Genomic DNA, 144179 nt, shown 5'->3' on the forward strand with positions numbered 1-144179 from the left:
TGAGGTGACCAGAACTGAATACAATACTCTAAGTGTGGTCTCACCAGAGATTTGTAGAGTTGCAACATGACCTCTCTACTCTTGAACTCAATCCCCCTATTAATGAAGCCTAGCATCCCGTAGGCCTTCTTAACTATCCTATCAACCTGTGCAGCGACCTTGAGGGATGCATGGATTTGAACCTCAGGGTCCCTCTGTTCATCCACACTCTTAAGTAACCGACCATTAACCCTATACTGTATTCCTTGGAGTTTAGAAGAATGAGGGGAGACCTCATAGAAACATTTTGAATGTTGAAAGGCATGCACAGAGTGGATGTGGCAAAGTTGTTTCCCATGATAGGGGAGTCTAGTATGAGAGGGCATGACTTAAGGATTGAAGAGCACCCATTCAAAACAGAAATGTGAAGAAGTTTTTTTAGCCAGAGGGTAGTTAATCTATAGAATTTGTTGCCACGGGCAGCAGTGGAGGCCAAGTCATTGGGTGTATTTAAGGCAGAGATTGATAGGTATCTGAGTAGCCAGGGCATCAAAGGTTATGGTGAGAAGGCGGGGGAGTGGGACTAAATGGGAGAATGGATCAGCTCATGATAAAATGGCGGAGCAGACTCAATGGGCCGAATGGCTGACTTCTGCTCCTTTGCCTTATGGTCTTATGGTCTATACTCAGTCTTCTGGTTTGTCCTTCCAAAATGCATTGCCTCACATTTATCCAGATTGAACTCTATCTGCCCAACTCTGCATCCTGTCTATATCCTCTTGTAACCTTCGACAACCTACAGCTCCATCCACAACTCCTCCAATCTTCGTGTTGTCTGCAAACTTACTCACCCATCCTTCCGCCTCTTCATCCAGGTCATTTATAAAAATCACGAACAGCGGGGGTCCCAGGACAGATCCTTGCAGCACTCCACTAGTCACCGACCTCTAGGCAATGACTCATTCCTGTTATACCTTAATTTTTCTTCCTAATTACTCACAGAAATTTACAGGGCAGATAATGAGTAGGTTTTTTTAAGGTATGGGCCACTCACTGTGGTACTGTCACAGAGTAACTGTTTACTGAACAGGGCAAATGTTACACTGTAACCAACTGTAAGGAATTGGCTTTAATTAGTAAACAAGGTAAAGCAGAGATTAACGACCTATTTTGTATGTAGCTGAATTCACAGCACTTTCATATTCAAATCTAATATTTTAACATTAACAAACTCTATGTTTCACTGAGTGGGAGATGGCTCATTCGCACAGTCACTTGACGCATCTGTAATACACAGCCCATCTGGTGTTTTGCTGGGACCAGCTTCCTGTGTGAATGGAATTGCATGTTATTTTGCTGGCAAAAGAGTTTTTAAAGAGGTGAGGATCAACGTAATCTGCAAAAGAGAAGATACTCAGGGCATTTCCAATTAACAACTCACATCTTCTGTCCAACATGCGTGACTGTGACCAGGGTAGGAACAGAATTTCCGAACATCTCTTACAACCACTGGTACAACTACACACCCATGACTGTGTGGCTAAGCATAGCTCAAATACCATCTATAAATTTGCTGACGATACAACCATTGTTGGTAGAATCTCAGGTGGTGACTAGAGAGCATACGGGAGTGAGATAAGCCAATAAGTGGAGTGGTGTCACAGCAACAAACTGGCATTCAAAGTCAGTAAGACAAAAGAGCTGATTGTGAACTTCAGGAAGGGTAAGACAAAGGAACACACACCAATCCTCATAGAGGGATCAGAAGTGGAGAGAGTGAGCAGCTTCAAGTTCCTGGGTGTCAAGATCTCTGAGGACCTAACCTGGTCCGAACATATCGATGTAGCTTTAAAGAAGGCAAGAGTTTGAAGAGATTTGGTATGTCAACAAATACAGTCAAAAACTTCTCTTGATGTACCATGGAGAGCATTCTGACAGGCTGCATCACTGTCTGGTATGGGTGGGGGGGCGGCTACTGCACGGGACTGAAAGAAGCTGCAGAGGGTTGTAAATCTAGTCTGCTCCACTACCTCACTTCTTAAATATATATTGCTTCTGTTTTTAGCACAATTTTTAATCTATTCAATATATGTATACTGTAATTGATTTACTTATTTATTTATTTTTCTTTCTTCAGTATTGTGTATTGCATTGAACTGCAGCTGCTAAGTTAACAAATTTCACAACACATGCCAGTGATAATAAACCTGATTCTGATTCTGATGAACACCTCTAACCCACAACTGGTGAACATCTGAAGTTAAAGACTTACTGGAGTCATTTGAAGATATAATGAGCCAAATTGATAGAGGGGAACAAGTGGATGTTGTATACTTGGATTTCTAGAAGGCACATCATAAAATAGCGATGCATGGAGTTTAGGATAATGTGTAAGTATGGTCAGAAGATTGATTAACCAATAGAAGACAGTGAAGAATAAACATGGAGAAATTCTGCAGATGCTGGAAATCCAGAGCAACACACACAAAATGCTGGAGGATCTCAACAGGTCAGGCAGCATCTATGGCAATGAATAAACAGTCAACATTTCAGGCCAAGATCCTTTTTCAGGATAAGAATAAAAAGATGGGGAGAGGGGAAGGAGGATATCTAGCAGGTGACAGATGAAGCCAGCTGGGTAGGAAAAGTAAAGGGCTGGAGAAGAAGGAATAGGAGAGGAGAGTGGACAATAGTACAAAGGGAAGGAGGAGACGACCCAGTGGGAGGTAAGAGGTAAGGAGCCAGAGTGGAAAATAGAAGAAGGGAGGGGCAGGGAATTTATTTTTTACCAGAAGGCAAAATCAATATTCATGCTATCAGATTGGAGGCTACCCAAACAAAATATAAGGTGTTGCTCCTCCACCCTGAAGGTGGCCTCATCATGACATAAGATGAGGCCATGGATCGCATGTCGGAATGGGAATGAAAATCAGAATTAAAATGTTTGGTCACCGGGAAGTTCTGCTTTTGGTGGATGGAGCAGAGATGCTCGATGGGTCTCACCAGTGTAGAGGAGGCCGCATTGGGAGCACTGGACACAATAGACAGCCCCAGCAGATTCACAGGTGAAGTGTTGCCTCACCTGGAAGGACTGTTTGGGGCCCTGAATGGAGGTGAAGGAGGAGGTGAATGGGCAGGTGTAGCACTCAGGCTGCTTGCAGGGAGAGCGATTAGTGGGGAGAGACAAATGGACAAGGGAACCATGGAGGGAGAGCTCCCTGCAGAAAGGGGAAAGAGGAAGGTGAAGTAATGGTTTTGTGGTAGGATCCCTTTGGAAGTTGTGGAGAATGATGTGTTGGATGAGGAGGCTGATGGGGTGGTAGGTGAGGACAAGGAGAACCCTATCACCGTTAAGGCAGCAGGAAGATGTCAGTCAGTCAGTCAGTCAGTCAGTGGGTGCCATCCTGAATCTGGGGTTGGTGGCTATGCACCTCCACCTTCTTCGATCTTGCGACAACACCGAGTACAGCCTCTCCTCCAGCTTGTTCTCGCTGGCTGCCTTGGCACCGCCCGCCGCCGCCCCCGCCAAACTCAAGCCCGAGGCCGTGTCGGCCTCCAGCCACGGCCACTTCTTCGAGCTCGGCCCTTCCTTAGGCGGAGGCCTTGGGCAGGTCCAGGCACACGGTGCAGCGCCCAAGTTCATCATGTTTCTTCTAACTAGGTGCATAGCATATGAGTGTCCATGGCTATCTCTCAAGTCTAGAGAAAGTGGGAAGAGCCAATGGAGAAATTGCTGACGGTGAAGACAAGTTCTGGCAAATGGAGGAGGGTGGTGGTGGAAGGGAACTAGTTGGATCATTTATTGATAAAGAAGCAGAGAGCTTTAAGACCTTTTTGATGGGGATAGAAATGTATAGGGACTGGACATCCGTGGTGAAAATGAGGTGGTCAGGGCCAGGGAATTGAAAGTTATTGAGGAGATCAAGAGCATGAGAAGTATCGTGGATGTAGGTGGGAAGGGACTGAACCAAGGGGATAGAATGGAATCTAGGCATGAGGACACGAGTTCACTGGAGCAGGAGCAGACAAAGAGTATGGGGTTACCCAACAGTCAGGTTGTGGATCTTGGGAAGGAGGTGGGAGTGAGCAGTGCAGAGTAAGGGAAGTATGAGTTTGGGAGCAGTAGATGGGAATTCTCCAGAGTTGACGTGGTCAGTGATGGTGTTGGAATCAGTTTCTGATGGTCCAGAGTTTGGTCCTCTTCAAGGGTATGAGGAGGTGTCTGAGAGTTGCCACTTGGCTTAAACAAGGTGGAGGTCAGTCCGCCACACTACAGCAGCATCCCCTCTGTGGGTTTGATAGTAAGGTTGGGATCGGTGCAGAGAGAGTGAGGGAAGTGTGATCAGAAGGAGTAAGTTTCAAGGAAGAGAGAGGAGTGTTGAAGTTGAGCTGGTTGATGTCTCGTCAGCAATTCAAGATGAAAAGATCCAGAGCAGGCAGAGAACCAGAACGGGGAGTCTAAGAAGAGAAGGAGGGGACATCATTGTGTCTTGTGGAAATCTCGCCAAAGAAATGAGTTCAGAAACAGAGGTGACAGAAGAAGAGCTCGGTGTCATGCGAGGCGTGGGCAGAGGGGAACAATGGTAAGACCCTTGCTGAGGACAGAACATTCCACCCCAGAGAGGGGAGCGTCGGAAGGAATGATAAAGACACCACAAGGATTTGAGCTGGGATCAGAGGGGGGATGAGAGTTGATGGCGCCAGAGGAGAAGGAAGGGTTGGGGTGTTCAGGAAAGGTGGGGTGGGAGGAAAGACTCAAGATGTGATAGTGGAGCCTAAGAGACCTGGGGTTGGAGAGTGTTGGTGGGGGAAGGAGAGCCCAGGAGCCCAGCAGCAGCAAGGAAAGTGAAGGATAAATGTGTGTTTCTTTGGTTGGCAGTCAGCGGTGAATAGAATATCGCATTCTTCATTGCTGGCCTGTAACTCTTCTCGATATACATTAATAATTTGGTGGAGGGGACCAAGTGTAGTGTGTCTAAGTTTGCTGATGACACTAAATGGAGCAGAAAAGAAAATTGTGCAGAGGATGCGGAGAATCTGCAGAGTGACATAGATAGGTTAAGTGAGTGGGCAGATGGAGTACTTCATTGGTAAATGTGAGGTCATCTATTTTAGATGGAAAAATTTAAGATCAAATTATTATTTAAACATGAAAGATTTCAGCATGCTTTTGTGCAGAGGGACTTTGGAGTGCTTGTGCATGAATCACAAAAGGTTGGTTTGTAGGTGCAGCAGGCCATCAAAAAGGGAAATGGGATGTTGATTCAGATTTATTTATCACATGCACATCAAAACATACAGTGAAATTCATAACCAACACCTTAAGGATGTGTTGGGGGCAGCTCATAATTGTAGTCATCACATATTCTGGCACCAACCGAGCAAGTCCACAATTCTCAGCAGCAACATTCAGAACACAACGAGCAACAAAACAAGCTCTTTTCCTCCCTCCCATCCACACACACAGACAGGACTCCAATTCTAGTGCAAGCCTCCAGGCTTCCAGTCTCTAGACTTCAGCCACAGGCTTCAACTTCCGGTCTCCCAATTGACCTTCAAGCTCTGATCTTTATTATCGACCGCTGGACTAGCTGATAATGGAACCCTAATTTCCAGGCTTGAAATCCAAGTGTGGTGACTCATCAGCCCTCGGGATTTCTGCTCACACAGACATCTAATCCTGGGACCCACTAACCCAGGACAATTCCACATCCGCTGTTGTCTTTTAAGCTTTCAGAGATGGTTTTAGAGAGTTAGGGGCCATATTCAGGTTTAGGGACAAGGATATGGAGGAGTTAGAGTCCACTGATATCCTTTGTCTATATCACTGGCCTTCGAGTCCAGAGCAGAGGCTTGTCTCTAGAAGGCCTCATCACCCATCCACGTCGTTGGACTTCTAATCCCAATATGGAGTGGTGCTTAACCTCCAACTCCTCCATATCCCTGTCTCTTAACCCTAATGTGGCCCCTAATTCCCCAAAACAATTCCTGCAAACTTAAAAGACAACTGAGTCTGAGGCTTGACATCAGCGGACGTGGAGTTGTCCTGGATTAGTGAGTCCCAGGATTAGATGTCTGTGTGAGCAGAAAGCACGGGACCGGTGAGTCACCACACTTGGATTTTGAGCCTGGAAATTAGAGTTTCATTATCAGCTAGTCCAGGGGTCAATAATAAAGATCAGAGCTTGAAGGTGAATTGGAAGACCAGAAGTTGAAGCCTCTGGCTGAAGTCTAGAATTGGAGTCCTGTCTGTGTGTGTGGATGGGAGGGAGGAAAAGAGCTTGTTGTGTTCTGAATGTTGCTGCTGAGAATTGTAGACTTGCTCAGTTGGTGCCAGAATACGTGATGACTACAATTACGAGCTGCCCCCAGCACATCCTTAAGGTGTTGGTTATGAATTTCACTGTATGTTTTGATGTACATGTGATAAATAAATCTGAATCAACAGTCCATTTCCCTTCTTGATAGCCTGCTGCACCTACAAACCAACCTTTTGTGATTCACGCACAAGCACTCCAAAGTCCCTCTGCACAGTAGCATGCTGAAATCTTTCACTTTTAAATAATAATCTGATCTTAAATTTTTCTATCTAAGATAGATGACTTTGCACTTACCAATGGAGTAGTCCATCTACCAGACCCTTGCCCACTCACTTAATCTATCTATATCACTCTGCAGATTCTCCGCGTCCTCTGCACAATTTTCTCTTCCACCCAATTTAGTGTCATCAGCAAACTTAAACACAATACACTTGGTCCCCTCCACCAAATCATTAATGTGTATCGAGAAGAGTTGCGGGCAAGCAAAGACCAATACAACACTCTGTTCACCACTGACTGCCAACCAAAGAAACATGCATCTATCCATCACTTTCCTCACCCGTTGCTGGGCCCATGGGCTCCCAGGCTCTCCTTCCCCCACTAACTCTCTCTGGTCCTGGGTCTCTCAGGCTCCACCATCATATTTTGAGTCCTTGGAGCCTCCATCTTCTTCCCACCCCACCTTCCCTCCCTTCGCCTCTGGCACCACCAACTCTAATCCTGCCCCTCTCCCCCGATCCCAGCTCAAATCCGTTACCATTCCCTCCAACCTTCCTGTCTCTGAGGTGGAATGTTCTATCCTCAGTAAGGGCCTCACCATTGTCCCCCTCCATTCGCACCTCAGTGAATTCCACGCCTCGCATGACACCGAGCTCTTCTTCATTCACCTCTATCTCTGTACCTCTTCTGAGACCGCATCTCAGTATCATCTTGACTGGATGAAGCCTTTCATTGCTAGAGGGGATGAATTTAAGATCAGGGAGATTTTGCTGCAACTCTATAGGTACTGGCAAAGCCACACCTGAAGATCTGCATGCATTTTGAGTCTCTTCACTTGAGGAAAGATACTGTCTACTGGCTTGGAGGTGGTGCAGAAGTGGTCACCAGATTGATTCAGAGATGAGGCGTTAGCCTATGTGGAAGAATTAAGTTGCTTGGGAATATATTCACTGGAGTTCAGAGGAATGAGTGGGAATCTTATATAAATGCATAAAATTATGGAAAGAGTAGTTAAGATGGAGGCAGGACAGTTGTTTCCATTGGCAAATGAGCTAGAACGAGGGGATATAGCCTCAAAGGCTGTGGGAGTAGATTTAGGATGGAGATGCAGAGAAAATGGTTTTCACAGAGAGTAGTGAATCGGTCAAATTCTTTGTCCAGGGAAGCAGTAAAGGCTCCATCATTAAATAGCGACACAGTAGCATAGCGGTTAACACAACGCTTTATAGTACCAGCGATCTAGGTTCAATTCCTGCCACTGTCTTTAAGGAATTTGTATATACTCCCCGCGATCGCATGGATTTCTCCCACAGTCCAAAGACGTACTGGTTGGTAGGTGAATTGGTTATAGTAGAGTGTCCCCTGATTAGGCTAGGGTTCCTGGGTGGTGCAGTTCAAAGGGCCAGAAGGGCCTTTTTCACGCTGTATCTCAATAAATAAATAAATAAATATACACTCAATGGCTACTTTATGAGGTACCTCTTATGCCGAGTGAAGTGGCCACTGACTGTATGCTTGCGGTCTTCTGCCGCTGTAGGCCATACACTTCAAGGTTCAATGTGTTGTGTGTTCTGAGATGCGCTTCTGCACACCACTGTTGTAACTTGTAGTTATTTAAGTTACTCTCACCTTCATGTCATCTTGAACTAGTCTGGCCATTTTCCTCTGTCCTCTCCCATTAACAAGGCATTTTTGCCCACAGAACTGCCACTCACCAGATAATTTTTGTTTCACACCATTATCTGAAAACTTCTAGAGATTGTTGTGTGTGAAAATCCCAGGAGATGAGCAGGTTCTGAGATACTCAAACCACCCCGTCTGGCACCAACAATCATTCCATGGTCAAAGTCAATTAGATCATATTTCTTCCACATTTTGATGTTTGGCCTGAACAACTGAACCTCTTGACTACGTCTGCGTGCTTTTATGCGTTGAGTTGCTGCCACATGATTGGCTGATTAGATATTTGCATTAACGAGCAGGTGTACAGGTGTACCTAATAAAGTGGCCACTGAGTGTATTAAAGGCACACTTAGATTTTTTTTTGTATTATGGTGAAATTAAGGGTTATGGGGAAAAGTCAGGTAAGTGGAACTGAGTCCACCACCAAGTCAGTCATGATCTTATTGAATGGCAGAGCATGCACGATGGGCCAAGTGGTCGCTCCTGCTCCTAACCCACCACTGCTGAGTGCGAAGCATTTCCTTTGCTCCCCTTCCAGATATCTCTAGGCCTCACGTTGCTGTAGATGGTCCCATGTCTTCCTGCTCACATCTAGTCAGTGGATCCTTTCACTGACAAAGTAGCATTTCAGTGCCAGGATAAGTTTTAATGATCACAGCTTGGAAGCATTGAGTCTTCTTTCTTCAAATCAGGTCATCTTGAGAACCCACTACTCCACATGGAAAGACAGCTCGGTAGTAGGAATTGATGGGTGCATGAAACAGAATGGGGGGTGTGGAATGAGGTAAGACTAATAGGAATTAGATGATATGTCAAATAGCCTCATTCAATGAAGAAACACATGAGAAAACTGAGCTTCTCAGTGCTGTGTGGAGTAATGGGAACAGCAGTTTTCATGCTGCAGTAACTGCCTGTCCAGCCAAGTTCTGTAACAATTTCTCCAATTGATGGAGGACGCCCAGTCTGATTGGCACTGAGCTGATTTCACATGCTGTTCAATGCTCTGAGGCAGTGGTCCCCAACCTCTGGGCCGCGGACCGATACATTGCCGCGAAGAATGCAGTGGTGCAGCGGTAGCCGGGACGCACCCAGCACATCTTTAAGAAAAAAGCCGAAATAAACAAGCTAATTAATTAGGTGCCGCCCGGCACGTAAATGTCGGCCCAGATCAGAGGCGACGCAATCGGCAATCTAAGGGATGGAGTGAGGTAGCAATTAATGACCTGTAACTCCACTTTGAGTGACCTCTGTGGTAACCATGGTTGAAGCCCCTTAATTTAATGATCCACAAATGATTTCTTTCCACAATTCATCTGGGACTAGGTGTAACAAAGACATGAGGAATCCTGCAGATGTTGGAAATCTTGCAACACACAAAACGCTGGAGGAACTCAGCAGGTCAGGTGGCATCAATGCAGAGAAATGAAAAATCGATGTTTTGGGATGAGAGTCTTCATCAGGACTGGAAAGGAAGGGGGCGGAAGCCAGAATAAGATGGTGGGGAGAAGATCAGGAGCAGGAGCTAGCAGGAAATAGGTGAGTTCAGGTGAAGGGAAAGTAGCTGGGTGGAGAAGTCAGGAGGTAATAGATAGAAGAGGTAAAGGGCTGAAGAAGGACAGGTGCTCACCGGGAATAAGAATAGAGAACACTGGAAACACTCAACAGGTCAGGCAGCTTCTGTGGAGAGAGAAACAGCATTAACATTTCTGGTCAGAGAGTTTCCATCAGTTAGAGGATTTGTGAACGTTTAGCTTTAGTTTAGAGGTGGTTATGACAATCATCTGTTCAGTCAGGTCATTCACAGTGTGGTGATTGGCACTAGAGAGGAAAGATCCCTGGATCTGTGATACCTCAGTTCCACAGCGCTGGTTCCAAAACTGATGGACAGCTTTATGTTGCATTTCTGTAACGACTGAAGCTCAGGACTGAAGATCACTGAATTATTATTGGATTACTGAAAAACAGCTTCCTGATGGAGACCATTCAGCCCCTTGTGCTGTGCTGTCTTTCCAAAGTACTGCACCCCTCCTCATTCTCAAAGATCTGCAAGAGTTTCGTTTCAAATGTCTGGTTCAACTTTCCATTAATACTTCCAGAACAGCACCACTCACTGATCTGCATCTCACCAAGCTCTTCAACTTTTCTGTCACCTTCGGGTTGTCGTGGTGTAGTTAGTGTTAAAGAGTCAGAGTGATACAGCACAGAAAAAGGCCCTTCAGCCCACTATTCCCATGCTACACTAATCCCATTTGACCATATTAGAACTGTTTCTTTCTGTGCCTTGCCTGCAGCCTCTTGTCCCTCCATTTAACACCTCCCATCCTCAGTAACCTCAGTCTTTGCTCCATCCACCCTTTACCATACCCGGCTCCATCTGCCTATCATGCCATTCCTCATCTGGTTCCTCCTATCACCTGCCAACCCCTACCTATCACCTCCCTTCCCTCTTTTTACCAGCTTTCTCCCCACCACTCTCTCAATTCATGTGAATGGTCTCAACTCATCCCTTTGCCTTCAATGATGCTGTCTGACCTGCTGAGTTCCTCTAGAAGTTAATTTTTTCGACCCTTTGATTCATTAGCTTTCACGGTGGGCAATTGTATTCATTGTTCGCTCTAACACAGAATGGACTGGGATGAAGACCCAGGGTCTTCATTGTGAATTAACTTACAACAGGACTGGCTGTTCCTATTGTCAAGAATGGATGGTGGAATTTCCTGCAGGAGGTATTAGCCACACTGCTGCTGTTTATGTTGATCTCTACAAGTTGTTTAACTATAAACTTTGCTGCCTCCTCACAGGTTGCATTTGCAGAGGAAACGTTGGACATGCTACGTTTTGCTGAATGCAAATCAGCTCCAGGGTCATGCAGGCTCGTGAAGTTATCAGAATCAGGTTTAATATCATCGGCCTACGTTGTGAAATTTGTTAACTTTGTGGCAGCAGTACAATACAATGCATGATAAATATAGAGGAAAAACCTGAATTACAGTAAGTATATATGTATATTAAATAGTTAAGTTAAAATAAGTAGCACAAAAACAGAAATAAAAAAGGTAGTGAGGTAGTGTTCATGGGTTCAATGTCCATTTAGAAATCGGATGGCAGAGGAGAAGAAACTGTTTCTGAATTGCTGAGTGTGTGTCTTCCAACTTCTGTACCTCCTTCCCAATGGTAACAGTGTGAAGAGGGCATGTCCTGGGTGGTGGGGGTCCTTAGTAATGGGCACGCTGAGGCACCACTCCTTGAAAATGTCTTGGATATTAGAGAGGCTATTGCTCATGATGGAGCTGAGTAATTGTACAACTTTTCTGCAGCTTACTTCAATCCTGTGCAGTAGCACCCCCCCCCCCCCCGGTATACCAAACAGTGATGCAGCCAGTCAGAGTGCTCTCCATGGTACATCTGTAGAAGTTTGAGTGTTTTAGGAGACAAATCAAATCTCTTCAAACTCCTAATGAAATTTAGACGCCGTCTTGCCTTCTTTATAACTACTTCAATACGTTGGGACCAGGTTAGGTCCTCAGAGATGCTGACACCCAGGAACTTGAAACTGCTCACCCTCTCCACTTCTGCTCCCTCTATGAGGACTGGTTTGTGTTCCCTTTCCTTACCCTTCCTGAAGTCCACCATCAGTTCTTTGGTCTTACTAACATTGAGTGCCAGGTTGTTGACGTGACACCACTCAACTAGCTGGTATATCTCGCTCCTGTACACCCTCCCATCTCCATCTGAGACTCTGCCAACAAGGGTTATATCATCAGCAAATTTGGAGATGGTATTTAAGCTATGCCTAACCACAAAGTCATGGGTGTAGAGGGAGTAGAGCAGTGGGCTAAGCACACATTCCTGAGCTTTACCAGTGTTGATTGTCAGCGAGGAGGAGATGTTGTCACCAATCTGCACAGGCTGTGGTCATCTGGTTAGGAAGTCAAGGATCCAATTGCAGAAAGAGGTACAGTGTCTCAGGTTCTGTAGCTTTTTGATCAGGACTGTAGGAATGATGGTGTTAAACATGGAGTTATAGTCAATAAACAGCGGTGTAGGTGTGTGCATTGTCCAGATGATCCGTGACTCCGTGGAGAGCCATTGAGATCACGTCTACCGTATACCTATTCTGGCGATAGGCAAATTGCAGAGGGCTCAGGTCCCTACTAAGACAGGAGTTGAGTCTAGCCATGAACAACCTCTCAAATCATTTCCTTCTCTGTGCTAGAATACATAAGACCAAAAGACATAAGAGCAGAATTAGGCCATTTGGCCTATCCAGTCTGCTCCACCATTCAATCATGACTGATCCAGTTTTCCCTCCTCAGCCCCACTCCCCGGCCTTCTCCACGCAACCTTTGACATCATGTCCAATCAAGAACCTGTTAATCTCCACCTTAAGTACACTCAATGACCTGGACTCCACAGCTGCCTGTGGTAACAAATTCCACAAATTTACCACCCTCTGGCTAAAGAAATTTCTCTGCATCTCTGTTTTAAATGGACGCCCCTCTATCCTGAGGCTGTGCCCTCTTGTCCTAGACTCTCCAGCCATGGGAAACATCCTTTCCACATCTACCCTGTCTCGACTATTCAACATTCCAAAGCATTCAACAAGATCCCCCTTCATCCTTCTAAATTCCAGCGAGTACAGACCCAGAGCTATAATATGTTCCTTGTATGATAACCCTTTCATTCCTGGAATCATCCTTGTGAACCTCCTCTGGACCCTCTCCAATGCCAGCACATCTTTTCTTCGATGAGGAGCTCAGAATTGTTCACGATACTCAAGGTGAGGCCTCACCAGTGCCTTATAAAGCCTCAGCATCACCCATCCCTGCTCTTGTATTCTAGACCTCTTGAAATGAATGCTAGCATGGTATGTGCCTTCCTCACCGCTGACTCTACCTGTAAGTTAACCTTTAGGCTGTTCTGCACAAGAACTCCCATGACCTTTTGCATCTCAGATTTTTGCACTTTCTTCCCATTTAGAAAATAGTCCGTACATTTATTTCTACTACCAAAGTGCATAACCATGCATTTTCCAACATTGTATTTCATTTGCCACTTTCTTCCCCGTTCTCCTAATCTAAGTCTTTCTGCAGCCTACCTGTTTCCTCAACACTACCTGCCCCTCCACCAATGTTCCTATCCTCTGCAGATTTGGAAACTAAGCCATCTATTCCACCATCTCAATCATTGAAGCGTCCCAATACCAACCCCTGCAGAACACCACTAGTCACTGGCAGCCAACCAAAAAAGGATCATTTTATTCCCACTTGCTGCCTCCTACCAATCAGCCAATGCTCTAACCATACTAGTAACTTTCCTGTAATACTACAGGCCAGCCTTATGTGTGGCACCTTGTCAAAGGGCTTCTGAAAGTCCAAATATACAACATCCACTACATCCCCTTTATCTATCCTACTTGTACATGGTTAGCTCACCCCTGGTTGCTTGTTTAGCAATTATGCTTGCTGACTGCCACTGCCTTTTCCTTCTTCAGAAACACATAATACTTCTTCATGTGAAATGACTGAGATTGGCCACTGGAACTGAAGCAAAACCAACATCCAAACAGCACAGCCCAGTCCAATAGTGAGCTCTGGACGCTGCCCTCTGACTTGAAGCTGCATTCTCGCTCCTGGTGAAAACCCACCAAGCTCCTTGTTGTCCATCAGAGGAAGAAATCAGCTGACTTTCACCCTGTGGCCTGTATGTAACTCCAGGCTCATGGTGATACTGTGGACCTCTGATTGAATTGACTTTATTTCTTACGTTCTTCACATACATGAAATGATCCTACGGGCCCTTTTTACACACCTGTCACTGTAAATATCCTGACTTGTGGGAAGTTCACACCTACATATGCGCTGGGCTGTCCACACCACTCTCTGCAGAGTCCTGTGATTAAGGGAGGTACAGTTCCATACCAGTCAGTGATACAGCCAGTCAGGATGCTCTCAATTGTGCCCTTGTAGAAAGTCCTTAGGATTTGGAGTCCCATACCAAATGCACTGATGGTGTGGAGGAAGGGAAGGGAATGATGAATTGAATTGAATTGACTTTATTTCTGGTCTGGCAGCTCTGATGGTCCGAAATGTGGGCCTTGCTACTGATGCTCACACACTGAAGTATGAATGATTAAGAGAAAGCCTGCAACCCACCAACAGTGGCTGAGGGTCCAGCGGCTGGAGAAAACCTCAGGCAGTAGTGACCACTCTGCTGCTGAATCACTCACAAGGGGACATCAGCAGCACAATATCACCATCTGCTGGGCATCTGCAGAATGACATTGCAGGTCTCACCAAGTGGGTTACAACAGCTCTTTCATCATTCTTCATGGTAAAACGTGATTCTAGAAACATGCTGTCAACTTGAAGTACTAGACCCATCTTACAAATATTTTACTGTATTTTAGGGGCTATAGTTAGTTTTGAAATAGTCCTTATAAATATTGGTCCAATAAAAACTATTTTTTAATTTTATATTGAGATACAGCATGGAGTAGGCCCGCCCAGCCCTTCGTGCCACGGTGCCCAGTGAACCCTGATTTAATCCTAGCCTAATCATGGGACAAGTTACAATGACCAATCAACCTACCAACTGGTACATCCCTGGACTGCGGGAAGAAACCGGAGCACCCGGAGGAAACCCACATGCACACAGGAAGAACGTACAAACTTTCTTACAGAGGATGCTGGAATTGAACTCCAAACCCTGTCCCGATCCCTGCTCCCCCCCCCCGCCGAGCTGTAATAGTGTCGTGCTAACTGTTATGCTGCCATTGCACCAGCTTTCCGAGATTTCGAATCAGATTCATTTATTTATCGCATGTACATCGTAACATACAAGAAATGCACCTTTCAGGTTGTGTTGGCTGTTAACCTAGAGTTCTGTAAGCCCAGGACAGGCCACCTCCGGGCTTTTTGCCTCTAGTGGGCTTGTGGGCTCGCAGCACAGACGGTGGACTTCCTACTTTCCCAGTGGACTCACAGATCATGTAACAATGATTATTTTTCACTTAACACTTTAATCGTGGTTTGCTGGCACGTTCTCTCTGTGCCTTCTACATCCCCGTTCTTGTTCAATTCTCGTTCGCAGATTTGCTTCCATCAGGAATGGTCAGATGTGAAGCAGCAGCCTGGGGTTCATCACCCAGACTCTGTCACTGCAACTCCCTGGCCTGATTTAACTTGCAGGCATTTTTCAGCAAGGAGTATGAAGTGAGGCGGAAACCCACCCAAGAAAATGGAGATCAAGTCATCCCCCTGGTTGTTCTTAAATCAAGTTGGGCAATCTGTTGCTTGTTGAAACTGGGGAATGACTGAATATTGTGTGGCTCAGACTAATTCACAGATACAGAGGCATGGATTGAACAGACAGGGGTATGAGCCTAAAATGGAGGTCTCCTGGCTGAGAAGCTTCAGACATTGGGACAAAGGTGTTAGAATTGTGGAACAAGAAGTGTATCTTGGTCATACTGATCATGATACCTGTCCACACCAATCCCATCTACCACTCTCTGCTTTCATATGTAAGTACCTGTGCAAATGCCTTTCAAATGTTGCAGTTGTATCTTCTTCTACCATTTCCTCTGGAAGCTCACTCATAATAACCACCACCCTCTGTGTGAAAAACTACCCCTCAGATCTTTCTTAGGTTTCTGCCCTCTCAACTCAAACCAGTGCTCTTTAGTTCTAAACTCCCCTGTCCTCAGTAAAAGACTCTGACTATCTCTCTTATCTGTCCCCCTTATCATTTTATAAACTTCCACAACATCATCCCTCAGTCGCCTACATCTGAGTGAGAACAAAGCCAGCCTATCTCATCTCTCCTTATAATTGCAGCCCTCCATTACAGGCAGCATCCTGGTGAATCACTTCTTCATCCCCTCTACTGTTACCTCATCCTTCCTGTAGTGTAGCACCAGAATTGTGCACAATACTCCAAATGCAATCTAATCAATGTCTTACGCAGCAGCAAGATGCCATCCCAATCCTTGCAGTCAACCTATGAAAGCGAGCATTCTTCATGGCTTCTTCACTACCGTATCCACCAGACCTCCGTTTTCAAGGAACCAAAGTCTCCCTGTGTATCATTCCCCTTAAGGTCCCTACCATTTATTCTTCACCAGAATTTGACTTCCGAAAATGCATTATCTCACACCTCCCTGGGCTGAATTCCATCTGTCACTGCTCTCCCCCATTTTCCAGCTGATCTATATCCCTACAACTGTCTACAACTCCATCAAGTTTCATAGTCTGCAAACTTAATCAAACTATCTACGTTCTCATTCAAATCATTTCAGATATAAATAATAGAGCAATAGAGTCATAGAGCACTACAGCATAGAAACAAACCCATCAGTCCAAATAATCCATGCCAAACTATTATTCTGCCTAGTCTCATTGACCCACACCTGGACCATCCATGTAACTCTCTCATCCATGTACATATCCAAATTTCTCTTAAATGTTCAAATTGAACTCACACCCACCACTTCTGTTGGCAGCTTGTTCCACACTCTCACCATGCTCTGAGTGAAGAAGTTCCCCCTTTAACACTTCACCTTTCACCCTTAACCTATGATCTCTAGTTCTAGTCTTATTCAACCTCAGTGGAAAAAGCTTGCTTGCATTTACCCTATCTATACCCCTCATAATCTCTATCAAATGTCCCCTCATTCTCCCATACTCCAGGGAGTACATACCTAACCTGTTAAATCTTTCCCTACAACTCAGGTCCTCCAGTCCCAGCAACTTCCTTGTAATCTCCTCTGTACTCTTTCCATTTTATTGATATCTTTATTGTTGGTAGGTGACTAAAACTACACACAATGCTCCAAATGAGGCCTTACAACCATAAAATCATTTGACCTAGGACAATTTGGCCCATCGAACCTTCTTCACCATTCCACCATGGCAACTCACTATCCGTCTCAACCCCATTCACCTGCCTTCTCCCCGTAACCTTTGATAAATAGACTAATCAGGAACATATCAACCGCCACTTTAAATACACTCAAAGGCCTGGCCTCCACAAATGTTGACTGCAATGAATTCCACAGTTTCAATACCTTCTGTCTAAAGAAATTCTTCCACATTTCTGTTCTAAATGGACGTCCCTCAATTCTGAGGCTATGCTCTCTGGTTCTAGACTCACCCACTATTGGAAACATCACATCCACTCTTTCTCAACCTTTCAATGCTCAATAGGTTTCAAGGAGATCCCCCCTCATCCTTCTAAACTCCAGTGAGTACAGGCCCAGAGCCATCAAACACACGTTGTATGTTAACCCTTTCGTTCCCAGAATCATTCTCGTGAACCTCCTCTGGACCCTCTCCAATGCCAGCTCATCTTTTGTTCGATAAGAGGCTCAAAACTGCTCACAATACTCCAAGTGCAGTCTGACCAATGCCTTATAAAGCCTCAGCATTATATCCTTGTTTTTGTATTCTAGTCCTCTCAAAATGATTGCTAACATTGCATTTGCCTTCCTTACCACTGACTAACCTGCAAGTTAGCCTTTAGGGAATCTTGTACATGAACACCCAAATCTCTGCACCTGTGATTTTTAAATTTTCTTCCCATTTAGAAAATAGTCCACGACTTTACTCCTTCAACCTAACTGCACGACCATACACTGCCCTACACTATATTCCATTTGCCACTTCTTTGCCCATTGTCCTAATCTGTCTTAGTCCTTCTGCAGACTCCCTGTTTCCTCAAAACTACCAGCCCCTCTATCCATCTGCAGACTTGGCCAAAAAGCCATAAATTCTGTTGTCCAAATCATTGACATATAACGTGAAAAGAATCGTTTCCAACTTTGATCCCTGTGGAACACCACTAGACACTGGCCCCCTTTATTCCTACTTTTTGCCTCCTGCCAGTCAGCCAATCTTCTATCAATCTTTGTATCTTTCCTGTAACACCATGTGTTCTTATCCTGCTAAGCAGCCTCATGTGCGGCACCTTGTCAAAAGCCTTCAGGAAATCCAAGTAAACAACATCCACTGACTCTCTTTTGTCTATCTTGCCTGTTATTTCCTCAAATAATTCCAACAGATCTATCAAGTAAGATTTCCCATAAGGAAACCATGTTGACTTTGGCCTATTTTATGATGTGCCAACAAGTATTCTGAAACTCATCCTTAATAATGGACTCCAACATCTTCCTAACCACTGAAGTCAGGTTAACTGACTAAGTATAATTACCTTTCTTCTGCCTCCCTCCTTCTTGAAGAGTGGAGTGACATTTAGAATTTTCCAGTCCTCCAGAACCATGCCAGAGTCCATTGATTCTTGAAAAATCATTACTAATGCTTCCACAATCTCTTCAGATACCTCTTCCAGAACCCTGGGGTGTAGTCCAGATGATCCAGGTGCCCTATCTACCTTCAGACTTTTCAGCATCCCAAGCACCTTCTCTTTACAAATAGCAACTACACTCATCTCTGACCCTTGACACTCTTGAGTTTCTGGCAAACTGCGAGTATCTTCCACAGTGAAGACTGAAGCAAAATACATAGTAATTTCGTCTGCTATTCCTTTTTCCCATTATTAACTCTTCAGTAACATTTTCCAGCTGCCCGATATCCACTTTCACCTCTCTTTACACTTTATATATCTGCAAAAGCTTATGGTATCCTTTTTGACATTGTTGGCCAGTTTACATTCATCTTTCATCTTTTAACTCCTTGTGGCTTTTTTAGTTGCCTTCAGTTGGTTTACAAACCTCCAACTTATTTTTTACTATATTATATGCCCTCACTTTTGCTTTTATGCTGTCTTTGACTTCCTTTGTCAGCCACGGTTGCCTCATCCTCCCTTTAGAATACACCATCGTCTTTGGGATGCATCTATCTTGCACCTTCTGAATTGCCCTCAGAAACGTCGCCATTGCAGTTCTGCTGTCATCCCTGCCAGAGTCCCCTTCCAATCAACTTTGGCCAGCTTAGAACCATAGAACCATAGAACACTACAGCACAGAAAACAGGCCATTCTGCCCTTCTAGTCTGTGCTGAAACATTAATCCGCTAGTCCCATTGACCTGCATCTAGTCCATAACCCTCCAGATCTCTCCCATCCATGTACCTATCCAATTTATTCTTAAAACTTAAGAGTGAGCCCGCATTTACCACATCAGATGGCAACTCGTTCCACATTCCCACCGCTCTCTGAGTGAAGAAGTTCCCGCTAATGTTCCCCCTAAACCTTTCCCTTTTCACCCTAAAGCCATGTCCTCTCGTATTTATCTCTCCTAATCTAAGTGGAAAGAGCCTATTCACATTTACTCTGTCTATACCCCTCATAATTTTGTAAACCTCTATCAAATCTCCCTTCATTCTTCTACGCTCCAAGGAATAAAGTCCAAACTTTTATCTTTCCCTGTAACTCAACTCCTGAAGACCTGGCAATATCCTAGTAAATCTTCTCTGCTCTCTTTCAATCTTACTGATATCCTTCCTATAGTTAGGTGACCAGTACTGTACACAATACTCCAAATTTGGCCTCACCAATGTCTTATACAACCTCCCCATAACATCCCAACTCCTGTACTCAATACTTTGATTTATGAATGCCAGGATACCAAAAGCCTTCTTTACAACCCTGTCTACCTGTGATGCCACTTTCAGGGAATTATGTATCTGAACACCCAGATCTCTTTGTTCCTCCACACTCCTCAGTGCCCTACCATTTACTCTGTATGTCCTACCTTGATTTGTCCTTCCAAAATGCAACACCTCACACTTGTCTGCATTAAATTCCATCTGCCATTTTCTGGCCCATTTTTCCAGTTGGTCCAGATCCCTCTGGAAGCTTTGAAAGCCTTCCTCACTGTCCACAACACCTCCAATCTTAGTGTCATCAGCAAACTTGCTGATCCAATTTACCATATTATTATGCAGATCATTGATATAGACTACAAACAACAATGGTCCCAGCACAGATCCCTGAGGCACACCACTAGCCACAGGCCTCCAGTCTGATAAGCAATCATCAACTACCACTCTCTGTCTTCTCCCACACAGCCAATTTCGAATCCAGTTTATACCCTCTCCATGGATACCTAATGTCTGAACCTTCTGAACTAACCTCCCATGCGAGACCTTGTCACAGGCCTTACTGAAGTCCATGTACACAACATCCACAGCCTTTCCTCCGTCTACTTTCTTGGTAACTTCATCGAAAAATTCTACAAGATTCATTAAACAAGATCTATCACGCACAAAGCCATGCTGACTACCCTTAAACAGCCCTTGGCTGTCCAAATACTTGTATACCTGATCTCTCAGAACACCTTCCAATAATTTACCTACTACTGATCTCAGGCTCACCGGCCTGTAATTACCTGGTTTATTTTTGGAGCCTTTTTTAAAGAACGGAACAACATGAACTACCCTCCAATCCTCTGGCACCATACCCATGGCTAAGGACATTTTAAATATTTCTGCCAGGGCCGCTGCAATTTCTACACTAGTCTCTCTCAAGGTCCGAGGAAATATCATGTCAGGCCCAGGGGATTTATCTACCTTTATTGGCTATAAGGCAGCAAGCACCTCCTCCTCTTTAATGTCTATATGTTCCATGACATTGCTACTTGTTTCCCTTCCTTCCATATACGCTATGCCAGTTTCCTGAGTAAATACTGATGCAAAAAAATTGTTTAAGATCTCCCCCATCTCATGAGGCGCCACACATAGACGACCGCTTTGATCTTCTAGGGGACCAATTTTGTCCCTTACTATCCTTTTACTCTCAATATACTTGTAGAAACCCTTTGGGTTTACCTTCACATTATCTGTCAAAGCAACTTCATGTCTTCTTTTCGCCTTCCTGATTTCCTTCTTTAGTATTTTCTTACATTTTCTATACTCTTCAAGTCCCTCATCTGTTCCTTGTTGCCTATACCTGCTATATACCTCTCTCTTTTTCTTAACCAGGTCGCCAATATCCCTTGAAAACCAAGGTTCCCTATGCCTGTTAACTTTGTCTTTAATCCTGGCAGGAACATGCAAACTCTGCACTCTCAAAATTTTGTCTTTGAATGCCTTCCACATACTGAACACATACTTGCCAGAAAACAACTTATCCCAATCCACTCTTCCTAGCTCCTTTCTCATTTCCTCAAAATTGGCCTTTCTCCAATTTAGAACCTTAACTCGGGGACCAGACCTATCCTTATCCATAATTAACCTGAAACTAATGACATTATGGTCACTGGACCCAAAATGTTCACCTACACATACTTCTCTCTTCTCTTTCATATCTCTGTAATTTTATTTATTCCACTATAATACAGATACATTTGACTTTATCTTATCCCTCTCAAAATGCAGGATAAATCCTATCATATTATGATCACTGTCACCTAAGGGTTCCTTTACCTTCAGCTCCCTAAACAAATTTGGTTCATTACACAACACCTAATCCAGAATTGCCTTCCCCTGAGTGGGCTCAACCACGAGCTGCTCTAACAAGTCACCTCGTATGCAATCCACAAATTCCCTCTCTTAGGATCCATCACTGGCCTGATTTTCCCAATCTACCTGCATATTGAAATCCCCATGACTATCATAGCAATGCCCTTTTAACATGCCTTTTCTACCTCGCATTGCAATTTCTATCCTATGTCCTGGCTATTGTTCAAAACCCTGTGTATAACTCCCATCAGGGTCTTTTTACCCCCGCAGTTTCTTAACTCTACTCACAAGATTCTACATCTTCTGTTCCCGTGTCACCTCTTTCAAAGGATTTGCTTTCATTTTTACCAACAGAGCCTCCCACCTCTCTGTCTGCCTGCCCGTCCTTTCGATATCCTGAGATGTTAAGTTCCTAACTATGATCTTCTTTCAGCCACGACTCAGTGCTGCCCACAACTTCATATCTGCCAACCTCTAACTGTGCTACAAGATCATCTACCTTATTCCATATACTGCCTGTATTCAATTATAACACGTTCAATTTTGCCCCCATGTTACACTTCACCTCATCCCACTGACAGTAATTTTGCACCATCATCTCCCTGTCCTTCCTCACAGTCTCTAAACATTGCATCTACATTTATACCAACCGCCCCATCATCAGCCCTACAACTCCAGCTCTCATCCTCCTGCCAAATTTGTTTAAACCCTCACCAACAGCTCTAGCTAACCTACCTGCAAACCAAAACGGTATACCTATTATTGAGGGGAATGGGATATGGGATAGCCTGCACTGGCTGCTTATTCCACTTTCCCTCTCCTAACAGTTACCCAGGTACCTGCCTCCTGCAACTTAGGAGTGACTAACTCCTTGTAGCTCCTATCTATCACCTCCTCATTCTCCCGTATGAGCCAAAGCTCGTTAAGCTGCAGCTCCAGTTACTTAATACGGTCTCTAAGGAGCTGCAGCTCGATGCACTTTGTGCAGATGTGGCTATCAGGGAGACTGGAGGTCTCTCAGAGTTTCCACATCTCACACAAAGAAAATACCACTAACTCTGGACCTATTCTCAGTGCACTAGCAATGTACTAATAGACAAAAAGAAAGAGGGATAAGAACTTACTAGAAACTTACTTAGAATCTCTGCCTTTGCTTGCCCAAGGCTGCTCTCAGCCAAGCTTGTTGAGCCAAACCCTCCCACTCCAAACACTGACCCACTCCAACAATAGTCACTCTGCTTATGCCTCCCTTCTTTTTATTGGCTCAAATAAAACTCACTCCTGATGAAAACTTCTCCTTTTCAAATGACTTCTGCCTTGCAATGATGTCTCTTTCTCACTTAGTCCTTCAAATTATGACTCACTCCCAACAAGACCTTCTTTTTCAAACAAACCTTGCTATGGTCCTTGTAGTCCTTCATCGACTTTCCTGGTAACCACTTTGAAAACTCCATAAGATTGTTTAGACACGACCAACCATGCACAAAGCCATGTTGACTATCCTTTTCAGCTTTGCCTTTTACTCTGACAGGAACATACAAACACTGTACCCTCAAAATTTCACTTTTGAAGGCCTCCCATTTACCAGGCACACCTTTGCCAGAAAACAACCTATCTTAATCCACACTTTAGGTGTACATCTAAAAGTCCCAGCATCCTTGTGTATCACTTGTTACAGATCTCTAGTCAGAAAAGCTCCCATCCATCATTTTGCATCCTACCACCAAGCCAGGTTTGGGCCCAGTTTGCCAGCACACCTTGGATCTCCTATTCCTTAATAAGAACAGACCAGTTGAAAATGTGGCTCCTGGAGGCATTTTCATCCCTTTCCTTGTCTCTCATGTCTCTTCCGGTGCCCACTTCCCCTTTGCAGGCCAATCAATTTAACCTGGGACTGAATTTTGATGTTGCTCTTCTAGAGGACCCATGAACAGGGTCTATGCTGCCCAGATTACAAATGCTCAACTAGTGCCAATGACAATGAGGTTGCTATTGCAGGCATGTTTAACTGCCCATTATTGTTCCCGGTGATGGACAAAAATTAAAGTCATCCTGATGCTAAGACTACTTTGAGCAACTTGTGAGGAAGTAACAGCAGGCAAGTACTGGTGCAGATCAATAAGCACCGACATAGGATCTGACATGGCCTACTTCAAGCTTGCATCTTGAGGAATACAATATTAACCTCTGCCTTGTGTATTATTTAACCAGTTACAGGTTAATCTTCTGTATGTGCTGCTACAAACTGAGATTTTGAACTGGCTCCATGTTGCTGGAGAGAATAATTGGGCCCAGACAGAGGAGTAAAGGCAGTTCCATACACTCAGCAGTATTCAGAGGAAGTGAAGATGCTGTGCAAGTAAAATATGTTGGTGTTGCGGGGTTTTACAATCCCAATCCTGATCCTAATTCCAAACCCAATCCCAATACGCATCTTGATCCTGATCTGAACACCCACCCCAGTCCCAAACTCCCAACTCACTTCAGCTCCATCATTTCTAGGACTCACTACATCGCAGAATGATTTCATTGACTAGGAATTTTGGGAGATTCTGAAAAAACTCTCCTAAAGTTTCATTTGTCCCAGAAGTGAAGATTACAGGTCTGTTTGTGGAGACAGTGAGGATTTTTCCTGGGAATGGGAAGATCCTTCGATGGAGAGGAGGAATTTTGTTGGTGCGGAAAGGCTATTCAATTTGAGGGAATGGAGGGAAGCATTTGATGGATACAAAGACAGAGGTTGGAAGGGAGAGGGAGGGTTTTTTTTGGGGATAAAGTCAAAGACCCTTCATCAAGACCGATCAATTATCTTCAACTTGAAATGTTAACAGATTCTTTCTCCACAAATGCTGCCTGACCAGTGTCTCCAGAATTTGCTGTTTTTATTTCAGATGTCCAGCCCCTGCACTTTCATTGATGATTTTGTATTGAATGTTTTCAGTCAGGTTGTGCTGGTGAAGACAGGATGCAGACAACTGTTATTGTGTGTGAGATGAGGTGACCCTTAGGTGCTCTCTCTGTGCCACTGTGAACATGTAAAGGACTACCTGCTGCTGTTGTTCACCAACAGATCCCCTGGCCACACAGGATTACAGCACAGGAAGATCCCCTTGGAAGCTGGCCACTGAGAGAGGCCTAATAAAGCGCAGGGCCACCGAGCTGACAGGCCTGCAAGGCTACTGCAAATTATCCCGGAACTTCCTTCAACTTCATCAACTTCATGATCTCTTCTGTCAACAGAAGTCCACCAAAAAGCCACCTGCAGGCACTGTGAGGGTGCAGGGTGTAATTATTGGCTGGAGACAAGGAAAGTCTTCTTTATGCAGATTCAGCCAGTATACTCACAAGGGAATGAGGCAGTACCATAGAGAAAAGAACTTCCTGGGACGTGGAGAAGGTGTGGGAGATGGGGTAGATTGGATTGCTCTAATGGAGCATGAACATACACCATGATAACTGGTATCTCTTCTGCAGCATAACAATTCTCTAGTTCATGATATCCACCACAATTCCTTCAAAACGGTGCTGTGTGTACAGCTACAACATACACTGCATTTACTTTGCTGAGGCAACTCCAGCAGCACTCCCAAACCCACCACGCACACAGGCAGGGGTACAGAATGAAACAACACACAGGGCAGGAGAAACAGAGCCACACCACACACAAGGACAGGTGAAACAGAGCGACACCACACACAAGGACAGGTGATACAGAGCGATGCCACACACAAGGACGGGAGATACAGAGCGAAACGACACACAGGGCAGGAGGTACAGAGTGACACCACACACAGGGCAGGAGAAATAGAGCAAAACAACACACAGGGCAGGAGGTACAGAGCGAAACGACACACAGGGCAGGAGGTACAGAGCGAAACGACACACAGGGCAGGAGATACAGTGGGACGCCACACACAAGGGCAGGAGGTACAGAGCGAAACGACACACAGGGCAGGAGGTACAGAGAGACATGACACACAGGGCAGGAGGTACAGGGGGACACCGCACACAAGGTTAGGAGGTACAGAGCGACACTACACACAAGGGCAGGGGTACAGAGTGAAACAACACACAGGGCAGGAGAAACAGAGCGACATCACACACAGGACAGGTGATACAGAGCGACACCACACACAAGGACAGGTGATACAGAGCGACACCACACACAGGGCAGGAGAAACAGAGCGAAACGACACACAGGGCAGGAGGTACAGAGTGACACCACACACAGGGCAGGAGGTACAGAGCGAAACGACACACAGGGCAGGAGATACAGTGGGACGCCACACACAAGGGCAGGAGGTACAGAGCGAATGACACACAGGGCAGGAGGTACAGAGAGACATGACACACAGGGCAGGAGGTACAGGGGGACACCGCACACAAGGTTAGGAGGTACAGAGCGACACTACACACAAGGGCAGGAGGTACAGAGCGAAACGACACACTGGGCAGGAGATACAGGGGGACACCACACACAGGGCAGGAGGAAATGGGGGACACAACACACAGGGTAGGAGGTACAGAACGACACTACACACAAGGGCAGGTGGTACAGGAGGAACCTTATACAATGGCAAGAGGCTTAGCGGGACACAACCACCTACAGACTCCCTTCAAAATCACACCCAGTGTAACTTAAAAACCTATAGTCTGTTCATTCCTTGTCACAGAGTCTAAATCCTTTATCTCTTTTCCCAGCACCACTGTGGAAGATTCTTCACCAGTTCTACAGCACTGCAAGGGAGTTCACCAGCATCTTCCCAGGGGCAATTTGAGATGGACAGTAACTGCTGGCCTGGTGCCCAAAAATGAATAAATAAAACATGTCCTCAGTCCGAAGCCATATGGTCATTTCACTGGCAAGTCGCAGGAGATAGGGAACTTGATTGTACTGAATCAAATCCCAAATGTGTGCACACACTGTTTCTGGTCCGCAATGATGTCCTCCTAATGACTTTCCCACATGCAGCCATACTTGCTGCGGTTAAATGCACAAATTACCGGCTTCGCATTGGTTCCAGATCCACTAACACTTTCACCTGAATTATCTCAAGCTTCTCACAAACTAACCAGTAGGTTAAGCAGCCCATTCTAAATTCTGTGACAATCTTTACACCACGTGAAAAGGGAAATTTTCATGATTTTCCCCTCAGTCTGTTTCTTACCTCTGTATATTTGGTAATGCTTTCCCTACCTGGGACAGAAATAGCTCGACACATACCTCCACCTTCATATAGTTCCTTAATCTGAGTTACAATGCATGAACAAGAGCTTATTAATAACTAGCAAGATTTTCATATTAGTGTGAACACAGTCTGGATGGCTGTAGGGAAAGCGATACAGTGATGTATGGTCCGATGTTGTCAGAAACAGGCTTCCACTGGATTCACCTTTTCACTGAATTTAACTCATAATGGTTAGAATCCTTCAAAAAAAGACCCTGGAATTTTACTTCAGAATTTAAACTTCATTTATTATAGATTACAATTCTCAAAAATAATCTGGTATCTCCATTTTTAATTCAAACTGCTAAGATTTTTAAAAAATAACATTTGATTTTAAAAATATTCTGATTTTTACTGCATTTTAAAAGAACCTCTGAAATCTACCAGTCATTTCCATCAACCATTCTGAATGTAGATGACATAGTAAGCTGGTCCCACTCAGAGAAGCCACATTAAGCCCGACAGACAGAGAACCTCAGCATGGGGACAGTTTCAGCAGGACGTGGAACAGTATGGCAGCAGTCTCCCTGGGCCACAGCAGAGACAAGGATGGGGTGGGAAACAAGGAATGAGTCTGAAGATCGTCACAGCGAAGGTGAATGGGAGGAGGTCAGGCAAGCATCAAGCAATAGAGTGTTGACCGAATCCAGAGCGGGAGAAGCATTGTGATAAAGTGAACAGACTGTGACACCTTCAGGTGAGGGGAGGTGGGAGGGCAGTTCACTGTGTAATCATCTTATTTTCCAAATCACTAGTGAGAGAAAGGGAAAGAAACAGATTTTAGTGTCTCATATTTGGCGGTAAAATGCTATGGACTGCCCTTCCACTCCCAGAGCCAGCTTCAGGTTTCCCCTCTCCACACAGTTCCTTGTGTGAGACTGTTCAATATCAAGCCTGGGCAAAGGCCTCCCCCTTGTGTTAGGCCTGACCTGCAACTGGCTCTGTGCTTACATCCCCCCTTCATATCCCACCTGGTCTGAGTGCCAAGGCATCACAGCAGGAAATTGACTATTTGTTCATTTCCATAGATGCTACCTGAGTTCCTTCAGCATCTTGTGTGTGTTGGTTTGGATTTCTAGCTTCTGCAGAGTTTCTCGTGTTTGTGACAGTAGGAAACTGCCCTCCTATTGTCACATCTGTCATGAGAGACCCCACCCCCACTTCACATCACAACTAGCCTGCATCTGTCCCTTCCATTTATCACACTTGGCCTTTGACAGATGTACCCTGCATCAGCATCTGGCCTGAGACGCTCTTCCCTCACTGTACCACATCTGGCTAAAACAACCCCGCCCTGTATCACAGCTACCCCAAAGCTTACCCTTAATATACAGGGAATGATCATCACACATGAAGTAGATATGGCCTTTAAAGAAGAGTTAGACAAGAAGTACCAAAGGAATACTGAACAAAGTTTGAAAAATGCCTTCACATTTTGGTCTCATTTACTTCATTGACCTGGGCTATCACATTGTCATAAGCCTTTTTGTTATTGATCTTGGCCTCCTTCTCAATCTGATGGCAATGTGCACAATGTGGGGTGTCCACCTGCACTGTTTTCCCAAAGTTAGAGAAATCTACTCTATATTTCCCTTCCTTCGATTTGGAGACAATGGGTGCGAACCGATAGCCCCAGAACACTTCTTCTGGTATATATGAGGTTCGTACCTGGCAGGTGGCACTGGTGGCTTCTATAGTGCCATCCAGGAAGACCACCAGCTCAAAGTCTTGTTGCTTGATGGTCTCAGCTGACATCTCATAAAAGGGGCTGGTTTTGTCAATGATGTGGTAGATTGTCAAAGGTGATATGAAAAACAGATTCTCATTCCCTGCATCAACAACAAAGTCGATGTTGACCTGGTCCATTATGATGGTTTCCCCCTCTAGTGTCACCGTGGTTTTCAAAAGTTTGCCATAAATATGGCTGCCAATGAGAAGGCTTTTCCTGAGGTTGGCTACTCGGATCAGGAGGCAGAGTTTTCCCCCACGTTTGCTGATCACAGCAGTCTTGCTGAAGGTAATGGTTTTGGCTCGTTTCTTTGGCCTGGAGATCTTGGCCAGAATGGCTCCACACATAAAGGAGTTAATGATAACACCAAGGATGGACTGAGTCACCAAGAGGAAGATAGCTTCACCACATTGTTCTGTCACACATCTGAAGCCATAACCAATGGTAACCTGAGTCTCAAGTGAGAAGAGAAAGGCACTAGTCAATCCATTGAGGTTCTGCACACAAGGTATGTGGCTGTGGGAAGGTGAAAATTCAGGAAGATCCCTATGCATGTAAGCAACAGCGTACCACAGCAAACCAAAGAGAAACCAGCTTCCCAAAAATGCTGAGATAAAGATAGCCATCTGGTACCTCCACTTGAGGTCAAGGACAGTTGTCCAAATATCCACAAGGAAGCCAATCTTTGAATGTTCTCTAACATTTCCAAATTCTATGTTACACCTCCCATCCTTGGACACCAGGCGAGCTCTCCGGCGATTGGGTCCTGCTTGGTTTCTGGTTAATCTCCTGCGGAGGTATTTGAACATTATGTAGAAAAGTATCTGTAAATCTGTGAAGACAATACCAAAAAAACATTAATCCCATTATTTACACTCCAGTGATCTCAGAGTACACTCCAAACACATTAGAATCATAAAACTGAAAAGGAAACAAGATTTTATCACGTCTCCTGAAATTACGACGACAGCAGTACTTTTATTAAGTGCCTGACATCTGGAAATATGGCTAGTTATGAGGTTAACACAAAGAGCCTGTTTCTGTTTTAAACAATAACTAGTTATGTATTGGGACAAATCAGACAAATTCCAGCTAATGTTCAACTAAAAGTTAACGCCAACCTGAAAAATGAGGAAGATAAGGAGGGAAAATTTCCCCTGGACATTTTTCATCCTTCAAGCTAAGCGTGAAGGTTACAGATCCAGGCGAGGACATTTACACCACCAAGTAACGACCTTCCGATTGAACCTACACTCTTCTTGTACTGCTGAGTAATGTTCTGTATTTTTTTTATCTCAGCAAGGACAGAAAGAGAGAAGGACTTGCATTTATTTTGAGCTACGGTAGCATCAAATTTTCACAAAAAAATAATTTATTTTAGCTATGTAAGAAACATGGCAGCCAATTTTGCCATCTTCAGAAGTTTTCGGATGACTCTGCCATAGTTGGATGCATCAGCAAGGGAGATGAGGCTGAGTACAGGGCTACGGTAGGAAACTTTGTCACATGGTGTGAGCAGAATTATCTGCAGCTTAATGTGAAAAAGACTAAGGAGCTGGTGGTAGACCTGAGGAGAGCTGAGGTACCGGTGACCCCTGTTTCCATCCAGGGGGTCAGTGTGGACACGGTGGAGGATTACAAATACCTGGGGATACGAATTGACAATAAACTGGACTGGTCAAAGAACACTGAGGCTGTCTACAAGAAGGGTCACAGCTGACTCTATTTCCTGAGGAGACTGAGGTCCTTTAACATCTGCCAGGCGATGCTGAGGATGTTCTACGAGTCTGTGGTGGCCAGTGCTATCATGTTTGCTGTTGTGTGCTGGGGCAGCAGGCTGAGGGTAGCAGACACCAACAGAATCAACAAGCTTATTCGTAAGGCCAGTGATGTTGTGGGGATGGAACTGGACTCTCTGACAGTGGTGTCTGAAAAGAGGATGCTGTCCAAGTTGCATGCCATCTTGGACAATGTCTCCCATCCACTACATAATGTACTGGTTGGACACAGGAGTACATTCAGCCAGTGACTCATTCCTCCGAGATGCAGCACAGAGCATCATAGGAAGTCATTCCTGCCATCAAACTTTACAACTCCTCCCTTGGAGGGTCAGACACCCTGAGCCGATAGGCTGGTCCTGGACTTATTTCATAATTTACTGGCATAATTTACATATTACTATTTAACTATTTATGGTTCTATTACTATTTATTATTTATGGTGCAACTGTAATGAAAACCAATTTCCCCCTGGGATCAATAAAGTATGACTATGACTATGACTATTTGTAAACGGCATTTGTCAAATAATCAGCATATTGTCCGGTTTCTATGTGATGTTAAGGGATAGATAACATTGTTTAAGACACTAAAGATAACTACACTTCTTCTTCATAATGGATCTTATACATCCAGCAGATGTATACAGCCTCCAGTTAATGCTGAATTTAAACAATAGCTAAGTAGAGGTAATGAATAGATTTTTTTAAGGAGAATAATATCTCATGATGAGTTATGGCTTTGAACAGTAGGAGTTTGTGTTCATGTTGATGCAAGATATTTCTGGTACTCAGTCACTGACTGCATCAGAGGAAGACTCAGGTTTGGGATAAGGAAAAATTATGGGAACAGCAGTGATTCTAGTTATTACAGCCTTAGCTCCCCGTTATACAGCAGCCCCTGCTCAGAACACTACTTTGTTGATCCTTCTAAAAAGAACAGAATGACACCAAGAAGAAAAAGTAAAGAGGAGGCTAGTGACTCTGCTCTGGAAATTAGCCTTGAGATGACAATTAACATAAAGAACATAAGAAATAGGAGCAGGAGTAGGCCATCTGGCCCATCAAGTCTGCTCTACCATTCAATAAGATCATGGCTGCTCAAGCTGTGGTCTCAGTTCCTCCTGCCTGCCTTTCACCCAAAACCCTTCTACCTGTGTCTTAAACATATTTCAGCATTCTGACTGGTTGCACCATTCTCTGCGATGCAGGGGCCACTGCACATAATCGGATAAAGCTGCAGAAAGTTGCAAACTTAGTCAGTTCCATCATGTGCACTCGCCTCCTCAACGTCAAGGACATCTTCCAAAGGTGGCATCTGTCTCTAAGGTGCCCCATCACCTACCCTCTTCTCATTGCTACCATGAAGGAGGTGGCACGGGTACCTGAAGGCACACACTCAACATGTCAGGAACAGCTTCTTCCCCTCTGCCATCAGATTTCTGAATGGACGATGAACCTATGTACACCCCTCACTTTATATATATTTCTCTTTTTTTTTTGCTCTCTTCTAGCAGTACACACACACACACACACACACATGTGTGTGTGTGTATATATTTATACGTATTGCAATGTACTGCTGCCACAAAATTACTTATGCCAATGATATTAACCCTGATCCTGACGGAAGACAATCATATCGCAGATGTTGGAAATGTCTTGGCAACAGATCTAGGATGAAAAATTTATACTATTTCAGTCTGAGGAGTGAGGTAGGGTATGGTGTTGAAATTAGACCCAGGGACACCAGGCACCTGCTGACTTCTTGGTTATGATGAGCTGTAAAAATTCTGACTCAAGTTGGTTATGGATGTCATCTTGGCAAATTGTTAACATCGTCTCCTCTAGTTCGAGGTCCTGAGTTTAATTAATTTGTTTATATGCAATTAAGCCCAGTACATTACCTTTTGGTGTTGTGATGGCATCATTTGGGTCCTCTTTTGTGACCCACTTTGGGCTTTAAAGATCCCATGGCACAAATCAGCGAATCCTCTCAGTGCTCTTACCAACATTTTTCAATACCACTAAAAACAAATTAGCTGGTCGTTATTCCATTCTTGCCTGTGTGAAGCTGTTATATGCAAGTTAACCATTGCATTAACCCATGCAGCAGGAACGGCTAAACACTTCAAAAACTCTAACATGGAAGACAAAGAGGCTGCAGATGCTGGAATCCAGAACCAAACTGGAACACTGGAAGAATCCAGCCAATCAAGCAGCATCTGTGGAGGCAAAGATCTCACATCTCAGATCAAACCCCTGCATCAACACTGAGCAGGAACAGGAAAGATTACCTGAGTATGGTAGAACAGAAGGGGTGGGAGAGAGGCTGATCGGTGGAGAACCACATGGAGACTGATGCATGGAGAAAACTGGGCAGACTATCAGGTATTCATTGACCCAATGAGTCTTTCCAACATTCTGCTTTTGTTCCTAGCTGTAACACATCCCAGTGATGTATTGTGTTGTGTATTTAATATTTCAGTAAGATTTCAGTGATGCTGTACATATATATTAATTGGTTAGGCATTCTTGTTCATTAAATAATTCATTATGAGTTATACGTATAAATAAATGAATTGCACACGTCATCACACTACCAGGTGGTATGCCCGCACCTCGTTTAAAGTAAAGAACAAAGTTAGACCTGCATTCCCAGGCTCCCGTATCTTCCTTCAAATTAGTTTAACATTTAGAAGTTACAAAATAATGGCTGCCTTTCAAATCGTGAATCAGTACATGGAATTACGATGTTGTGGCCGTTAGAGATTTAGCTGTCACAAGACCAGGGTTGGCTCCTTGATGTTCCGGGTTCAGGTGTTTCAGAAGAGACAGAGAGGTAAAAAAGGTGGGGGGATGGTGTTGTTAATTCGGGATAGTATCACAGCTTCAGAAAGGAAGAACATTCTCGAGGGATCGTCTACTGAGCAAGGGCACCTCCATCATGCAAAATGTTTAAAAGGGTGGAATTTGTTAGTTGTATCCAGGAAGGATTCCTGGCACAATATGTAGACAGGAATCTTACTGGATCCAGTACCAGGTAATGAACCTAGTCAGGTGACAGATATTTCAGTGGGAGAGCATCACAAGGGTAGTAACCACAACTGTGCCTGATCTTTAGCATAGCCGTGGACAATGACAGGATCAGAAGAAATGGCAAAGTATTTAACTGGAAGAGGGTTAATTATGATGGCATTAGGCATGAATTTAGGAGTATAAATTGGGAAAATGTAGAAGTGTGGTGGTTGTTTGGGGATCACCTGCTTTGGGTTCTGGACAGGTTTCTCCCACTGAGACAGGAAAAAGATGGTACGGAGAAGGAACAATGGCTGACAAGAGAGGAAACATTTAATCAGGGGGAAGAAGGAAGTATACTTAAGGTTTCAGAAGCAAAAATCAGACAGGGTTCTTGAGAACTATAAGATAGCCTAGATGGAGCTTAAGAAGGAACCTAGGAGAGCTAGAAGAGGAAATGAGATGTCCTTGGCAAGTAGGTTTAAGGAAAACCCCAAGGCATTTTACACATATGTGAAGAACAAGAGTTTGAATACAGCCACCCAGGAGAAAGGTGCTGGAGTCTGTGCACTCCACAGGAGGCAGAGTGGCACAGCATCCAATCTGGAGTCAGTATTCCCCCCAGGGTTTGCTTGGCAGAAGACAAGCTGTATTGTGGTTGACTGCAGATTTCAGCAACATTCATGGACTCAGGGTCTTGGTCTACATTGTTTTTTTGTGTGACTGTATTTTACTGATATAGTACTTATACATGTACTGTAGTGTATGTGCCTTGTATTGTGTATGACTGCTGCTGCTCTGTTTTGCACCTTGCCCCAGAGTAACACTTTTTTGTCTGGCTGTATTCGTGGGTATTCATGAATGGTTGAACAACAATTAAACTTGAACTTGAACATGACTGGAGTGAGGGCAGGATTGCTCAGAGGAAACATGTGCCTAAGGTTGGAGGAGATAGGAGAGGTCCTTAATGAATACTTTGCTTCAGTACTCACCATTGAAAGTGACCTTGATAAATGTGAGGTCAGTGTAGTACAGGGTAATATGCTGGAGCATGTTGGGAATACAAAAGAGGCAGTTATAGTGTATTTAATATTTCAGTAATATGTGAGTAATATTGTAAATATATTGCTTGATTAAGCATTCATTCTTTCTTTACATAATTAATTATGGGTTATGTGCAAGTACATGAATGGTATACATCATTACGCTACTACATCATAAGTGCGCAACCTCATTAAAAGTAAAACTGCGAATAGACATGTTATTCAAGGCTTACGTGTTTTTCTTTTGATTAGTTTTATGTTTTGGAGTTACAAAACATAACAGTGGCAACAAGGTAGTTTTAAAACAAACCCAAGACGATTACCTACCTATTGAAGTGCAGTACATTTTTTCTTCACAAGAGGGAGAGAGTGACATTCTAGGTAAAAACAAAGCACAGCATGTTTTTTTTCTCTTCGGAAGCGCAGTGAGATGTTCGAGTTTTAAAAAAACGTAGAAAATGGACGAAATTCACGGGTTCATAACCATTAAGTACCGGGTCATCATAATTGTAAATTTAAAAAACAGAAATGTCTGGCTACATCAGAAAGATAGACGCGTTTGATAACACAACAGATAACTGGATATTGTACACTGAATGAATTGAGCAGTATTTTAAAGCAAATAAAATAGCCAATGCAAAGTGAGTGCTAGTTTTGCTGAGTGCATAGTTTGCTTAGAATTTTGACTGCTCTATCCCGACAAGCCAAAATGAGCTTTGCTGATATTGTGAAAGTAATGCAGGTACATTTACACTGAGACCATTTTTGATTGCAGAATGCTTTAGGTTTCATAAGCAGAATCAAAAAGAAGGGGGTGTCCATTTCAGTTTATCTGGTTGAATTGAAGAGATTGTCTGAGCATTGTCAGTTCTGTGATGGGCTTCATGATGCACTGAGAGGTTGTCTAGTTTGTGAAAACTTTCAAGAAAGCATTCAAAAACAGCTTTTGAACTGAAGCACAACTTACATTTAAAAGAGCTGTTGAAATTGCTCTTTCAATGGAAACAGCAGACAGAAACACAACCAAGTTGCAGTCAGGAATGAAAGTGGGTGTGAACAACAATGCGAGGTCTAAGCAGAAAACTGCCTGTCCAAACAAATTGTATCACTGTTGTGGCAGAGTCTCACATACACCAGACCAATGCAGGTTTAAAGGTAAAACTTGCAGAAAATGCTACAAAGTACAATTCATATAATGAGCACTTTGGGCAGACAAAAATAAATAGACTGCTCAGAGAAGAGATAAAGATTAAAAATCAAGTTTCAGCTTCAAAAGCAGCACTAATCTGCATGCTGTTGATGAAAAATCTGAAAATGATGAGAGTGATGCAGGACTGCGTAGCCTTGAGATTTACAATGTGAAAGGAAACAACAGACAAACAATATAGCTTACACCAGAAGTGAACGGGAAATTCATTAAAATGGAATTGGACACTGGCTCAGCTGTTTCAGTCATTTCACAAATGAGTTTGAATGGCATTTCAAAGATACTGAAATGAAGCTTTCAGATACCGAACTAAGAACTTATACTGGAGAAAAGATAACTGGTGGTAATGACATTTGTAATAGTAAAGTACAATAATCAACAAGCCACAGTGGGCTTGTATATGGTAATAACAGGAGGGCCAGCATTGTGGGGCCATGATTGACTGAGGCAACTACAACTTGATTGAAGATCCATCCACCATTTGCATCTCCTACAACAGAGTCAACTGAAAGTGAACTAAGAAAGGTACTGGATGAGATAACAGCAGTGTTCAAGGATGGCATTGGAAAACTCAAACATATCAAGGGTAAAATAGTGTTAAATGAAAATGCCACACCCATGTTTTACAAAGCCCGTCTGGTTCCTTATACCATCCGTGATACGTAGCCAGTGAGCTAGATCACATGAAGGCTGAAGAAGTTCCTTTCAAGGTTTAGTGGAGCCCATAAGCAACACCAGTGGGCCCAGTAGCCAAGAAGAATGGTCCGTCAGAACTTGCGGTGACTTTAAGGTCACCATCAACCCAGTTCTGAAAGTAGATCAATACCCTCTGCCCAGGATAGAGAATATCTTTGCAAAATTATCTGGAGGGAAACATTTCAGCAAAGTGGACTTAGCTACATATGAGGATGGAAGAAGAGTCCAAAGTGTTTGTCAGTACAGTAAGTTTATTTGTGGACCTGCACTCTGGTTGAAAGCTATAGACCAGGTGCTGCAAGGCTGTCCAGGCACCCAGTGTTACCTGGACGGCATCATTGTTACTGGTGAGGACGACAAGAAACAACTCCAAAACCTCAAGACGAGTGGTTAAAAAGATTAGAAGATTATTGGCTCAGAGCACAATTCAACAAGAGTGAATTCTTTAAACCAACTACCATTTACTCTGGTCGCCCCATTGACACACAAGTATTACACAAGTACGCTGAGAAAATTCAGGCTGTAGTAGATTCTCCAAGGCCAAAGGACGTGTCACAGTTTTCTCCCTCATGAAAATTGAAAGTCTAACTTTTATAACAGGCATAATCCAAGGGGGAACCAGAAAAGACCCCAAACTGTCTCAGATCTACATGGCTACCCAAAATGGCTGGAATGTGCTGCAGAAATTCTAGATCCCCCATTTTTATCAGCACCATGATGAACTTGCCCTTGACAGAGGTTGCTTATGTCGGGTTTGAGAGTTGTTGTACCATCCAAGCTAAGAGCTAAAGTGTTGGAGGAGCTACGTATATGCTGGTCATCTAGGCATGGTTGAAATGGAAGTGTTGGTTTGAAGATTTGACTGGTGGCCTGGGATAGATCAGCAGATCAAGCAGTTTGCCATGCATTATTCGGCATGCCAACAGATTCAGAAGATTCCAAGAGTAGCGCCTCTCCTTCCAGGGAATGTCCTGTATTGCCTTGGCAGAGGATTCATCTGGATTTTGCTGGACCATTCATGCACACAAATTTCTTGGTAGTAGAGGATGCAGCTACAAGGTGGCAAGAAGAGTTCCCAATAGCCTCCACGACAGCCGCACACACTGTTGATGTGTTGGGGAGCCGCTTCTGAAGTACTGGTGTTCGAGAACACTTAGTCAGTGAGAATGGACGGCAGTTCGTTGTGGAACAGTTTCAGTCATTCCTGAAAATGAATAGAATAAGACATATTACATCTACACCATATCACTCAGCTACAAATGGCTCGGTGGAAAGGTTTGCCCAGAGTCGAAAGAACACACTGTGAGCAATGTCAGCAGAACACACTACAATGACACTGAATCAGAAGCTCACCAAATTCCATCTTGCATATCATAATGCAGCACACTTCACAACCAACAACTCACCAGCTATGCTGTTCCTAGGTCGTCCCTTGCTCGGATCTTTTCAAACCCAATCTCAGAAGGAGTATGCAGGACAAACAGCTGAGACAAATTGAGGGCTTCTCGAACAAGGAGGCTCGATGTTTCACTCATGGACAAGCAGTCCTGGCGAGGTATGACAGAGGTGATTAAAAGTGGGTACTTGAAAAGATTAAGGACCGAACTGGACCACTCTCCTACACAGTGGAGATTGTGCCTAATGTCATCTGGAGATGACACATCAATCAGTTAAGGAAAGCAAGGTCAATTGTTAGAGAAGAAAGATGTCCGCAGCTGTCAGAACCTTTTCCTGCAGTCCCAGAGGCAATGCCTACAAACACCACAGAGGAGGCCCCAGAACCTGAAATTGTTTCACAGTCACAAGTCTCACCTGCCGAGCAGAGTGACCCCCCTTGTCAGGAAGGATGTTATTCCACGAGAGTAAGAAATCCTCCACAGTGATTAAATCTTTAGGCCTGTTTAGAGAGCAATACATTATATATTTGAGTTGAGATGCATTCAGTATTGAGTGGGAGTTTACAACTGAGCAAGGAGGAGTTTTGTTGATTTAATATTTCAGTAATATTTGAATAATATAGTAAACATGTTGTTTGATTAAGCATTTTTTGTTGTTTAAATAACTCATTACGGGTTATACTGTATGTACAAAGTCTTTAAATGGTATATGTCATTACGCCACCACATCATAAGTGCACGCCTCACTAAAAGTAAAACGAAGAGTATGCACATTATTTTGGGCTCCCATGTTGTCCTTTCAATTAGCATTATGTTTTGGAGTTACAAAACATGACAGCAGTGTTGGAGTGGAGGCCAAATTGTAAAAGGTGATGAATACAAGACTGAAGGAGTTATATTTGAATGCATGCAATATCTGGAATAAGGTAGATGACCTTGCAGCATAGTTAGAGATTGGTAGGTATAACAATCGTGGGCATCACTGAATCATGGCTGAAGGAGATTAAAGTTGGGAATTTCTCGTCCAAGGATACATATTGTATTGAAAGGACAGACAGTTAAGTAGAGGGGATGAGGTGGCTCTTTTGGTAAAAAATTAAATCAAATCCTTAGAAAGATGTGACGTAGGATCAGAATATATAGAATGCTTGTGAGTAGTGTTAAGAAACAGCAAGATATAAAAAACCCTGATGGGAGTTATACACAGGCCTCCAAACTAGCCAAGATGTATGGTACAAATTACAACAGGAGTTAGAAAAAGCATGTAAAAATGACAATATTACCATAGTCATGGGGGATTTCAATATGCAGGTAGATTGGGAAAATTAGGTTAATGCTGGATCCCAAGAGAAGGAATTTGTAGAATGCCCATGAGATGGCTTTCTAGAGCAGTTCATGGTTGAGCTCACTAAGGAAAAGACAATTTTGGAGTTGGTGTTGTGCAATGAACCAGATTTAATTAGGGAGTTTAAGGTGAATGAACCCTTAGGAGGCAGTGATCAAATTATGATAGAATTCACCCTGCGATTTGAGTGTGAGAAGCAAAAATCAGATGCATCAGTATTTCAGTGGAGTTAAAGGAACTACAGGGACATGAGAGAGGAGCTGGCCAAAGTTGATTGGAAGGGGACACTAGCAGGGATGATGGCAGAACTGCAATGGCTGGAGTTTCTGAAAAAAATTCAGAAAGTACAGGATAGATTCATACCAAAGAAGTAGTATTTCAAAAGGAGGATGAGGCATCCATGGATGACAAGATAAGTCAAAGACAGTATAAAAGGAAAAGAGAGGGCATAAAATATAGTAAAAGTTATTAGGAAGCTAGAGGATTAGGAAGCTATTAGAAACCAACAGAAGGCAACTAAAAGAGCAATAAGGGAAAAAAAGATGAAATATGAAGGTAGGTTAGACAAAGGAGAATCTGTGAATATTGTTTACTTGGATTTTCAGAAGAAAATAAGGCTGCTTGACAAGATCAGATCCTATGTTATTACAGGAAAGATACTAGCATCGATAGAAGATTAGCTGACTGGCAGGAGGCAAAGAGTGGGAATGACAGGGGTCTTTCCTGCTTGGATGCCGGTGACAAGTGGTGTGCTGTAGGGCTCTGTGTTAGGACTGCTTCTTTCCATGTTATATGTCAATGATTTGAATGATGGAATTAATGGTTTGTGGGCAAGCTTGCAGATGATACAAAGATAGGTAGAGGGGCAGGTAGTGTTGTGGAAGCAGGGATTCTGCAGATGGACAGACAAATTAGGAGAATGGGCAAAGAAGTGGCAGATGGAATATATCATAGGGAGGTGTATGGTCATGCACTTTGGTAGAAGGAATAAAAACATAGGCTATTTTTGAAGTAGGGAGCAAATTCAGAAATCAGAGGTGCGAAGGAACTTGGGAGTCCTCTGGCAGGATTTCTTAAAGGTTAAAAGTATTGTGACCAAGATGGCTCTGGAGACGTACAGCAACATTTTGCGGGCAGCTCACTAAACTACCACAATTCAACTAGATCTATTTCTTCTGAACTATGATCTCTGCAATCCAAAGCTAGTAATTTCCCTTTAAGAAACGTACTTTCAAACCATCTAAAACAAACTGGTAATTTTACAATCTCCTGAAGCAGTTGGCATTTGACACAGTTCCCAATGATAGAATCTTCCAGAAAGTCATGAAGCACAGGATCCATGGAAACTTGGTTGGGTAGATTTGGAATTGCCTTGCCCACAGAAGACAGAGAATGGTGGTAGTGCAGCATATTCTGCCTGGCGGTTGGTGATCAGTGGTCTTCCACGGGGATCTATTCTGGGACCTCTGCTTTTTGTGTTTTTATAAATGATTTGGATGAAGAAGTGTAATGGTGAGTTAGTAAGTTTTCAGATGACATGAAGGTTGTAGGTGTTGTGGATAGTTTAAAAAGTTGTCATACTATAGGTTACAATGGGATACAGACTGGATGCAGAGCTGGGTGGATGGTGATATAGCTTAGTCCAGATAAGTGTGAAGTGATACACTTTGGAAGATTGAATATGAAGGCTGAGTACAGAGTTAATGGCAGGATTCTTGGCAGTGTAGAGGAATATGAGGGATCTTGGGATCCATGTCCATAGATCCCTCAAAGTTGCCATATAAGCTGATAGGCTGGCTAAGAAAGTGTATGGTGTGTTGGCCTTCCTTAGTTGGGGGACGGAGTTCGAGGCACAAGGTAACACCGCAGCTCTATAAAACTCTGATTAGTCCACACTTGGAATATTGTGTTCAGTTCTGGTCATCTCATTATAGGAAGGTCATGGAAGTTTTAGAGAGGGTGCAGGGTGATTTACTTGGATACTGCCTGGATTGGAGGGCATATCTTATGAGGAAGAGTAGAGCGAGCTAGGACTTTTCTCTTTGGAAAGACAGAGAATGAGAAGCAACTTGACAGAGGTGTGTAAAATTCTGTGAGGCATAGATAGTGTGACCATCCAGCACCTTTTTCCCAGGACTCCAATAGCCAAAACTAGAGGACACTCATTTAAGGTGCGTTGAGGAAGGTTTAAGGGAGACGTCAGAGGTAGTTTTTTTTTTCACACTGAGAGTGATGGAAACCTGGAATGCAATGCCGAGGTTGGTGTAGAGTCTGGTACAATAGGGACACTTGAGAGACTTTTAGATGGGCACATGGATTTAAGAAAAGTAGAGTATTATGGACTATGTAGGATGGAAGGGATGGATTAATTGTGGAGCAGGTTTATATAGGTCGGCACAACATCGTGGGCTGTACTGTTCTATACTCTGTGTTCTAAATGCAAGACTTCCAATCTTTCTGATCTTTTCAGTCAATACTCTTAGGAGAGTTTTTTCCAGCTGATCTATCAACAAGAAGTTTTGGAGTTAGAGGAGAAATAGAAGGAAAAAAGAGGCCTCCCATGTGGTGGAGACCACTTGACCGATGTAGACAATGAGCCAGTCACTGACAGGGAGGCAAAGGTGTGCCAGTGGCAATTAACCCTGCTGCACGTCAGAGAGTGGATACACCAGCAGTGCCCCACACAGATCACTGAACCACCAGCTTTCTGAACTTCTGAGTTCTGAACAACTAGCCCTTCAGCACATGAGTGGATGCTCACACTTTCAGACTTTCACATCAGCCAGCTGGATCTACTTCACAGAGACTTCAGCACTACCGTGAAGTGTGAGGGATCTCTAGCTCACACTGGCTCTCAGCCAACAGATTTACCTCTTGGGACATTTAGTGGGATGTAAGTCTGCATTAGTCGCAGTGGATAGGGTCAAAGTTGCAATAGCTATTCATTAAATACAATAGAGTCATTTTGGCAGACACCAGAATAGGCAGGGACTATATGCAGGGAGATGGGATTAGTTAGGATGGCATGATGTTCAACACAGGCAATGTGGACTGAAGGGACTGCCTCTGTACTGTACTGTTCTATGTTTGATATTTGCAGAGACTAAGTAAAGGAAAGCTACAACTGGGCTTTTAATTCCTAGCATGCAATCTTCTCATCCCCATGTTATAAATAGTACGGGAGACTATCACAATCATTTTCCATTTCTAAGAGAAACTAATTATAAATCTGAGACACCAGAGATTCCACAGATGCTGGAAATCCGGAGGAACATGCTCAAAATGCTGGAGGAATTCAGTAGGGTCAGGCAGCATCTATGGAGAGGAATAAGCAGTCAATGTTTTGGGCTGAGACCCTTCATCAGGACTTCATCAGTAGTTTATTAGGAAAGTAATTTAATCAACCAACAGACACAGCAAAGATCCTACTGGTTTCTCAGAGAACAGCCAGATAGACTCATAAATTACTCCACGGAAGGTGTGTTCTGATATTACAGAACCAGGGAACTGTCATTCCTGCTTAAATGGTACAGTAACAAAAATATTTGGCAATAATATTGTCCTGAAGCATTAATAATGATTGGAACTGAAAGTCTATGCAGTTACAATGCCGATGCAAGAAAGTTAAAAACTTAACAGTATTTTGTCCTCTTAATTTTCCCAATTTACTAAGTTAGTAGAATAAATGACTGCTTCATTAATCAGAAACATAAGACTCTACAAGATGTGGTCCTAAGATTGAGATACAAAGAAATCAACAGACTCTCCTCTAATGCTGCATAAGGGAAGATTTGATCAAGGTACAAAATTGGAAATCATGACATCACTTTCCACTAACGAAGGCTACGTTATGGCAGATCTACCACCCCGATGCCATGACTCACCTGCTCAGTCAAAGTCCCAATGTCCAGTGAAGGCTCTGGTCTAATTCAGTGTTGGCATCTTCCACTCGATACCTGATATCAATGATCAATAAGTGCCTTTCTTTACATACATCAGTTCTTGGGTGTGTCTCTGTAACAAAGTAGCAAGCAAAACCTCTATAAAATGTGATTACATTAATTTACCTCAAATGAAAGTCAATTTTTCTTTGTAACAAATTGCAACCACACTAGCAATTGAAGAGCAACACACACAAAATGCTGGAGGAACTCAGTCAGTCAGGCAACTTCTATGGAGGGCAAATAAACAGTTGACTTTTCTGGCTATCTATTTCCTTCCATTGATACTGCCTACTGAGTTCTGCCAACGTTTTGTGTGTGTTGTTCGTGATTTCCAGCAACTATCAGGTTGCCCCTCAGCCTCTGTCACTCAGGAGAAATCAATCCAAGTTGTCCAACCTGCCATTATAACTAATGCACTCCAATACAGACAACGTCTTGGTGGCATTCTTCTGTATTTGTTTCCAGAATTGAGTATTTGAGAGTCAAGAGACCAACACAGCCTTTGAAAAAGCAAATGAGATTTGACATGCGTCGTGAATGTGGTGGCTCAACTTGAAGTCATTTGTGAGCTAAGAGGATAGAATGAGTACGCAATTCATAAGGACAAGGAAACCCAAGAGATACAGCAAAAGCTAGATATAAAGGCGAAGCAAATTCCTAGGACATGAGAGTGATAGATACATGAGAAGAGACAAGTTCCACAGGAGGTCCACAAGACATTAGAGCAGAATTAGGCCGTTCAGCCCATCAAGTCTGCTCTGCCATTCCATCATGGCTGATTTATTATCTCTCTCAACCCCATTCTCCTGCCATCTCCCCGTAAATTTTGATGCCTTTACCAATCAAGAACCTATCAACCCCTGCTTTAGATATACCCAATGACTTCACTTCTACAGGCATCTTTCACAATAAATTCCACAGATTCACCAACCTCTGGCTAAAGAAATTCCTTCTCATCTCTGTTCTAAAAGGACATCCATGTATTTTGAGGCTGTGTCCTCTGGTCCTAGACTCCCCCACTATAGGAAACATCCTCTCAAGTCCAAGCTATCTAGGCCTTTCAATATTCGATAGGTCTTAGCGAGATACCCCCTCATTCTTCTGAAGTCCAGCAAGTACAGGCCTAGAGCCATCAAACATTACTCAGTCATTAAACCTTCATTCCTGGGATTATTCTCGTGAACCTGCTCTGGATCCTCTCCAATGCCAGCACATCCTTTCTTAGATAAGGGGCTGAAAACTGCTCACAATACTCCAAGTGTGGTCTGATGAATGCCTTATAAAGCCTCAGCATGAGAGGATTCAAGTTTAATTGTCATTCAACCATACATGAACACCCAATAGCCAAAAGAAACAGTGGTCTTCCAGGGCTAAGGTGCAATCACAGTAGCAACAGTCACACACAGCATAGGGCACATAAGAGATGTCAGTCAAATACAGTTGCGCAAAGAAAATCCTTGCTTTAATATTCTAATCCTCTAAAAATGAATGCTAATATTGCATTTGCCTTCCTCACCACTGACTCAACCTGCAAGTTATTATTAGGGCATCTTGCACAAAGACACCCAAGTCCCTTTGCACCTCTGATTTCTGAATTTGCTCCATATTTAGAAAATAGTCCATGCCTTTATTCTTTCTACCAAAATGCATGACCATACACTTCCCTACACTATATTCCAACTGCCTCTTCCTTCCCCATTCTCCTAAACTGTCTAAGTCCCTGCTTCCTCAACACTACTTGTCCAGCTGCCTCCTTGTATCATCCACAAGCATGGCCACAAAGCCATCAATTTTGTTATCCATATCATTGACATATAATGTGAAAAGAAACAGTCCCAACACAATCCCTGTGGAACACTACTAGTCCTCAGCAGCCAACTAGAAAAGGCTCCCTTTATTCCCACTCTTTGCTTCCTGCCATTCAACTAAATTTCTAACCATGCTAGTATCTTTCCTGTAATACCAAGTGCTCTTATCTTGTTAAGCAGCCTCATGTGTGGCACCTTGTCAAAGGCCTTCTGAAAATCCAAGTTTAAAACATCCACTAACTCTTTTTTTTATCTATCCTGCTTGTTATTTCGTCAAAGAATTCCAACTGATGTGTCAGGCAAGATTTTCCCTTGAGGAAACCATGCTGACTTTGGTCTATTTTATGATATGTCTCCAAGTACCCTGAAACCTCATCTTTAATACTGGACTGCAATACTTTTCTAACCACTGATTTCAGGCTAACTGGCCGATAATTTCTTGTATCCTTGTCCTGCTTTGGGTAAAAGAGGGGGCCCTATGGAATCAAACCACCTGAAAGGTTAATGAGGACCCAGGAATGTTGTTATTTTTGTTGTGAATAAGGTCGGTATGCCTACTTGTGAATGATGATTGCGTTACATTTAAAGGCAGGCAAGAATTTGAAATCCCAAATAAGCATGAGAACTCAAGGTGAAGTGTGTGATCCTGTTTCATCCTCATGGAAAGGGAAAGTACAATTATTGCAAAGGTGGAGCTTCTAATTGTAATTGGAAGTCCCTCATGGTGAAGACCAGGAAGGAAGCTGGCTCTGTCTGGAAACAATAAACATTTGCTGGACACAAACATGAGAAAATCTGCAGAAGCTGGAAATCCAAAGCAACACGCACAAAATGCTGGAGGAACTCAGCAGGTCAGGCAGTATCCATGGAAATAAATAAACAGCCGGCACTTCGGGACTGAAAAGGAAGGGGAAAGATGCCAGAATAAAATGGTGAGGGGAGGGAAGAGAGGATAGCTGGGAGGTGATAGGTGAAGCCAGGTGGGTAGGAAAGGTAAAGGGCAGGAGAGGAAGGAATCTGAGGTGAGGAGAGTGGACCATGGGAGAAAGGGAAGGAGGAGGGGACCCAGGGGGAAGTGATTCTTTGGGGGGACGGTAGGCGGCACCCTAACTTGAGGCACGAGACCAGACCGACCATTAGTAGAGCAAGCACTTCCAAAAAAACAGGTTGAGACACTGGAACACAGGAAGAACCACAGCTTTGGAGGCGGTGAGTATCTGTCGTCACGTGTCTGAAACTTGGCAATCTCATCCGACCTTACAAAAACAAACAGACTTTATTGGAGATGCATAAATTATCAACCAGGGTTCCCAACAGTTCCCCTTGACTCACGGCATGGAACGAGTTCAAGCAATTTAACAGCTGATAAGTCAAGTACACCCTCTCAACTTTCTCTACAGATCTATGAAAAACAGGTCACATAACAATACAACGCTGGCTGGAATCAAACGGTGAAATAGAACCAATAGTGAACCTGTCGACCCCAAGGATTCCTCTTGAGATGTTCAAAGCGGCCTTGGCTGCGATATGTGGGATCAAGAACCATCTTTGGGCATTATGAGACCTTATGTGATTGGTCAATTGAGCTAACTGGAATAGTATAAGGTAGCTTGCCAAAATCCAGCTCTATCCCTACTAACATTCAGATTCCAATCTGAATCCTTGTCAACGTAATTTTCGCTGTTATGATCATCTTCATCTTTGCTTCGCTGTTCTTTTGCATGCCACTACCATCATTCCATCCATGTCAACTCACTACCATTGTCAACATCCGATAGGCATTCCCCAGATTGTGTTAATTTTAAATTTCAATTTAGCCCTGTTAATGATGGATAAATACGTACAGTATGATCTCTATGAGTCTGAAGGTGGTGAAGCCTTGAATTCTAATCCTGCTAAGAAACAGAAACTACAGAAAGTGCGTCAATGCCATGTTATGTGCCTGGAGTATGGTTTTATTCCACTCCTGTCAGATCAGCGACACCACATGTGTCTTATTTGTAATACTGCACTGTCTAATGAAGCCATGAAACCATCAAGATTGCAGGAGCACTTCTATAAAAGGCTCCCTGAAAAGGCTACTTATCGTATTACTCAGAATCATTTGAAAAACATTGCATTCTCGAGTCATTTGCCAAGAAAGCTAAAAATGACCTTGATAGTGGTCTCATTACTGCTTACAACTTCTACTCCCAGCTTCATGAAGGCAAACGTAAAAGAGGTGGACAACAGAAGAGATTCAAAGACATCTTAAAAACCAACATGAAGAAGTGTAACATCGACATCAACAACTGGGAAACCAACGCCAAGGACAGGAAACTCTGGCAAGCCATCTTCCCAGAAGGAACAGCAACTTTCGAAGCCAACAGACGTGCAGGATTAGAAGAAAAGAAAAGAAAATGGAAAGAGAGGCAGCAACAACCAAAGCCCGATCTGCCATCTGGAACTATCTGTCCTGAATGCGGAAGAACTTTCAAAGCCAAGATTGGACTCATAAGCCACTTGAGAGCCCATAAGTAGATCTACGGAACGAAGACCATCATCCTCAACCTCGAGGGATAGCTACGACGACAACAATAACTTTTCCAAAATGATAGCAAAATGTAGAAAATCTCATCAATTGGTGAAAGATTAATAATGTTTGCTGTATCTGAAGTGCCCACCACTGTTCTCAAAATGGATACCAGTATTTAAAAATCAATTCCTCTGAGTAATAACCCTATAGCTAGCCATATTGACAAAATGAGTGAAGACATTAACTATGCACAGAGCTACAAAAAACAGAATTTGGGATACAACTGGATGAGTTAACTGTGCGAGACAACAAAACTTTGCTAATGGCACATAATGGTTTATCAAAAATGGAAAAGTTTATGAAGTGATTTTCTTTTGTAAAAAAGTTAAAAACAAATATCAACAGAGAATCAATCTAGAATGAGCCCCAAATGTATACTGAGGATAAAAGCATTTTGATTAGGAACATGATTTCTTATGCAACAGATGGAACACCATATATGACAGGTTTAGTGGTATTTACGAAAAAAGAAATTCCAAGTCTGTTTGCAATTCATTGTGTAATTTATCATTAACATCTCACAGCCAAAAAACTCAGCCAATGACTTTTTTCAACCATGACCATTGTAATATCTGCGATCAGCAAAATTAAAACTCATCCATTAAATAGCAGAATATTTCACCAGTTATGCCAAGATAATGATAAAGAATTTGAATGCTTGCTTCTTCACACTGAAATGCGTTTGCAGTCAAAAGGCTGCTGCTTAAAACCTTTCTTTGACCCTTTTGCCACTGTGGTTGAATTTTTGCTCAAAGTCAACAAGAGCCTGGGAAACAAGATTGAACTTATACATGGAGATGTGGTATACCTAGCCAATCTGTATGACAAAATGAACTTTCTAACTATGAAACTGCAGGGTGAGAATATCAATCTATTCCAGGCAAAAAGTGCAGTGTTCACTTTTCTTGTAAAACATTGGGAGAAGAATGTTCTCACAGTTACCCTGCATGGAAAGTATGGCACTCCCTTTCACAGTGGGTGATTGGCAAGGATACTGCTTACATCTGCAGTCACTGAAGAAGGATTTTCAGAATCAATTCAAGGATTTGAACAATCTGGAAATTCCAGACTGAGTAATTAATTTGCAAGGTGGAAGAACAAAAAGAGAACTTGCAAGAAGAAATTATTGAAATTCAGAATGATGAAGCAGCAAAAATGCTTTTCAAAAATGTTGGTTTTTGTGGTACGTGGCTACACTGTCATACAAAGTTTCCTGGTCTTTGGAGAAGAGCCAAACTGCTCTTCATTGCATTTCCATCCTCCTACCTTGTTGAAAGAGGCTTCAGTGCAGTGAACCACATACTCACAAAAAAACAGAAACTGTTTGGACACTGTTACACATAGGGACTTAAGGCTTTTGCTGTCACAACTTGAACCAGACATTTGAAATCTTGCTAAAAGCCATCAGGCTCAAGGATCGCATTGATATTGAAGCTTCTGTGCAGTGTACAGGTACTGTGTAAGCTAGGGTTAAAGACAAATAAAAAATTTAAAGCAGAATCATTTTTCTCATGGTAGCATAAGATAAGACATGTTTTTACACTGGGGGTTCCAGGAAAGTATATTGTGCCTAAGAGGAGTGTTGGCAAGTATGACGGCATTTTGGGGGAGCGTTAGGGTAAAAATGGTTGGCTTATATTCCACTGCCATATATTCATGGACCATTTATGAAGAAAACTGAAACAAATTACTGTCCATTGCAAACAATTGCTTTCAAGCCAGTGAATAATATTCCCAAAAGACATATGACCATAAGACCATAAGATCTAGGAGCAGAATTAGTCCATTTGGCCCATCGAGTCTGCTCTGCCATTTCATCATGTCTGATCCAATTTTCCTCTCAGCCCCAATCTCCTGCCTTATTCCCATGCCTGGAAAAAACAAGAATCTATCAACTTCTGCCTTAAATATACATAAAGACTTGGCCTCCACACCTGCTTGTGGCAAAGAATTCTACAGATTCATCACCCTTTGGCTAAAGAAATTCATCCTCACCTCCATACTAAAAGAATGCCCCTCTATTCTGAGGCTGTGTCCTCTGGTCTTAGACTCTTCCACCTCAGGAAATATCCTCTCCACCCACTCTACCAAAGCCTTTCGCCACTCGAAGGGAAATCTTTCAAAGAGGTCACCCCACATTCTTCTGAAATCTAGTGAATACAGGCCCAGAGCCATCAGACATTCTTCATATGACAAGCCATTCAAACCTGGAATCATTTTTGTGAACCTCCTTTGAACCCTCTCCAGTTTCAGCAGATCCTTTCTAAGATAAGGGGCCCAACCTTACTCACAATACTCCAAGTGAGGCCTCACCAGTACTTTATGAAGTCTCAACGTTACATCCTTGCTTTTATATTCTATTCCTCTTGAAATGAATGCTAACATTGCATTTGCCTTCTCACCACAGACTCAACCTACAAAATAACCTTTAAGATATCCTGCACAAGGACTCCCAAGTCCCTCTGCGCCCCAGTTTTTTGTATTTTCTCTCCATTTAGAAATTATTTAACCCTTTCATTAATTTTACCAAAGTGCATGACCATACACTTCCTGACACTGTATTCTATCTGCCATTTCATCGTCCATTCTCCTAATCTGTCGAAATTCTTCAGTAGTCTCTCTACTTTCTCAAAACCACCTGTCCCTCCAGCTATCGTCATATCATCTGCAAACTTTGCAACAAAGACTTCAATTCCAACATCCAAATCATTGACATATAAAGTAAAATGAATTAGTCCCAACACAGACCCCTGTGGAACACCACTAGCCACCAGCAGTCTGTCAGAAAAAGCTTCCTTTATTCCTTTATTCCCACTCTTTGCCTTCTGCTTGATCTGTGCTAGAATCTTTCCTGTAATATCATGGGCTCGTAGTTTGTTAAGCAGCCTCTTGTGTGGCACCTTGTCAAGGACCTTCTGAAAATCCAAGTACCCAACATCAACCGATTTGCCTTTGTCTATCCTGCTTGTTACTTCTTCAAAGAATTTGAACAGATTTGTCAGGCAAGATTCTCCCTTGAGGAAATAATGCTGACTGCGGCTTATTTTATCAGGTGACTCCAAGTACCCTAAGATCTAATCCTTAACAATTGACTCCAACATTTTCCTTACCACTGAGGTCAGACTAGCTGGCCTATATTTTCCTTTCTTCTGTCTCTCTCCCTTCTTGAAGGGTGGAGTGACATTTTTATTCTCCAATCCTCCGGAACCATTCCAGAATCTAGTAATTCTTGAAAGATCATTACTAATACCTCCACAATCTCTTCAGCCACCTCTTTCAAAACACTGGGAAGTATACCATTTGGTCCAAGCGACTTATCTGCCTATAGATTTTCAGTTTCCCAAGAACGTTCTCTCTAGTTATGGTAACTTCACACACTTTATGCTCCCTAGCACCTGGAACCTCCACCATACTGCTAGTTTCCTCCACAGTGGAGACTGATGCAAAATACTTATTCCGTTCATCTGCTATTGTCCCCTATTACTACCTCTCCAGCATAGTTTTCCAGCAGTCCAATATCCACTCTCGCCTTTCTTTTACACTTTATGTATCTGATGAAACTTTTGGTATCCTCTTTAATATTATTGTCTAGGTTACTTTCATATTCCATCTTTACCTTCTTAATGACTTTTTTAGGTGCCTTCTGCTGGTTTTCAAAAGCTTCCCAATCCTCTAACTTCCCATTAATCTTTGCTCTATTATAAGCTTCTTTCAGAGAAAGTTGTTGCGTTTTCAACACACGCACTGAATGTCGTGTCCAAAAAAGATGAAAAGATAGTATTGTCAGATAGTTTGTGCAGGGAGACCTTTCGGAGATTAGTATTTTCTGTGCGAGTTTCATTCTGGTATTGTGTTACCATATACTCCCTCAATGCACTATGCAATGATTTAACCTGCATAAACAGTATGCAAAACAACTTTTCATCGTACCTCAGTACATGTACGTAACATTAATAAACCAAATTAATTTAATTCAATTCCAATTCTATTCATTTAGCGTGGAGGGTCTGTCTCCAAGCAGTGTGACTCTGTGTCTGTGAAACATAGGGAGTTGAATGCAGGTTAATCACATAGCTGTGAATAATCCAGTTCAGAAGGAATTGTGAACTTTACTCAATGGCGACCGTTTATAGTTAGGTCAGAGACAGTTGATGACTCCATCTTCCCCTTGACTGTGAAGATGAAGTAACAATATAAGAAAAACGAATAGTTTACTACAGAGTCAGGTAGTCAAACCTGTATTGTAAGCAGGTAACACCCGTTATTAGAACATAGACATAGAAAACATACAACACAATACAGGCCCTTCAGCCCACAAAGCTGTGCCGAACATGTTCTTACCTTAGAAATTACCTAGGGTTACCCATAGCCCTCTATTTTCCTGAGCTCCATGTACCTGTCCAGGAGTCTCTTAAAAGACCCCACCGTTTTCGCCTCCACCACCATCTCCAGCAACCCATTCCACGCACTCACCACACTCCGTGTAAAGAACTTACCCCTGACGTCCAGGGCCGGATTTAGTGGGACCAGGGCCCCTGGGCTGGGGGCCCTGATGGGCCCCTGCCGACGCCGTAAAATGCTGTTGTACCAAGCAAAAAAAAGGCAAGAACAAAAGCAAAGTTCGTACTGGGCTAAATATCAAAGCTGTGGACCAAGACATTGGTTTAGTACAATATGTGGGCTATAAGCTTACAGGCCTTAAGAGGGAGGATAGAAAGTAATGCAGATTCTTAGTTTGAAGGACAGCATCTAAAGCACTCAAAAATTGACCTAGGCTTAGTTGGCTTAGTAAAGTTATGAGGGAGACGAAGTATGATGTACCCAATCTTAAATCTTTATTTAGCTATCGCTGCACATACCATAGGCCTTATTTCTCAAACAATGCCAAAGCATTTTCATCTAGGTATTTTTCTCAACCGTGTGTTCTGAGAAAGTAAAATGGAAGTGAGAGACAAAAAGGCCAAGAGAGATGGCACCATGGCAAACTAGGAAACTTGACAATACTCCAACAATCTTTTTGAAAAATGAGATCTAGCACATACTAACCTATTGCTGTACTGTGTGGCTTGCTGAGTAAAGACCACTTATTACTTACTAGGTTTGTAAACAGTCAACTATTAGCCTATTGCCACAAAAACAGGAACAGCACTGACACACAAGCCTAGATATTTACAAAGTCAGATGCTTGTTTTTCAAAATGAAAGCCTAGTTCTTCTGGATTTCTTCGCAGCAAAGTCCTTGATCAGATCACTAAAATCCAGTTTCTGAACAAGATCACTTTCAAGTGATACCAGAGTAAGATAATTCAGCCTGTCCTGTCCCATTGTGGATCTGAGCCTATGTAGTTGCCATTATCAGGCCTGCCAAATATGTCACTGGAGCCTCGGATAGCCAGTCCCCTCTCGACCAAAAACTTCACAACCGCCACCACTCTTCTCAATACGTCGGTCCAGTAGACACACTCTGACTCGAACAGTGTTTGCAGTTCTTTATCTATTCTTCCGCTGTCAAACGCTAGTGTAACGTAGGTCAGTATCGTTTTCCTGTGGTGTTCGCTATTTCCATGCTCTCCTATGTACTCAGCGGCATGTTTCCAGTCGCTAAAGCCAGTTTCGAAGCTGGACTGACAGTTCTCACTGAAGATGCGGCATGCAAAACAAAACACACAGCAGGTGGAAGGGGAATATAAGAGCCATTGCCTTGATATTGTACTCACCATTTACCAGCTTGCATTTGAAGTGAAATTCGGAGAAAAAACGTCTCTGCTGTTTGTATACTCGTTCAGAAGCTTTGATATCCACATCCTTATTCTGGCAGGACTCCGGCCCTTTCTTAGCCCAGTACGCTCGGACTGAATCATCTAACGTTTCCTTTCCTCAGCGAGCAGGATCAGTGCTGTAAGGATCCTCAGCAGCAGTAACGTTAACATTAATGGCGGCCCGACTTGGTTGTTCAGAGGCCTCTGTGGTCGGGGATCCCAAAGTCATGCTCTCTGCCTCTTCAACGTTAGCTGCTGACTGTGGCGAGGACGGTGGTCCTGTGCTAACGCTGGTGCTAGTGCTAACTGTTGAACAAGTCTCCATTTGTCCACCGGTCTCAGACTGTGACAAGAGCAATGGTACTGCTGCATCATCGAGAACAGGTTTAAACAATTCTGTCTTTTTTAATGCTTCTTTCTCACGGTCCTCTTTTTCTTGTTTCTTTTATCTTTTCTGTGCTCCACTCTCATATTTTTTTTTGTCCACCATGATGATAGCTACCTGTTTTGGGCCCCTCTGCAGCTCGGGCCCCTGGGCTGCAGCCCAGCCTAGCCCTGCCTAAAGTCCGACCCTGCTGACGTCTCCTCTGTACCTACTTCCAAGCACCTTAAAACTGTGCCCTCTCGTGCTAGCCATTTCAGCCCTGGGAAAAAGCCTCTGACTATCCACACGATCAATGCCTCTCATCATCTTACACACCTCTATCAGGTCACATCTCATCCTCCGTCGCTCCAAGGAAAAAAGGCCGAGTTCACTCAACCTCTCATAAAGCATGCTCCCCAATCCAGGCAACATCCTTGTAAATCTCCTCTGCACCCTTTCTATGGTTTCCACATCCTTCCTATAGTGAGGTGACCAGAACTGAGCACAGTACTCCAAGTGGGGTCTGACCAGGGTCCTATATAGCTGCAACATTACCTCTCGGCTCCTAAACCACGGTTGATGAAGGCCAATGCACCGTATGCCTTCTTAACCACAGAGTCAACCTGTGCAGCAGCTTTGAGTGTCCTATGGACTCAGACCCCAAGATCCCTCTGATCCTCCACACTGCCAAGAGTCTTACCATTAATATTCTGCCATCATATTTGACCTACCAAAATGAACCACCTCCCATTTATCTGTGTTGAACTCCATCTGCCACTTCTCAGCCCAGTTTTCAATCCTATCAATGTCTTGCTATAACTTCTGACAACCCTCCACACTATCCACAACACCTCCAACCTTTACATCATCAGCAAATTTACTAACCCATCCCTCCACTCCCTCATCCAGGTCATTTATAAAAATCACAAAGAGGAGGGACCCAGAACAGATCCCTGAGGCACACCACTGGTCACCGACCTCCATGCTTCTATTGTTTCATGAGACCATAAAACCATATGAGAAAGGAGGAGGAGTAGGCCATTCAGCCCTTCAAGCTTGCTCATAGTTCATATCTGACCCAACTTTCTTCCTTGACTTTTTCTTCATTCACTAACTAACCTCAGCTTCGATAAAGACCATAAGACATAGGAGCAGAATTAGGAAGTTGGGCTCAAAGAGTCTGCTCTGCCATATGATCATGGCTGATTTATTTCCCTCTCAACTTCATTCTCCTGCCTTCTTCACATAACCTTAGATGTCCTTACTAATCAAGAATAACCTTAGATGTCCTTACTAATCAAGAACCTATCAACCTCCGCTCTAAATAAATTCAATGACTCGCCCTCCATGGCCATCTGTGGCAATGAGTTCTGCAGATTCACCATTGCCTGGTTAAAGAAATCACTCCTCATCTCTGTCCTAAAGGGACGTCCTTCTATTCTGATACTGTGCCTCCTGGTCCTAGACTCTCCCACTATTGGAAACATTCTCTTTCAATGCTTGGTAGATTTCAGTGAAATCACCCCTCATGCTTCTGAACTCTCACGAGTACACGCCCTGGGCCATTAACTGTTCTTCATACCCTTTCTTTTCCAGAATCAATTTCAGAAGCCTCCTGTGGACCCACTCCAATGTGAGCACATCCTTTCAAAGACAGATTGGAAACTTCAGCTTGCACAACTCTCTGGGGCAAGGATTTCCAAAGATTCCACTGAGGGAAGAAAGTCTTCTATATCTTTACAAATGGACTCCCCAATTCTGAGACCACACCCTCTAGTCTGTACTCTCCATCCAACAAGGAGAAACAATCTCCGAGCAGTCTCCATGTCAAGTTGCCTCAAAATATTTTGTGTTTTCTACAAGACTTCCAGTCATTCTTCAATAGTACAGAATCAACCGCTTCTACCTTTTATAATAAGACAATTGCTCTGCATCCAAGATCATTTTTGTCAACCTTCTCCAAACAATCTTCAATGATAAAGATACCGCTCCTTAAATAGCCAAATCTTTGTGCTACAGCTTTATAGTCTTTCTCCTTTTATATTATTGTAAAAGTCTGATAGCATTATACAACACAGAAACAGGCCTGTCAGCCCAACTCATCTATGCCAGTTAAGCTGCCAATCTGAAGTAGTCACATTTCCCTTCATTTGGCCCCTATCCCTCTCAACCCTCCCTGTCCATGTAGCTGTCTAAATACCTTTTAAACATTGGAATAGTACCTGTTCCTAGCACTTCCTCTAGCACCTCATTCCACTTGCCCACCACTTTCTGTGTGGAAAAACTTGCCCCTCAGGTCCCTTGTAATTCTTTCCTTAACCTATACCCTTCAGTTTTTGATCCCCTCTACTTTGGTATGGTTATTGGTATTGAAATATTGGTATAATTATTATTATTATGATTGTTATTATTATTGTCACATGCACCAAGATGCAGTGAAAAACTTGCCTTGCATTTTGTTCATACAGATCAAGTCATTACATAGTGGATTGAACTAGAATAAGGTAAAACAACAATAATACAGAAAAAAGTATAAAAGCTACCAAAAAAGTGGAGTACAGATAATCGATAAAGTGAAAGATCATAATGAGGTAGATTGTGAGGTCAAGATTCCATCTTATCTTACAAGAGGTCCATTCAAGAGTGTGATAACAGCGGATGGAAGCTGTCCTTAAGCCTGGTAGTATGTGCTTTCAGGCTTTTGTATCTTTGGTGGGTGCTTTATGCTGGCAGCTTTATTAAAGTGTAGGGTAATATAATTGGTGGAAAGTCACAGCCGCCGACATTGAGTTGGGGTTTCACTTTAAGAAGCTTGTCTGACATGGTGACATAATTATGTAAGGTATTTTTACTGCACTTTGTGTTCAGTATTTGAAGTACAAGAAATGAGTTGTTATGGTTTTTCTTAACTGTAAAACACTTCTGCCATTTTTATTTAAGGAAACCTACATTGGTGACCCCGATGCTCTAGGACGATTCCAGAGTTATTGAACATGTTGGGAAAGCAGTTGCTTTGAAACTGCTGGAGTATTGGGAGCAATTTGCCGTTGCTTGACTTGTATAAGCCGAGGCCCAATTCGCGCTTTGGGAAATCTCCGCCGACAACACCAAATATTTCTATGTGGTAGTATCGCTCAGCAACTCCACAGCTGTGAGTGTGGTGAGTCTATATGAACACCCATCTGAACTTGATAAACACTGATCGCTGAAAACTCACCTTTTACAGACTTTTGGACTATTGGAGTCTGAGAACACCAAACAGTCGCTCTCCTTGCCCAGCCTCGGCAATGCTAGGCCATTGGAGCTAATGGATCACATGCTGGTAAATCACCAACCTTGTTTTATTTTTAAAGAACTCTTCATGCAGAAAGTGCCTGAACCAGCTGGCTTAGTCTTTGCTAATGCAACCGTGAAGGACCATAGGGAGCACGCTAAAATGGCTGAGAGTCTACACTCAGCCAGGCAACGGTACATAATATCTCCTCTTTTCCGTACCTGAATAAGCCCAGTTAGCAAAACCCCCAACATCAGGACACCCGCATCCACGAAACAGATGGTGCTGGGTCTGTGTTTTTACCATGCTCGCTTTGGTATGAACGCTAAGAAATGTCAACCCCTTTGCAGCTTCGACAGTGCCAGCATATCAGGACATCAGAGGTCTGTGAACACCGTGGGTTCCAGCTGCCAGTGTTGTCTACTGTTCATTATGAACACCCTTTCAGGGCGACGCTCGCTGTGTGACAAGTGTGCTCAAGTGAGTGTGCTGCCAGTATTGCTTATTGATGAGAAGGCAAAGAGCGATGAAACCTCACTGGAGGCCACCAAAGGCAGCATGATTCTGACCTATAGGACACGATGGGTGATGCTCTGCCAGGATTGGAGCCAAGCCAGGTAGCTCGTCCAAGTTCTGGACAAGCTCGCAATGTTGATTTTAGTGAATTCTTGGGGGTGGGTTTTGCAAGGTCCTGTGTAGGGTAATGAAATTGGTGGAAATATACATAATTCACAACCACCAACACTGTTCGGGTTCACTTTAAGAGGCTGGTCTGATGTGACAACATAATTATGTAAAGTTTTTTTTTAAACAGCGCTTTGTGTTCAGCGTTTGAAGTACAATAAATGAGTTGCTACGGTGTTTCTTAAACATAAAATGCCTCTGCCGTTTATATTTGCATAAACCTACAGAGGCAACACGTAGTATAGACAGAGTCCATAGAGGGAAGGCTCGTTCCTGTGATGCACTGAGCTGTGTCCACAACTCTCTGCAGTTTCTTGTGGTCACGTGCAGAGCAGTTGCCGTACCAAGCCGTTATGTATCTGGATAGGTTGCTTTCTGTGGTGCATCAATAAAAATTGGTAAGGGTCTATGGGGACATGCTGAATTTCTTCAGCCTTCTGAGGAAGTAGAGGTATGGTGAGCTTTCTTGGCCATGATATCAACATGATTGGGCCAGAACCAATTAGGAACTTGAAGCTCTCAACACCTCAATCTCAGTGGCATTGATGTAGACAGGAACACGTGCACTGACCTCTTTGCGGAAATCAATGACCAAGTCTTTTGTTGACATGAGAGAAAGGTTGTTGTCATGACTAAGCTCCCCGTCTCTTTCCTGTACTGTAACTCATTGTTCTTCGTGATGTGGTTCACTGCAGCGCTGTCATCTGAAAACCTGTAGGTGGAGTTAGAGCAGAATCTGGACATGCAGACATGTACAGGGAGTAGGACAGGGGACTTGAGGATGCAACCTTGTGGAGTACCAGTGTTTAGAATAATTGTGGCGGAGGTGGTGCTGCCTATCCTTATTGATTGTGGTCTGTTGGTCAGGAAATCAAGGATCTAGCTGCAGAAAGAAGCATTAGCTCCCAATTTCTGGAGTTTGGTAATGAGCTTGCTTGGAACAACAATATTGAAGGCATAACTGTAGTCCATAGACAATTGGCTAACATGGGTTCTTTACTAGCCAGATGCTCCAGAGATGAGCGTAGAGCCAGGGAGATGGTGCCAACCACAGACGGTTTGTCTGGAAAGCTGGAGTTGATGTGTGCCATGGCCAGCTTCTCAAAGCACTTCATGATGGTATATGTTAAAGCCACTGGGAGGTAGTCATTAAGGCATGCTATCTAGTTTTACCTGGGTACTGTGATGAGATGCTTGGATCTTCTTAAAGCAGGAGGGAACCAAAGCCTGAAATAGGGAACACTTAAAAATGTTTGCAATTACCCCTGCCAACTGATCTACATAGACTGACCAATTACTTTGTCTATGCCTCTCATGAGTTTATAGACTTCTATAAGGTCACCACTCAGCCTCCTTCACTTCAAAGGAAACAATCTTCTTATAGTTCAAGCCCCCCAGCCTTGGTAACATCCTTGGGAATCTTTTCTGCACCCTTTTGCTAGCTTAATCGTATCTTTCCTACAGCTGGGCAACCAGAACTGCACACAATATTCTAAATGTGGTTTCATCAGTAACTTGTACATTTGTAATACGACATCCCAACTCCTGTACCCAGCACCCAGACTGACGAAGGCAAGCATTCCCAACACCTTCACCACCCTGCCTATATGTGTCACCACTTTCATATCTTGATCTCTGTCTTCAACACTTTCCAGGCCCCTACCACTTAATCTGCAAGTCCTGCCTTGGTTTAACTTAACAAAATGCAACAAATTAAATTCCATCTGTCTTTCTTTGGCCCTCTTTCTCGGTTATCTACATCCTGTTGTAACCTTATACAATCTTTTTCATTGTCTATCGTATCATCAATTTTGGTGTCATCTGCAAACCTACCATCTACAACAACTACATTCGCACCAAAATCTACATCACAACAATGCAGCATTTGCCAAGACAGAGATCTTCTGACACTTGGTATTATTACCTCTATCTTGGGCAGTCCCACAAGATCAAGGATACTTTGCTTCCACTCCTGTTCTATGGGTATTGAGATGACTGTCGAGGCCAAAGCAGGAAGCGTAGACCCTTCCACAGATGGGGCAGGAGATGCCTGATGGGTAGGCGGATCATTTATGAGCTCATGCTCTTTTTCTGGCATTTACACCTGGGTTCTGTGTGCTCCCGATGCAAGGATTTAAGGTTATCAACAAAATTCCTAAAGCCCCTCTCCTGATTGAGGGCTCATGGACCAGAAATTCCAAGGAGTCAGTATGGATGTTGCATCTTTTCATGTCGGCTTGAGGTTCATCTTTTCCTCTATTCCTACGTTCACGTCTTCCTATGCCAGATTTAACATATTTCCAGGAATTTACAGCAGCAGCATTGGTGTTATTGTTCCAATGCTTCAAGATACCTGCTTTAGGTAATCAAGGTGTCAGGCGCAGGTAGGAGGACAGAGGTTACTTCTCTCTGCCAAACTATAAGGTTTGTACAGGTCCAAGGCCTTGATCTTCAAACACCCTATACCGCAGCTAAACAAAATCCGAGCTGTTGCATTGAAGGGGGTGCATTTAGCAGGGTGCAGATTGTTGATAACATCTCCTCTTCGCTGACAATCAACACTGGTGCACCTCAGGAGTGTGTGCTTAGCCCACTGCTCCACTCTCTCTACACCCATGACTGTGTGACTAGGCATAGCTCAAATACCATCTACACATTTGCTGACGATACATCCATTGTTGGTAGAATCTCAGGTGGTGATGAGAGGGCGTACAGGAGTGAGATATGTCAACTAGTGGAATGGTGCTGCAGCAACAACCTGGCACTCAACGTCAGTAAGACAAAAGAGCTGATTGTGGACTTCAGAGAGGGTAAGACGAAGGAACACATACCAATCCTCATAGAGAGATCAGAAGTGAAGAGAATGAGCAGCTTCAAGTTCCTGGTTGTCAAGCTCTCTGAGGATCTAACCTCGTCCCAACATATTGATGTAGTTATAAAGAAAGCAAGACAGCGGCTATACTTTATTAGGAATTTGAAGAAATTTGGCATGTCAGCAAATACACTCAAAAACTTCTATAGTTTTACCATGGAGAGCATTCTGACAGGCTGCATCACTGTCTGGTATGGAGGGGCTACTGCACAGGACCAAAAGAAGCTGCAGAAGGTTGTAAATCTAGTCAACTCCATCTTGGGCACTAGCCTGCAAAGTACCCAGGACACCTTTAGGGAGCGGTGTCTCAGAAAGGCAGCGTCCATTACTAAAGACCTCCAGCACCCAGGGCATGCCCTTTTCTCACTGTTACCATCAGGTAGGAGGTACAGAAGCCTGAAGGCACACACTCAGCGATTCAGGAACAGCTTATTCCCCTCTGCCATCCAATTCCTGAATGGACATTTAAGCTTTGGACACTACCTCACTTTTTTTAATATACAGTATTTCTGTTTTTGCACATTTTAAAATAATCTATTCAATATACAAAATTCATTTACTTGTTTATTTATTATTATATTTTATTTTATTTATTATTATTTTTTTCTCTCTGTGCTAGATTATGTATTGCATTGAACTGCTGCTAAGTTAACAAATTTCACGTCACATGCTGGTGATAATAAACCTGATTCTGATTCTGATCACTGATGTCTGCTTTCACTGAGAAAGACTCATGTGGAATGCGAGTTTGCTCACCATTTTCAGGATCTAGACTTGAACATTATTAATGTGGGGCAGTTTCGGACAATGTTGGTGGAGGACTTCAGTTCTGTGGATATTAAGCATTATATCCACTACTAAATGGCAAAACAGAGAATGTGTCAAAATGCTAACAAACAACACAATGTCCAGTAAATCTGATCAGGACAGCGAGTAGGACCCAGTCCAGCCCAGAAACTAGATTGGGTTATAGCTGCAAAGACACTGCTTCCTACTACAATCCACAAATTAGCAGTTAGTGCATGGTTGTGTTGTAAGGCTTTGTTAAATATAAAGAAAAATAATATATATTTTTTATCTATTTAAATTTTCAATTGCCCTGAACGCTTGCCAAAGGTATCTAAGTGGTTGTAATCATACTGATGATAGAGAACAGATGGAGGCTGATCCTCACTGACTGCCAAAGCCATCATGTGAGTGTAGTTACCTGCCTGTGCTGAGACGGTCCCTTTGCTGTGCTGAGAGTCCCGATACTCTACTGGGGCACCCCTGTATTGTGCTGGCATTGCCCCTGCACAGTGCTGAGACTGCCCCTGTTTTGTGCTTGTACAGTCCCCATACCGTGCTGGGATCGTCGCTGTACTGTGCTGAAGTGTGAGAATGGCCTTCCATAAGGACACGCTGGAACACACAGTGAAGCCAAGGGCAGCAATCTTCTGCCAAAGGAAAACCTTCCCCCACATATTCAGCAGATTAGTACATTTATTATCAAAGTATGTATAAATTATATAACCTTAAGATTAGTCTCCTCGCAGGCAGCCACATAACAAAGAAACCCAAAAGCAAACCCCATATATATAAAAAAGACTGTCTAACACCCAATGTGCAGAGAATAAAAACCACATCATGCCCACAATAGAATAAAATAACCCATAAAAAAGACTTTCGGACACCCAATGTGCACTGGAAAAAAAAGCATCATGCAAACAGTAACTGCAATCCAATAGTGTTTCTGAACCTAAGTCCGCAAGAGTGTCCGAGACTGAGACCCATAGTTCGGCCAAAGCCGAGTAAACATCGTGGAACAGCGATCTTAATCGGCCCGTTCCTTGTCTTGGTACCCAACACCCTGACCTTTTCAATCTGGCCCGGCGCTTAACTCTCTATCTGAACATCAGGTTTTGCTGCTTCCGGCAGCGATCTGAACCGGCTCGCTCCTCACCACCTTGACCTCTTCAATCTGGCCTGGCTCTAAAATCTCCGTCCGAACAACGGGCTCTGCTGCTTAGATACGCTGGACTTCACCACCTCGATTCGGCCTGTAAATCTCCGACCGAACATAGTGTTTAGTCCCATCGATATGCTCTGATGCCTGGCGCCTGGACCCTGTACCTGATCTTTCATTCTCTTCCATGCCCTCAGTGATGGGCCTGCCACCTCGCCTTGTCTCAGCTCTGCCACATCGAATTGCCTCCGAGTCCAAAGGGAAGTTACAGACTATTACTTACGATGATCATTTGCCAGAAAAAGTGTAGTTAACAAAGTATTTTGTTGCTATCCTTCCCACCAGCCAGGAGTCACGGCGATCCACCAGTGTCATCTTAAACGGGTCTCACACATCTTCCATTTACATTGTCCTGATGTAGCTAGCATTTATCAACACCCCACCTCCCTGCAGGAGCTGAATCCTCATGGGCTTTTGGGTTGAGGTGGTTGGGTGCATTGCTCTAGCACACACCCACTCCCTGGCTGGGGCTTGTGTCTCGTGCCCTTTCTGCCACAGGTACAAGTAGCTCAGGCTCCGGCCTATTGGCTGCCCTCCACAAATACTATAGGACGACTCCAGTCAGATGGGTGGTATTCAGTTCCTGTGGGGAGCTGTTCACTGGACAGAAACAAAGAATACCCAGGGGTGTTGTGCACACTTTCTCCTCCTTCCACAAGAAAGGACAAAAATGCCACAGAGGGAGTGCAGCAAAGATTCATAAGACTGGTTGCTGCCATCTGAGGAGAGATTGAGTAGACTACATTGGTATTTAGTGTAGTTTGGAAACAATGAGAGGAGATTGCACTGAAAATGACACTGTTCAACAGGCTGGATTCAGTGAAGACATTTCCCTGATGAGAAGTCCAGGACCAGAGTAAGGGGCCAGCCCTTTAGGACTGAAATGAGGAGAACTGTTTTCACAGGGAGGTGCTGAGTCTTTGGAATTCTTGATCCCAAGGACAGTGGAAGCTCAGTCACTACGTTCATTCAAACCTGAGCTCGATCACTTTCTTGATATTCATAAAATTATGTGATATGGGATAGTGCAGGAAAATGGTGCTGAGGTCCAAGATCAGCCATGATCACAATGAACGGTGGAGCCGGCTTGATGGGCAAAATGGCCCTGCCTGCACCTTTGTCCTTCTGCTATGGAAGGAAATGAACCTTCCTCTGCATCCAGCATGGTGCTGCTTGACCATTCGAGATTGCTATGACTACCATTTAGAGGATTTGTTCCTCTGGTGTTAGGTGGATGCATTAGGAGGAACCTCCCTGCCTCACTTGAAATGCCAGGTGCCCCCAGGCCCAACCACTGCGCCCCTAGTCAAAATCTTAAAGTATAACACAAAGGGAATCTGGTCTGAAAATAGTGAGGTTCTGACACCTTTGCACCTGAGCACACACGAGTAAGACTAACAAATTCTACCTTAACAGTGACAAACTCTTCACAGGTGAGCAAGTACACACTGACTCCGAGCTATCCACTACTTGATTTGCAGAACCAACTGATGGCACGTGTGTGTCTCTCTCTCTTTTCCTCTCTGCCCCCGTACCCCCACTCCTGTCTCCAAGATTTCTTATTCAGGATAAGTAAGCAACACCGAGAGGAAACTACGGAAAGGAACACAGAGAAAGTGAATGAGTTCATTCTTACCTGTTGCAGTTAGTCCCGTCTGTGGGGCTGACCCTGTCCCTGGGCATTGCCAGTGTGCAAGGTGCTTTGCTGGACGGAAGCTGTGGGTTTAATCTGTTACGTTCATTCTAATCCTGGGCACATGCCACAGTTTAAGAAGCACAGAATACAGAGAGCCCTGTTATAAGGGAGGAAGTGTCAGCTCCAACATATTGCATGGATTTCCAGAGCAACCATCATTGCTTAGTGCCATGGGGGTTAAGATTAAATCAGGCCCTGCAATGTGTGATTAAGAATGGATTTAAATTATGAAAAGACACTGGGAGCAATGACCCATCTGAAACCACCCCAAAGCCTACTGGTCTGACCTGGAGTGATCACCGCCTTATATACCGTGCTCCAGTTCTGCTGACCCTACATCCATAGTCCTTCTAACCACCAGCTCCCACGGCTTTACATTTAAGGACACAGTGTCCACTTTGTCTGTTCAGTTGAAAATAAACAATTAGTCTTAGGCTGAATTAGACACAGCCTTAATTACTAAAGTTTTAACAACACTGAGCATTTTGATTACTTTGCACGAAAATAGGCTGTTTATTTTTAGTTTTAATAGTGTTCTTTTTGTAAAAATAATAGTGTTTAATTTATGTTTTCTTCAGAATGCTGTTTACCTGCTACTCTGTGCCTGTGATGCTGCTGCAAGTAAGTTTTTCATTGTGTGTACTTATGTGTGTGACATTTGACTTTGACTACAGATCTGGCACAAACTCCAGAGTACTTTTCACAGCACGTGGTAGAATGGTAAACCTCAGGTCCAATTCTATGCTTGTTACTATTCTATTAAATTTAGAATCAGCATTCGAGTAATGTCTTTGAATGTTTTAATGTGGTTGTGGAAGTGATGGGTAAACTGCAGATGGAGGTGAATTGTTCAAATTACAAAATTCTGACAGCTCCTCTGCTGCGCTACATTCTATAAAGTGTTTGTTAGACCCAGTTTAAAGATCATTGACATTTCTGACAACCTCTTCATTTCAAGGACGTTTTTGGTAAGGATCTGGGCCTGTGCAATGAGGTTATAAATAGAATGATACATAAATTAGAGGGGTGGAACAGGAGTTATTCCAAGCAGAAAAAAATGTAGATTTTTGAATTTATGGTCAGTTTTCAAAAAGTAAAGAATGGAAGACTGTTGATGACTTGATAACTACTGATTGGTTATCAAGACTCCTGTACTGGTGATTGTTTGACGTGTTGCCTTGTTGCTTAATAAACCCAAAGGCATCACAAATTAAGAGGCGGATTTCAAGCCAAAAACAAAGAAGTGAAATCCAGTGAACTGATCAGTTACAATAATCAATAAAGGGATGTGGAAAAGTAATTAAACGTGAATAAAGGAGCATGAAAGTGAAATAAAACTTGCAGTGGATTGCTAAGGTTGCACAGGAAAGTAGATGCAAATCTACACAAGCTCGGTGGCCACTTTATTAGGTACAGGAGATACCTAAAAAGTGCCACTGAACGTATGTGCATAGTCTTATGCTGCTGTAACCCATCTGCTTCAAGGTTCAACATGTTGTGTATTCAGAGATGTTCTTCTGCACACCACTGTTCTAATATGTAGTAATTTGATTTACTGTCAGCTTGAACCAGTCTGGCCATTCTCTTCTGACCTCTCTCATTAACATGACGTTCTCACTCATATAACAGCTGTTCACTGGATGTTTTTTTTTGTTTCGCATGCCATTCTCTGCAAATTCTAAAGACTGTTGTGCATGAAGATCCAAGGAGACCAGCAGTTTCTGAGACACTCAAATCACCCCATCTGGACCAACAATCATTCCACAGTCAAAGTCACTTTGATCACATTTCTTCCCCATTCTGATGTTTGGTCTGAATAACGACTGAACCTCATCTTCTTCGTCTGAGGTTTTATGGCGGTTGGCAAAACAGATTTAAGGCACACTACCGTCACCTTCTGAACTGGAGCATGGGTTAAGATATCTAAATCCTTTATGTTTATACCAGGTATGCGTCGCTTAACGTCCACAATACGTTCTGTGAAATCGGACGTTATGTGATTTGGACGTTGTGTGAACACCGTATTATATACTTAGTAAACCTATATGGAGTAGTGCACCTGTACTAACTAAATAGCCAAGAACCTACACTAAAACTGTATACTGTACACTATAATACATACATGCACTATAATTTTTTATTTCATTTTAACCTTTCTAAAAAGTGAAAAAAATTAAACTTTTATGTAAACACTTTCTTAGCCTATATCACACACAGTTTATCAAAGATAATCAGGATCATCCACATCACTGTTCTCAACTTCCTCACAATGTTCCACTGGAAGAGTTTCAGGTTGAATAACCTGCGTTTGGAATCCATGAAGCACTTTACGGTAATATTTTCGAAAGAAAATTTAAACAGAGAGATAATGCTACTACACTCAAGAGACGCGCGATACACAAGATTGGTTACGTCCGCTACATCACATTCTCTGATTGGGACTACAGACGTATATGCAATCGGACATTGTCCGAATGGACGTTAAGCTGCACACACCTGTATTTGTATCAAATTCTATGAAAAAGACCTGTATTCTTAAGGAACTGCACTATTTACTTGAAGCAATAATCCTGTGATCCTTTCTGCAAAATACCGTTAATGTTAAATTGCATTTTATTCCATGATAACTTTAAAATCAACCACCCCCTATCTTGATTATACCTTGGACTCCTCGCTAGTACATGGTCAACTGTTTCTTGTTGTTTACAACACTCACACCTCCCATTATTGTATTTCTTCATTAAGAAACAATATACTATTTAACCCTGTGGGCCCAAACCTCAATCTCAAATATCATCACCTCCTCCCTCCTGCATTCCTCCACCATCCCACTTCTTTCCAAATATCAAAGATGTCTTCCTGTTCTCCCTTCATCCCATTGTTCTCTCCACATGTTTTCTGATTTCATTTTAATAATGTTTTTCGTTTCTCCTTTACTGTAATTTATTTGAATGCCCACTTCTCGTCTAGTTGCCTCCTTTGCTAATTTGTTCATTCCCACTGTGCTGAAATCCACAGAAAACGCACCCAGACTCCCATCATTTTAAATCTAAATACGGTTTGTATTATCTCACACATAATGTCTGGTCTTGCCTCTGAATGCAAATCTTTTAGACTCCTGATTGTTGTGCCTGAATCAGACAATGTTACAACTCGCATCGGTCTCACTTTCCCCACCCACTGCAAAGCTAATATCCAGCTGAGATTTCACCTGTCTACACTGAGAAATCGTCATTTATCCTCACCTGCTTTCTAATGTTAAAACCAGGCACTACCAATCCTATCCCTCATCTACTAGTACCATTTTTAAACCATCTGTGTATATTTGTAAATATCCATAATAAGTATTATTTACCCAAGATTCAACTATGTCTTGATGTAAAATCATTTCTCTATTTTTCTGCCTCATTCTGAATATTTGAAGATCTGTCTCTGGTGCTTCACACAGCCACGGAGGCGGCCCAGGAAAAGGCACTGTAGCACTCACTGCCTTATTACTAATTCCTGTCATTTCCGCTTTTCCTTCCAAAGTCCTTGTAAAACTTCTGATTTTCTTTCTTTCCTTTTCCCAGCATGGATCTAAAAGCTGTTTCATTGGATGATTTTCTCCATGCCCGGAGAGGTTTACCCAATATGTTAACACAAGCTGTGATCTTCTCAGTTCCAGAGGTGTCTCTCCCAAGTCCACCTGCATTGCCACCACTGGTGTTGTCCTTACTGCCCCACTGATTAACCTTAGTGCTTGACTGTGAATTATATCCAGTTTCTTGAGCATACTGTGTGATGCTGATCCATACACCATATTTCCAAAGTTCAGTATTGAGCTTATTAATCCTATATATTGCCGTAAGGATTTCCGATCAGCTCCCAATTCCTTTTCTATTAAACACCTCAGAACATTTAGCACTTCCTTGGCAACACACACAAAATGCTGGAGGAACTCAGCAGGCCAGGCAGCATCTATGGAAAAGAGTAAACAGTCGACGTTTCATGCCAAGACCCTTCATCAGGACTGGAAAAAAAAATTACAAGTCATAGTAAGAAGGTGGGGGGAGGGGAGAAAGTGCAAGGTGGTAGGTGATAGGTGAAACTGGGAGAGGGGGAGGGGTGAAGTAGAGAGCTGAGAAGATGATTGGTGAAAGAGATACAGGGCTGGAGGAGAGGGAATCTGACAGGGGAGGAAAGACGACCATAGAAGAAAGGGAAGGGGGAGGAGTGCCAGAGGGAGATAATGGGCAGGTAAAGAGATAAGGTGACAGAGGGAAATGGGAATGGAAATGATGAAGGAGATGGGGACATTACCGGAAGTTTGAGAAATCGATATTCATGCCATCAGGTTGGAGGTTACCCTGATGGTATACAAGGTTCCTTCAGCCTGAGTGTGGCCTCACCGTGGCAGTAGAGGAGGCCATGGACTGACATGTCGAAATGGGAATGGTCTTCTACCCTCTACTATCAAATTTTCCCCCTTATCTTTATTTCTTTCACAAATCAACTGCCCAGCTTTTTACTTCATTCCTCCTAGTGTCACCCATCACCTATCACCTCCCCTCCACCTTATTGCTCTGACTGCTTTCTTTCCAGTACTGCTGAAGGGTCTCGGCCCAAAATGTCAACTTTTTACCCTTTTCCACAGATGCTGATGGGCCTGCTGATTTCCTCCAGCATTTTGCATGTGTTGTTTTCGATTTCCAGCATCTGCAGATTTTCTCAAGTTTGTCTCACTTTCTTACTTTCCATTATATTTAGAAAATATATCATTTATCATTATAGAAATAATAATGGACTAACAACACTTCCCTGCAGGGTTCCATTTTCCACAATCTGTTTATTTGACATAGATTTCCTTACTCGCACCATGATAGATCTACCAATTAAAAAATCTTTTATCCAGTTTAGCATTCGACTTCTAATTCCCAATTTATACAATTTGATGATCAAACCTTCTTTCCACATCATATCATATGCTTTCTCTACATCAGAAAAGACTGCTTTCTCTGTTCAATTGAGCCCTCCTCACCTCATGTTCTGGACATAAAACTGGATCTATGGTTCCCCTTCCTCTCCTAAACCCACTCTGATATTTAAAAATACCCCATTTTGTTTCGACGTAATATGTCAATCTCTTATTAATCAATTTTCGGTGGTTTTATATAAATGTGAGGTCTATAATTTGCTGGATTATTAGGATTTTTGCCTGGTTTACATATCGGAACTATGATTGATTCTTTCCATGCTTTATGTAATTTTCCTTTTTCCCTAGAAATTGTTAAATAACTTTAAAATAACTTTCTCACTCAAATTAGACAACATAAGTTACCTGATCCTTCTCAGGGATGTTTTTTTTTACTTTTCCAAGAACTGTCATGGTGAACGTCACATTTAATGCACCTTCAAAATTTCCATCTGTTTCTAATACTTCCTTACTTAATGCTTCCAAGTTCTCTCATAACGTTTCCTTGTAACCCAGGTCTTTGTGTGTCCCTTTCAACATTCTAAATGCTCTATTACGATGTCTTATTCCTTCCCCACCATGGTACCATTTTCTTTTAGGCCCTATTCCATTTCCTTGGTATACTTATTGTTGCCGTTGTCATTATCCGTTCTACAATCTTGTCACATAAAAGATCCACATCCTGATTGATTTCAATATCCTGTCATTCCTAATCACATTTCTTTAAACTTTCCCCCTTTTCACATTGCCGGTGTTCCAGTATACTTCCTGATCTATCTCTATTTCTGTTCCTCTTCTACATAATGATCACTATCTATTGCTGTTTCCTTCAAAACCTCCCATCAACACTTTCCTGCTAAAGGTCCACAACTAATGTTAAATCAATAGCTGATTCAGAATGAGCGTTAAAATTTACTCTTATCCAACTTCCAACATTTATACTGTACACACAGATTTTCCTTTTCCACGAGTTCTTCTATCACTGTTTCATTAATGTCATCATGCTCCCCCACAATGCGCTGTGTGCATTAAAACCCCCACACCATACTGCATTTCCCTGGGTACCAATTTGCTCCAGTAAACCTATTTCTATTTTTAAACAGGTTCTTCTTTCTTTTGTTCTCTATATTGTAAACCCCTTTTAACAAAAGTTGTACACTCACCCTCTCTTCCATTAACTTATCAGTTTGTACACTATTATAACTATTAGTTACAAAATCTGTGTTGGTTGTCCATCGTTTCTGACGATGGCGTAACCTGTGTGGAAGGAGTTTTATAGTGAAAAAGTCACTGCACTGGGGCAGTTTCACTCTCTCAGCCTCAAAAATCTTGGTCCAATGGTATGAAAAATTGTCCTGACTGGATACTCCTTCGGCTGCAATAGATAGCCATGATGCCCTCTGTGCCTTGTCAGGCCCTACGCTCTCCATGAAGTGTTGCAGCACCATCTTCTTGGCTATTGGATCTTGTAGTTGATCTCATCTGCCCAGTCCACCAGAACTGGCTTTGCATGCTGGAGTAGGCATATCCCTATCTCACTAGGGTTGGAGGTTCCTGGCTACCCTCACCTGGTTTAGCCCACCTGTCAAAGCAGAGTACCAGGGGGTGGCCACTGTTGCATGCAATCAGTTACTTGGAGCCACAAGTGAGAGCTGGGTGGCAAGTGGGGACCAAAGGTGGATGAGCTGCCCTGGGCAGAGCACGACAAGCCCACCACCAGAGGTGCTACCCCTCCCTGAACACCCATACAGCAGTGATGTATTACAAAATCTAGAGTTGGGTTAAGCCATGTTTCTTGCACACATATCACATGTGATTTCTCAGCAAAATCCCTCACATAACTCATAAATTCCTGTCCATTAGCTATTAAACTTCTGGCATTCCACTGAAGAATTAACAGGATTAGTACATTACCTTGTAAATAAACCTTAAGATTTGGATCATTCCGATTCATTTTTCCTGCACGTTCTCCCATGATAGTTCTCTCATATTCTAAAACCTCACCGGTGCTTTCACTATCATTTATAACTTTTCCATTTTAGTTTTTGCCTGCTTGGAACAATTAATAACATTTGCCACGAATAAAACTAATTTATCTGTACTAATCAATGATGTTGAATTTTTTGACTGACCTTGTCTTGCATTTGCACTTGAATCATATCCTTCTTTAACTCTTCTTTCATTGTTTACTGTCCTAACTTCTTCCATATATGTCACATTATGCTGTTCCCTCATTTGTTGGATCTCCATTGCTTTTTTTAAAATTTCACATCCCCCTTAGGCTACTGTCTGCACCCCCCAACACAATGCCAACATTTTACTGGTTCATCATGCTCATACAGATGTCCTCCTCCGCATCCACCATATTTCTGCCTTCCTTTACACACCACTGCTACGAGCCCATATTTCTGACATTTATAACACCTAAGTGGTGGTGGAACATAGGCTCTGACACTAAGGCTCATGAATCCAATTGCTAATTTTTCTGGTAAGATTGAACCCTGAAATATTAACATAATAAATGTGCTGTCAAACTTTTCTCCATTCCTCACTGCTTTCAATCTTTTTATTTTGGTCATCAAGCCTCCTTAAATATTTTTCTTTAGCTCTTCCAAGTTTTCTCCAATTGGTATTCCCATTATCACCCTTTTAACACAATTTTCCCCTGACATTCTCTTTTTTATCACCTCTTTTTTGCCAATTAGTACCTTCATTGCTTTGTCCCTCTATTCCAAATTTTTACAAACAATCAATAGTGATCTATCACGCAGAATCTTTGCCATACTTGTTTCTCAAAGTTAAAAGTTCGAAGTACATTTATTATCAAAGTATGTATACATCATACAACCTTGAGATTTGCCTCTTTACAGGCAGTCACAAAACAAAGAAACCATTAAAAAAGACCGTCAAGCACACAGTGCACACAGAAAAAAAAATATGCAAACAATAAAAGTAAGCAAATAACATTCAGAATTGAAGTTTTACGAAAGACATGAAGCCAGACATCACTACAGCTGGAGCAGGCCACAGCTTCAGTTCAGCACAGAGTTGAGTAAAAGCTACAGAACAGCAAGCAAAACCAGGCAGAACCAGCCCTTGTTTCACCTCTGGTCCCAACACCCTAATCTTTTCAATCTGGCCCAGCACTTAAATCGTCCCAACATTGGGTCGTTCCTTGATCTCGGACAGCTCTGGAGCCTGGACTCCGCTGCCACAATTTGGCCTGTACTCAACCTTCCCAATTTGGCCTGGCACTTAAAATCAGCCAACTATTGGGACTTTCCTCACTCCCACCTCCGCTTGCCTCTGTCATGTCTCATCTCCTCCTTCTCCTCCCGCCTCAGTTCACCTAGCCTCACCTCTGCATGCCTCTTTATTGTTAGCAATGATCATTATTAATAAAGTGTTATTAATAAAGTGTTTAATAGTTTTCTTTGTTTTATATTTTGCTGCCAAGAAGTAGTTGCTGGGCATCACCAGGCCATTTTAAATCTGATGATGTTGTTTAGATTGCTAGTCAGTACTATTGGACTCAATGCATTTAAGTCACATCCTTGTTTAAACTTAAACATGACTAAAAAATTCCTCTCTTATCACCTTCCTTCAAGTTGAAAGTTGTTCTCTACACTTATAATTTTCTCATTTATTTCCACTTTTCTACCTGTCTGCACTTTATTCCATTCTTCATAGTCCCTTACATCCATTCCACCACAACTACCTGCCATCCCAACCCAGTCACAGTTCAGATTATGCCAAACTGCCACTTCTGTCACAACTGAACCTCTTGTTCTTCTGACTTTTAATGGCAGTTTGCAGTCCAACTTAAAGGTACATATATATTTATAGGCATCCGTTAGTCTCATGAGACCATGGATTTGTGCCTTGGAAGGTTTCCAGGGCGCAGGCCTGGGCAAGGTTCTATGTAAGACCAGCAGTTGCCCATGCTGCAAGTCTCCCCTCTCCACGACACCAATGTTGTCCAAGGGAAGGGCATTAGGACCCGTACAGCTTGGCACCAGTGTCGTTGCAGAGCAATGTGTGATTAAGTGCCTTGCTCAAGGACACACACGCTTCCTCAGCCAAGGCTCGAACTAGTGATCTTCAAATCACTAGACGAACACTTTAACCACTTGGCCACGCGCCAAAACTTAGAGGTACATAACTACCACCAGCTGGACTGGAGTGTGGTGTCAAGAGTTGGGAAATAAAACCCCTACTAGTTCTTTATCAACTGAAAGTTAAATTACTCCAAAAAGCCCTATAGTTTTTAAATAATGAAAGACAATATTGTGAATTAAATTAAAATCATTTCCATAACTTAAAGTTTTTAATTGAAAACTGTCAACCCCCAAAGAGAGTAGTGCAGCCTGCATTTGCTTTCTTTCAACATTACCTGCTTCACATTGTGTTCAACTGTTTCATAATGACGACAAAACCTACACATCCGTGAATGATGTTTTCCAACAAGATGCCGTATAAGGAATAATTAAGCATAGTATGCCCAATTCTAAGTCGAGTCTATACGATTCCTTCCTTTCTTGTTTTACCCCCTTCTCCCATCAATCCAACAGTTTTGTGTATTTTGTAAAGGGGTCTCCCCTTATGCCTATTATCCCAGAGGTCTTGCCATAATCCCCTCATTCTTAGCCCCACCGACCCTTTAGCTTCTGATTTGCGAAGTGGAAGGTCTATCTCCACCGTTGAACTTTTAACAGCTTTCTCAGCTAAACTAGCAACCCACTCATTCCCCTCAACACCTCTTACATTCAGGGAGCCATAAGAAGAAATCATGTGAACCAATACTTTGTATACGAAATAATTTTTAATGAGTTTCCAACAGTAAATCTTCCTACTGCTAGAATGACCTGTTTTAAGACACATCAAAACTCAAAAGGAATCTGAACAAATTACAACTTTACATGGACAAATTTCCTCCACCCACTCTCAGCCTAGAAATGATAGCAATCAATTCTGCTGCACATACTGATAAATGGTAGTTTCTTTATTGTTACCTGTAATTCAGGCACAAAAACAGCCACACCAACATTCCCAGTTAAATTATCTTTTGATTTGTAAAAATGGTTAACCTACCATAAAAATTTTGCTTACTACATATATTAATGAACCAACAGATTCTCAGGCATAACAGAATCCTTAGATTTTATTAAATCGTGTAACCTAAAATCAACTAAAGTCATTGGAAAAAACAAGGTGGGGTTACTGACAAAGCTACAGTGGGACATACTGCGTGATCCAACAAACCCATGTTCCCAGCATGATAAGAACCCAGCTACCCAAAGCTTTAGACATTCTTTTCATGATGTTCCCAACAGTCCTCCAACACACCTTTAACAGGATGATCATTTCTTTGCCTCCTTAAATTAATCTAGAATGTTAATATCAGCTTCAGCCTCCACAACTGTAAAGGTGATTTCCCATTTCAACCAGTAAAGCCAAACTTACTGCACCACAACACAATCTCAAAGCCTGAGCTTGTATCACATCTATGCACTTTAAAGTTGAAGGTGAAGCTGATCCATAAGCCACACAGCCATCATCAAGGGCTGATCTAATTAAACAAATATAAATGGTCAAGAGAGATTTTCGTGTAGCACCCCGAAAATGCCCACAAAAGTAAAATAATTGGGAATATTTAATGCTCCATTATATTTATCAATTATTTCACTGATATGGAACTGATATCCATCCACATGCCTAGAAATCTTACCAACACTTCAAGAGTTTCTCCATATAATTTCAAATCAAGTACAGGTTTATTAATCCTATTTGTAAATCATATAACTTGTATTTTAGCTACTGAAGGCTTAAATCCTCATCTATTTGCCTTTTGTTCAACCTTATTAATTGCTAATTGTGTCCTATATATAGTAAAACAGAAATATCTACCTCTAATCCAAAAGCTCCTTCATCTGCATATAGTGATTTACACACCCTAGTACCTATCTCAGAAAAAATATCATTAACCATAATATTAAATAATAAAGAGCTACAAATACTGCCCTGTGGGGTTCCATTCTCTGTCTCATAGAAATCTGAATATATCTTGCCCACCCTTACTTGCACAGATCATCCAAATAAAAATAAGTGTACAATCTTCCCCCCACTCCTAATTTCCATAGTTTAATCAAAAGTCCTTTCTTTCATAACATATCATATGCTTTTTCTATATCAAAAAATATGCTGTTACAACTTCTTTATTTACCTGTGCTTTGCTAATAACTTCCAATCATAAAACTGAATCCAATGTCATTCTTCCCTTCCAAAATCCACTTCGATAAAATGCTGTATCACCTCTCTTTTCCAAAATATAATTCAAACACTCTATTACCATAAGTTTACATAAACAAGACATTAATGATGTTGGTCTATATCTAGAAGGATACGAGGGGTTTCCAGGTTTCGGAATAGGCACTACTTCTGTGATTTTCCATGAGGAAGGAAGATGGCCTAACCTCCAAATATAATTCAAAAATTTTAATATTATCTGAAGATAGTTGTCAATCATATGTCTAATCATACAATAACATATATCATCCTTTCCTGGGGATGCATTAATAATAGCCTCTTTAAATTCACACACAGAAAACTCTACATCAGTGATCCCATCATTGCTACAGCTGACTTCCAACACATCAGGGTATTCACTTCAAACCTTATCCCTACATTGTTTAATCTTCACTTACATTATCTTGATTATGAATTGCAGTAAATGATCGAGCCAGTAACTCAACTTTCTCTATTTCAGTAGCAATAATTTTACCCTCAGCGATCATCACTGGAATATTATTATCCCTATGAATCCTCCCCCCCATCTTCTCAAACATCTGCAAGTTTAATATCCTTTCCAACACTATAACAATATGACCTCCAGTACACCTTTATCGCAATCTTCACCAGTTTTTGACCATGGCCTTTTATACTTAATAAGTTCACTTGGAGTGTGATACTTCTTAACTTTCCTAAACGCCTTATTTCTCTCCGCCTCTGCACTCTTCTCAGTCCACCATAGTACAGCCTTTCTCCTATTAATATCCCTTTTAATAGGAATCACTTCCAATGCAGTTTAATGAATAATATGACATAACCTTTCATTGCAGAAATCCTCAACATTCAGCCCAGACAGACATTCAACACATAAAACCTTAAACTTCTCCCAATTTGCTTTACCAAAATTCCACCTTTCAGAAGTGGCTCCTGTCCCCTATATAAATCCAAACGAAGCTTATAAATAGAGGAAAATAATCACTCCCCAATGTTTCATCACTCATAACGTCCCACATACCCACTGCAGCCAGTGTGTTCAAAACTAAAGTTAAATCTATAGCAGTTTCAGAACTGTTATGAAGATTAAATCTCACACCTCTCTCATCATTAATTCACACAAGAAGAGAAATATCTAAAAATTCTTCTACAATCAAGCTATTACCATCAGTCCACGAACAACCCCACAGTGAACTATGTGCGTTAAAATCCCTGCACCATGTGAGCTAGAGCTACATATACTATCTAAAAAAATCAATAGAAAGTTTTCCACAAGGACTGTAAAAATTAACCACTTTAATACCCCTACCTGTTGAATCAAACACATTCACAACAAGTGTCTGATATGTTTCATTCACATTCACAACTCTATACCTTACCTCTTTCCTTATAAAACTGGCAACACCACCCCCTTTACCAAATAACCTATCACGCCTAATAACAATATAATCATGCAAAAAAATTTAAATGTGGTAACAACTAGGTTTCCTGGATACATATAATATTGGGAGGATTTGACAAAACAGAAATAAACTTCTTAAGATCTTGTCAATTAGAAATCAGGCTTCTCACATTCCACTGCAATATTCTTATACCCATTTTGTACCTTCACAAGTAGACTGAAATACAGATACCCCACCCATCAGAGCTTCATTTACAGCTTCCCACATAACACCAGTTATACCAAGATACTTTTCTGCAGCTTTAATTTTCTTAGTACAACTAGATGTCTGAGCAGTACAATTCACTATATCTTTTGTAAACATCACAAACTTCATTTTATCCACAAGTATCTTTACTAAGAGAACAGTGATGCTGACATATATCCACTGATTTCACAGTCTTTATCAACATTCTGTTTAACTGTTTGAACAGCCTCTGCATAAGATACACCCAATTCTACTTCAACCTGTTGAACTGCAGCTACCTTCTTAAGCACTTCACATCCTCTATAAGCTGCATTATGTTCTCTTCAACAATTGCAACAATTTGACTTTACACCTTCACAATCTTCTTATTTTTGTTCCCCACCACACCTACTACACCTTAGTTTCGCATGACATACTGACACAAGGTGCCCAAATTTCTGACATTCATAACATCTAAGCAGAGGTGAAATATAAGCTCATACATTATAACTAACGTACCCTAAACTAACTTTATCAGGAAGCTTCAGCTCATCAAAATAAATCAATACAGACTGTCTATCCGCCTTTTCTCCATTTCTAACTCTTCACCTCTTTAACGTTACCTCCCAATAAATGAAATTTAACCTCCTCTATTGAAATCGTCACCAGAATACCTATTACCCTCAATACCTTTATTTTCATAAGGCAATATAGATACTATATCTTTGCTAAGCAAAGTCTTCAAATGTAATGCCTTCTCACGCTGTTTCTTATTCTTACAAATGATTAACACATTCCCTCCTCTCAAAGTACGAGCACAATCTATATCCCTATCCACGTCAACTCTATCTATCCCCCTCATAATTCTAAATACCTCTATCAAGTCCCCCCTCAACCTTCTACGCTCCAAAGAATAAAGACCCAATTTGTTCAACCTTTCTCTGTAACTTAGGAGATGAAACCCAGGTAACATTCTAGTAAACCTTCTCTGTACTCTTTCTATTTTGTTGACATCTTTCCTATAATTTGGTGACCAAAACTGTACACAATACTCCAAATTTGGCCTCACCAATGCCTTGTACAATTTCAACATTACATCCCAACTCCTATACTCAATGCTCTGATTTATAAAGGCCAGCATACCAAAAGCTTTCTTCACCACCCTATCCACATGAGATAACATCTTCAGGGAACTATGCACCATTATTCCTAGATCCCTCTATTCTACTGCATTCTTCAATGTCTTACCATTTACCATGTATGTCCTATTTTGATTAGTTCTACCAAAATGTAGCACCACACATTTATCAGCATTAAACTCCATCTGCCATCTTTCAGCCCACTCTTCTAACTGGCCTAAATCTCTCTGCAAGCATTGAAAACCTACTTCATTATCCACAACTCCAACTATCTTAGTATTATCTGCATACTTACTCATCCAATTTACCACCCCATCATCCAGATCATTAATGTATATGACAAATAACATTGGACCCAGTACAGATCCATAAGGCACACCACTAGTCACCGGCCTCCAATCTGACAAACAGTTATCAATCACTACTCTCTGGCGTCTCCCATCCAGCCACAGCTGAATCCATTTTACTACTTCAATATTAACACCTAATGATTGAGCCTTCCTAACCAATTCTCATAATGAAAAAAAACAGTAACATACAGAATAAAGGAATCTGAGAAAGGACATTAAAGGAAATGGCAGTGGAAAATTGTTAGTATATTTATTGTAACTTTCCAAAGCTCTCAAGTTTCAGAATTCATTCCTTTGAAATAGGAAATTGCAGTTCACTGCAGTTTTCCACTATTAATGGAAAACGGCAGTCCATTCTTCAGATGAGCAAGGCAGAGGAAACTAGGAGAAATTATACAGATCTGTCATCTGGGCCAAAGTTGTTGAAGAATTGGATGAGGTATTCTCTGATGAGGGAGAGACAGTGTGGATTTATGAAGGGCAGGCCAAGCCTAACTAATCGCATTGATAATTTTGAGTAAGTGTTGAAAATGGTAACACAAGGATTCCATGACTTGCAGAGAAATATGAATTTGATAAAGGTCCTCAAGTGTTTACAAACAAAAATTACAATGACTGGATTGAAAAAAATCTTATGCTATCGGTTTGATCTGGAAGACAGTATGGAGAAAAAAAATGTCTGAAGGTTGATAAGTCACCCGGACCAGATGGACTACACCTCTGGGGTTCTGAAAGAGGTGGCTGAAGAGATTGTGGAGGCATTAGTAATGATCTTTCAAGAATCACTAGATTCTGAAATGGTTCTGGAGCGCTGGAAAATTCCACTCATTAAAAAAGGAGTGAGGCAGAAGAAAGGAAATTATAAGCCAGTTAGTCTGACCACAGTGTTTGGGAAGATGTTAGAGCCCATTATTAAGGCTGAGGTTTTGGAGTACTTAGTGGGACATGATAAAATACGCCAAATCAACATGGTTTCCTTAAGAGGAAATCTTGCCTGGCAAATCTGGTGGAATTCTTTGAGGAAGTAACAGGCATGATAGACAAAGGAGAGTCAGTGGATTGTTTCTTTGGATTTTCAAAAAGCCTATGACAAGGTACCACACATGAAGCTTCTAAACAGGATAAGAGCTTATGGTATTACAGGAAAGATATCAACCTGGACAGAAGATTGGCTGACTGGCAGGTGGCTCTCTTTCTCTCTCTCTCTCTCTCTCTCTCTCTCTCTCTCTCCGTCTTGTTTTACAGCAGTTGGCACCCAGCTTAATGGTGCATTACCAACACCGGAGTGGGTATAAAAGGGCCTTTTCTGGTTGGCTGCCGGTGAAGAATGGTGTTCTGCAGAGGTCGTTGTTCGGACTGCTTCTTTTTATGTTAAATGTCAATGATTTGGATGATGGACTTGATGGCTTTATTGACAAGTTTGCAGACAATACAAAGACATATGGTGGGAAGGGGCAGGTAATGTTGAGGAAGTAGGGAGTGTGAGGAAGGACTTAGGCAGATTAGGAGAATGAGCAGATAAAATATAATGTAGGAAAGTATATGGTCATGCTCTTTGATAGAAGGCATAAAGGCGTTGACTACTTTCTAACCAGGGAGCAAATTCATAAATCAAAGGTGCAAACGGACTTGGGAGTCCTTTTGCTGGATTCCTTAAAGTTTAATTTGCAAGTTGAGTCAGTGGTGAGGAAGGCAAATGCAATGTCAGCATTCATATCGAGAGGACTAGAAAATAAGAGTAATGCTGAGGGTCTATAAGGCATTCATCAGACCACTCCTGAAATATTGTGAGCAGTTTTGGGCCCCTTATCTAAGAAAAGATGTGCTGGCATTGGAGAGGGTCCAGAGGAGGTTCACAAGGATGATTCCTGGAATGAAAGGAGTTATGTATGGGGAAGGCTTTGAGCTTGTACTTGTTGAAGTTTAGAAGTATGAAACTGGATCTCATTGAAACCTATCAAGTATTGAAAGATCAAGATAAAGAAGATAAGGAGGAATTTCTTCAATCAGATGGCAGTGAATCTGTAGAATTCATTGCCAGAGACAGCTGTGGAGGCCAAGTCATTGGGTATATTTAAAGCGGAGGTTGATAGGTTCTTGATTAGTCAAGGGTGTCAAAGGTTAAGGGAAGAATGCTGGACAGTGGGATTGAGAGGGATAATAAATCAGCCATGATGAAATGGCAGAGCAGACTCAATGGGCCAAATGGCCTAATCCTGCTCCTACATCTTATGGTCTTCAAAATTTGGTTGCGCTAAGTCACATTTCCCACATAAAGGAGAAAAAATGAAGAAATAGTGAATTGTATATCCAAAACTACAAATATTCCTAAAATGGGTAGACAAAGCTATTAAAACCGGTAATGGTAAAATCTAAAATTATGCTCATTTTAGTTTTGGTAATCATCAACCTACCAAAATTTTGTTGTACAGACTCTTCTATTTGCTAGTGTCCTTAATGGGGGAAAATCTACTATCTTTACCTGATCTGTCCTTTGCGTGATTGCAGACCAATGTGGTCAACGATTAACTTCTTCCTCAGTTTCAGGGGTGATTAGGGACCAGTTATAATAAGGTGACATTGCCAGCAAAGTAAATGAATGACATTGTTGAAAGAGCTGTTCAACCTCCTCGTGCTCCAAATTTTCAAGAGTGCTGTGTCCCCTCAGTGATGGCTAGTCTGTGTAGACTGAACATAGGATAGCTAGACACCATAGCTGTATAATAGCTGGAAGAAGGGCAGGACGTGCTGAGCAAAGAGCATCTGGCTTTTGTGGGGACACAATGTATCTGTTGTGAAAACCGATTGATCAAGTCTTTTCACACTGCTAGCAGTCACCTGAGTGCAGAAATACTTTGGGCTTCTGTTATTCCTGAAAGTACTTTGAACCTTCTCCCTGCCTCACCCCAATTCTGAAGTATTTATTGACACTTTATTGATGCTTTCCTCAGTTAATGAAAATACTCTCCTCTTTTTACCAGCTACAGTACTGTGCAAAAGTCTTAGGCACCCTAGATTTTTTTAGTATAAATTTTGTTTTAAGTACTTATTCTGCATTAGCATGTCAGTAGAAAAGAACAAATTCTAGATTTCGAAAGACTCATTTTTCAAAAAAAATTAAACATTATAGAGAAAAATGTATACTTTCTTATAGAAAGTAACATATTAAGTAATAAAGTACTTTTCAAATAAAAACTTGATTACCTTGTAGGTACACAGCTCAGTGCATAATTGAACAAAGATAACAAACAGGTGCGAATGATAAATGACATTATGAGCTATATGAATGAAACTGATTAACTGAAACAGAAACAAGTGTGGAAGGAATCAAAGTGGGCAAAGGACAATCAAGCTAAAAGGTGAGGGTGTGGCAGATGTGATAGTTTAACCTTCAAATCATCACTATGGCAAAAGTGAGCAAAGCAACAAGACATAAGGTGATTATCCTGCATCAGCAAGGTTTCTTCCAAGCAGAAATTTTATAACAGACAGGAGTTTTAAGATGTGCTGTCCAAGCTCTTCTGAAGAAGCACAAAGAAATGGGAACGGTTGAGGATCAGAAACACTGTGGTCGGCCACAGAAACTGAGTACATCAGACGAGAGATACATCCCTCCTAAATTAGATGAAGTCCAGCACTGCTATCTACCTTCAACTCACAGAAACCACTAGAACCCAAGTACACCCTCATACAGTCCAGAGAATTCTTGTTAGAAGTGATCTTCATGGAAGAGTTGTAGCCAAAAGAAACATTCCTTCGAAGTGGAAACAAAGCCAAGGGACTCGCCTATGCACAAAAACACAAGGACTGGGATGCTGAACAATGGCAGCAAGTGCTCTGGACTAATGAGTCAAAATTTGATATTTTTGTCTCAAACTGGAGGCAGTTTGTCTGTAGAAGAGCTGGAGAGTGCAACATGGATGTGTGTCTGCAGCCAACTGTGAAACACAGTGGAGGTTCCCTACAGGTTTGAGGCTGCAATTCTACAAATAGAGTTGGTGATCTGTTCAGAATTAATGGAAACCTCAATGCTGAGAAGTACAAACAGATTCTCATCCATCACACAATACCAACAGGGATGTGTCTGATCGGCCCCAAATTCATTCTGCAACAAAACAATGACTCCAACACACACGGCCAAGGTCAATGAACAATCTGCAGTGAAAAGAACAGGGAGTTCTGGAACAGATGGTATGACCTCCACAGAGCCCTGATCTCTACATCTTTGATGCTGTCTGTGATTACCTGGAGAGACAGCCAAAGTTTGCAGAAGAACTGTGGCAAGTTCTCCAAGATGCTTGGAACAACATACCAGCCGATTTTCTTATAAGACTGCACGACAGTGTACCTAAGAGAATTAATGCAATTTTAAAGGCAAAGTATGATCACACCAAATATTGAGTTGATTTACTTTTTTACTGTTCACTGTTCTTTATAGTAAAATTTTTGATATTTAGTAACTTTTCATTTCATTATTTTTTAAAACATCTTTGCTTTACAGAATTTTTTTCACATGTGCCTAAGACTTTTGCACAGTACTGTATGTTGTCTCTACACTCCCAGTCCTGACACAGGATCTCAACTTGAAATATTAACCATCCCTTTTTGAGTTCTTCCACAATGTTCTGTTTGGCTCCAGCACCTGCAGTTTCTACATCCTTCGGCCTCATTTTAGTTCATACCCAGTCTCCAATATCCAGCCTAAGTTAACATTCTCATCCTGCCTCTCAGTCCATGATAAGAATTCATCTCTCCCCTGCTTCTGGATGCTTGGTGAACCTATGAGAAAACATGATTGAACAAACCACAGTGGCAAGGAACAGCAATACCAACCAGTAGTAATCTCGGGATTACTGCCTGTGCCACGCGACAGTGAGTATAGGAATAGAGCGAGTGATAAATACAGTTGAAGGGCTTTGTGATGACCACTCCAATACCTTGACTTTGTTGTCCTTAAGCAATTTTGCCACAACTTTGGAGGTATGCTTGGGGTCATCGTCCATCTGGAAGACGCATTTGCGACTGAGCTTTAACTTCCTGGCTGATGTCTTGAGATGTTGCTTCAATATATCCACATAATTTTCCTTCCTCATGATGCCATCTATTTTGTGAAGTGCACCAGTCCCTCCTGCAGCAAAGCACCCCCACAACATGATGCTACCACCCCCATGCTTCACGGTTGGGATGTTGTTCTTCGGCTTACAAGCCTCACCCTTTTTCCTCCAAACATAACGATGGTCATTATGGCCAAACAGTTCAATTTTAGTTTCATCAGACCTGAGGACATTTCTCCCAAAAGTAAGATCCTTGTCCCCATGTGCACTTGCAAACTGTAGTCTGGCTTGCTGAGCAGTCTTTCAGGTTATGTCAATATAGGACTTGCTTCACTGTGGATATAGATACTTGTCTACCTGTTTCCTCCAGCATCTTCACAAGGTCCTTTGCTGTTGCTCTGGGATTGATTTGCACTTTTCGTGTCAAAGTACGTTCACCTCGGAGACAGAAAGTGTCTCCTTCCTGGGCGATATGACGGCTGCATGGTCCCATAGTGTTTATACTTGCGTACTATTATTTGTACAGATGAACGTGGTACCTTCAGGAGTTTAGAAATTGCTCCCAAGGATGAACCAGACTTGACATCATTTTCTGACCTCAATCCGATAGAAAATTTGTGGGCAGAACTGAAAAAGCATGTGCGAGCAAGGAGGCCTACAAACCTGACTCAGTTACACCAGTTCTGTCTGGAGGAATGGAACAAAATTCCAGCAAATTACTGTGAGAAGCTTGTGGAAGGCTATCCAAAATGTTTGACCCAAGTTAAACAATTTAAAGGCAATGCTGCCAAATACGAACAAAGTGTATGTAAACTTCTGACCCACTGGGAAAGTGATGAAAGAAATAAAAGCTGAAATAAATCATTCTCTCTACTATTGTTCTGACATTTCACATTCTTAAAATAAAGTAGTGATCCTAACTGACCTAAGACAGGGAATGTTTTCTAGGATTAAGTATCAGGAATTGTGAAAAACTAAGTTTAAATGTATTTGGCTAAGGTGTATGTAAACTTCTGACTTCAACTGTACGTGGCTGAGGGATTGGAGCAGGGGGCAGGGATTCAGATTTCTGGATTACTGGGACCTCTTTTGGGGCAGGTGTGACCTGTACAAAAAGGACAGGTTGCACTTGAATCCGAGAGGGACCAATATCCTGACAAAGAGGTTTGTTAAAGCTACTGGGGAGAGTTTAAACTAGAATTGCTGGGGGTGGGGGGGGGGCTCTGAACTGAAGAGATGGAGGAAGGGGCAATTGGCTCACAAAAAGAAAGTTTGTAGGCAGTGTGAGAGGGAGGATAGGCAGGTGATAGAGAAGAGACGCGCTCAGACTAACGGTTTGAGATGTGTCTATTTCAAGATTCAAGATTCAAAGATTCAAAAAACTTTATTGTCATTCTAACCATACATCAGCTCTCCAGGGCAGAATGAGACAGCATTCCTCAGGGGCAGTACAATCATAACATAACAAACGCAACACAAAATAATAAACATAACAATAAATAGTAAAACACAACAGCCACATGTCAGTCAAATCAGTTATAAGTGTCCAGTGCAAGTTAAAAGTGGCCAAAGCAGAGTCAGGTGGAGCAGCTATTTAGCAGTCTGACTGCCTGTGGGAGGAAACTGTTTAGTAGCCTTGTGGTTTTAGTTTTGATGCTCCTGTAACGTTTGCTTGATGGCAGAAGAACAAACAGTTCATGGAGAGGGTGTGAGGGGTCTTTAATGATGTACCGTGTCTTCTGGAGGCATCGACTCTGAAAGAGGTCTTGGACAGAAGGTAGGAAGACCCCAATAACCTTCTCTGCTCCCCTAACCACCCTCTGCAAGGCTTTTTTGTCGACAGCACTACAGCTGGAGTACCAGATTGTGATGCAAAAGGTCAGCACACTCTCAACCACGCCTCTGTAGAATGTAGTTAAGATGTTAGTGGGGAGTGATGCTTGTTTAAGCTTCCTCAGAAAGTGCTGGGCCCGTTTCCCAATCCCAGTGGTGTTCCTGGACCAGGTGAGATTGTCCGAGATCTGCACCCCAAGGAACTTGATGTTTTCCACTGTGGAGCCGCTGATGCTGAGGGGTGTGTGCTCAGGCTGAGACCGTCTGAAATCGACGATCATCTCCTTGGTTTTGGTGACATTAAGCATCAAGTTGTTATCCCTGCACCAGCTCTCTATCTGCAAATTTAATGATCAGTGCAGTAATAATAAATTTTAATGCAAGGAGTATCATGAACAAAGCAGATGAGCTTGGAGCATGGATCAGTACTTGGAGCAATGATGTGATGGCCATTACAGAGACTTGGATGGCTCAAGGACAGGAATGGCTACATCAAATGCCAGGCTTTAGATGTTTCAGAAAGGACAAGGAGGGAGGCAAGAGGTGGAGGCATGGCACTGCTGATCAGAGATAGTGTCACGGCTGCAGAAAAGGAGGAAGTCATGGAGGGACTATCTACTGAGTCTCTGTGGGTGGAAGATAGAAACAGGAAGGGCTCAATAACTCTACTGGGTGTTTATTTATAGACCACCCAATAGTAACAGGGACATTGAGGAGCAGATAGGGAGACAGATTCTGGAACAGTGCAGTAATAACAGGGTTGTCGTGATGGGAGATTTTAATTTCCCCAATATTGATTGGCATCTTCCTAAAATGAGGGGTTTAGATGGAATGTTGTTAGTTTGGTGTGTTCAGGAAGGTTTCCTGACACAGTATGTAGATAAGCCTACAAGAGGAGAGGCTGAACTTGATCTGGTATTGGGAAATGAACCTGGTCAGGTGTCAGGTCTCTCAGTGGGAGAACATTTTGGAGATAGTGATCACAATTCTATCTCCTTTACCATAGCATTGGAGAGAGATGGGAACTGACAAGTTAGGAAAGCGTTTAACTGGAGTAAGGGGAAATGTGAAGCAATCAGGCAGGGACTTGGAAGCATAAATTGGGAACAGACGTTCTCTAGGAAATGTATGGCAGAAATGTAGCAAATGTTCAGGGGCTATTTGTGTGGCATTCTGTACAGGTACGTTCCAATGAGACAGGGAAAGGATGGTAGGGTACAGGAACCATGGTGTGCAAAGGTAGTTGAAAATCTAGTCAAGAAGAAAAGAAAAGCTTACGAAAGGTTCAAAAAGCTAGGCAATGATAGAGATCTAGAAGATTATAAGGCTAGCAGGAAGGAACTTAAGAAAGAAATTAGGAGAGCTAAAAGGGGCCATGAGAAGGCCTTGGTGAGCAGGATTAAGGAAAACCCCGAGGAATTCTATAAGTATGTGAAGAGCAAAAGGATAAGATACGAGACTATAGGACCAATCAAGTGTGACAGTAGAAAAGTGTGTATGGAACTGGAGGAGGTAGTGGACTATTTGCTTCAGTATTCATGACAGAAAAGGACCTTGGTGATTGTAGGGATGACTTACAGCAGACTGGAAGGCTTGAGCATATAGACATTAAGAAAGGGGATGTGCTGGAGCTTTTGGAAAGCATCAAGTTGGATAAGTCACCAGGACCAGATGAGATATACCCCAGGCTACTGTGGGAAGCAAGGGAGGAGGTTCCAGAGGATTGGAAGGTTGCAGATGTTGTTCCCGTATCCAAGAAAGGGAGTACAGATAGCCCAGGAAATTATAAACCAGTGAGTCTTACTCCAGTGGTTGGTAAGTTCATGGAGAAGATCCTGAGAGGCAGGATTTATGAACATTTGGAGAGGCATAATATGATTAGGAATAGTCAGCATGGCTTTGTCAAAGGCAGGTCATGCCTTATGAGCTTGAATGAATTCTGAGGATGTGACTAAACACATCAATGAAGGTAGAGCAGTAGATGTAGTGTATATGGATTTCAGCAAGGCATTTAATAAAGTACCCCATGCAAGGCTTATTGAGAAAGTAAGGAGGCATGGGATCCAGAACTGGCTTGCCCACAGAAGACAAAGTGTGGCTGTAGACAGGTCATATTATGCATGGAGGTTGGTGACTACTGGTGTGCCACAGGGATCTGTTCTCGGACCCATTCTCCTCGTGATTCTTATAAATGACCTGGATGAGTAAGTAGAGGGATGGGTTAGTAAATTTGCTGATGACACAAAGGTTGGAGGTGTTGTGGATAGTGTGGAGGGCAGTCAGAGGTTACAGTGGGACAATGATAGGATGCAAAACTGGGCTGAGAAGTGGCAGATGGTGTTCAACCTAGTTAAGTGTAAGGTGGTTTATTTGGGTGGGTCAAATATCATGGCAGAATATAGTATTAATGGCAAGACTCTTGGCAGTGTGGAGAATCAGAGGGATCTTGGGGTCCGAGTCCATAGGACACTCAAAGCAGATTTACTCTGTGGTTAAGAAAGCATACTGTATATTGGTCTTCATCAACCGTATGATTGAGTTTAAGAGCTGAGAGGTAATGTTACCACTATGTCGGACCCTGGTCAGACCCCACTTGGAGTACTGTGCTCAGTTCTGGTCACCTCACTACAGGAAGGATGTGGAAACTATAGAAAGGGTGCAGAGGAGATTTACAAGGATGTTGCCTGGATTAGGGAGCATGCCTTATGAGAATAGGTTGAGTGAACTTAGCCTTTTCTCCTTGGAGCGACACAGGACGAGAGGTGACCTGATAGAGGTGTATAAGATGATGAGAGGCATTGATTGTGTGGATAGTCAGAGGCTCTTCCCCAGGGCTGAAATGGCTAGCACAAGAGGGCACAGTTTTAAGGTGCTTGGAAGCAGGTACAGAGGAGACGTCAGGGTTAAGTTTTTTACGCAGAGAGTGGCGAGTGTGTGGAATGGGCTGCCAGCAATGGTGGAGGGGGCTGATACAATAGGGTCTGTTAAGAGACTCCTGGATAGGTACATGGAGCTTAGAAAAATAGAGAGCTACAGGTAACCTGAGGTAATTTATAAAGTAAGTACGTGTTCGGCACAGCATTGTGGGCCGAACGGCCTGTATTGTGTTATAAGTTTTTCTATGGTTTCTTTCTATGTAACTGAACTATTGCATGCACCATGTTTATCTGTGTCTCTGTTAAACAGGAGGCTTCCACACTTGACAAAGCTGAAGAAGCATCATTTAGAGGGCTTATTGGGAGATGGTGTTTAAAAATTAACAGCAGAAATTGGTTTTTTGAAAGCATAAAACAATGCCTTAGTCAAAGTACAGCAGAACTGTTGACCGAGCTTGGGCTAATTAATGCAAGGTGAACGAGCTGTTGTTTACAACCAGATCTTGAGGGAGTTTAAGGTAAAGGAATCTTGTTTATACTGTATATTTGAAAAATAATTGGTATCATCTTTGATATTTTTGGCTACCTTACCTTCCATATTTCATCTTTTTTCTCCTCATGGTTTTTGTTACCTTCTGTAAGTTTTTAAAAGCTTCCCAATTCTCTACGTTCTCAATAATTATTGCTGTATTATATCCTCTCTCTTGCTTTTATGCTGACTTTTATTCCCTTGTCACCCATGGTTGCCTCATCCTCCCTTTAGAATACTACTTTATCTTTGGGATATATCTGTCATGCGCCTACCAAACTGGTGCCTCTCATGCCTCTGTAATTCCCTTTTCTCCACTGTAATACTTGTACTGTAATGTATGGATCTATTTCTTTACAAGCGATGACTCCCCCTTAGCACCACATACGGACTGATAACTTACCTATGCACACTGATCTGTTGTCTATGCATGAGCATTGCTCTCTTTCTCCCTGCAATGTGAATACACCAGTTAAAACCATCTCCCACATGCAGTGCTTTTATTTTAATTGACACGCAGGTGTACAGACACAACAAATTAGTGATGAGTACAAAACTGAAAGCGAATATCACCAGCTGCGCCAACAGTTATGGAGAGACAGCGAGAGGAAAGAGTTAATCAGTACAGAGAAGGTAATCACAGACGCTCTCAAAGGATGCGTGAGTATCTGCATAGTACACAGTGAAGGATGCACAACCAGCAAAGTTAAAGTGAAAATAACATGACGACGGCCTTAGTCAGGAAATTTGACGAATTTGATGGTGCTAATGAGGCTTGGGAATTGTATATCGAGAGGATTGAACTGTATTGTAATGTGAACAATGTAGATGAGGAGAAGAAAGTATCCGCACTTCTCAGTTTAATGGGTGCTAAAACATCCAGGCTTTTGCACAACTTAGCAACTCCTGAAAAGCCAGCAAGCAAGACATTCATTGAAATTGTTTCAACTTTACAAAATCACTTGAGCCCTAAACCGCTGGCAATAGCTGAGAGCTTTAGGTTTAACAAAAGGAGCCAGTCAAAGGATGAAAGCTTTGCTGAATACATTGCAGAACTGCGCAAACTTTCCCAATGCTGTGACATTAGAGATGGACTTTCTGGTGCATTAAGGGACAGACTTGTATGTGGCATGCATAGTAAAAACACTCAAGAGAGGTTACTGTGGGAAAGAGACCAAGCCTTAAATCGGGCATTGACCAGTCTCTATCATTAGAGATTGCAGCAAGTAATGCATCAGAACTACAGAAAAGGAGTTTAGAATGCAAAATGCTTAAAATGTCCCTGAATGGTGCAGAAGCCAAAAATGTTATCGATGTGGCAAATCCTCCAATGATGTAAGTGATTGTTGGTTCAAAGAAAAAGTTTGCAAAGTGTCACAAAGAATGACACATAGAGAGAGTGCACAAGTCAGACAAAAAAGCACAGCCAAAGAGGAAAAACCCCACAGAGTGAAAAGTTTCAAAGACAAAACTAAGCAAATGCACTAAGTTACCGAATGTGAAACAGAATCAGACAACAGAGTCTGACAAAGGTGAACTGTCATGCCTAGAACTGCATAGCATTACTGAAGCAGGTCACAATATAATATGGATCACAATAGACATGTCTGGTGTAAAACTGAAAATGGAGTTGGATACAGGGTCAGCTTTGTCTATGATTCCAGAGGTTGACCACACCAGACTGTTTTCTAAGCTACTATTAGAAAAGACCTCAGTGATGCAAAAGACCTATACAGGTGAGAAAGTTTCTCCTAAAGGCAAACTGAAAGTGAATGTGCTATATTGAGGCCAAATGTAGCAGTTAGAGCTATGTGTATAGAAAAGTGGAGGGCCAGCACTTTTCGTACATGAATCGTTGAGAAAAATCCAACTAGACAGGCACACAATCAAAGCTCACAGTGTGACATCAACAGGCAACGGCAGCCCAAATGGTAGCACTAACCAGAGACTGGCACAGCTATTTAATACTAATTTAGGAGGTGTTTGAGAAGGGGATTGGTAAACTCAGAGGCGTGAAGGCCAGAACTCAACTGGATGAAACAGCAACACCAATATTTCATAAAGCGCATCCAATACTTTACACATTATGTCCTTGAGTGGATGCTCGACTTCAGAGTTTGGTGGTGTCTGGAATTCGCTCCAAGGCTGAGTGGAGTAATTGGGCCACACCTATTATCCTGGTGATCAAGAAGGGCAGACTGGAACCATTTGCATATGTGGGGATTTCAAGGTGAGCATCAACCTGATGCTGTATACTGTGCAGTATCCCCTGCCATAGAAGACATTTTTGCATCTTTGGCAGACAGGGAGAGGTTTTCAAAGATTGACTTGTTACAAGCCTATCTGCAAATGGAGATGGAGGAGTCAAGCAGGAATTTCCTTGCAATCAACACTCACAAGGGACTGTTCCAGTATAATCATCTTATCTTTGGCGTCGCATCAGCTCCAGCAACTTGGCAAAGAGCAATGGACCAAGTGCTCCAAGATATCCCAGGAGCACAATGTTACCTTGATGACATCATCGTGACTGGCAAAAATGATGAAAGGCATCTCCAGAACCTTAGTAAAGTGCTTACTAGGCTGAGTGAGTATGGTTTATGCACAATGAGAGAAATGTGAGTTTTTCAAGAATGAAATCTCATGTTGTGGACAAGTTATTCACAAGCATGGCCTACATAAATCACAAGAGAAGACTGAAGCAATGCTACAGGGACCCAAACAGGAAAATGTGTCACAACTTGGGTCATATTTGGGCCTTGTAAACTACTACACCGGTTTCTCCCAAACATTGTTATAGTGCTGCACCCATTGAATGCTTTGTTGCAGACAGGAGAAAGATGTGAAAGACCATTCAAGGAAACAAAGAGACTAATGACATCCAATGAACTGCTCACCCATTATGAGCCATCCCTGCCCATCAGACTGGCATACAATGCGTCTCCTTGTGGTGATGGAGCTGTTTTGTCACACATTATGAAAGATGGATCTGAAAGCCTGCTTGCATTTGCTTCAATATCACTGACGAGCACAGAACGCAACTATGCACAGATCAACCAAGAGGCCCTTAGTCTAATATGAGGAATAAAGAAATTCCACCACTACCTTTAGAGACAAAAGTTTGCTCCAGTGACAGATCACCAGCCCCTTGTGTCCATCTTCAGTCCCAGGAAGGGAATTCCAGTGATGTCTCCTACCCAGTTACAACGTTGGGCACTCTTCCTAGGAGCCCACTCTTATGACACAGAGTTCAAGGAGCCAAACAACAGAGCAATGCAAGTGGCTTGTCACATCTTCCATTATTGACAAATGAAGAAAAGTCTTCATACTGTGACTCAGCAGAAGTGTTTCACACAGCATTAGTGGACCAGTTGCCAGTAACAAGTTCTGAAATACAAAGGGAAGCAAGGAATGACGGAATGTTGTCACAAGTCTGTGACATCACCATGCAAGGACGGCCAGCTCATGGTGACCCTATGTTTCCAGAGCTCCCAGTGAGATGAGACCAACTGTCGGTATGTCAAACAACACTGATGCGTGGATCCTGTGTTGTGGTTCCCACTAAACTGTGCACCAGAGTGTTAGAGAATCTGCATGAAGGACACCTGGGTACAGTCAAGATGAAGAGTCTCACCTGGAGCTATGTGTGGTGGCTGGGAATAGATAAACTGATTGAAAATTTGGCCAAAAGCTGTTTGGGATGTCAAAAAGCATCCCCACAGGCACTGCTACACCCACCGTTCACCCTGGCAAAGAGTACATATTGACTTTGCTGGGCCACTTAGACTCCTTACTGTGGATGTTCATTCAAAGTGGCCGGAGGTTATCCCGATGAAGTCAACCACCTCAGCAAAGACTGTCTCTGCTCTGAGGATTATCTTCACCAGAAATGGCTTACTAGAGCAAATTGTGAGTGACAACGGATCGCAATACACGTCAGAAGAATTACGACTGTTCATGAAGAAAAACGGCATCAGGCATTTCAAGTCAGTGCCTCACCACCAGCAATGAATGGGTTAACTGCAAGGTTTATCCAAACATTCAAGAAGTCTATTAAAGCGATGGACAAGGAGGACATTTCTCTACAGCTCAAGGTGGACAACCTCTTTTTTCTGTATCGGAGCTCTGTTCATACGACGACAAATCAAACTCCTGCAAAGCTGTTCCTGAGCAGGAATCTGAGATCTCACATAGACCTCCTGACCTACAGAGAGAAGTGCAGAATAAACAGTTCAACCAGTTGCCAAGTGAAGCAGCAAGGAACTTTGAGATTGGACAGGAAGTGCTAGTACATGATTACAGAGAAGAAAAGTGGACACCCAGTAGGATAGTTACAAGAACTGGACCACTGATGTATACAGTCCATGTTGGAGATCAGACATTGAGACATCATGTATACCAGATAGTGGATGCTCAGCTGAAGAACGCACTGCATTGACTGAATCCAGCAAGACGGACACATACTACAGCCACTGGACCTACCTCTCAGTGATGATCAACAACGTGACACCTACAACAGAGAACATTGTCTTTGACAAGGCACCTGCCAAACTTGATGCCACTCAACAGCTCCAAAGGCGCTATCCTGAAGGAAACAGAGTGCCACCCAAAAGACAGGATCTTTAGTAGAGTGAAATTTGTTATGGACTGTTAATGGGAAAGCATGTTTCCTTGAATATGGTTTGTTAAAGGGAAATTGAATTTTTGTTACATATACAGTTTTATGTTACATTAATCTAAAGAGGAAGGAAGTGTAACGTATGGATTTATTTCTTTTAGGACAATGACTCTCCTTAGAACTAAGTATAGAATGATAACTTATCAATGTGCATAGGTCTGTTGTTTATGCATGTGCATTAATCTGTGCTGTCTCTCTCCCTGCAATGTGAATACACTAGTAAAACCATCTCCTGTATGTGTGCTTTTATTTTAATATGTAGTTGTATAGACACAACACATACATCTGACTTTATCTTCTCTCTCTCAAACTGCAGAGTGAATTCTATCATATTATGATCACTGTCTCACAAGGTTTTTTTTTTAATTTTAATCTCCCTATCAAATCTGGTTCATTACACAACACACAAACCAAAATTGCTTTTCCCCTAGTGGGTTCAACCACAACCTGTCTCAAAAAGCCATCCTGTAGACATTCTGCAAATTCCCTCTCTTGGGATCCAGCACCAACCTGAATGCCCCAATCTATCTGCATGTTGAAATCCCCCATGACTATTGTAACATTGTCCTTTTCTATTTCCTGTTGAAATTATACCCTACAACTTGGTTACTGTTCAGGAGCCTGTATATACCTCCCATGAGGGTCTTGTTACCCTTGCAGTTTCTTAACTCCACCCACAGGGATTCTATATCTTCTGATCCTATGTCGCCTCTTTCTAAAAATTTGATTTCATCTTTTACTGACAGAGCCACCCTACCCCCTCTGCACCTTCTGCCCCCTCTGCCTACTTGCCTGTCCTTTCAACACAAGGTGTATTCTTGGATGTTAAGCTGGTGAGGACAAGTCTTTATTATATTTAAGGCAGTGGTTGATAGATTTTTAATTGGTCAGGGCACGAAGGAATACAGGGAGAAGGCAGGAGATTGGGGCTGTGAGGAAATTTGGATCAGTCATAATGAAATGGGTCAAATGGCCTAATTCTGCTCCTTTATCTTATGGTCTAAAGCTTCCAACTAATATCATCTTTCAGCCACATCTCATTGATGTGCATGTTATACCAGCCAATCTCTAACTGCTCTGTAAGATCATCCATCTTATTCCATGTACTGTATGGATTCAAATATAAGATCTTCACATCCTGTATTCATCACCTTTTTTCAATTTTGCCCCAGTGTTACACTTCAACTCATCTCACTGACTTCAATTTTGCCCTATCATCTCCCTGTCCACCCCACAGTCCCACTACACACTGCATCAACTTGTATACCAACTGCCCCATCATGCTCTTAATCTGATGAGAACATGTGTCTATTGTCAATAATGAGACTTAATCAACACATCACCCATTGGACAAACCTTTAAACAGAGAGACCAGTAGATCACATTTGCATCAGTCAGCATTTCTTTCTGATGAATGCGATTTGGCTGCTAGCCGGCTGGGTTGCCCCAAATCGAGTAGCTTCTCTCAGAGAAGGTAGATCCAACATTCTGCAGGCATACTTAAGGCCAGTGTGCCTGTCGATCTGCTGTAATGGATTCCCCATGGAGACCACCAGTAAACTCCCTGTGTTCTGGCAATCCTCTGCATTGTATTAGGAATGCAGTTCTCTCTCTAAACTTACAGTAGCCACGCTGGGAATCTAGGTCCCTCATCCTCAGCCAGCACATGATCCAAGCACCTTCACTTCAATGCAAGTTCTTCACCTGGAGAGCAGGATGGAGAAGGATGGTGGAGATAAGGTTGGACGTTTAATATTTTGAATGAAATCTTTAATTTCTATGTTGGTTTTACTGTTTTGATAGGCTATGCATTGAGTACACACTGTGGGAAGCAGTTTGCTGTAAAGAAATGAGTTCATCCACTCTGGAATGATATTTATTTTAATACTTATTTCAATTTTTAAAGCAAATTTAACAGTCTTACAACTCTTGAATATCAGGCAATGTTAATAAACTGTTCCAAGGCTTCTTAGAACCTTGGGCTGGCCATTAAGCCACGCTTCTGTCAAAGGTTGTCAAGTTTTCTGGGGAAGTGGCTTAGTGCTCCTCACCTGAGGATGAGACACGGCTGCACATGCACACAACAAGAGTGGGGAGCCAATGTGGTCACCCACTGCATCTAGTCTAGGAAAGTAGACTACCAACCCAAAAATTCAAATCAATAAAAAAACAAATAAAATATTCAAAACTAAACATTACTTTTATCTGCTGAAATTATTGAAACCTGATTACTGTTTCTGTTGAACTTGTATGAGAGCAGTATAGGTTATGCAGCATCCAGGTTCCTCCAATAACTCCAAATCTGATGGGGCTACATTGAACTGAACTGAACTAAACTGAACATTCCTAGACTGTTTCAAGGACTCTGTGATTTGATGTTTAACATTCTGTGTCTTATTTGCTCATGTTTTTTTTTGCTGTTTGCACAATTTGTTCTTTTTTTGCATATTTGATGTTTTCTTTGAACGGTTCCATTTTGTTTCTTTGTTTCATGCCTGCCTGTGGGAAGATGAATCTCAGGGTTGTATACTGTGTACGTACTTCAATAATAAATGTATTTTGAATCTTTGAATGTGTGTTGCTGGAGATGCTGCACCCAAGATAGGAAAATTGTCAATAAAACCAAAGAACTGATTGTTGACTCTTGAAAGGGGAAGGAGGGCAAATGCATGCCAGTTTACATTGGGGGAATCATTGTTGGAAAGAGACAGCAGCTTTACAATCCTGTGTGTTAATATATCAGATGATCTGTTCTGGGCCTACCACATAGATGCAATTGCTAGGAAGGCATGCCAGTGTCTGTACTTTCTTAAGAGGTTAAGGATATTTGGAATGACACCAGACACCCTAACAAACTTCTGCAGATGTATTGTTGAAAGTATCCTGATTCAAATACACAGGAATGTAAGAGGTTGCAGAAAATAGTCGACTTTGCCCAATAAATCATGGACACGTCACTCCCCACCGTCTGTAGTATCTTCATGAGATGTTATCTCAAGAAGACAATGTCTGTCATCAAAGGTCTCTACCATCTGGGCCATGTTTTCTTCTCACAGCTACCATTGGGCAGGAGGTACATCTGCTTGAAGTCCCACATCACTAGCTTCCAGGACAGCTGCTTCCCTTCAACTAGTTAATTCTCCAACCAACCAGCACAACCCTAATCGCTACCTCAGTATAGAACACTATGGTCACTTTGATTACATTACACTAAAATGGGCTTCATCTTTGCGTTCTTTCTAGTAAAAATTGAGTACAATTTATGTTTAATTTATGATTTCCTTGTGAACATTTTGTTCCAGTGTTCAATGTCAGGATGGCAGGAAACCTGTAGAAGGAGCATTGACAGGATAAAGCACTTGGAAGGAATACAACAATGTACTGCATTATTTTCTGGCAAGAAGTCTGACAAGTAAGGCAGATGAACGGAGAATATTAAGACATGGGAAGATGATACTGGTGCCATCATAGAGATGTGGTTGAGAGATCTGCATAACTGGCAAGTCATCATTCCAGAGTACAACTCTTCAGTGTTGGTGGGGTGTCTGTAAAAATTAAGGGGCATTGCAAAAATAATGAGAAGTCCTTCACTGCAGTAATGAGGGAGGATACCTTGGAAGGTTCTTCAAATGAGGCCATTTGGAGGAAAACTGGAAATGACAAGGGGCAATCACTTTGCTGTGGGCCTACACCTAGTCAGTGGCAGATGGAGGAGCAGATATGTAGATAAATTAAAGTGAGGTGGAAGAACAAGAGAGTTCTAATTGGAAGAGGATGTAAACTTCCCAGCATTAACAGAGATAATTTGGAAGGCTTAGATGGGAGGGACATTTTACAGTATGCCAAGGAAGTTATTTTGCATCATTACACAGATAGTCCTGATGGAGAGAGTACAGGACATCATTTCTTGGAACATAGGAGTGGAAGGAATTTCAGTGGGAGAGCATTGCAGAGATGATTATAACATCATAAGTTTTAAGGACATTGGGAAGAAAGACAAATACAAACCAGAAATTAAGTTCCAAATAGTGCATATCTGTTACAAAATGATAAGACAGGAGTTGGCAACTGTGTTGTGGGAGCAGCACCTTACAGGTAAATCTACAGGAGTCATTCAAAGGTGAAATAGTGATGGCTCCAGGATAATGTATTCTTCTTAGGATGAATCAGTCCAAGGTTTTCAAAGGCTATTGAGAGTTGGATAAAGGAAAGTAAAATTAGTTTATGGCTGATACAGAGTTGAAAGTATGATAGGTCCTCCAGGACAATGGAATGTACAGTGGAAAATTCAGAGGGTCATGAGGAGACACAAATATCGCTGACAAGCAAGATGAATAAATATTCGAAAGCCTTTTATGAGCATAGTAATGGAGTAAATCAGGAAAGAAATTAGACCTGAACAATTAAGAACCAAAGTGCGCATGAAGGCAGATGACGTAGGTGTCCACACATTCATTATGGACAAGAACAGCGTAGTTGGAGAATTCATGAAGGGTGATGGCTGAATTCTACAACAAATTACTATTGAAATGGAGAAGACAGATGTAAAAGTGGATAAATTGCCAGGGTGGAAATGCACCTCAGGCTGCCATGAGAAGCAAGGGAAGACACCTGGGGTTCTATCAGAGGTTTTTAAATCTTCACTGGCAATTGGTGAAGTGCCAGTAGACTGAAGGGCAGCAACGATAAGCTAGGTAACTACAGGCCAGTTAGTTTAATGACAGTGGATGGTAGATTACTGCATTAAATTCCATCAGAGAAACAGGTTTAAATTAGAGTCAAAGAACACTATAGCACAGAAACAAGGCAAGGCAAGTTTATTTGTACAGCGCTTTTCAAACACAAGGAAGTTCAAAATGCTCTGCATAAAACAAGATATAAAAATCATACATCAAATTTCAGACAATATAAAGAGAATAAAATCACACATAAAAATAAAGAAATAAAAGTTACAGTGTGGGAGAGCCTAATTAAAATCTACAGCAAAAAGAAAAGTTTACAGCCTCAATTTAAAAGAGCTTAAAGTTGGGGCAGACCTCAGATCCTCTGGAAGGTTATTCCAGATATGTAGAGCTTGGTAACTAAAAGATGCTTCACCATGTTTAGTTTTAACCCTGGGGATGGTAAACAGACTCGCCCCAGATGACCTGAGAGCTCGGGAAGGTTCATAATGCAGCAGGAGATCGGAGATGTGTTTTGCCTTGAGACCATTCAGTGCTTTAGAAACTAGTAGTAATATTTTAAAGTCAATCTTCTGATGGACAGGAAGCCAGTGTAGCGATCTGACCTGAGAACTGGAGTGATGTGTTCTACTGTCTTGGTCTCAGTGAGGACTCTAGCAGCAGTGTTCTGAATGAGCTGCAGCAGTCTGAGGGTTTTTTTACAGAGACCTGTGAAAACGTCATTACAGTAGTCAAGCCTACTAAAAATAAATGCATGGATGAGTTTTTCTAAATCTTGCTGAGACATAAACCTTTAACTCTTGCTGTATTTTTAAGATGGTAGTCGGCTGACTTTGCAATTGTCTTAATGTGTCAGTTAAAACTTAAGTCAGAGTCCACCACAACACTAAGGTTTCTGGCTTGGTTTGTGGTCTGTAACGACAGGGATTTGAAGTAAGCACTGACTTCTGGTCTGTGCCAAACTATTAATCTTGCCTGGTCTCATTGACCTGCACCTGGCCCACAGCCCTCCATACCCTTCCCATTCATGTACTTGTCCATGTTTCTCTTAAACACTGAAATCAAAATTACATCCACCACTTGCACCGTCAGCTCATTCCACTCTCACCACCCTCTGAGTGAAGAAGTTCCTCCTCATGTTTCCCTTAAGCTTTTCACCTTTCACCCTTAACCTATGACATCTAGTTCTAATCTCACCCAACCTTAGTGGAAAAAGTCTGCTTGCATTTACCCTATCTACACCCCTCATAATTGTGCATACTGTACCTCAATCAAATCTTCCCTTAATCTTCTACGTTCTAGAAAATGAAGTCCGAACCTGTTCAACCTTTCCTTATAACTTAGATTCTCGTCCCAGTAATATCCTTACAAATTTTCTCTGCTCTCTTTCAATTTTCCTTGTAGGTAGGTGACCAAAACTGGACACAATGCTCCAAATTAGACCACTCCAATGCCTTATAGAACTTCAACATAATATCTCCTCTTCTGTACACAATACATTTATTTATGAAGGCCAATGTGCCAAAATCTCTCTTTACGGCCCTATCGACCTGTGATGCTACTTTCAAGCAATTATGGATCTGTATTCCCAGATCCCCCTGTTCCACCACACTCCTCAGAGCCCTACCTCTCACCGTGTAAGACCTACTCTGGTTGGCCCTCCCGAAGTGCAACACCTCACACTTGTCTCCATTAAATTCCATCTGCCATTTTTCAGTCCATTTTCCAGCTGGTCCAGATCCTGCTGCAAGCTTTGATAGTCTTCCTCGCTGTCACTACACCCTCAATTTTGGTGTCATCCGCAAATTTGCTGATCCAGTTTACCACATCGATCCAGATCATTGATATAGATGACAAGCACCCAGCACCAATCCCTGCAGCACACCACTAGTCGCAGGCCTCCAGTCAGAGAGGCAACCATCTACTACCATTCTCTGGCTTCTTCCGCAAAGCCAATGTCTAATCCAATTTACTACCTCATCTAGATGGCAAGTGACTGAACCTTGTTGACTAACCTCCTATGTCAGACCGTGTAGACAATATCCACTGCCTTGCTTTCATCAACTTTCCTGGTAGCTTCCTCGAAAAACTCTATAAGATTAGTTAGACACGACTTACCACATACAAAGCCATGCTGACTATCCCTAATCAGTCCCTGTCTATGTAAATACTCATATATCTGGTCCCTTAGAATACCTTCCAATAACTTTCCCACTACAGATGTCAGGCTCACTGGCCTATAACTTCCTCGCTTATTCTTAGAGACTTTTTTAAACAACAGAGCAACATTAGCTATTCTCCAATCTTCTGGGACTTCACCTGCGGCTAGGGATGTTTTAAATATCTCTGCTAGGGACCCTGCAATTTCTGTACTAGCCTCCCACAGGGTCTGAGAGAACACCTTATCAGGCCCTTATCTACCTTAATTTGCCTTGAGACAGCAAATGTAATCTGTATCTGATTTATAACCTTGTTGCTGCTTTGCCTCACTTCTGTATCCATATCCTGAGTAAATACAGATACAAAAAATTAATTCAAGATCTCCCCCATTTCTTTCTGACCACACATAGATTACCACTCTATTAGTTCCAGTGGACTAATTTTGTCCCTTGCAATCCTTGTCCCTGCTGTCCTTAATACCACCAAGACTTTACAAGCCCCCTAAGATACACAAGGAGGGTTGCCCCTGAGGCCTATCTTCAGTGGGATAGATTCTCCAACTTACTACCTAGCTAAGCATTTAATGACCATGCTGTCTCCCTTTGTTGGGGGCTGTGAGCATCACGTCACGAATTCAGCCGACTTTGTAACAACGATAACCAACTTCCAACTGAATCTAGAGGACATAATGGTCTACTCTATGAACAAATGGACAGAGTGGCCATGGGATCGCCCTTATTGCCGGCTATTGTTAATTTCTACATGGAGGACTTTGATGAGAGGGCTCTGAGTTCATTGCCCTTATGTCCCAAATGCTTCTTCAGATATGTCGATGACACCTTCATAGTGTGGCCTCATGGACTCCAGGCACTCCAACAGTTCCACGACCATCTGAACAGTATATATCCAAACATTCAACTTAATACAGAGATGAAAAAGAACAGTTTCCTCCCATTTCTGGACATTCTAATACAATGGAAACTGGATGGTAGCCTCGGACATGGCGTCTATCGGAGACCCACTCACACAGACTTGTACCTCATCAATAACAGCCATCATCACACCTCCTAATGTAGAGCTGTTCTTTCTACTTTGATTAACCGTGCAAAAACTATTTCAGACCTGGAGTGTCTCCCCGAGGAAATAAAATGACTACGCACAGCTTTCCTACAGAACAGCTACAAGGTGAAGGAAAGCAGTCAGGCCCTTAAAAGGGCCAATGGAAAAACCAGAAAACCTAACAACGAGGAGGAACTTGTGGCTACCAGCTGTCTTCCCTATATTTCCACAGTTTCTGGAAGGATTGCCAGGATCCTGAAGAAATACAGATTTATACCATCTACGAACCCGTAAGGAAGCTCAAATAACAGTCTATGTGAGTCAAAGATGGCCATCTGTACCTACTTCCAAGCACCTTAAAACTGTGCCCTCTCGTACTAGCCATTTCAGCCGTGGGAGAAAGCCTCTGACTCTCCATACGATCAATTATTACCAATCTATACAGATTGTAGTCTTCCAGTTAGGAAGTCGAGGATCCAATTGCAGTGGGAGGTACTAAGGCCTAGGTTCTGTAGCTTATCAATCAGAACTGTGAGAATGATGGTGTTAAACTCTGAGCTATAACCAACAAACAGCATCCTGAGATAGGAGTTTGTATTGTTCAGGTCATCTAACACCGTGTGAAGAGCCATTGAGATTGTGTCTGCCATAGACCTATTGTGGCGATAGGCAAATTGCAATGGGTCCAGATCCTTGCTGAGGCAGGAGTTAATTCTTGCCATGACCAGCCTCTCAAAGCATTTCATCACTGTAGATGTAAGTGCTACTGGACAATAGTCATCAAGGCAGCTCACACTACTCTTCTTGGACACTGGCATAACTGTTGCCCTTTTGAAGCAGGTGGGAACTTCTGACCATAGCAGTGAGAGGTCGAAAATGTGTAACACCTGAAGCGCCCAGCAGGCGGCGCTGACTCCTCCAAGAGTAATAATGTCATCTGTCTGGGTGGAGATCCTCATCCCTCATCACTGGGAGGGATCTCAGTTGGATTATGAGACTGACTGAGAGGTGTTTAAGGCTGGTGGCTGAGTTTACCAGTTGCTCAGTATTGATACTCATTCTGCTTGGAAGAATCAACAGCTAGAGTTAACCTTCTCTGTGGAATTACTTACCTGTGTTGGTACTGAGAAAACACTGATGTGGGATCTAGCCTTTGGAAAGATTCCCTTTGCTTTGTGGATTGATTTGCCCAATTTTCTCCTAAAGCCTTGGATCTTTTGAGACAGCTTATCTGAAGCCTTTTTGTTACATTCTCTGTGAACTCTTTGCCTGTGTATTATAGTTTGAATCTGAACAAGTGAATGTGGCAAGCCAGTTGTAATGAGCGCTTCTGACTGTTGAGGTAAAGTGTGAAGTCATTTAACCAATACTGTCATTGTCTCTGCAATTGTGCTCAGACCTATCTGCATCATTACAAAATGTCCTTGAACACTCCTGCCAGTTGGTTGGCACAAGTTTTTAGAGTCTTACCAGGTCCTGCCACCTTGTAAGGGTTCACCCTCCTAAAAGACTGCCTGCTATTGGCCTCCGACACAGAGATTCCTGGTCCACTTGGTGCAGCAGCGATCTTCAGAGCTGTAGATATATTCTCCATTTCAAAGTGGGCATAGGAGGCCTTGAATTCATCTGGTAGTGAAATATCACTGCCATTCATACTATTGGGTTTTGTTTTGCTGGAAGTAATGTCCTGCAAACCCTGCCAGAGCTGACGTATATCAGATGTCACCTCTAACCTCGCTTGGAATTATTCCTTAGCTCTTGAAATAGCCTTCTGCAAGTCATACTTGATTTTCTTGTACAGACGTGGGTCACCAGATCTGTATGCCACAGACCTAGCCTTCAGCAGGCAGTGTACACCCGGTTCACCCACAGCTCTTGGTTTGGGAATGTACAGTACGTTTTCGTAGGCACACGCTCATCCACCTAGGTTTTAATGAGTTGGTAATAACTGTGGCATACTTGTCCAGATTCGAAGATGAATCGCTGAATACAGTCCAGTCTACCAATTCAAAGCAGTCCTGTAAGTGCTCCTGTGCTTCCCTAGTCCATACCTTTCTTGGTCCTCACCACTGGTGCTGCAGACTTCAGTCTCTGCCTATACTCAGAGAGTAGAAGTTCAGCCAAGTAATCAGATTTTCCAAAGTGATGGTGTGGAATAGCACAGTGGTGATGGTCTTGATGGTGGTGTAACAGTGGTCCAGTGCGATGTTTCCTCTGTTACTAAAAGTGATTTATTGATGGTAATTATTTAGTGACTTTGTCAGGCTGGCCTGGTTAAAATTCCCCAAAATGATGAGGAAGGCATCAGGATGTGCTGTTTCGTGCATGTTGATCCCACTGCTCAGATTATCTAGAGCCTGTTTGACATTGGCCTGAGGTGGAATGTATACCGCTACCAAAATAATTGCTGAGATCTCCTGTGGCAGGTAAAATGGCCGACACATCACTGTGAGATATTCCAGGTCTGGTGAGCAGAACTGGGACATCACTGACACATTTGTGCACCAAGAGGATTTGATCATGAGATGGACACCTCCACCTCTGCTTTGAGAGGCTTGACAGTCCTATCCTGGCGGTGTATAGTAAACCTGTCAATCTGAATTGCTGCTTCTGGTATGGAAGGGGTTAACAAGGATTCCGTGAAGCAGAGGTCGCACTCTGTCCTATCGTCCCTCTGATACAGCACTCCAGCTCTGATATCGTCATTTTTATTTACCAGAGACTGCACGTTTGCCAGCAATATAGTCGGTACTAGGAGTCGAACCCTTCATTTTTTTTAACACACTTGTAGCCCGGACCGGCAATCACGTTTCCTTTGAGGAGTCTGAGGAGAAATACAGCCACAGTAGACATTGCTTCTGCCGGTTTTAAGCAGCGGTAGATTGTTCAATCACATTAAAACGTCTTTATTAACTACACAGACTTCTCTGCAGTTTCTGGTGGTCATGGGCTAAGCAGTTGCCGTACCATCAGCCTACGTGTGCTATATAATCAGGTGGAGAAATGGAAATATTTGAAGTTATATGAGGCTATATTCATAAAATCCTTCACTGGGTGTTAAACAACCTTGAAGCCAAGGTGAAAGGTGCTCAATTTCTTAAAAGAATTGAGTAGAACATAAAAAGTCCATATCCCTTATTTTGGCAACGCAGAAAAACCTGTACTTCAGTCTACTTAGCATCTTTAATAATAATAGGCATCCGTTAGTCTCATGAGACCATGGATTTGTGCCTTGGAAGGTTTCCAGGGCGCAGGCCTGGGCAAGGTTGTATGGAAGACCGGCAGTTGCCCATGCTGCAAGCCTCCCCTCTCCACGACACCGATGTTATCCAAGGGAAGGGCACTAGGACCGATACAACTTGGTACCGGCGTTGTCGCAGAGCAGTGTGTGGTTAAGTGCCTCGCTCAAGGACACAACACACTGCCTCAGCTGAGGCTCAAACTAGCGACCTTTAGATCACTAGACCGACAACTTAACCGCTTGGCCACACACCAACACTTATACCTTTATACCTTTATAGCACCTTTATACAGCTAAATATCTCAAGGTGATTTGATAGACTGTTAGTAACAACAATCAATACCAACCCATAAACGGAGATATTAGGGGTGATGGCCAAAGCTCAGAAAAAGAGCTAGGCTTTAAGAAATAGATTAAAGGAAGAAAGAGATTTCATTGAAAGTTGATCTTGAGAAGCTGCTAGCTTTATGGGAAGCATTCCAAGGAAGAGCAAAGCAATTAAATACAGGGATGATAAAGGGGCCAGATCAGAGGAGTATAGAAGTCACTTTAGGAGGAGAGCACTGCGATAGGGAGGAAGTAAGCTATGAAGGTGTTGTAAACAAATATGGTGATTTAAAAATGGATGCTTGCTTGAGTGGGAGACAGTGCAATGATGACAGGCAAACGGGGAGAGTGTAGTCAATGTGAGGTAGGAAATAAGCAGTAGAGTTTTAGATAACTTTGAGAGTTATGAGATAGGACAGTTCAGAGAAAATGAGGATAGTTATTTCAGGAGGCAGCACGTTTGTGCAACAGATTCAGCAACTGCTGAGCTGAGGCAGGTACTCAGACAGTGTCTCAGTGACGGCATGGAGATGTGGTCAAAGGCTTATCTTCAGCTTATAGATGAGGCTGTGAGAAATAAGTTTTTCAGAAAGAATGGGAGCTTGGGTTCAGGAAGGAAGTTCATGATGGGATCGGAAGGCAGCGATTTCCTGCTCATCCAGGACGAGGTGCTGAACAATGGCAGAGAGAGGAAAATTAAGGGAGGAGGTGTTGACATGGATCTGGGAACCTTCATGTAGACATCATGCTTTCAGATGATATTTGGTATGATAATAGGTGAATGTGAAATCAAAGGGAGCCAAGGAGATGCATTGAGAGGGACACCAGATGGGATCATATAAGCGGAGAAGGACAAGGCATTGCAGGCAATTTTCCAACCATGACTAGATAGAAATAAGTCAAAATATGGTGGTCAACAAAACCAATGGTTGCAAAGGATAAAAGAAGATACCATAGGATTGTGGATATGTAACAACCCAAGATGCAATTCTGCACAATTCCCTGGATTAAATTCCATTTGCTACTTACTGCCGAACTCACCAGGCAATCTTCCTGCAGTTAAAGATTTCCTCCTCACTGCAATCTCAAGGCTAGTTTTTGACTCATCTGCTAAGTTTTTTATTGTACCCCTAAACTTGGAACTCAAACAATGCTATGCACAAAAAAGGCAAGGGACAACATACTGAGATCTACAACTCTGAAGCATAGTCAGTCCTCTCAGTCACCAACAAAGTGAAACAAGCTACCATCAATTGTCCTGCCATCAGGCAGCAATTATGCACCAATAACCTGCCTGAAATGTCCAGTTACAACAGGACTATTTATCACAGCCTTGATTCAACGTGGACCAAATTCCAGAGGTGAGCTGAGCTGAGAGTAACCACTCTGGTCATTAAGGCAACATATGACCCACTGTGGCTTTAAGGTATCCTGGTAAAACTGAAGCCAATCAGAATTAAAGGAATAACACCTTAGTGGCTGGAGTTACATCTCACGTAAAGGAAGATGTTAGATCTCTCTGAACATTTATATTCTCTTTCCATTTAGCTTACAATCCACCTCTTCATTCTTCTTACCTAAATATATGATACATTAAACGCCATTGCTGGGTTTATCTTCTATCATTCAATCTCCCTGCATATATCCCTCTAACATTATTTTTTCTAGCTTCTTGTAGCCACACTGCTCTGCCCCACCCCTTTTGCTTTCCCTTATTTCTCTGACTCCTTCTCCCTTTTGCTTTTCTCTCCCAGCCCTCACACCCGCCCATCACCCACACTTTCCTCCCTTTTATTCCCCATCTCCTTCCCTTTATCCCATGGTATGCTGTCTTCTCTTGTCAAATTCCATCATGTTTAGACTTTTACCTTTCACCTATCAACTTCTCCTGTCTTTCCCATCCCCCCACCTACCTTCCCTCCCCCGTCACCTGGATTCACCTATCATCTGCCAGCTTGTAATGCTCCCTCTTGTCTACTCTTTCATTCCCTGTCTGCCCTCTTTCTTTTCAGTCCAGAAATGTAAGGCAGATGCTGTTTCTTGAGATGAATCATCCCAACAACAGGACATCACAGCAGGCAACCCTCAGTTCTGAGTCCCAGTGCCAACCATCTTCAGCTGCTTCCTCAGAAGTGAGGCTCTTTGCTGAAAGCCACACAGCAACAATTCCTTCCACAACTCCTCAAAAAGTAAAGCAATCCCTTTTGCATTCCACAAGACCTTGACAGTTCAAACATGGACTGATAATTAATAAGTTCAAAGTAAATTTATTATCAATGTACATATATGTCACCGTATACATCCCTGACATTTATTTTCTTTCAAGCATACTCAATAAATCATTAATAAAATGGTAATCATAATGGAATCAATGAAAGACAACATCAGCGTGAGTGCTCAACCAGTGTGTAAAAAACAACAGTGTAAATACAAAAAGAAATAAATAATAATTAATAATAATTAAAAGAAAGTAATAATAATAAGTAAATAAGCAATAAGTATTGAGAACATGAGATGAAGAGTCTTTGAAAGTGAGACCATAGGTTGTGGGAACATTACAGTGATGGGACAGGTGAAGTTGAGTGAAGTTATCCCCTTTGGTTCAAGAGCCTGATGGATGAAGGGTAACAACTGTTCCTGAAATTGGTGGTGCAAGTCCTGAGGCTCCTGTACCTTCTTCCTGATGGCAGCAGCAAGGCAAAAAGCATGTTCTCGGTGATGGGTGTCCCTGATGATGGATGCTGCTTTCCTGCAACAACACTTTGCGTAGATGTGCTCAATGGTGGGGAGGGCTTTACCTGTGATAGACTGGCCCATATCCACTACTTTTTGTAGGATCTTCCATTCAAGGGCATTGGTGCTTCCATACCAGGCTGTGGTGCAGCCAGTTAACATACTCTCCACCACATATCTATAGAAGTTTGTCTAGGTTTTCAATGTTATGCCAAATCTTTGCAAACTTCCTCCCCAGTTTAAGCTTTCTGGCAGAGGCTAGCAGGTTTTTATCCAGGATCTCTGTAGTTAGCAGCATTCATCTTCCCATCAATCCTGACCAGGTTTCCAGTCTCTGCTGCTGAAAAGCATCCCCACAGCATTTACAGTAGAGATGGTGTTAGCTGGCTGATGCACAGTATCAGATTTACACCACACGTACTGCTTAGTGTGGAGGCCAAAATGTTCCACTTTAGTCTCATCTGACCACGAGACCTTCTTCCACATCTTTACAGTATCTTCTAAGTGATGTTTTGCAAAGTTTTTACGGGCAAGGACATGCTTTCTTTTTAGAGGTGCGTGTGGCCCACAAATCTGCTCTGCCAAACCATCATGGCTGGTTTATTATCCCTTTCAACCCCATCCCTCTGACTTCTCCCCATAATCTTTGAAACCCTGACTAATCAGGAACCTATCAGACCCCACTTTGAATATACCAAATGATTTGGCCTCCACAGCCATCTGTGGCAATGAAATCCACAGATTCACCACCCTCTGGCTCAAAAAAATTCTTCTCATCTCTGTTCTAAAGGGACATCCTTCTATTCTGAGGCTAAGGCCTCTAGTCCTAGGAAACCACAGGAAACATCCTCTCTTTGCCCACTCAACCTATCAATACTTGATAGGCTTCACGGAGACCCCCTTATTCTTTTAAACGCCAGCAACTCCAGGCCCAGAGCCTTTAAGCACACCTCATACATTAACCCTTTCATTCCTGGAATCAGTCTCATGAACTGCCTCTGGGCTCTCTCCAATGCCCGCACATCCATTCTTAGATAAGGGGTCCAGAACTCCCTACTTCCTCAACACTACCTGCCCCTCCACTTATCTTCTTATCATCTGCAAAACTTGGCCACAGAGCTATCAATTCTGCCATCTAAATCATTGACAAATAACATGAAAAGAAGCGGTCCCAACACCATCTACTGCAGAATCTTGTTTTGCAGCCTCATGTGCAGTGCCTTGTTAAAGGCCTTCTGAAAATCCAAGTAAACAACATCCACTGACTCTCCTTTGTCTATCTTGCCTGTTATTTCCTCACAGAATTCCAACAGATTTGTCAGGCAAGATTTCCCATTACGGAAACCATGCTGACTTTGGCCTATTTTATCATTTTACCAAATACCCTTTAATAAAGGACTCCAACATCTTCCCAACCACTGAAGTCAGACTAATTTCCTTTCTCTGCTTCCCTTCCTTCTTAAGGAGTGGAGTGACATTTGCAATTTCCAGTCCTCCAGAACTACTCCAGAAGCTAGTGATTCTTTTAAAATCATGACCAATGCCTTCGCAATCTCTTCAGCTACCTCTTTCAGAACTCTGGCGTGTAGACCACCTGGTCCAGAGAATTTACCTACCTTCAGACCTTTCAGCTTCCCAGGCACCTTCTCCTTAGTAATAACAACTACACTCACTTCTGTTCCCTGACACACTCAAATTTCTGGCATACTGCTAGTGTCTTCCACAATGAAGACTGATGCAAAATACTTATTAAGTTCATCCGCCCTTACCTTGACCCCATTACTACCTCTCCAGCATTGTTATCCATCAGTCTGATATCCACTCTTGCCTCTGTTTTATTCTTTATCTGTTATGGTTTGTAACTTCAAAACATTAAACTAATCCAAAGGAAGACACAGGAGTCCGAGAATGCAGGTCTAACTTCATGGTTACTTTAAGCGAGGTGTACATGTATCACATGGTAATGTGATAATGTATGCAATTCATGTATTTTTATATATAACTTGTAATGAATTATTTAATTGTACAAGAACACTTATTCAAACAATATATATACAAGATTACTCAAATATTCAATACACAACAGTATCCTCCTTACAGTGACTTGATGGGCCAAGTGGCCTAATTCTGCCCCTATGCTTATGGTCATTTTGAATTATGCTGATGTCATGAAAGGTAATAAGGAAACCTAGGCTCTTTCTTTCGTGATTCACGTGTCAACACCAGCCCAAGAAATGGGGCCAGGACCTATCCACTGAGTTACATTGCTCATTAACACACAATGGTATTGGCCAGGCTGGGTGTTGGTACATATACCAACCAATACACGGTGCCACTCCTGTGGTGCTGACATCTCACTTCGAGTCTGTTCTCCAGCAACAAGCCCTGAGACTGAGCAGATCAGCCCAGTGCTGTCCACGCCCATGCAAAGGAGCTTATTGTCAATAAACAAGGGATAATAACCCTGGAAGCAGGGGACCCCAGCTACAACATTTGATTTGTATTCCCCCATGCAAAGAGGCAAAGAGTTCAATACAGCCCCCTTGTAAGTGCAGACCACACCTGGAGGCTTTACCTGTCACCATTCTAATGTTATTTCCTCAGGTGTTTCCCAGCAGGGAGATTCACCTGATGCAAATTTGAACTGCAGTTCAGCCATGTGACCATGGTCAGGAGATCTCAGGATGCTCAAACATAGACTCAACATGTCGAGCAGGTGAGTCATCTCTGAAAGGTCAGCTGTCGGGGTACGTGGTTGGGACTGGAGAATACCCAACTGTGTCTCTCTCCCTGAGTGGCAATCACATGTCAGATTAAGCCTGTTCTGGAAGAGCACCTCCCATGAATTTCTCATAGTTTCACCAAGTGCAGCAGAATGGGAATTAGGGTGAGCAGCACATACATCTGGTGCTCTACAAGATCTGTTATGCTCATAGCAGCCAGGCGAACAGGGACCGAGGTGATAGAGAACTAAAGAACAACCAAACTCAGCTCTGAGTTATCCCAGCCTGTGCACAGTCAATACTCAGAACGGTAAATGCACTTTATGTAGATCATAGTCGATGGCCAGTATGGGCACAGTGGGCTGATGGACCTACTTCGATGCTGTATGATTCAGTGACAGAGAGAGCTGCCCAAATCCTGCCCCAAGAAATCCCAATAGCCAGTTCAGGCTAGTGGGTGTGACTGGGCACTCCTTGCCCTCAGTTTTGGCAGACTTATTTTTCAGATTAGCAGCTGAGCGGACAGCCTCTCAGCTCATGTTCAACAAAAGAGTCAAAGGATCGACACAGAGAATGGGGTGGTAAGCATAGCCAGATCACTGTCCCGGGGATGGAAGGAAATTGCTTCACTGAGAGAGGACTCATTTGATGTGGCTCCCAGCACTGGAGTCCACTGGCTAGGATCCATTCTGGAAGGATGCCAGGCCTCACAAGCACAGCTGGCTGACACTCTGCCTGTCCAGATCCTCCCGCATAAGCTAGGACAAAAAAATGTGACTTTGTGTAATTCATAGAATGTCCCTAAATTTTCCTAAAGTGTTAGTTTTCATTGAAATAGTATTGTAGCAGGGAGAAAGTGCCACTGTGCCATCAAATTTCTAGGGAACATTTTCCTTTGCTGAATCCTACTGTGTCCTCATTTGTGATAAGTATGTGCATAATTTGCAAACAAATGTCCTTATCCATGTTGATTTTATAAGCTTTGATCCTCTCTTTAAAAAAATCAATCCAACACTTGAGCTTAGTTTATTCCTTAACAGAAATCCATCCTCCTTGGTAAAATCTTCTTACCTGAAAATGGAAGTAATGTAATCGCACCCCTTCAGTACCAATTCTCCAGCCAAATACCTTCAGTGCTGACCTGCTGGAAATACCCAGAATTAGTCTCATTCTTCACCTTTATATATAACTGGGGTTTGTCCTGACTGGTTAATTTCAAATTCAACTTTGCATTGAAAAATAATGCTATTCAATGCAAAACAAGAATTTGAACATTAGCATATTATTAATCATTTTAGTTAGCAAGTATCTCCTTATCAAGCCATTGTAGTACATTATAAACAGTACCTGTTATGAAAATGAAGTTTATTCCACACATTTGTTCCTGAATCATGCTTGGAATGGCTGTTAGCCCCTTCAGGGGTGAAGGTTAATGGAACTTAATTTAATTCAATTGCTCTACTTGCAACCAGAACGTGCGGAACTGGGAAGTGGAAACATCCAAGTCCACCCATCAATCTCATAATGATGATATTTGCATTTTGAAGGATGTGAATATATTTGCAATAAGTTGGTCCTTTTTCTTGGCCCAAGGACATTCCAGTATATTAAACAACTTTCAACCACGAGGTCTGGTAATGTGATGCATCAAAGTTCCTGTTAAACTCAGTGCTGCTTGTGTGCACTGGGGAGGGGGAACACGCACAGTTAAAGGGTTAGAATCACTGCAGGGAAATTGTGCCTCAGTCTGGAGCAAGTTCTGGATTTCAAAATGGTATATTCTTCACAATATCCACTTAAGAATATTGGTTGCTGAATTTTAACAGTGGGTTGAACACGAGAGGTGAATGGCCAGGGCAATACATCACAGAACTAAACCCCCAGCCCCAAACACAGCTGAAGCCTAACCAAATCTGGTGAATGAGGCCCAGAGGAAGCCCCATTAGTTTGCCTGCTAACAGACACTCACTGTGGAACTTTCTCGTGTGCTCTGCTCAATCTACTCTAATTGCCTATTCTCACTCACATGCACTCCCCACCCAGACACTGTTAAATTCTGTTCATTCATGTGGACATTATCCATCGTAAAATCCAAGCCTTTTGACACAAACATGGCATGAACCAGCTTCAGAACCTTCCACAGACACCGCAGCTCTCTCAGTTCCCCTTTTACACACACTCTCGAAACTCCATCCAATTCCCTTCCCATTTCTATGTGCTAAACCCCATCCATCCATCTTAGCTCACAGTACTAGCCAGAACATCCTGTTCCTATTGGCTGGCAAGTACATTCAGCAAGTACCCAGCAGATTCTTTGCTCTAAAAAATGACACAGCAGCTTTTAAGTGTTAGCTGCTTTAAAATCTTAAACCTTGGAATAACCAACGTTAGTTTCTGATTCAGAATTGACTGCTACATTAAGACAGGGTAGATAATTTCTGGCATCTGGCTTTGCCCAGCTAGGAGCATGCGTTAGGGAGTTACATTCCTCCCACTTCTCTAGAATTACCTTGTAAGCCACTTCCCACCACATGCTTTTGGCAAAACCACAGCTTCCCACAGCTTCCTTTCCATCTTATACTTGAGTGTTCCAGCTACCTGCAGAGCACAGCTACATCATGACCTGGGGCAGATGTATTTAATGATGAATCTCTCTAAATATGATAAGACTATTTAACTGTGAGGAAAACAATTGTTCAGTTCCTTTCTTTCACACGGACCAATTTAAATAATTCACTGATCATTTCAGGACTGCATCAGCTATTGAAGATCGACGATCACTGGAAGGACAATTCAATTTCAAAGGCAGAATCAAACCTTTCCTCTCTGTGTGGTTTTGTCAGCCTTCATCTGGTTCCTTAAGGTTTACATCGATTTACATCGGTTACCCAATTTACATCGGTGGTGCACAAGTGGAACAGGTCAAGAGCTTTAAGTTCCTCAGGGTCAATATCACAAATGACCTGACTTGGTCCAACCGAGCAGAGTCCACTGCCAAGAAGGCCCACCAGCGCCTTTACTTCCTGAGAAAGCTAAAGAAATTTGACCTGTTCCCTAAAAACCTCACTAATTTTTATAGATGCACCGTAGAAAGCATTCTTCGAGGGTGCATCACAACCTGGTATGGAAGTTGTCCTGTCCAAGACTGGAAGAAGCTGCAGAAGATCGTGAACACAGCCCAGCACATCACACAAACCAATCTTCCATCCTTTGACTCACTTTACACTGCACGCTGTCGGAGCAGTGCTGCTAGGATAATCAAGGACACGACCCACCCAGCCAACACACTTTTCGTCCCTCTTCCCTCCGGGAGAAGACTCAGGAGCCTGAAGACACATATGGGCAGATTTGGGAACAGCTTCTTTCCAACTGTGATAAGACTGCTGAACGGATCCTGACCCGGATCTGGGCCGTACCCTCCAAATATCCGGACCTGCATCTTGATTTTTTTTGCTCTACCTTACTTTCCCTTTTCTATTTTCTATTTATGATTTATAATTTAAATTTTTAATATTTACTCTCGATTTGTAATCCAGGGAGCGGGAAGCGCAGAATCAAATATCGCTGTGATGATTGTACATTCTAGTATCAATTGTTTGGCAACAATAAAATAAAGTAAAGTAAAGTAAAGTTGTTACAGCCGGGGGTGGTAATAGGAGCAAGCTCCCACTACCTATTAAATGCTCCCAATGGCGTGTATCTCAAATATCCTCTGACAGCCAAGTCCAGTTCCCAAACTTAATATGCGTGGCTTAGCTACTAAGTGCGACGGAACCATTTCTACTGACAGGAAACAGGGAAAGGTGGGTTACTGGCTCCTTAAAACCAGTCACTATTACAAGAGAGTGTTCAGGATTTCAGCCCAGCAACAGTGAAGGGCTAGCAATATATTTCCAAGTCAGGATGGATGTCCAATGGGAGGAACTTACATGCTGTGGTGTCGCCATGTCCTGACTGCTTTTATCTTTCGGGATCTGTGCATTTACAGCTATGGGAGATGCCACAAATAGGCCAGGTGAGCTGCTACTGTCATTTTGTTGATGGTAAATGTTGTAGCCATTGTGTGCTAGTTGGGAAGGGAATGAACCCTTAGGATTGTGGTTGGGGAGGTGGGGAGTTAACCTGTTGAGCAACTTCTTAAGTGTTATTGGAGCTGCATCCACCCAGACAACTGGAGAGTTTTCCATTACACTCATGACTTGCATCATGTATGTGGTGGAAAGGGCTTGGGTGTTACTCGACCTCTGACCTGCTCTTGTTGCCACCGTATCGATGGTAGACGCCACAGGCTTGGGAAGTGCCCTCAGAGTAGCCTGGGCAAATAGGTTGAGTCACCCACATGACTAAGGGTCTGCAGTTACGTAAAGATCAGATGAGGTAAGAAAAAAGATTACCCTCCCAGAATCAGAATCAGGTTTATTATCACCCACGTATACGCTGTGAAATGTGTTCTTTTGCAACAGCGGTAAAATGTAAAGACATAAAAATAACTATAAATTACAAAATAAGTAAATTGTGCAAAAAAGGAATAATGAAGTAGTGCTCATGGATTCATGAACAGTTCAGAAATCTCTTGATGGAGGGGAAGCAACTGTTCCTAAATCATAGACAGCAAGTTTTCAGCCTCTTGTATCTCCTCCCCTATGGTATCAATGAGAAGAGGGAATGTCCAGGATGGTGAGGGTCCTTAATGAGTCACAGACTCTTGAAGGCATCCTCGATGGTGGGAGGGTTGTGCTTGTGAGGTAACTGTCTGAGTCCACAACCCTTTGCAGCCTCTTGCCATCCTGTATATCAGAGACTCCATACCAGATGGCGATGCAAAGAGTCAAAATTTCTCCATTAAACATCTATAGAAATTTGGTGACATGCCAAATCCCCTCGGTCTCTTAATGAAGTAGAACCACAGGCATGTCTTCTTCATGTTTGCATCAATGTTTTGGGCCAGGATAGATCCTCTGAGTTTCAAGGATTTTTATGACAGACCAATGGTTCATACTCTCTGCTGCAACCAATTTATTTAATTAGAAGTGCAATGTGTATACTTTGTTGAAATCTAAATATGTATATTTAGATATCAAAAAATATATGCACAGATTTCAATGTAGTTTACTCCCTCAACTAATAATTTGCACACTTGCTTCAATATGAAGGACACAGGCTGCACACTCATGTCATATGTACCAAAGTGAAAAATTTTGCTTTGCAAGCCATCCATACAGATCATTTCATCACCACAGTGCACTGAGGTGGTACAAGGGAGAACAATAACAGATTACAGTATGCAGTGTAATAGCTACAGAGAAAGTGTAGTGCAGGCAGACAATGAAGTGCAAGGCCACAACTGAATAGATTATGAGGTCAAAAATCCATCTTTATCGTACATAAGGCCCATTCAATAATCATATAACACTGAAGTAGAATTTATTCTTGAGCCTAGTGGTACATGCTTTCAGACTTTTGTAACTTCTGCCTGATGGGAGGGGCCAGAAGTGAGAATCTCCTGATTTAGTGTGATCCTTGATTATGCTGGCTGCTCTATTGAGGCAGTAAGGAACGTAGACAGATACCATACAGGGGAGGCTGGTTTACACGGTGTGCTGAGCTGCATCAGAACTTGTTGCAGCTTTTTACAGCCTCACACAGAGAAGTTGCCATCCTGAGCCATGATACATCTGGATAGCACTCTTGGAATTAGGTTATGTTGCCGAAGACCGTGGGAATAATTGCTTTGTACTTGAGCGAGAAAAAAGTGATTGACTGTGTTGCACAAGAATCTGTACGGATGCATCGACTATTCATTAAAGGCTAAGTTATCCATCACATGCCTGAATTGACAGGTGCCAGCTAATCAAAATGTTGGTTAGTCTTTTGGAGTGCCAATTATTGTAACATAGCAGATCATGAAGTGTTGGATTACTGAGCTTAATCTGCAATTAATGTCTTACGTAATAAAAGAGTGAGTCAAAGATTCAAAGTACATTAATTCTCAAAGTATGTAAGCAGTACCCAACCCTGAGATTTGTCCTCCCACAGGCAGCCATGAAACAAAGAATTCCCAAGGAACCCGTTCGAAAACCATCAAGCACACAACTTGCAAAAAAAGAATATGTCACATCACATGAACGTTTGCTGAAAGATTAGTGAGACAGTAATTAGTGCAGACAAGAGAAGTAAATTATGAAGATTCATTGATGGATTGAATGAGTAGGAAGATATATGGGACATGAATTCAAAATCCAGTGAATGTGAGGCAGTCTATTTTGGAACAAAGGAAGAAAGGGTGGATGCTTTCCTGGTGTCATGGATTCTTGATTACCTGACTGGCAGACCACAGTACGTGTTCTTGCAACACTGTGTGTCCGAAAGAGTGATCAGCAGTACTGGAGCTCCACAGGTGACTGTCCTATCTCCCTTTCTCTTCACTACAGACTTCAACTACGGCACAGAGTCTTGCCATCTTCAGAAGTTTTCTGATGACTCTGCCATAGTTGGATGCATCAGCAAGGGAGATGAGGCTGAGTACAGGGCTACGGTAGGAAACTTTGTCACATGGTGTGAGCAGAATTATCTGCAGCTTAATATGAAAAAATCTAAGGAGCTGGTGGTAGACCTGAGGAGAGCTAAGGTACTGGTGACTCCTGTTTCCATCCAGGGGATCAGTGTGGACATGGTGGAGGATGACAAATACCTGGGGATATGAATTGACAATAAACTGGACTGGTCAAAGAACATTGAGGCTGTCTACTAGAAGGGTCAGAGCCGTCTCTATTTCCTGAGGAGACTGAGATCCTTTAACATCTGCCGGACGATGCTGAGGATGTTCTACGAGTCTGTGGTGGACAGTGCTATCATGTTTGCTGTTGTGTGCTGCGGCAGCAGGCTGAGAGTGGTAGACACCAACAGAATCAACAAACTCATTCGTGAGGCCAGTGATGTTGTGGGGATGGAACTGGACTCTCTGACGGTAGTGTCTGAAAAGAGGATGCTGTCCAAGTTGCATTCCATCTTGGACAATGTCTCCCACCCACTACATAATGTATTGGTTGGGCACAGGAGTACATTCAGCCAGAGACTCATTCCACCGAGATGCAGCACTGAGCGTCATAGGAAGTCATTCCTGCCTGTGACCATCAAACTTTACAACTCCTCCCTTGGAGGGTCAGACACCCTGAGCCAATAGGCTGGTCCTGGACTTATTTCCTGGCATAATTTGCATATTACTATTTAATTATTTATGGTTTTATTACTATTTAATTATTTATGGTGCAACTGTAACGAAAACCTATTTCCCTCAGGATCAATAAAGTATGACTATGACTATAAATCTTTGTTTTGGTGGAAATCTAAGAATATCAGGAATATTGGGTGCCCAGGAAGATTTAGGGATTATAGCATACAGCTTCTGTAAACTAGAGAGCTGGACTGTACAGGTGTGAATGGTTTCTCTTCACTCTGCCAAGCCCCGATTGGACCCACAGCTGGAATGTTGTTTACAGATGTATACCACCACCTCATAGTGCAGTGGACTTGCAGTGAATGCAGAGGGAATTCACCAGAATGTTATGAGGGTTATATTACTAGGAGAAATTTAATGCACTATGGTGTTGTTCCAAAGAAAATAAAAGATGAAAGGATGAGCTGAATGTCGATTTTGAAGGAAATTCACAGCCTAGATAGAAGTGGTGAAAGTCTAGGAAGAGGCAAGGTTGTCTCAACTTTGGATCAATGATTAGATTAAATTATGAGAACACTCAGTCCTCTTTTATTGTCATTTAGAAATGCATACATGCATTAAGAAGTGACACAATGTTTCTCCGGAGTGATATCACAGAAAACAGGACAAACCAAAGACTAACACTGACAGAACCACATAATTATAACATATAGTTACAGCAGTGCAAAGCAATACCATAATTTGATGAAGAACAAACCATGGGCACGGTAAATAAAATCTCAAGTCCCCGAGTTGATTGACTCCCGAGTCCTCCATAGCAGGCGGCAAAAGGGAGAAACTCCCTGCCATAAACCTTCAGGCACCGTCAACTTGCCAATACCTTGGAAGCAGCCGACCACAGCCGACACTGAGTCCATCTGTCCGAAAACTTCGAGCTTCCGACCAGCCTCTCTGATACAGCCTCCCGAGCGCCTTTGACCTCACCCCGGCGGCTGAAACACGCAAAGCCAAGGATTTCGGGGCCTTCTGCTCCAGAGATTCCGGTTACCACACAGTAGCAGCGGTAGCGAAACGGGCGTTTCAGAAGTTTTCCAGATGTTCCTCCGTACTCCGAACTCTGTCTCCATCAAATCAGGATTGTGCACGGTCCCCTACTTGACAGATAACAGATATTCATCACCGGAGTGGCCGCACGCGCTGCCGTTGCGCCGTCATCTTCTCCTCCATCTCCTCCAATGATGGTGTAAGCTGGGGAGCTCTGTACTAGAAAGTGCTGCAGACGCTAGCTCAATGGTTCATTCCAGATCTGAGAGCAGCAGATATTTGTCAGACGATGACAGACATGGTAGGATGGTGCAGGAAGATCAATGATGATCTTTTTGAAAGCTGACATGCTCTCCAGGAGCAGATTAAAGTAATGCAGCAGGTGATGTGGCTGCTTCACAGCTCCAGTGACCCAGATACATTCTGTGTGAATTTCAGATGTTCTGCCTGTGACCATCTGTGATTCCTCAGTGTGCTCCAGCTTCCTCCCACATCTCAAAGATTTACCAAGCGTTAGACAGCTACTGCAAATTGTCCCTAACGATGGCAGGCGGAATGAAGTTGGGGGAGCTGGCATACATGTGAGAAAGGATAGGTTACAGGAAAATGTGAATGAATGGGTCTGATGGGATTTTCTGAGAGGACAGAGAGACCTGATGGGCTGAATATATGTGCCAAGCAGGGTCAGGGATGTCTTGGATCACATCCACATCATTCTCAAGGGGAAGGGTGAGTAGCCAGAGGACTTTGTGCATATTGGCACCAATGACATAGGTAGGAAAAGTGTAGAGGCCCTGAAAAGAGATTTCAGGGAGCTAGGTAGAAAGCTGAAAAACAGGACCTTCAAGCAGTTACTTCTGGATTGCTGCCTGTGAGGTTAAGAATAGGATGATTTGGCAGGTGAATGCATGGCTAAGGAACTGGTGCAGGGGGCAGGGGTTCAGAATTATGAATCACTGGTATCTCTTCTGGGGAAGGTATGACCTATACAAAAGGGACAGGTTACACCTGAACCCAAGGGGGACCAAAATCCTTGCTGGCAGGTTTGCTAGAGCTGTTTGGGAGAGTTAAAAATAATTTGGCAGGAAGATGGGAACCGGAGTGATAGTGCTGAGGGTGAGGTAATTGGTTTACAAACAGAGACAGTGTGCAGTGAGACTGCTAGCAAGGAGAGGTTGATGATAGGGCAAATGTGCAATGAACAAGATGAGCTGCGATGTTAAAAGTGGACAAAATCACAAAGGATGAATACGAGACTGAAGGTTTTATATTTGAATGTGCGCAATATACAGAATAATGTAGGTAAAGCTGTAGCACAGTTACAGATTGGCATGTATGATGTTGTTGGCATCACTAAATCACGGTTGTAAGCAAATTATAGCCGGGAGCTTGACGTCCAAGGTTGTATTGAGAGGACAGGCAGGTAGGCAGAAGGAGTGGGATAGCTCTGTTGGTAAAAAATGAAATCAAATCATTAAAAAGAGCTGGCATAGGATCAGGAGGTGTTGAATCATTGTGGGTAGAGCTAAGGAACTGAATGGGTAAAAAGACCCTGATGGGAGTTACATACAGTATAAAGATGTGGCCTGCAAATTACAATGGGAGATAGGCAATGCACGCCAAATGGGCAATGCTCTGATAGTCATAGGGGTTTCAATATGTGGATATATTGGGAAAATCAGGCTTGTGCTGGATCCCAAGAGGGGGAATTTCTAGAATGTCTATGAGGTGGCCTTTTATAGCAGCTTGTGGTTGAACCCACGAGGGAATCAACTATTCCGGATTAGATGTTGTGCAATGAACCAGAATTGATTAGAGAGCTTAAGGTAAAGGAACCCTTAGGGGAAAGTTCTTATGATAGAATTCACCCTGCAATTTGAGAAGGAGAAGCTAAAGACAGATGGATCAGTATTACAGTGGAATAAAGGGAATTGCAGAGGCATGATGGAAGAGTGGCTAAATTTGATTGGAAAAGAACACTAGCAAGGATGATGGCAGAGCAGCAATGGCTGGAATTTCTGGGAGCAATTTCGAAGGCACGGAATATATACATCCCAAAGAGGAAGAAGTATTCTAAAGGCAGGATAACACAACCGTGGCTAACAAGAGAAGTCAAATCCAACATAAAAGCCAAAAAAGAGGGAATATAATAGAGCAAAAATTAGTGGGATGTTAGAGGATTGGGAAGCTTTGAAAAACCAATATAAGGCAACTAAGAAAGTAATTAAGAATGAAAAGATGTAATACGAAGGTAAGCTAGCCAATAATATTAAAGAGGATACCAAAAGTTTCTTCAGATACATAAAGTGTAAAAGAGAGGTGAGAGAAGATATCGGACTGCTAGAAAATGTTGTTGGAGAGGTAGTAATCGAGGACAAGGAAATGGAGGACAAACTGAATCAGTATTTTGCAGCATTATTCATGGTGGAAGACACCAACAGTATGCTAAAGTTTGAAAGTGTCAGGAGGTAGAAGTTGCCATTACTAGGGAAAAGGTTCTTGGAAAACTGAAAGGTCTGAAGATAGATAAGTCAGCTGGACCAGATAGTGTACACCCCGGGGTCCTGAATGAGATTGGCTGAAGAGATTGTGGAGGCATTAGTAATGATCTTTCAAGAATCAATTGATGGCATGTATCTGGAGGAATGGAATATTGTAGATGTCACTCCACTCTTCAAGAAGGGAGAGAGGCAGAAGAAAGGAAATTATAGGAGTGATCTCAGTGATTAGGAAGATGTTGGAATCGATTGTTAAGGATGAAGTTTCAGGGTACTTGGAGGCACATGATAAAATAGGCCATAGTCAGCATGGTTTCCTCAAGGGAAAACCTTGCCTGACAAATCTATTGGAATTCTTTGAAGAAATAGCAAGCAAGGTAGACAAAGGAGAATAGGTGGATGTTGTGTACTTGGATTTTCAGAAGGCTTTTGACAAATTGCCACACATCAGACTTTTAATTGAATTGAATTGAATTGACTTTATTTCTTACATCCTTCACATACATGAGGAGTAAAAGTCTTTATGTTATATCAAGTCAAGTTTATTGTCATTTCGACCATAAACTGCTGGTACAGTACACAGTAAAAACGAAACAACATTCCTCCAGGACCATGGTGCTACGTGAAACAACACAAAACTACACTAGACTATGTGACACACATCAAAGTTGCTGGTGAACGCAACAGGCCAGGCAGCATCTCTAGGAAGAGGTGCAGTCGACATTTCAGGCCGAGACCCTTCGTCAGGACTAACTGAAGGAAGAGTGAGTAAGAGATTTGAAAGTTGGAGGGGGAGGGGGAGATCCAAAATGATAGGAGAAGACAGGAGGGGGAGGGATGGAGCCAAGAGCTGGACAGGTGATAGGCAAAAGGGGATACGAGAGGATCATGGGACAGGAGGTCCGGGAAGAAATACAAGGGGGGGGGGGGAACCCAGAGGATGGGCAAGGGGTATATTCAGAGAGACAGAGGGAGAAAAAGGAGAGTGAGAGAAAGCATGTGTGTATAAAAATAAGTAACAGATGGGGTACGAGGGGGAGGTGGGGCATTAGTGGAAGTTAGAGAGGTCAATGTTCATGCCATCAGGTTGGAGGCTACCCAAACGGAATATAAGGTGTTGTTCCTCCAACCTGAGTGTGGCTTCATCTTTACAGTAGAGGAGGCCGTGGATAGACATGTCAGAATGGGAATGGGATGTGGAATTAAAATGTGTGGCCACTGGGAGATCCTGCTTTCTCTGGCGGACAGAGCGTAGGTGTTCAGCAAAGCGGGCTCCCAGTCTGCGTCGGGTCTCGCCAATATATAAAAGGCCACCTCGGGAGCACCGGACGCAGTATATCACCCCAGCCGACTCGCAGGTGAAGTGTCGCCTCACCTGGAAGGACTATTTGGGGCCCTGAATGGTGGTAAGGGAGGAAGTGTAAGGGCATGTGTAACACTTCTTCCGCTTACACGGATAAGTGCCAGGAGGGAGATCAGTGGAGAGGGATGGGGGGGACGAGTGGACAAAGGAGTCGCGTAGGGAGCGATCCCTGCGGAAAGCAGAGGGGGGGGACGGAAAGATGTGCTTAGTGGTGGGATCCCGTTGGAGGTGGCGGAAGTTACGAAGAATAATATGTTGGACCCGGAGGCTGGTGGGGTGGTAGGTGAGGACCAGGGGAACCCTATTCCTAGTGGGGTGGCGGGAGGATGGAGTGAGAGCAGATGTATGTGAAATGGGGGAGATGCGTTTAAGAACAGAGTTGATAGTAGAGGAAGGAAGCCCCTTTCTTTAAAAAAGGAGGACATCTCCCTCGTCCTAGAACGAAAAGCCTCATCCTGAGAGCAGATGCGGCGGAGACGGAGGAATTGCGAGAAGGGGATGGCGTTTTGACGGAGGAATTGCGAGACGGGGATGGCGTTTTCTGGACTATTCCTCTTCTCACCCTGTCTCTTGCAAAAACTTTCTCTCACTCTCCTTTTTCTCACTCTCCTTTTTCTCACTCTGTCCCTCTGAATATACCCCTTGCCCATCCTCTGGGTTCCCTCCCCCTTGTCTTTCTTCCCGGACCTTCTGTCCCATGATCCTCTCGTATCCCTTTTGCCAATCACCTGTCCAGCTCTTGGCTCCATCCCTTCCCCTCCTGTCTTCTCCTATCATTTTGGATCTCCCCCTCCCCCTCCAACTTTCAAATCCCTTACTCACTCTTCCTTCAGTTAGTCCTGACGAAGGGTCTCGGCCTGAAACATCGACTGCACCTCTTCCTAGAGATGCTGCCTGGCCTGTTGCATTCACCAGCAACTTTGATGTGTGTTGCTTGAATTTCCAGCATCTGCAGAATTCCTGTTGTTTGCGTTTTTAAACTAGACTATGTGAGACAGCACAAGGCTACACTAGACTATGTAAAACAACATAAAAACTGCATTAGACTACAGACCTGCACAGGACTACATAAAGTGCACAAAATAGTGCAGAGAAGTACAATAATTAATAAACAAGACAATAGGCACAGTAGAGGACAAATTACAATATAATAATAAATGATGTAGATGTTAGTCTAGACTCTGAGTATTGAGGAGTCTGATGATTTGGGGGAAGGCACTGTTGCACAGTCTGGTCATGAGAGCCCGAATGCTTCGGTACCTTTTGTCAAATGACAGGAAGGAGAAGTGTTTGTGTGAGGGGTGTGTGGGGTCCTTCACAATACTGTTAGCTTTGCGGGTGCAGCGTGTGGTGTAAATGTCTGTAATAGCGGGAAGAGAGACCCTAATGATCTTCTCAGCTGACCTCACTATCCGCTGCAGGGTCTTGCAATTCCCAAACCAGGCAGTGATGCAGCTGCTCAGGATGTTCTCGATACATCCTCTGTAGAATGTGGTGAGGATCGGGGGGTGGGAGATGGACTTTTCTCAGCCTTTGCAGAAAGTAGAGACGCTGATAGGCTTTCTTGGCTATGGAGCTGGTGTTGAGGGACCATGTGAGATTCTCCGCCAGGTGAACACCAAGAAATTTGGTGCTCTTAACGATCTCAACGGAGGAGCCATCGATGTTCAGCGGAGAGTGGTCGCAACGTGCTGTCCTGAAGTCAACAACCATCTCTTTTGTTTTGTTCACATTCAGAGACAGTTTGTTGGCTTTGCACCAGTCTGTTAGCCGCTGCACCTCCTCTCTGTATGCTGACTCATCGTTCTTGCTGATGAGACCCACCACGGTCGTGTCATCGGTGAACTTGATGATGTGGTTCGAGCTGTGTGTTGCTGCACAGTCGTGGGTCAGCAGAGTGAACAGCAGTGGACTGAGCACACAGCCCTGGGGGGCCCTCATGCTCAGTGTGATGGTGTTGGAGATGCTCTGCTACCAGTTCGGACTGACTGAGGTCTCCCAGTCAGGAAGTCTAGGATTCGGTTGCAGAGGAAGGTGTTCAGGCCCAGTAGGCTCAGCTTTCCAATCAGTTTCTGAGGAACGATTGTGTTGAATGCTGAGCTGAAGTCTATGAACAGCATTCGAACGTATGTGTCTTTTTTGTCCAGGTGGGTGAGGGCCAGGTGGAGGGTGATGGCGATGGTATCGTCTGTTGAGCGGTTGGGACAAAATGTGAACTGCAGGGAGTCCAGTGAGGGGGGCAGCAGGGTCTTTATGTGCCTCATGACAAGCCTTTCGAAACATTTCATGATGATGGATGTGAGAGCAACGTCCTGGTAGTCGTTGAGGCAGGACACTGAAGACTTCTTCGGCACAGGGACCATGGTCTCCATCTAGATGTGCAATGTGCAATCATAGTAATTTATAATAAATAGAACAGTCAATGTAATATAGAGTACACTCAAATCAGCATGAGTTCATCAGTCTGATGGCCTGGAGGAAGAAGCTGTCCCGGAGCCTGTTGGTCCTAGCTTTTATGCTGCGGTACTGCTTCCCGGATGGTAGCAGCTGGAATAGATTGTGGTTGGGGTGACTTGGGTCCCCAATGATCCTACGGGCCCTTTTTGCACACCTGTCTTTGTAAATCTCCTGAATCATAGGAAGTTCACAACTACAGATGTGCTGGGCTGCAGAGCCTGCGATTGAGGGAGGTACAGTTCCCGTACCAGGCAGTGATGCAACCAGTCAGGATGCTCTCAATTGTGCCCCTGTAGAAAGTTCTTGGGATTTGGGGATCCATACCAAGCTTTCTCAACTGTCTGAGGTGAAAGAGGTGCTGTTGTGCCTTTTTCACCACACAGCTGGTGTGTACAGACCATGTGATGTCCTCGGTGATGTGGATGTCGAGGAACTTGAAGCTGTTTGCCCTGTTATTCCCAGATCCATTGATGTCAATAGGGATAAGCCCATCTCCATTCCTCCTGTAATCCACAACCAGCTCCTTTGTTTTTGTGACATTGAGGGAGAGGATGTTTTCTTGACACCACTGTGTCAAAGAGATGACTTCTTCCCTGTAGGCCACCTCATTATTATTTGAGATAAGACCAATCTATGTGGTGCTGTCGGCAAATTTAATTGGCAGATTGGAGCTGTGGGTGGCGACACAGACAGGGAGTAAAGGAGGGAACTCAGTATGCAGCCCTGAGGAGCTCCTGTATTGAGAGTCAGAGGGTTGGAGGGGAGGGAGCCCACTCTTAAACCTGCTGGCGATCTGACAGGAAGTCCAGGATCCAGCTGCACGAGGCAGGGTCAAGGCTTCTTGTCAAGCCTAGATGGAACTATGTTGTTGAATGCTGAACTGTAGTCCAAGAACAGCATTCTCACATAAGCATGTTTCTTCTCCAGATGTGTAACAAGCTATGAGCCCATGGCATTACAGGAAAGAGACTAGCATGGATAAAACATTGGCTGATTGACAGGAGGCAGAGAGTGGGAATAAAGGGAGCTTTATTTGGTTGGCTGCCGGTGACTATTGGTATTCTACAGGGGTCTGTGTAGGGACTGCTTCTTTTTACATCAAATGTTAATAACTTGGGTGATGGAATTATTGGCTTTGTGCTGATTTTGTGGATGGTACGAAGATAGGTAGAGGGGCAGGTAGTTTTGAGGAACTAGAGAGGCTACAGAAGGACTTAGACAGATTAGGAGAATGGGCAGAGAAGAAGAAGATGGAATACAGTGTCAGAAAGTGTGTGCTGGCTTTTATTTCTCTTCTGGCTAGGAGGACGATCTTGCTTAAATGGAAGGAATTTGCCGGCCTCTCCACACATGCTCAATGGTTATGCGACGTTATGTCATGTTTAAATTTAGAGAAGATTCGTTGTTTGATTTCTGATTCTAATCAAGATTTTCAAACGTTATGGAGACTCTTTCTGAACTATTTTGAAGATCTTTGAATTGTTATTGTTACTAAAATATAGATCTGGGCTATTATTATAAAACATTATATGGTAAAGTACTCTTCTTTATTGTTTTTTTTTAACTAACCAGCTTTGTCTTGGTAGCGGGTGTAGTTTTTTTTAATAATATAATTAACTATATTATTGTATTTCATAATTTAATTTATTTTATTTGATTGATCATGAATATGGGATACCGTATCAGTGTGATTTATACATAGTGCATTATGTGCTACCTTATTTTGATTTATAATAAGTGACCTTATTAATTCTGTATTTATGTATATGAAGTTTAATAAATTTAATAAAAATATTGGAAAAAGAAAGAAAGAAAGTGTATGGTCATGCACTGTAGTAAAAGAAATAAAAGCACAGACTATTTTCTAAATGGAGAGAAAATTCAAAAACCTGAGGTGCAAAGGGACTTGGGAGTCCATGTGCAAGACTCCCTTGAGGTTAATTTGCTGGTTGAGTCTGGGTTGAGGAAGGCAAATGCGATGTTAGCATTCATTTCGAGAAGACTAGAATATAAAAGCAAGGATGTGATATTGAGGCTTTATAAAGCACTGGTGAAGCTTCACTTGGCATATTGTGAGCAGTAAGAAAGGATGTGTTGACATTGGAAAGGGTTCAACGGAGGTTCACAAAAATGATTCCAGGATTGCAAATCTTGTCATATGAGGAGCATATGATGGCTCTAGGCCTCTACTCACTGGCATTCAGAAGAATGAGGGGTGGCCTCATTGAAACCTGTGAGAGAATATGAAGTCTGCTCCATATGCTACTTTCTTTCACTCCTGTCTTGGGATCTGAGCACCACCAGCAAGGCCAACATTTATTGCCTATCTCTATTTGTGTGGAACTGCTTTGTTAACTTATTTGTTAATGCATTTTGACACCACTGCCATTGGCCGAATCAAAGATGGCAATAAATAGACATATAGGAGGGAGATTGAATATCTGAATGGTGCCTGTCGTGTGAAATCAGGTATGTGGGTGTGGTGAGTGGGGACAGAAGAGACTTGCTGCGGGAAGGTAGCTAAGCATTTATTTACACGACAAGACAAGCACTAAACATTCAGTAAACCATTTAATTTACACACAGTGGCAAATACTTGTGTAAAGTGTGTACCTGGGCCCTCACTTACTGCAGCACACTACCACTGTTGCACTGGTCATGACCCCCAGTCCTTAGAGACCCAGAGAGTGAAAATAAAAGTTTGTTTTTAGCGCACTAGATTTGGTACCATGGTAGTATAGTGGTTAGCACAATGTTATTACAGTTCAGGGAGTTCTAGAATTCGGAGTTCAATTCTGGCACCATTCTGTAAGGAGTCTGTACTCCACACATCCCCGTGGAATGCATGGGTTTTCTCCGGGTCTTCTGGTTTCCTCCCACAGTCCAAAGACAAAGAGTAGGTTTATTGGTCATTGTAAAATTGTCCCCTGATTAGATTAGGGTTAATCGGGATTGTGGGGTTGCTAGGGCTGTCATACGGAAGTGGCTAGGAACGGACCCAAGTGCAAGACACAGACACTGAAGTACTAAGGACAGGACTAGGATACAGGGTGATGGCAAGGACATGGACACAAAAACCGGGAACCCAGAACAGGACTGGACAAGAGAGCTAGGAGCCCAGGCTTGGACTCCGAGCCAGAGACTGGACAAGGACCCAGTACCTGGGTCTTGCCTCTGGCTCGGACCCCAGAACTAGGCAAGGACGAGGCTTGGCTGGCAGGCAGGATGAGGCTGGAGTCTGCAGGCTTGAGGCTAGAGACTAGAGGCGAGGCTTGGCAGGAGGCAGGAAGCTGGAGGCTAGAGGCTAGAGACTTGAGGCGAGGCTTGGCAGGAGGCAGGATGCTGGAGTCTTCTCCTGGGCAGGGTGTAGTACTCCTGGGCAGGGCGCGGATCACCACCTGACAGAGGCAAGGGTCAGGAAGGGACAGAACCAACCGTAGGTAACGGCAAGACAGCCTGGCTTACCCGACGGAGGCTAGGGACAGGAAGGGACAGAACCAACTGCAGGGTAATGGCAAGATGGCCTGACTTACCCAGCGGAGGCAAGGGACAGGAAGGCAGCTAGGTACGGGGTGGCTCCAGGACAAGACGGCAAGACAAGGCAAGGCTTCAGGCAATGCAAGGCAAGACAGAACTTCAGGCGAGGCGAGAGTTACCGGCAAGACAAGGCAAGGCTTCAGGCGAAGAAACAGAAGGCAGAGGAAGGGATACAAGGAGTAAGGACAAGAACAATCCAGCAGCCACACCCTGGCCTCTGAAGGTATTTATGCAGCCAGCCCCAACGAGCATCAGCTGCCTCAATTAGAGCTCAACAAGAACAGAAACAGGGTAGACAGGAAAACCTGGAGCAAGGGTCGATGGACCGGACCGTGAACCGGAATACGGACTTTACGGACTGGACCATGACAAGGGCAGTGTGGCTCAAAAGGGCAGAAGGACCAGAATGGCCTACTACATGTTGTGTCGCCAAATAAGTAAATAAATGAACTCTACTGGCACCGTGACATCATCAGCTAAACACCAGCCAGTGGGAGGGGCTGCCATTCTCCTTAAATGGGCCAATCCCTAGCCTAGCGTGGGAGAGCAGCTTTCGATGAACAGGTAGACTGAGAACTTACTGAAACAAATCACCTCTCAAAAGACGCAAAACTGTGACACCCAGTTCTCAGGCTAGTGTAATCCCCAGGACTGCCCCACTATGCTACATACAAAGCATAATACCATGATACCCAGTATTATCAGTCCTCAGTTGCTACCCTGTGTACTACAGTAGACATCCATCCTCCCATCGTCTTAATGTTTGGCTGAAGCATATGCAAATGTATCATGGGCACTATTTTGCAAAGGAGCACTTCTAACTTAAATTTACTGTTTGTATTTTACAGACTATATTAATAGCTGAAGACTAGTTCTTGTTCGAATTAATATCTGCTATATTCACGTAACTCCAGAATACTCCGTAGCATACCTTCCTCTTTGCCCCTGGACTGAAATCTGTCCCAGAAAGGCCAAAGTTTAAGGAGGATCTAATTAAATAGGGAAGTGACCCTATGTGCATCTACATCTACACTATCTAACATCCCTCATTGGCTATCTACGAAACTGAGCAAATAAAACATTTTGGAAATTTGATCACACCATCTTCTTGGATATATTTGTCTTCTCGATTTCCACCAGTCTTTAAACTACAGCTCTGTCATTCATGTGCTTGTTGCTTCCTTCCCTACTAGCCTATTAAACGTTGATCTCATCCGTTGCTCCTTCAATCTCAGATAGCTAAAACTATCAATAGTGGTTGTCATTAGTTACTCTGTGGACAGAGTCACTTTGTTTGAGGTTCACAGGCAACAGTTCACATTCCATGCAATGACAGAAGACTATCAGAATGAGCTTGACAACCAGTCTTTTTGATTGATTAATAGGAGGGTTTGGGATGGTTTCTATTCGAATAGAGACCATCCCAGGACCTTGCCCCAGTGGCACCCCCTCCCAGACTGTCCTTTTGATCGCTGGCCCAATGACGAACAGACCCAGCTCATTTGTATTCACTTCCTTTCAGGCTGGGGTGGCTACCTTCAGATGCTGTATGCAATTTTTTTAACTTTCTCAGGCTGCCTTGCCATCGAGGTTGTGGAACAAACAAGGGGTGGAACCTGATGTGTCTGCCATAACTTGGATCCCTTCCGTCTATTTTACCAATATCTTTCTATTCTGATCTATATAACTAATCATCTACCTTCCAGAACCAGCCTTCATTACAAGGTATAGCTACCGTTATACTGTATTTTAAATCATCTACCTTCCAGAACCAGCCTTCATTACAAGGTATAGCTACTGTTATATTTTAGCATGATATTCATAGCTTGCTGTCATGCTCTCTATGAGTCTTCTGCATTCGTATTCCTGTTCTTTTTCTTTTGCTGGTCTGTTTCAACCAGGAGGCTACTGGTCATTATTTAATTTCCTGTAATGCGATTGTTAGTGGTCTGACTCACTTGGTTTACCTTCTCCCTTTGGTTCTCTATGGTCAGCAATGGAGAACTCTCATTGGCATTTTACCTGACACATGCTGGACTTCAAGCACATTCTATATTTGCATTCTCGGAGACAGGAATGACCTGAATCCTGGCCACTCATTTGCAATGTATGAGACAAACACTGTGACCACGTCCCAACTTTGCAAAGTTCTTCCTAAAAGAACAAGAACTCGTCAGTGTTTGACATTTTTAACCTTATGGAACATCTTTGTTAACAAAAGCAACGTTTTAATTGCCCCCACAGGTGCTCCAATCTCCCTCCCAAAAAATTTCAAACTTCCAGTTTGAAAATACAGAAGTCACCAATCTCGCAAAATGCCAACACAGATAAGACAAAACAAACATCGATGCTTGCACCATTCCTCCTTCTGAAGCTGCACAAATAAGCTGAAAAGTACTTGGGACAAACATTTAATACAGAATAACACATCCCAAAGAACAGTGGGAAAGAAAAGATGGATGGATGCCCCCTCACACACACACACACACACACACACGTTCACACAATTTATTAGAGACTTCTTCTTCTTAAGGTAAGACATCCTGCAAATTCATTTCACATCAAGTAACAAAACCTTCCTCTTGGATTACTTCAAACACCTTTCTGATACAGATTTGACAAACACTCATTCACTCATACACACACTCTCTCTCATTCACTCATTCACTCATACACACACTCTCTCTCAAATGAACTCATGTGTGGCCCCACCTCACACAATATTTTTCAAACTCAGACCATTCACACTCTATTATGGGAAGGGGCAGGGCAAATGAACCCCTTCTCTGTGGGGTGGGGCGGAAAGGCATCACCCACCGCCCAGCAATGCCTGCCACTGAAGGTCTGCCTTTTGCAGGGACTCCATCAAGGTATATAGGTAACCCCGAGCAGAATGCAAGGAATCCAACAGAGGATAGAATGACCCTTCTCGTTCAGCGACCTCATTGCTCCCTCCACACAGCACAGAGGGTGGAAGCAGTGACCCCATTTACCTGCTCCCTTGAGACTCCAGCTCTGGGCAGCAACACATTCATTTCCTTATAGGTCACATGGGACTCCACCCCTCCAAGCTGCTTGTCTAACTTGCGCACCCGACTACTTGGACCTTCCACCATATACTCGAATCCCTCTAATAATCTGCTGGTGCCATCTACAGTACCCCCTATTGCTGGTCCCAATAAGGGCAGCGCCACTCCCTTTAAATGACCAACTGCTGCTTTAACTAAATGCCCCACTGTGGTCGAGGTTAACCTATGATTCTCCAGTGGGTAAATGCCACTATCATACACACCCGTGACCAAGGCCTCCTGGCAAAGAGCTTTTGTCTCTCCCTCTATTGTGATCCACTCCTCCCGGGGCTGCAAATCCCACTCAAAGACTGAGGGATCCCTGACCTTAATGACCACCATAGCGATCCATCACCCCTGTAAGAAGTGGGTGGCACTCTCCGGGCATTGTTAATCACATGGTGGGACAACAGCACCCCCCAGGACACCCATCTTCCAGTTGGATAAACTCACTCCAGCACTCCCTGCGTCCCAGTTCCTCAGCATGTATGTGGGCAGAAGCTCCCCTGGCTTATACCTATACTTGTGTCCCAAGCACTGTTCCTCTAAGCTGCGCGAGTGTGTGGCTATGCAGTAACTGCAGTGCTTTCACACACATAGCCATTGTTGCCATGCAGCAGGTTTTCTTTTATGTAACGTTAATATAATTATTTAATTATGCTAAGATAATTGTAACATCTATATATGTTAATATAATTGTGAAATGCCCTGTTACTGAATAGACCATAAGACATAGGAGCAGAATTAGGCCACTTGACCTATCGAGTCTGCTCCACCATTCAATCATGGCTGATCATTTTTTTCCCTTCCTCAGCCCCACTCCCCAGCCTTCTCTGCGTAACCTTTGATGCCGTGTCAAATCAAGAACCTATCAATTTCTGTCTTAAATACACCCAACAACCTGGCCTCCACAGATGCCTGTGGTAATAAATTCCACAAATTCACCGCACTCTGGCTAAAGAAATTTCTCCGCATCTCTGTTTTAAATAGATGCCCCTCTATCTTGAGGCTGTATCCTCTTGTCCTAGACTCCCCCATTATGGGAAGCATCCTTTCCACATCTGCCCTATCTAGGCCTTTCAACATTCTAAAGGTTGCAATGAGATCCCTCCTCATCCTTCTGAATTCCAGCGAGTACAGACCCAGAGCCATCAAAGATTCCTCTATGATAATCCTTTCATTCCCGGAATCATCCCTGTGAACCTCCTCTGAACCCTCTCCAATGCCAGTACATTTTTTCTTAGATAAGGGGGACAAAAACTGTTCACAATACTCAAGGTGAGGCCCGCCAGTGCCTTATAAAGCCTCAGCATCACATCCCTGCTCTTGTATTCTAGACCTCTCGAAATTATTGCTAACATTTAATTTGCCTTCCTCACCGCCAACTCAACCTGCAAATTAACCTTTAGATTGTTCTGCACAAGGACTCCCAAGTCCCCTTGCATCTCAGATTTTTGGATTTTCTCCTTGTTTAGAAAATAGTCCGCACATTTATTTCTACTATCAGACTGCATAAACATGCATTTTCCAACATTATATTTCACTCACCACTTCCTCGCCCATTCTCCTAATCTGTCTAAGTCCTTCTGCAGCCTACCTATTTCCTCAACACTAGCTGCCACTCCACCAATCTTCATATCTTCTGCAAACTTGGAAACAAGGCCATCTATTCCATCATCTAAATCATTGATATACAACATAAAGAGAAGTGGTCCCAACACGAACCCCTGCAGAACACCGCTGGTCACTGGCAGCCAACCAGAAAAGGATTCTTTTATTCCCACTCACAGACTCCTTCCAATCAGCCAATGCTCTAACCACGTCAGTAACTTTCCTGTAATATCATGGGCTCTGAACTTGGTAAGCAGCCTCATGTGTGGCACCTTGTCAAAAGCCTTCTGAAAGTCCAAATATACAACATCCACTACATCCCCTTTATCTATCCTACTTGTCATCTCTTCAAGAATTCCAACAGGTTCGTCAGGCAAAATTTTCCCTTAAGGAAACAAAGACTTTGTCCTATGTCACCAAGTACTCCGTAACCTCAGCCTTAACAATTGAGTCTAACATCTTCCCAACCACTGAGGTCAGGCTAACTGGTCGATAATTTCCTTTCTGCTGCCTTCCTCCTTTCTTAAAGAGTGGAGTGACATTTGCAATTTTCCAGTCCTCTGGCACTATGCCAGAGTCCAATTATTTTTGAAAGATCATTACTAATGCCTCCACAATCTCTAATGTTACCTCATTCAGAACCCTTGGGTGCTGTTCATCTGGTCCGGATGACTTATGTACCCTTAGGTCCTTCAGCTTTTTGAGCACCTTCTCCCTTGTAATAGTAACTGTACTCACTTCTCTTTACTTGCACCCTTCAACATCTGGCACACTGCTAGTGTCTTCCACAGTGAAGACTGATGCAAAATACTCATTTAGTTCATCTGCCATCTCCTTGACCCCCGTTATTATTTCTCTAGCCTCGTTTTCTAGTGGTCCTATACCCACTCTCATCTACCTTTTATTTTTACATACTTGATAAAGCTTTTACTATCCACTTTGATATTGTTTGCTAGCTTGCTTTCATATTTAATCTTTTCCCTCTTAATGACTCTTTTAGTTGCTCTCTGTAGGGTTTTAAAATCTTCCCAATCCTCTGTCTTCCCACTAATTTTGCTTTGTCATATGCCCTCTCTTTTTTGTGTTTTATGTGTTAATTGTTTGTATTTTGGTATATGCGCAGTTTGTTCTTTTTCACACGTTTGATGGTCTTGTTGCGTGGGGTTTTTCTTTAGATGGGTTATATAACCATATAACAACTGCAGCACGGAAACAGGCCATCTCGGCCCTTCTAGTCCATGCTGGTCCTGGACTTATTTCATAATTTACTGACATAATTTACATATTACTATTTAACTATTTATGGCTCTATTACTATTTATTATTTATGGTGCAACTGTAATGAAAACCAATTTCCCCCAGGATCAATAAAGTATGACTACTACTATGCCGAACTCTTACTCTCACCTAGTCCCACCGACCTGCACTCAGCCCATAACCTTCCATTCCTTTCCTGTCCATATAGCTGTCCAGTTTACCTTTAAACGACAACATCGAACCTGCCTCAACCACTTCTGCTGGAAGCTCGTTCCACACAGCTACCACTCTCTGAGTAAAGAAGTTCCCCCTCATGTTACCCCTAAACTTTTGCCCTTTAACTCTCAAGTCATGTCGTCTTGTTTGAATCTCCCCTACTCTCAATGGAAAAAGCCTATCCATGTCAACTCTATCTATCCCCCTCATAATTTTAAACACCTCTATCAAGTCCACCCTCAACCTTCTACGCTCCAAAGAATAAAGACCCAACTTGTTCAACCTTTCTCTGTAATTTAGATGATGAAACCCAGGTAACATTCTCGTAAATCTTCTCTGTACTCTCTCTATTTTGTTGACTTCTTTCCGATAATTCGGTGACCAAAACTGTACACAATACTTCAAATTTGGCCTCACCATTGCCTTGTACAATTTCAACATTACATCCCAACTCCTATACTCAATGCTCTAATTTATAAAGGCCAGCATACCAAAAGCTTTCTTCACCACCTTATCCACATGAGATTCCACCTTCAGGGAATTATGCACCATTATTCCTAGATCCCTCTATTCTACAGCATTCTTCAATGCCCTACCATTTACCATGTACGTCCTATTTTGATTAGTCCTACCAAAATGTAGCACCTATAGTAGGTTCTATAATGTTTCTTTGTTTTGTGTTTGCCTGCAGGACGATGAATCTCAAGGCTGTATCCTGTATTCATACTTTGATAATAAATGAACTTTGAACTTTGAATTTGTAGAACTGTCAATTCTTGTTGACGTTATTGGAACACTTCAAGCTTCTGGTGCTGACTGCAAATGTGGATTCAGTCTTATGAATTCAATCAAATGTAAATCCCAAATTCCAAATCCTACACTGTTGTCGGTCCACTCTAGGACTTGGCTCTCCGCATGCGGTGGGTTGGGGGGGTGGGGGGTCTCTCCTTTATGTTTGCTTTTAAACGTATTAATCTAAAGTTCAAAGTTCAAAGTAAATTTATTATCAAAGTACATATATGTCATTAGTACAACCCTGAGATTCATTTTCTTGCAGGCATACTCAATAAATCCATAATAGTATAATAACCATAATAGAATCAATGAAAGCCCGCAGCACCTTGGGCATTCAACCAGTGTACAAGAGACTGTGCAATCACCGAATCCTGATTAATTGTGTGATATCATGTTCGTGGTTCGGTGAATTGGAACAGAAGACACTCACTACAAGTAAATAAGTTAACTGTTTATTTACAGGACAAGACAGACACTAAACATTCAGTAAACCATTCAAGTTACACACATTGGCAAATGCTTATCTAAAGTGTGCTCTGGAGGGAACAGGATAAGGCAGATGGTAAACATTCGGTAAACCATTCAAGCTACACGTAGCGGCATATACTTATCTAAAGTGTTGACCCAGGCCTTCTTTATTGCAGTACACTTCCACTAATTACTGTTTCCATGGCACTAGTCATGACCCCAGTGCATGAAAAAAGAGCATGTGCTTTCAGCATGCTAGATTTCTACTCTACCAGCGATGTAATGTCATCCGCTAAACACAGCCAGTGGGAGGGCTGCCATACTCCTTAAACAGGCCAGTCCCTAACTAGTACGAGAGAGCAGCTTCCAATGAACAGATAAGATGGACACTTACTGCAATGGTGCCACAACAACAACCTCTCACTCAACATCAGCGAAAGCAAAGAGCTGATTATCAACTACAGGTGGAAGAAGCTGGAAGTCCTGCACCAGTCGTCATAAGGGTTTAAATTTCTTGGCGTTAACAAAGAAGGTTCACCAGATTGATTCCTGGGATGGCAGGACTTTCATATGATGAAAGACTGGATCAACTAGGCTTATACTCATTGGAATTTAGAAGATTGAGGGGGGATCTGATTGAAACGTATAAAATCCTAGAGGGATTGGACAGGCTAGATGCAGGAACATTATTCCCTATGTTGGGGAAGTCCAGAACGAGGGGTCACAGTTTGAGGATAAAGGGGAAGCCTTTTAGGACCGAGATGAGGAAAAACTTCTTCACACAGAGAGTGGTGAATCTGTGGAATTCTCTGCCACAGGAAACAGTTGAGGCCAGTTCATTGGCTATATTTAAGAGGGAGTTAGATATGGCCTTTGTGGCTACGGGGATCAGGGGTTATGGAGGGAAGGCTGGGGCGGGGTTCTGAGTTGGATGATCAGCCATGATCATAATAAATGGCGGTGCAGGCTCGAAGGGCCGAATGGCCTACTCCTGCACCTATTTTCTATGTTTCTATGTTTCTATATCAGAGGATCTTTCTTGGAGCCAGCATGTGTCATCACAAAGAAGGCACTTCAACTTTCTTAGAAGTGTGCATAGATTTGGCATACCACCATAAACTTTGATATAATTCTATAGGTACATAGTGGAGAGTATCCTGACTGGTTGCAGTACATCCTGGTATGATAACACCAATGTCCAGGAATGGACAAGTGGTGGATGCAACGTAGTCCATCATAGGCAAAGCCCTCCCCAACAACTTCAATGGAGAACTGCTGAAAGAAAGCAGAATCCATCACCAAAGACCCCCACGATCCAGGCAATGTCATTGGTACATAAGATACATAAGCCTTAGGTCTCACACCACCAGGTTCAAGAACAGATGTTATCCTACAACTATCAGGCTCCTGAAACAGCATTGATAACTTCAATCACCACTACTCTGAACTGATTCTATGACCTACAGACTCACTTTCAAGGACTCTTTGCAACTCTTGTTTTCAGTACTTTGTTATTTTTTACAATTTGTCTTCTTTTGCACATTGGTTGCTTGTCTGTCTTCATTTGTTTATGTAGAGTTTTGCATGAAATTCTACTTTTTTTCCTGTAAATGCCTGCAAGAAAATAGATCTCAAGTTAGTATATGGTAACATATACATACTTTGAAAATAAATTTACTTTGAACTTTGAAAACTCCTGAAGGCAGTGTTGTTAGGGTCAGAATTGTAGACCAGAATGTTGACCCATAGACAACGATGGGCCAGCAATGCATTTCCCAGTCAGGGTGGTGTGTATCTCAGAGGGGAGCCTAAAAATGATGGTGACCTCCCTACCTGCAGCCCTTCTCCTCAGTGGGAGAGGCTGCAGGTCTGAGAGATGCTGGGGTGCGGCCAGAGCATCCTGGGCAAACAACTGCAGAGCCTTCTGTAGATGTCCTGCAGCACAGAGAATAAATGTTTAGGATGGCAGACAGGGTGTCAATGTCCCGGAACAGACAGACTTGGTTGGCAGTGAATTTGCCCTGATATTGTAGTACATGTTAATCAATCAGCTGGGCCTCTAATATCCTCTCTCTCCTCCTTCATTTGGGGAGGTGGCCTTCCTCATGAATTCTGATGTACAGCCAGCTGGAAGCACATCATTGTACATTCCCAGCATCCAATGCCACAGAGCTAAGTACAACCCAACCAGAGGTCTTACTTGCCAGGAAAGAATGGGCTGACTTTGCCAGCTTGATCATGGTCAATGGCTTGCCAGACTCCCCGACTTACTATCATCTGATATCTCCTTGATGGAGACAGGCCATGCTTGTAGTGTCTGGAATACATAGCACAGCACAGTAAGGCTGACAGATCCTTGGTATTTTCACCTGTGAGTACAATACTGATCCAACGTCTTCCTACTTTTGGCACAGCTGCCGCTGTGAGTCTTTCTGAAAAAGCATGAGCACGCATCATCCCACCCCACAAAGCGGACTCGGAATCCAAGGCTGCCTTGTTGCCTCTTGGAGCCCCTTTGCAAAATCCACCCCCAACCTGTTGCAGAAGAAGCAGATCCATGTTCTTTCCTGGAGAAGACACATCGTTTTCCCAGGCTGAAGGAACTCTTGATGCTCCCCTTGAATTTTTTCCACTCATGCTGTGTAGAATAAAAGAAAGGATTCATAATTCTCCATCTTGGACTCTCTTCAAGATCCTGGATGCTTCCTGGGAACAATGGTTTGGCGGTCAGCTTGCACAGCCCCCTGGTAACCCTAGGTCACCTGCAGCTAATAGTCAGCCAGCAGGAGGCAGTGTCAGCAGGACGTGGGCATGATTTTGGTTGGTTTAACACTGAGATCTTTGGACAGGAAAAGAAACTCTCCTCCAGACCGCATTCCCAGCATTCCTAGACCCAGAGTATTGTCATAGTGCTCCACCTGCAGGCTCTTGAAGACATTACACGTTTACACTTTGACTACTCCAATTTAAGACTTCAGAATTGTCGCCTGATTTGCTGATATCTCCAGCAGGAGGTCCAGCCACATCAAAGTGGTCAGCACCAGAATGACCAACCAGGATGCCCTTGTCACAGTAGGAGCTATTGGAAAACAGTCAAAACGGTCAGCCTTTCCTGAGAAATGCAGCATGCATGTAGATCACATGATTGTGACAAAGATTCATTACCCCACCCCCCACCACCACCCATTTCCTACCAAACCCCACCACTCCACCTCCTCACCCTGCATGTTTCTGCACTGTCCCCAGATCCCTTGATCTCTTTACTGTCCAGAAACCTATCAGTCTCTGTTTTGAATAGAGGCAGTGTCTAAACTGTTACAGTCCTGTGAAACTGTCATAGTCCGGTCCATGAAGTCCATATTCCAGTTCACGGTCCGATCCATCGACCCTTGCTCCAGGTTTTCCTATCTACCCTGTTTCTGTCCTTGTTGAGCTCTAATTGAGGCAGCTGAATCTTGCTGGGACTGGCTGCATAAATACCTCCAGAGACCAGTGCGGGGTTGCTGGATTGTTCTTGTCCTTACTCCTTGTATCCCTTCCTCTGCCTTCTGTTTCCTCACCTGAAGCCCTGCCTTGTCTTTCTGGTAACTCTCACCTCGCTTGAAGTTCTGTCTTGCCTTGCTTTGCCAGAAGCCTTGCCTTGTCTTGCTGTCTTGTCCTGGAGCCACCCTGTACCTAGCTCCTTTCCTGTCCCTTGCCTCCGCCCAGGTAAGCCAGGCCGTCTTGCCGTTACCTGGGGTTGGTTCTGTCCCTTCCTGTCCCTTGCCTCTGTCGGGTGGTGATCCGCGCCCTGCCCAGGAGGAGCCAAACCTCGCCTCGAGTCTCCAGCCTCCAGACTCCAGCCTCGCCTCAGGTCTCCAGCCTTGCCTCAAGTCTCAAGTCTCCAGCCTCCAGTCTCGCCTCGCCTCAAGTCTCAGGTCTCCAGCCTCTAGCCTTTTGCCAAGCCAAGCCAAGTCTCTAGCCTCTAGCTTCAAGCCTGTAGATTTCTGCCTCGTCCTGCCTGCCTGTCAAGCCCCGTCCTTGCCTAGTTCTGGGGTCCGAGCCAGAGGCAAGACCCAGGTACTGGGCTCTTGTCCAGTCTCTGGCTCGGAGTCCAAGCCTGGGCTCCTAGCTCTCTTGTTCAGTCCTATTCCAGGTTCCTGGTTTTCCTGTCCATGCCCTTGCCATCGCCCTGTATCCTAGTCCTGTCCCTAGTACTTCAGTGTCTGTGTCTTGCACTTGGGTCCGCTCACAGCCACTGCCCTTATGACAGAAACAGAGAATTCAGAAGATTCACAACCTTTGGAGTGAAGGAATTTTTCCCCATCTCAATTTTAAATTGCTAACCCAGTCCAAAGTGTGTCTCTGATCTCTGAACAGGAAACACCTTCTTGAACCTCTCATTCTTCTGAACTCTCCGTTAAAAATCTCCTCATCAGGCAAACCCACCATCCCTGGTTCCAAGATGATGCTGAGCCATTGAGTTGGAGCTCAGATTTAGCTGTTTTTAAATTATTTTTATTTTATTTTAGATGTGTAAGTATGGTTTTAGGGGCGGGGGGGTAATAGAATTCAGGATAGGGTTCAGGGACAGGAATGTGCAGGAATTAGAGATCAGGCTGGAGTCTACTGTAAGTCTCTGCTCTGTATTCGAAGACCAGTGACACAGACATGGGATACGTATCTGTCAGATATTGGATGTTGGACCAGCAGAGAGTGGATGAGGGCCCCCCACTCCAACGCCCACTGGTCAGTGAGCTGTCAGCGGGCTCTGGAGTCTGAGTTCTGTGCAAGCAGGACGAACGTGCTCTGATGACTCACGAATCGGCAAGTCCGTAGTTCCATAGTTCAAGGCCTAATGTTTGGTGATTGTCCTGTCCTAGGATCAGTGCCAAGGATCGAGGCCTGAGGTTCAAACTGGAAGTCTGGCAGTTGAGGCCTGTTGACTAGAGCCAAGCCTGTGAATCTCTGCGAGTCTGCTGGAGAGGTTGAAGCCCAGTGTCTGTAGGCCTGAATCTGAGTTTGCTGGAGGCCTGTTCTGGGGTTAAAGGACTGTATATGTGCATGGGTGGAATGAGAAACGGAGCATGTTTTTGCTTTGTTTTGTTGCTTGTTGTGTTCTGTGTGGCTCTGCCTAGCATTATGGGCATGCTACGTTGACACTAGAAAGTATGACAACACATTGCGGGCTGCCTCCAGCAGCCTCGGATGTGTTGGTTGTTAATGCAAATGATGCTTTTCGCTGTGTTTCAACGTACTTGTGATGAATAAACCTGAATCTTGACCAGTCTAGTGATATTTTCTCACACTTCCAATCTGGCAAGTACATCCTTTCTCAGAGAAAGAAACCAAACCTGTGCCCAGCACTCTGAGTGTTGCAAAGACCCTATGCCCCTGTACTCCAAACCTCTCATAATAAAAGCAACCATAATATTTACTTTCTTAATTGTTACAGCTGCATTTTGGCCTCCTGTGATCAATGTACAAGCACACCTTTGGACATAAGCTTCGCTCAGTCTCTCAATATTTAACATTTATTATGCCTTTCTGTTCTGTTTACCAGCAGGGATGAGTTCATATTTTTCCACATTAACTTCCACCTGCTACGTACTCAAATACTTACTTAGTTTGTCCATATCCTCCTCCCTATTTATAACTTACCCAGCAATTTGAAACTATGACTTTTGATTCCCCCAGCCAGACTTTGATATGGATTGTGATTTGCTGGTGCCCAAGCATAATCTCTGTAATATCTCACTAGTCACAGCCTAAGATCTGTTTATTCCCACTCTTTGCTTTGTGTACAATAACCAAGTCCCAGTCTATTCTGCGCATTACTGCCACTTCCATACGTTCTAACTTTGTAGATCAAACTCCTATGAGGGATTTTATGAAAATCTCCCAAAAATCGTAGCATCCACTGGTTCCCCCTTCTCCATCTTACCAGTCACTCGCTCAAAGATCTCCAGCAGATTAATCAAACATAAATTTCCCTTCATACTGTAAATCCATCCTGACTCTGCTCAATCCTAGTTTTCCTCAAAGCATTCCGTTGTTATATCCTTTGTTCCAGATTCCAGCACTTCCCACCACTAATGATTGGCCCGTTGTCAGATATTCCCTATATTTACTATATTTACTTTCTTTAGTGATCCATAGATGAATCACTTTTCTAATAGGTTTTTGTGCCTTAAGCGATTTTTTGCACCTTTCTTTAAACACTAACCATTGCTTGCCTTTCACTGTATTCTCCAAAACAATATAGATAATCTCTGAAAGCTCTTCAGAACTTTCTTTGTTGGGGTTTACAACCCTATTTTGCACTGCATTATGTCATTTCAAACTCAATTCTATCATATTGTTGTTAAGACCCCACAGGCCTTGACATGAAGGTTACTGATGACCCATTTCTCATTTCACAACATGAAATCCAAAATGCCTTTTCCATTACGGGTTCCTCAACATATTCTTCTCAAAATTCATCTTGAGTACTTTCCATGAAGTCAACTTTCATTTTAGTGTTGCAAATTTGATTTGACCCATATATGCATACGGCGAGACTCCTATGACCACTGTCTTATAATCCGGCACCATTGGGACCTGAAGAGTGCCGGATTATTGAAAATGCCGAATTATAGAAGGATCACATTAGGCAATAGCTAACCGCCTCATCATTCCTTTAAAATATCATGTAAATCAGTACAAGTTAGATAATAATGAAACAGAAATATTAAATGAGTAGCAAGTAAAATTTTAATAAAGTAATTTACTGTACAGGCACAGATAAAATGAAGGGTACAGCTAAATGTACAGGAAATAACTCATACAGAACAGTTGAGCACTTCCGCTTCTAAGGTGAGACGTTTAATATACCTTCAGGCAAAGTTACATGTCTGCAAGTGTGGGATTGTCAGGATCATCAGTATCTTCATCTTGAAAAATAGGTGAAGCATCAGGAACTGGTGCTGAAACTGGCACAACAGTCTCTTCAAAAACTGTTGATGTTGGTGGCAGCACATCTGGGTGAGCAGAAGCAGAAGTCGGAGAAAGGACGTCTTCTATACGCCGCATTTCACGCAACCGCCAGGCGGCCAGCGATTCAGCGCTGGGCTCTTCCCTCTTCACTCGCAGTTACTGAGGGAATCCTCGTTAGTTTCTTTTCCTCCACTTAGTAATATGCTCAAGTTCAGCGGGTCACCATGTCTGATCTGAGGTCGTAGGCAGAAGAGAACGGAGCGCCGGCCGGGCAACACCGGAGGGCAGTGCGCAACTGCCGGCAGGCGTGCGAGAAGGCGGACCGGCCCAGCGTGCGCCAGCTCCCCTGCCGCTGGCGGCTGAGACGGGGGGGTGCCGGGCGGCCGTGCCTCACGCAAATGATATTAATAAATGCAGGAAGATAAGCAGGAATCGTCTGTCTGTGCTTACAAGAGCACACCAACACGTGAACAGATCTAGCGCAACCAAAACAATGCGAGCAGATTGGTATGGTGGCCTGGGAAATTTGAAATTACAGTTGCGCGGAAAATTTGAAATCAGTGCCGGATTACCGAAGGAACCGGAATACAGGTAGTCGGATTAGTGACGGTCGACCTGTACTCTTTTATACACACCTCAAATTTCCTAATTTCTCCCACAATCAACATTGTTAATACAGTAACTCGTACTGATGTTTTCTGCCCTATTACTTAGCCCACATGAGGTGGCTTTAATTTTTCATGGTGATCTGTCAAGCCAAGATCATTTCTCAACACTGCACAGATCTCCTTCTTCATTAATCACTCCACCCCAGCCCACTTCCCATGTTGCCTGTCATTCCTGACTGTGGAATACCCTGGAATATTTTGGTCCTGACTTTGGTTCACCCTGCTGGCATGATTCCCTCAGGGCACAAAGGATTTACCTGTACCATTAATTAATTTGTAAATGCTGTGAGCATTTAGATATAACACCTTTAGTTTTGTCACTAATAGTTTTCTGTACTTTAACAGTTACATTAGTTTTTGCTGACTGTTTATTTTGCTTATTGCCTTTCTAATTTCCCATTCCTGATTCCTCTCTCTTCCAAATTCCTTTCAAGGTTCCTTTAAAGGAGGTTATTGGTGGTAGAAATGAGTTTGGACAGGTAATGAGGAGTGATGGTGGAAGTGGACAGCTCTGTTCAGACAAGAATGTCCTAGAGGTGAAGAGAGAATGATCTCCATGGTGAAGCTGGGACCAGGAGAGCAGAAATTGTAGGAGTAAAGGAGGGCACAGGAGGTGTGACAGGTGTAACCAGGAAGGAACAGCGTCTGGAGAGAAAGTATCATGCAAAGATCAGGAAAGTTATGTCTTGTTGACAAAAGCAGACTGAAACAACAGGTCAGCCCTGACACTTGTGGAGCCTGGAGAGGAGGCAGGAGAAGGTTATGCAAAGGGGACTGTGGGC

General features: G+C 43.0%; 1 protein-coding gene across 6 annotated transcripts; it reads right to left on the reverse strand.

Moving 5' to 3' along the window:
• Positions 1 to 27085: 27085 nt before the first annotated feature.
• LOC140185131 (ATP-sensitive inward rectifier potassium channel 1-like) lies at positions 27086 to 111444 on the reverse strand. 6 transcript variants are annotated; one of them, XM_072238452.1, is made up of 6 exons: positions 111356 to 111426; positions 94982 to 95063; positions 42944 to 43073; positions 38130 to 38214; positions 34742 to 34791; positions 27086 to 29408 (listed from the first exon to the last, which is right to left on the reverse strand). In XM_072238452.1, the coding sequence occupies exons 5-6, from the start codon at positions 34788 to 34790 to the stop codon at positions 28276 to 28278; spliced, it is 1182 nt and encodes a 393-aa protein (XP_072094553.1). In that variant the 5' UTR covers position 34791; positions 38130 to 38214; positions 42944 to 43073; positions 94982 to 95063; positions 111356 to 111426; the 3' UTR covers positions 27086 to 28275. The 6 variants fall into 6 exon arrangements, with proteins under 6 accessions (XP_072094553.1, XP_072094551.1, XP_072094552.1 ...); XM_072238450.1 differs by lacking the exon at positions 94982 to 95063 and having other exon boundaries at positions 111356 to 111444; XM_072238451.1 differs by lacking the exons at positions 38130 to 38214; positions 94982 to 95063 and having other exon boundaries at positions 111356 to 111444.
• Between the last annotated feature and the right edge of the window lie 32735 nt (positions 111445 to 144179).

The sequence above is a fragment of the Mobula birostris genome, chromosome 20, assembly GCF_030028105.1.
Source record: "Mobula birostris isolate sMobBir1 chromosome 20, sMobBir1.hap1, whole genome shotgun sequence".
Lineage (NCBI taxonomy): Eukaryota > Metazoa > Chordata > Chondrichthyes > Myliobatiformes > Myliobatidae > Mobula > Mobula birostris.

Bases quoted from the DNA above. Each gene is read 5' to 3' on its own strand.
- LOC140185131 (XM_072238451.1), bottom strand. From the start codon at position 34,790: ATGTCACTCTCTCCCTCTTGTGAAGAAAAAATGTACTGCACTTCAATA. The intron at 29,409-34,741 runs GTAGGTAATCGT...TTGTCTTCACAG, and splicing joins AATGTACTGCACTTCAATAG to ATTTACAGATACTTTTCTAC.